The following is a 127,157-nucleotide window of genomic DNA, read 5'->3' as shown; positions in this document are numbered from 1 at the left end:
TTTAGCTAGGTTTCTGATCCCATCATAATTCTTCTGGGAACTGGAAAAACAGAACTGCAACAGCTATTAAAACACTCCACCACTGAGGAGGAGAAGCTTGCCCCCTTGCCCACCCAGTCCTGTCAGGCTAGGTTGTGCTTTGCACTGCCACTAACTGGCAGCACATGAGTGTGTGGCTGCTTCTTCATTGGGACTTAGATGTCTTGCTCAGGACACAAACCACACTTAAGGCACAAGCACACTTAGCAGTTCACTGAAGAACTGGGCCTGCCAACAAACACTTCTGGCTAGACACAGTGAATCAACCACCTTGGAAGCAGATCCAGCAGCTATAGTAACTTGACTGAAATTCCTCCAAGACCCTCACAGACCTCTCACAAAAACTACGTTGTCTTAATGTTGGGCTGGTTTATAGCAGCAAAAACTAGGCCGAGTGAGCCTAGTTGGGGTTATGAAATAAACGTAAAACAGTTCCATCAATTTTTCTGAGACAGGGTTTCTCTGTGTAGCCCTGGATCTCACTCTGTAGATCAGGGTATCCTTGAACTCAGAGATCCACCTGTTTCCTAAGTGCTGGGATTAAAGACATGCGCCACCACGCCCGGCCACCTGGGCCATTTTACAGGTACACACACATCTTTAATTCTGGCACCAAGAAAGTAAAGGCAGAGGATTCCAATATTCTACAGAACATGGCAAGCCTCAGGCCATCCTGGAGACCCTTCTCAAAAACAAAAAACATTAAAAGGGGCTGGAATGATGGTTCAGAGGTTAAAAACAGACTCTTCTTAGAAAGAACAATTCAGTTCCCAACACCCACAGCAAGCAGCTAACTACCACTTAACTGCAGCTCTAGGATTTGACACCTCACACTTCACAAAAACAGAGAATTTAAAAATGGCTCAGCAGGTCAAAGTCTGCAGTGCAAGGCTTAATGACAGGAGCCTGATCCCCAAAACCCTTGAAAAGGTGGATGGACCCAAAGTAGCCAGTCCTCTAACCTCCCCACACGGACTGTAGCACACACCCACATGTACACACATAGTATTTTTAAAAGGCATCCCGTAACATTTCAGTTAGTAGTACTCCCAGAGCTACATGCCCTTAACCACAGCAGCTCACTGAAGCACAGGGAATTCATCTCAAGGGATGGTGATCTGAGTAACAACCAACCATGAACTATTTCCTAAAACTTCTGAGATACAGCCAATGAAATAAATGTGACCATCTTCAAAATAAATTGGCTTTTCCTCTGCTTCGTTTGTGGGGTTTGTTGGGTTTTAAGACTGGGTCTCACTCATTCTGTGACCCTGACTGGCTTTAAACTCAGAGCAATCCTTGCTGCCTCAATCTCCTGAAGGATGAGATTACAGGCATGCGCCACACACTTGGCTAAAATACATCTTTCCTGCCTTATATGTTAAGCTTATTATGTAACAGAGGACATGAGGCAAACATGGTGGCATATGCCTTTTTTTTTTTTTTTTTTTTGGTTTTTCGAGACAGGGTTTCTCTGTGTAGCCTTGGCTGTCCTGGACTCACTTTGTAGACCAGGCTGACCTCGAACTCACAGCGATCCACCTGCCTCTGCCTACCGAGTGCTGGGATTAAAGGCGTGCGCCACCACGCCCGGCTCTCCAGCATATGCCTTTTAATTCCAACACTCAGGAGGCAAAGGCAGAGGACCTGTGAGTTCATGGGACTACACAGTTAAGACCCTGTCTCAGAACACCCAAGGGCATGGTATCTCACAGACACTCTTAAATCCAGCATGTAAGAGCATGCCATTGTCCTAATGTAAGAGGTTACTCAACAGGACATCCTTCATAAACTCTAGTGAAAGGCAGCAAGCGATTCTGATAGCATTTGTAAGCAAGGTCTTCCTGTTAACATTACTTACCAATGTTTAAAGGAAATTCCACCCACCTCCACCTGAGCACACACAGCTCACCAAGTTTTCACAGAAACTCTGGGGCTAAAGGATAAGTTCTAATCTATTTCTTCTTTTTTTGTCCACTGTCCACGCTCAACCTGATTCTATTGAAAACAGGCAAATAAATGCCTGTTTTACGGCAGTATCTCCGCAGAACACTAACAAGACTCCACAGAACACAAACAAGACTTCACTCCTAACTTTTTTTTTGGATGAATCTACTCAGACTGCTAGTTTTGTTTGAAGTAAAACTTGCTTGAATCCAAGTTTGATAGATTTATCTTTTCAAAATACCAAGTCAGTAATAAAACTAACAACTTATTATTCAACGTGGAGCAGGTTGTAGCTCTACTGTCAGACTTATTAGAGAGGTGACAGGTGCCCTTGGCACTGTCCCGAGCTGCGCTAACCAGCACTTCTCTGCAGGAGCTGCTGTTTTCTCCAGTCCATTTAGACAAGCAAGGGAAAGCAGGCAGAGCCCACACAGGCCCTTGAGCTGCTAAGCCACGATGGGGGCTGGAAAACAAAGTAAGCTGCACACTGGGGCAAGTCAAGCGGGTTTGCCTGTGCCTTGACAACTACTGCAGAGCAGCCCAGTTCTAATTGAGCAACAGCTCCTAAGGAGCCTGGGATGCTCTAGACAGCACTGCAGGGCAGCTCCTGAAGGCACCAGTCATCAGCTTGCTTCTGTAAAGCTACAAAGGACGGGCAAAGTATTCTTGGGACTCAGGCAGGCGATGTGTGGTACTCTCCTATAATCCCTGCAACCCAGAGGAAGAGGGAGGATGGAGGCAAGTTCTAAGCCAAGGCTGCATAGCTTTTGAGATTCTGTCTCAGAAAACATTCTTTCCATCAATCCACCTTCACAGAAAACTCCCCAGGCACAACTTATAAGAACGAGGAACCCAAAGACTTTAATCAGGACTCACTACACAACAAATCAAGTTCACTTTGGTCACTTACTAAGAGGAAACAGACTGGTCACCCCAAGGAACCAGGCATGCCAATGTGGAAGCCAACACTGCAGTTCTCCTGACAGTGCCCTGAACACCTAAGTGAGGTCAGGATTGTTTGTGGAGGCAGCATTTCAGTACTCCCCAAGTCTTCACCTGGCTGATCAAAGTCTACGGAAGTTCAAGGCAGGTATCCACTGATCTGTTACTCACGCTGGGCAACACTACAGTTACACATGATGCTTGTCTTCAAAGAAGAAATTAGTCATCATAGCTGTACTTACAAAAGGATTGCTAAAGCATACTCAAGATTTCTAGGATGAACACTGCTAGTGTGGCCAGCACTGTGCTAGGGGTCTGACTTTCAAAACCAAGTGGGTTTGGCATCAGACTAACTACTGTGTTAGAAAGCCAAGTGGAATGAAACAGCTACCTCCACTTACTTATGAACCAAGCTTAAAATCCAAGCTATGTAAACCAAACCATTAACTTGATTCCTCAAAAGGGATAAAACTGTACTTCTAAGAGACAACTCCTAGCAAAATGGCAACATAAAAAAGTAAACTTTAAACCGTAAGAATGCTACATCTCCCAGGATCTCAACTCTGAATCCAACCCACCAGATCCTCAGGGACCAAAAGTCAACCAGAGAGTAGTGTCCTGTCCAAATGCAAACACACCGCAAAGTGCCACAAACTAAAGCTCAACACAGAGAAAGACCCATCAGAAGCAATCCTAACAGAAACATCTTTGCCTAGAGTCGCCCATGTTAGGCAGCAAGCACCTCGACCTCGCTACATAAGGACCCACAGCTACGGCTACTTCTGTATGACTTTCAGCCACCACCGGCTGCAACATCCAACAATGATTGACAACAGCCCAGTCCGTATCTTAGGACGAAAAGCTAACACGGAGCACTCCGGGGACAAAGGCAGAGCCAAGTGATGCCAGGCATCTCTTTGACAGAACGGGCATGCATCTCCCTTTGCACCCCGAAAAGACCATCTGCATCTGCAGGACTGGTCCTACCTAAACACTGTAAACAAGAGGGTCGGGCCGCCAGCCTCCGGGCCTGACCGCTGCGGAGAAGTTTCCTCGCCTCGGCTGCACATGGCTTGCAGAACTTTGGCTGGGGCCGCCGCGAGCCCAGGCTGGGTGGGAGCCGCAGCGCCGAGCTGCAGGCGGCGGCGGCGGCGGCAGAGCAGCAGGAGGCGGAGGCGGGCGAGGGGGGAGGGGAGCGGCGGGGGGGGGCGGAGGGGCTCTTGCCGCCACTGCTCTCTCGCCGCCTCCCGCCCCCCCCCCCCGGCGGGAGCCGCTCTCAGCCTCTTTGCACTAGTCGCTCCGCTCTCTCGGTCATGTGACCTTAACGTAACCGGACAGGAAAAGCCCCGCCGCCGCCGCCCGCCGCCGCGCCGGAGACACCGACCGCGGCGGCAGCAGCAGCAGCACAAGCAACGCGGGGCAGAGGCGGCGGCGGCGGGGACAGTTAGGCCAGGCCGCCGGGCTCTGCCTCCCCCTCACGCCCCGCCGCAGCCGCACCGGCGACAGGTAAGCGCGCACCGCCACCGCGTACCGGGGCCCACGTGCCGCCCCCGGCCCGGGCTCCGTGAAGGCGCAGGGAGGGGCGGGAGCCGCCGGAGCTCGCAAACGGTTCCGGCAGCGGCTGTGGCAACAAAGGCGACGAATGACTCCCGTCCCGGAGCTCCGGGCGAAGGCAGGCGGCGGGCCCGAGCGCGCGGGGCGCCTTGGGCGGGGAGGCCGGGGCGGGGGTGGCCCGCGGGGCGGGGGGCGGCGACTGCGCCTGGCGCCGGGGCTCTGGCCGCCTGACAAAACCATCCCGGCAGCCTGGCGGCGGCGAGTCGCGGCCGCTCCATCCGGGGCTTCGCGGGAGGGGGAGGGGACGGAAGCCGAGAGGGCGGGCGCAAGGGGAGGGGGCGCTCCGCGTTCCGGTCCTAGTCGCCGGTCCCTGCTGCCCGCCGCGGCCAAGGGCGTCCGGAGCGGGCGGCGGCCGGTGAGCGGTCCCGCGCTGGAGCCCCTCCAGGTGGGCCCATCAGGTGCGTACTCCGCCGTCGCCTCCTGCTGTGGTCGTCGTCGTCGCCTCGGCGGCCAGGCCGCGAGCTGCGGAAGTGGGTTTGGGGGAGGGGAGGGAGCATGGAGGGGGAGGGGAGGGATCCGGTCGGACCGGAGCAGGCCCGGCCTCTCTGGCGCGTCTCCCAGCTGCAGCGGCTCCTACAGCTGCTGCCGCTACTGCTACGGCTCCGCCTCCCGCTCGCGGGCGGGGGCGCGCACGCGCGCTTCCGGCCTCGGGTCTCGCGCTGTCTGCGGCTCTCGCGCGCGCTGCTTACACCCCCCCTCCCCCCCCGCTCCACCCCTCCGTCCCTGGCGCCGGGGCCGTGGCGCCGGCCGGGGCGGCGCGCGCACGCGGCGTAGGCGTCGGCATTGTGTTGGGCGCCGCGGGAATTGGAAGGGGGGGGGACGCGCGCGCACGCGGGGGCCTACGGGAGGGGCGGGCGAGCGGCGCGACCTGAGTGCGTTGCTCCCCCTCCCCTCAGCACCTGGGGCGGGACCGGGACACCGGTCCTCCCGCCCCTCCCACACGGGGCGTGGCGAAAGCCTCCTGGGCGGAGCCACGCCGGCTTGGGTTGCTGCTCAGAAGGCCGCGCCCTCCTCTGCCTGCGTTAAGGCGCTGGGAGTTTATGAGCTCCGGACTTAGGACGCAAGCTCTCAGGCCAGAATGCATGCCCGATTAGAAGCTGCGTAAGGTGCAGGCTTTTTGTTGCTTTTAGCTGGTAGTGGATTATAAAGGCTCTCCTTCAAGTTAGCTCGCGAAGCGGAGCAAGAGGAGCGAAAATCCTTTTCCTGACACAGGCCATTTGCTGGGAGAACTTCACTCAACTTCTCCGACAACTAATACCTCTGGGACAACTAATACCTCGGGGAGTCAGTTCGAGTTTTTGGCTTCCTCTCGCCACCAGTCTGCATTATTTCTTCCCACCGTCACCATACAATACATTGGCCCACTTAGTGTGAAAGCCTCTATTCATTTTCATGGTGTATTGTAGTAAAATACGGCATAGAGAGGAATGGATTTGGGACTCGCAAATCTCCGATCTCCGGCGTGATCTGCACTATCTGTATAGACCTTGACCACTGGACCCAAGGCTCATGTACAACCAAGTTTACTCTTAAGAGACATGAAATTACACTAAATTAGAGCTAACATATTTTGCTGAGCGATGGTGCCAGCACTCTCCGGAGGCAGAGCCAGACAGATCTCTGAGGACAGCCTGGACTAGAGTCCAGGACAGCCAGGGTTACACAGAAAAAAAAAAAACTAAGACATTTTAATCCTCACTATTATCATTTCTCATAAATGGGGGGGGGGAATTCAGATTGGGAGTGGGGATATTCAGAGTAAGATCTTTAGTTTGCTTGGAATATTTGATAACTTGGTTGTATTTAAGAAGAATGTAATTTTATTCCTAATTCTTTTTTTTTCTTTTCTTTTGTTTTTTGTTTTGTTTTTGTTTGTTTGTTTTTTTTTGGTCTTGGTTTTTTTTTTTTTTTTTTTTTTTTTTCAAGACAGGGTTTCTCTGGCCTTGGCTGTCCTGGAATCACTTTATAGAACAGTCTAGCCTCTTAACTCTGCCATCCCCCTGCCTCTGCCTCCCTGAGTGCTGGGACCACCACACCAGGATTCCTTAATTCTTTTATAACATGATATTGTTTCTCATTTAATAAAATTGAGATTCTATGTTTGTTGGTTTTTGGTTTTCTTTTATTTTTAAAATAAATTTTGTTTTTGTTTTTGTTTTTCGAGACAGGGTTTCTCTGTGTGGCCTTGGTTGTCCTGGACTCACTTTGTAGACCAGGCTGACCTCAAACTCACAACAATCCACCTGCCTCTGCCTCTCAAGTGCTAGGAATAAAAGTGTGCACCACCACCGCCGACTTAAAAAATTTTTACAGGTGGAAGGGAGTGACAGAAAGACAGTATAGTGAGTCATAGAAAAACTAGTCCTGGCTAGGCACAGTGGCGCTCGCCTGTAATCCCAGCACTTGGGAGGCAGAGACAGGAAGATCAATGTGAGTTCACATTGTGGTCTACAAAGGGAGCCCAGGACAGCCTGCGAGACAGAGAAACCCTATCTGGAAAAACAAAAACAAAAAACTTTATTCTGTTATCCCTGCTTCTTTGCCCAGTTCTAAGCTTCTTCACAGATTGTGTATATAGATGGGTGCAAAACTTCCACCAAAATACTGGTAGGTAGTTTGTTACATTAAAGAATAAACTTGACAGTGACTTGCAAAGTTTCCCTTTTACAAAGCCTTTGTGGTGGTTTGAATAAGAATGGTCCTGATAGGCTTGTGTGTTTGAATGCCTAAGCACCGGGCAGTGACACTAGAATTAGAAGGAGTAAGACGTGGGGGCTTCCTGGAGTAAGTGTATCACTGTCCCTGGGTTTTGAGATTTCAAAAGACCATGCCAGGCCCAGGCTCTCTGCCTGCAGATCAGGATGTAGCTCTCAGCCTGCCCTAAGTGATACTGGACTCACCTCTGAAGCTGTAAGCAAGCCCACAGTTAACCGCTTTCCTTCGTAAGAGCTGCCATGGTTGCAGTAGAACAGCGACTAAGATGACTTATAAAACACTTTACCCCAAAACTCCTCAGGAGCTGTGCCTTGTCACCCATGATTTCAAGAACCTATTGGCTTGTGCCCCATTTGTCAGGGTGCGGTGCTTTCCTGACTGAGAATTGTGACCATGGAGGCAGTGAAGGAAACCACTTAGGATCCACCTTAGAGTGGGCCACTCTCTTTCCATCTCTCAGTGTTCCTGGGTCCTTCATCCCTAGACCCAGTGCCCTTTCCCTGTTGAACAAGAAGTGTGGTGCAGGATGTGCAAAGGACAACCGAAGAACTACTGCTCTGAGGCCAAAGGGCACCTATCACTTTTCCTCCTTCCTTATATATGTGCCTTTCGTCTCAGAACAGGGAATTACAGATTAATACAAAATGAGATTTCATATTTTTACAAGGCTAAAATAGTCATTAAGATATGGAATCCAGCCAGGCATGGTGGCACACACCTTTAATCCCAGCATTTGGGAGGCAGAGGCAGGAGGATTGCTGTGAGTTCGAGGCCAGCCTGGTCTACAGAGCAAGTCCAGGACAGTCAAGGCTACACAGAGAAACCCTGTCTCGAAAAAACGAATAATAATAATAATTTTAAATGTGTGAATGTGCTCGCCCAGATTGCCTGGTTATTTTAATGTCTTAATCCTCAAAATGGGTATATAAGTATCTACAAATTCTTGTGAACTCCATGGGCCAGTCAGACTTCCATATGGTTGAAACAATTTTCATTAACAATACTGATCTTTCTATGTTTTCAGTGTTTTAACATTGGGGAAATCTCACAATCCAAGAATAAATATTTTCCAAATGTCCACTAGACAAATGATTTTTTTTTTTTTTTAAATGGGGGTGAAAAGATGGCTCAGCGTTAAGAGCACTGACTGCTCTTCCAGAGGACCCGGGCTCGATTCCCAGCACCCACATGACAGCTCACAACCATCTGTAACCCCTGTTCCTGGAGATCCAACACCCTCACACGACATATATCTACAACAGATATCGCGCAAAACACCAATACACATGAAATAAAATGAAATTAATTTTGTAAAAAATGCATAAGTAAAACTGCTCAGCAATAAGGGCACTTACTGCCAAGTCTGATCAGCCAAGTAACATCCCTAAAACGTACATGAAGAGACCTGAGTTGTCATCTGATCTCCAAACATAAAGGCAGGCGTACACACACACACACACACACACACACACACACACACACACACACACACGAGAGAGAGAGAGAGAGAGAGAGACTTAAAAGCAGAAAGGTGACTATTTAAGGAGAGAAAGAACCATCAGGAGAGAGGGAGGGGATGAAGATGGTAAAGGAATAAACAAAGCAAAGCATCATGGTGACATATGTGTGAAAATGTCTTGGAACCCATTGTTTTTAGAAATCCATTACAGTTAAAGTACAGAAGTCAGAGTTTGACATCACACGTCATGATCTGACCCGAACCAGACCTGTAAGTGCTGTAAGAATGCAGGCAGGAGCTGGGTGTGGTGTCACAATCCTTTAATCCCAGCACTCGGGAGGCAGAGGTAGGCGGATCGCTGTGAGTTCGAGGCCAGCCTGGTCTACAAAGTGAGTCCAGGACAGCCAGGGCTACACAGAGAAACCCTGTCTCAAAAAACCATTAAAAAAACAAAAACAAAAACAAAACAAAACAAAAAAACAACTCACTCATTAAATGTTCTAAGTGATTGGTATACCTGGCTCTGAGAAATGTTGGGTTTGGTTTTGCTTTTGTGTGCCTCTGTTTTACAGTCTCTGGATTCACTTAGGAAGAAAGCATTGTGTTCATGTGCAGTGTGGAAAGAAGACATCCTGTAAAAGCCTTGGAGGAAGCGCTCTCACCAGATGGGATGTGAACACATTTAATCCCAGCACCAAGGAGGGAGAGGCAGGTGGATCTCTGTGAGTTTGAGATTAGCCTGGTCCACACAGTGAATTCCAGACCAGAAAGGGCTTCATAGTGAGCCACTGTCTCAAAAAGAAAAGAAGGAAAGAAAGATGGATGGAGGGAAGAAGAAAGAAATGTTCTTTGTCTTCAGTTTTTTACCATTCACTATTCTAATTTAGGAAAGACGCATGACTTCTAACCATGTATGTGCACCTGTATTAATTCATATGCACCAAATGTATGCCAGTACCTGAAGCCCAGAAAAAAGCATTAGATCCCCAAGACCTCAGTTACAAGTGGCCTTCAGCTGTCATGTGGGTGCTGGGACCAAAACCCAGCTCACCTACAAGAACAGCAAGCACTGCTAAACACTGGGACATCTCAACAGCTTCTGATGGACCTGTGAAGAAGAGACCCGCCTTTCTCTGGAGGAGGGGTAGCCTCATCAGCCATAGGCTTCAGTGTAATCTGTGTCAGCTAAGCTTCCTGGAACTAATAGGGGTACCCTAGGAAAAGGGGGGGAGGGGAGTACAGCAGAGAAGATTTCCCTCTGTCCCTCAAACTGCCCTTTTGAGATCCTGGCACCTTATCTGAGAAAAATGTTTTAATCTCTAAAATAAAAAAGTTTTGACTGGTCAGTATATCCACTCCATGTAGTTTTGACCTGTGGCCTGTTCTGTGCTTCTCCTTGATTTTTCCCACATTTCTCTGAGAAGACACATGTCCTCTCTCTATTTGCATACTCATGTTCCGTGTAACTCCTGATCTAAGATGCGTTCCTAATTTGATCTTTTGTTTGTTTGTTTTTGAGACACGGTTTCTCTTTGTAGCCTTGGCTGTCCTGGACTCACTTTGTAGACCAGACCAGGCTGGCCTCGAACTCACAGTGATCTGCCTGCCAATGCCTCCTTGAATGCTAGGATCAAAGGTGTGTGCTACAATGCAGGGCCTTAATTGCTCTTAAAATAACTTGTTGGGGGTTTTTTTGTTTTTGGTTTTGGTTTGGTTTTTGGTTTTTCGACATGGAGCTTCTCTGTATAGCCCTGACTATCCTGGACTTGCTTTGTAGACCAGGTTGGCCTCAAACTCACAGAAATCCACCTGCTTCTGCCTCTGCCTCCAGAGTGCTGGGACTGAGTGTGCGCCACCACACCCGGCTTAAAATAACTTGAAGACTCCCTTTAAAAGGAAATATTTAGCAGTTCATCATGGCTTCATTCTCACCATCCAAATAGAACACTCAGTGCTAGTCTGCTTATGCAATGGAGGAGCCACAGGGTCTGCTATACTGAAGGATACACTATGTATCTCCATTAATGCAAAACCAAATCCTCCATTAAACATTTAAATAGGATGCCTGACAGTTGAAAAATAAATAGCAGAAAGATAAAGCTAGGCATAGCTCACATAGCTCACATGCAATACCCTGGGTTCAGTTACCAACAACACAAAATAAACATCTATAAACAAGACTAAAGGAAAATCTGGACAGTATTAGTGTCCATGTCACACAACTCATTATCCATACGTACAATCCCTTTTATAAATCAGATTTTTTGGTTGTGGGGTTTTTTAGGACAGGATTTCTCTGTGTAACCCTGACTGACCTGGAACTCAGAGATCCACCTGCCTCTGCCTCCTGAGTGATGGGATTAAAGGCATGCACCACCACCACTTGGCAAATCCGCTTTTTTTGTTTTTTTAATTTTAGTTTGGTTTTTTTAGACAGGGTTTCTCTGTGTAGTCTTGGCTGTCCTAGACTCACTTTGTAGTCCAGGCTGGCCTCGACCTCACAAAGATCTGCCTGCCTCTGCCTCCCAAGTGCTGGGATTAAAGGCATGCGCCACCACTGTCTGGCTTGATTTGTGTTTTTTAAATGAAACTTAGCCACTCAAGCAGCAGGGTTTGGTTTTGTGTTGTATTTTCACAATCCTGCATTCTAAGGTGTACTAACAATCTAGAGCTACAGTAACCTGGTACTGAGATGCTGAGGTCTGAGGACAGGAGCACTAGGCCATCTGTTCTCCTTGATGAAACCACTGTGGTTTCCCTGTGGTTCATAACAGCAGGCTGGCCACACGGTTGCACTTTAGGCATTGCAGGACCACAGCTGCCTGCAGTGAAGCCCTGCCATGCAACACCTCAGTCTACCACGTCTGATAGAACAATCTTTTGGCTGGTAACACTTTGCTGTGACCAGTTTTTCCTGCCCTTTACCCTCAGTTAGGGCACACTGTATGGCCTGGGCTGTACCGTATGCCAACTAAAATACTGACATTGACACATGGCATCCTTGCAACATTTCTGACACACAGGTATCCCAGGTTCCATTTTCGTAGCAATACTCACTTGCTTCCCCTCACCTTTCTACTGCAAGTCTGTTCTCCAGTTCCCTAAAATGTCACAATTATTCTATCAAAGGACTCATGAGGCATAAAACTTGTGTGGTTGGCATCTCCACTGGCCACAATTCACTCTTCTATGTTCTGTCTTTAATAGTTCATTTTTCATGGCTTGGTTTTGTCCTCAAGACAGTCTCAGTATAGCCCAGGATAGACAGTCTTAGTATAGATTATTATGATTGCCAGCAAGCCAGCAGCAGTCGGCTCCTACAGCAGCTAAGTGACTCATACCACAGCCTAGCTCTTCAGCAACTGAAGGACAGCTGGGCTGTTTCTGGTAAAATCACTACAGACATTAATGCTCAATTTTGTATAAAAATACATTTCATTTCTTGGAATAATTGTATCAGAGTGGCCGTTGGACTAGTTGTGTGTAGTCTAGTCTCCAGGGCATCTGTACCAGCTCATGTTCCCACCAGCAGCAAGAGCCAGGTCCTCTGCATCTGCACCAGCCCTGATGGGAGATGCGACTGGTCCAGCCCCCGCCCCACCCCGTGCCCCCATGAGAATGTGCTGGCTCTGTTTCTGACTTTCCCTGGGGGCTGGCAATCCCAACTGAGCAGTGTCCGCTGACCACACGCCTTTCCCCTTTAGCGACCTCTCAGACATGTCCCACTTTTCACTTTGTTTTGTACTACTGACTTTCAGAGTTCTCTTGGCCCCTCTGAGGAGGTGTAAACTTCCCTCTCTTTCCTCCTGGTCCTTAGCTGCCTGCCCATCCTCCTAGCAGGACTGACCCAGAGCCAACTCTGTGATCTCACCAAGTTTGACTTGCTCCGTTTGTAGAGCACTAAGGTTTTTTTTTTTTTTTTTTTTTTTTTTTTTTTTGTAAAAATCCTTAGAGCTGTATGCTTTATACTTAAGGCCATGATACCCCTTAGTGTGTGTTTGTGTAAGAAAGTGTGACTTAAGTCAGGTGTGGTGGCACACACCTTTAATCTCAGTACTCGGGAGGCAGAGGCAGGCGAATCTCTGGAGGCCAGCCTGGCCTACAAAGTGATCCAGGACAGCCAAAGCTAACACAAAGAGACCCTGTCTTGAAAAACGAAAAAAAGAAAAAAGTGTGACTTAGTTGATGCTGTTTTTCTTCCTTGCTTTAGAGGGCCACCTTGTCACGCACATCTGCTATGCCACGCTTGTCACACGTCCACCCTGCATCTTCTTTCAGTGGGCCAGCTCCAGTTCCAGGCTCTGTGCCACTCCCGCATTGGAGGTTGAGTGGAGGACCCGACTAGCTGTTCGCTTTTCTCGACTTACACTGTGCTTCCTTTGCCTTTCCACACATTTTCAAACAACCTTGCCCGTCTACAGAAAGAAATCTTGCTGAGGATTTGAAACAGTGCTTTGTACTTTTTCACATATGGCATTCTGTTAGGTTCACCTGAGTGGCCCATGTTTGGAATTGATTGTACTATTTTTCATTTCCGTGTTCATTGCTAGTGTATGAAATTAAAATGTTAGGGTCTGAGAGTTTTGGTTTTTGACACAATTTACGCCTTACCAAATTCATGTATTAGTTATGGGAGCTTTTGTAGAAATGTGGTGGATTCTGTTCACTAAGGTTGACTTCCGCTCTTCCAGGTTGTAGACTTCCCTTCCTTCTTGTTTCTGTACCGGGCACTCGGGGTGCTGCAGGGAAACCACGCGCTTCTTTGCCTAGCTCCGTGTGGAGAAAGCAATGCTGATTGCTGAGGTGGGCTTTCCTGGTGTGCTTACTGAAGAAGAGCCTGGCAGGTTCCGGTGGCCTCCCCCAGTAAACAGCCCGGTCCTGGGGACTTCAGTAGGGTGATTGAATAATGTAAAGCACAGAATTTGAAGGTGCATTCAAATTTAAATTCTGACTCTTTTCCCTTTTCTAGTGGAAGGCCTGGGGCAGCTTACTTACAAGTCTCAGAATCCATTTCCTCCTCCACAAAAGGGAGGCCCAGCCCCATTGCTAATGGCTATGCAAGCCTTTGTGGCCGAGGCGGTGGAGGTGGCTGAGAAGTCTTGGTCAAATTCTCTTGAGTGTTTGCACTGGGGAGCTTTAAAGGACTAGCTGGTGCACACGCGCATCTGTTTAGGACTGACGCTTGGAGGTACACTGCCTGGGGTTCATTCCCCTGCCTCAGCAAGTCACCCCTCACGTTAGCCTAGATGACATCATCTGCAAACCTGAGTCCTGGCAGGTCCTACTACAAGGACTGTTAAGCTTAAATGAGTTATTGTATGTACCATGTTTAACGGTGCCTGAGCCATTAGCCTTGGTGACATGTTAGCTGTGAAGATTACTGTAACATTAGGACACATTCTTATTTGTGGAACACCCTTCTTAAAAATAAAATTGTTTACTTTGCAGATTTTTTAAAAAATGGATTTGACGAACCATGGACTTATTCTACTGCAGCAGTTAAACGCGCAGCGAGAGTTTGGTTTCCTGTGTGACTGCACGGTTGCCATCGGCGATGTGTACTTCAAGGCACACAAATCAGTTCTCGCTTCCTTCTCCAATTACTTTAAGATGTTGTTTGTCCATCAGACCAGGTAACTGAAGCGGTTGACACTGACTATTCTAACGGCTGGAGCCCTCCTGACCCTGGGTCCCTCTTCCCACCGAGTGCTGTCTCTGCTTCATCCAGACCACAGGTCTCTCTGCCCCGCCCCACTCCCCCGCTCTCCCACCTGTCCCCTGCCTTTCTTGGACACTCATACTTTCCTTAGCCCTAAGGATCACCTACCTACCTGGCTCTGTGCAGCCCCTCTGAATCTCAAGATTGGCAGTGACAGGCAGGAGACCACAATGGCCCCTGTCAGTAGCCCTCCTGCCCCTCCAGGATGGTCTCCTGCCGCCCCTCACCCCCACTATGAATAATTCCTTGGTTTCAAATAAGTGTGGGGCAGGAATTCCTTGGTTCCCCCCTCCTTTCTAGTGTAAAATCTCTGTCTTTGCTCTGCTTTTTTTTTTTTTTTTTTTTTTCTTTTGATTTCTCCTAAATATCTTAGAGAAAAGAATCCCTGGGTGGGTGAGGAAAAGGATCTCCCCTCCCCTCCCCTCCCCCCACCTCTCCATTCTTAGTCTGTTCTTCACTCCTTCCCTTCCCCCACCCCCACTCCTGGTGTGGACCGGAGCCATCCTTGACCTTGCCAGCCTGAAATGCAGCCCTGCTCTCTGTTCTCCTTGAACCTTCTTAAAAGGACACCTGTGCCTTTGTTGACTTTCCCCAAGCCACACTCTTCCTCTCCATCTGCACTGTGGTTTCCTGTCTCTACTGTAGTCATGTCCCAAAGGGCACCTCTCCACCAGAACACTGCCCTCCTGCAGGCCATCCTCCTGTCACTCAGCCCTCACCTGTGTCTTTTGTTCTTCAGGGGGCACTGGGGCACCAGCGAGTGTCCTTGCACTTTGTCTGTGGTGGGTGGGTCATCTTCTTGGACCTTTCCTTGGCTGCTGGAGACATGTTGGTTTCAGCTCCAGCTTCCATCTTTCCATCTGCAGAGCCCTGTTCTAAGTATCCTGCCCTGGCTGTCTGCTGGTAACATAGGCCTGACTGCCCCAGCTCTGTTTTTCTCATTAGACATGGATAAAACTGAACTAAGTCTCTCTATAAAGACTCCTGGCTTGCCCATTTTCATCTTCAAGTAACCCAAGCTTCAGATCTATTTCAGATCATAACTTTTTTTTTTTTTTGACACAGGGTTTCTCTGTGTAGCCTTGGCTGTCCTGGACTCACTTTGTAGACCAGGCTGGCCTCAACTCACAGTAATCCGCCTACTTCTGCCTCCCGAGTGCTGGGATTAAAGGCATGTACCCTGCATAACTTTTTTTAAAGATCTATTTATTTATCATGCATACAGTGTCCTGCCTGAATGTATCCGTGCAGGCCAGAAGAGGGCATCAGATCCCGGTATAGATGGCTGGGAATTGAACTCAGGACCTCTGGAAGAGCAGTCAGTGCTCTTCTTAACCTCTGAGCCATCTCTCCAGCCCTTCAGGTCAGATCTTACCCATCCCCGGGCCATATCTCTTCAATACACGCCCCTCCTTTCTAACTCCCATGTTAACCACTCATTGCCCACACCACTGTCAGATTACTATCCTAAAGACCACGTCTGGGGGGGGGGGGGTGAGCCTTTAACCAGAACTTCTCAGAGTGAGCGCTGCCCATTGCCCGCTCTCTGACTGCCCTCATCCTAGTCAGGTAGACGAAATCATCCAGGATGATGATGGTGTGCTATTTACATGACCTCTGTGTTTCCTCTAAGTCACTCTCAGTACGTCACCCCTCCCTCACTCGTAGTGGCAGAGCCTGAGTTGTACAGATCTGCTGCAACACCACTGGGTATGGCTGTGGCTTCTAACACCCACTTGATAAACATCTGGAGGAACAGCAAGGCCAGGAGCAGGCAACTCAGCCATGAGCTGTTGGCTTACAGTACTGCAGATGTTTCCTCTAAGCAAGGGGTGGGAGACACATTCCTGTGGTCTTAGCATCTGGAGACCGAGGCGGGAAAGTAGTCAGGCCTAGACCAGCCAAGACCCTGTCTCAAAACAAATTTCTCTATGTACTTGCCACCCTTTAACATCGTTATTTTATTTTATTTATTTTTTTTGTTTGTTTGTTTTTTGTTTTTTGTTTTTCGAGATAGAGTTTCTCTGTGTAGCCTTGGCCATCCTGGACTCACTTTGTAGACCAGGCTGGCCTCGAACTCACAGCGATCCGCCTGCCTCTGCCTCCCGAGTGCTGGGATTAAAGGCGTGCGCCACCACGCCCGGCAACATCGTTATTTTAAAGATGTTATCTGCGGGCTGGAGAGATGGCTCAGTGGTTAAGAGCACTGTCCCGAGTTCAATTCCCAGCCACCCACATGGTGGCTCACAACCATCTACACTGGCATCTGATGCCCCCTTCTGGCATGCAGGTGTACATGTAGATAGAGCACTCATACATAAATACCTTTAAAAGAAAAAAAATAGATGTTATTTGAAGCCATTAATCTCAACACAGAATTAAATGATCTTGAAGTGCAAAAGACAATGCAATGGGTTTTAATTAGACGCCCCTTATTTTAAGCACAGGGCAGTGAATAAATGTCTTTCTAACAAAAGGATGTGTCTTTGTATCTGTACCCACACAGGTGGGCACCTGGTGGCCATCTTTGTACATATCTTTGTGCAGAATTCAAGTTCACTGTTACAAACAGAGCAGAGACCAGCATGCTTTTAATCAGCACTTCCTGCCTCCTACCAGACCACCCAATCCACCTTCAGCTAAAGCACATGGCTGCATCCTGGCAGCCTTAGAACAGCTCATGTCCTATAGTTACCACTAGGTGTCTCCATCTTTTCTCTGTAGACTGAAAAAATAAAGCTTCAGGCTAAGAATAGCCTGCTTGTGGCACATGCCCTTATCCCAGCACTCAGGAGGCAGAGGCAGCCCCCTGTGAGTTCGAGGACAGCCTGGTCTACAGAATGAGCCCAAGACAGCCAGGACTATTAACACAGAGAAACCCTGTCTTGAAAAACAAAAAGCCAGGCGTGGTGGCGCACACCTTTAACCCCAGCACTCGGGAGGCAGAGGCAGGCGGTCGCTGTGAGTTCGAGGCCAGCAATTGCTGTGAGTTCGAGGCCAGCCTGGTCTACAAAGCGAGTCCAGGACAGCCAAGGCTATACAGAGAGACCCTGTCTTGAAAAACCGAAAAGGAAACACTTAAAAAAATAAAAGAAAAACAAACAAACAAAAAACTATTCTAAAATTCTAGTGAAGGAGAAAGTAAACATGGAATGGCAGCTGTGGCTGTGCTGACACTCCCTTTGCCCTTCTCCCACCAGGCACATGTCTGCACATCAGGGCCTAGGTGGGACTGATTGTATGTACTGTAGAAGACAAGTGACAGGCTGGCCCCTGTGTTGAGTAAATAGGAAGGAAGAGCAGTCCAACCAGCCCTGTGTCAAAGGATTGCAGTAGCCGGAATGTCACAGAAGAACTGTATACATTTGTGAGTACATGTGCTTGCTAGGCAACCCCAGGGACACCCAGAAGCTTCGTCTCCCTGGTGCCAGCCCCAGGAGCCCAGCACTCCCTCCAGGCCTGGCTAAAGTGCAGAATGTTGGCTTCCCAGTTCTGCCTTTGCCATCAAGAACTGTACACGTACTTGTTTAAAATTGGAAATTCTTACTGTCAGCAACTGCTACAAGCAATCAACAGAATGGTCCATCCAAACAGTGATCAACTGCAAAGCCATTCTGGAAGAGGGCTCAAGTGGGTAGGACCCTGAATGCTGAAAGAAAGCCCTCTATTTCCCTCCTCCCTTGAGGGCCACATCCCTCTCCTGGAGCACTCCTCATCTCCTGAAGGCCTAAGTTTCTGAGTTCCCTGGGCCTCTGCTTGATCATGCAAGTGGTGACACACATTTTTAGTTCCAACACTGGGAGTCAGGAGGTAGGTCTCTGTCAGTTAGAGGACAGCCTGATCTACACAGATCTTGTCTCAGAGAGAGATGGAGAAATCAGCATTTGGCACTCATTTCCCTTGGTATTGTGGGTGCTGGGTTTGTGCCTGGTTTTTTTTTTTTTTTTTTTTTTTTTTTTTTTTTAGGCAGAATTTCTCAGTATAATAGCCCTGGCTGTCATGGAACTTTCTTTGTAGACCAGGCTGGCCACCAGTTCACAGGGATCTGCCTGCCTCTGCCTCCGGAGAGCTGGGATCTAAAGCATGTGTCACCGCGCTCAGCTTTTGCCTGGTTTTTACTGTGTGACTTCAGTGTTTTGTAGTTGAGTGTGGTATTGTATGGAGTCGTAAGTCTTCATGAGATGTACACCTTGATGCCCACCCAGTAATTATGCATATATGTCCTGTCAGAAGCCAGTCTTAAAATCATATTAGCTTTTTCTCTTTTCCTTTGTTGTTGTTTTTTGTTTGTTTTGTTTTGTTTTGTTTTGTTTTTCAAGTCTTGGCTGTCCTGCACTCACTTTGTAGACCAGGCTGGCCTCGAACTCACAGAGATCCACCTGCCTCTGCCTCCCAAGTGCTGGGTTAAAGGCGTGCGCCACCACACCTGGTTCCCTTTGTTGTTATAATTGAAAATCACAATTGCTCTATTTTACCAATAAAGACTCAGGAGTCAGATGTTGGGGTGAAAAACCTGCTAGCTCAGAGAGGCAGAGAAAGCACCAGCTGACCTTTTCTTGGTTGTTTGCTCATTTGTTTGTTTTCCTTCAAGACAAGGTTTCTCTGTGTAGCTCTGGCTCTCCTGCAACTCACTCTATAGACCAGGCTGGCTTCAAACTTATAGAGATTCACCTGCCTCTGCCTCTCAAGTACTGGGATTAAAGGCGTGCGCCACCAACACCCAGCTCCCCAGCTGACCTTACTACTCAGCTCATGTCTTGATGAAAAAGGCCCAAAAGGCTCACCAGCTCAGCTGACAGCCCAGGAAATAGAGGCCAAAAACCCAAGGCCAAAGGCTTGCTAGCTCAAAGCCCAAAAAGCCAAAGGCCAAAGAATTGAGGAGCTCAAGAGCTAGAGAGCTAAGATCCAAAGAGCTAAAAGCTGAAGAACTCAAGCTAAAATCGCGAAACCTCAAGGGCTAAAGCCCCCTTCTGCTTCTACATGCTGTCTTAAACACCCCTCAACTCAAAGTCTCTCCTACTCTTTAATCCCTGTCAGCTGGTTTCTTGTTCAGCCTCTTGACCTAGGGTTAACTTTATTAAATCCTTGTGTACAGAAAGGTCTTGGATTAAGGGTGTGTGCTAGGGTTCAACCATGCCAAACAAAAGGTTTTTACAGTTCACAATCTCATTGATCAAAATGGGATCAAAGACAGTTCAGAGTCTTAGGGATATCACATTGGGATCAAATATCCTGCAACTCCTTTTTAAAAAATTCTTAGACAGTGATTTGCACTGTAGCTAGGCTAGCCTTGAAGTTCAGACAGTCCTTCTACCTCATCCTTCTTTGTACTGGGATTGTACATCATGCCTAGTTCATCTATGTTTATCTTAATAAAATAAAATGTTAAATTTAGAAGATTGGGTACGCTATTAATATTTTAGCATTGTGAGATATAATTGATTTAAACAATGAATATAATTGCTAAACCTGCCAAAAAGATCTTTAGTGCTAAGAAGTTATATAATAAAAATTATTGTAAATTCTAAGGCCATTCTGAAAATGCATAGCATATATTCACCCCGCGGGTGGTAGCATATGCCTCCTGTACCATAGCACTAGGTACCTCGTTGAGCTCGGATATGTTAGAAGTTCTTCCAGTAGTGACAGTCTGAGAAGAGCCCCACTTCTTCGCTGCCGCTGTTTCAGGGGTAGACAGCCAGCTGAGCCACATCTGGAGGTGCCTTACCACCTCTCAGGTGGGACTAACCAAACCCAGCATGTGGCCCACAGTGTTTCACTGCTCTGGAGGCTCCTCATAGTCTGTGGAGTTAAGTAGGCCTAGATTCGGGTCCCTGTGCTACCTACCTACCTACCTACTGCTCGCCAGCTCTGAACTGCAGCATGGTGTTGCCACCTTTAAAGTAAGGAGTAAGGCAGTTAAGATAGACTGTTGTAAAGCCCACAGTGGGACCCTTGGTGAGCCTGAGGCTGATAACGTTGATGAAAATTGTGTTGACCCACACTGCTTTCCAGTGCAACCTAGCAATACTGGGAAGTTGACCTGTGCCCCAGGCTCTCTCTCCTCTCTGGAGAAGTCCCATAACTTAGGGAGTTGCAAACCCCTGAACAGTTTTAGGGCCCTGCACTTACACACTGTTATGCTAGCAACCCCTTCTGTGTCAGTTTACAGCTTTAAAGGTATTTATTTATTTATTTATTTATTGTGTAGACAATGCTCTGCCTGCACCAGAAGAAGGCATCAGATCACATTATAGATGGCTGTGAGCCACCATGTGGTTGCTAGGAATTGAACTCAGGACCCCTGGAAGAGTAGACAGTGCTCTTAACCGCTGAGCCATCTCTCCAGCTAGCTTTAAAGCTTTTCTAATCAGATTAAAATTTTTTTTATTTACTTTACTAGATCTGCTGAGCTCTGAATAGGGTCTGTAATGAAGTTCAGTCAGTGTGGTCAGTTGTGCCACAGAAGTGTTCTTTCATTTGGTTGGTGTTTCCTCATGGCTTTCTCCTTTCTTTCAGCGAATGTGTCCGTCTGAAACCCACTGACATACAGCCTGACATATTCAGCTACCTGCTCCACCTGATGTACACCGGGAAGATGGCCCCACAGCTGATCGACCCTGTGCGCTTAGAGCAAGGGATCAAATTCCTGCACGCCTACCCCCTCATCCAGGAGGCCAGCCTCGCCAGCCAAGGCACCTTTTCCCATCCTGAGCAAGTCTTCCCGCTGGCCTCATCTTTGTACGGCATTCAGATCGCAGCTGGTGAGCTGAGACAAGCCACGAAGATGAATTTAGGGCCTGAGAAACTTGGGCGGGAGCCTAGGCCCCAGGCATCCAGGATGAACCAGGAGCCAGTACCAGAGACCTCACAGCTGTCCCAGCTGACTACAAACCTGGCCCAGGTGAATCGGACAAATATGACTCCTGCCGACCCCCTGCAGACTTCGCTGTCACCCGAACTTGTCTCCACACCTGTTCCTCCCCCTCCCCCCGGGGAGGAGACCAACCTGGAGGCTTCTTCCTCCGATGAGCAGCCCTCGTCCCTCACAATCGCCCACGTGAAGCCAAGCATCATGAAGAGGAACGGGAGCTTCCCCAAGTACTATGCCTGCCACCTGTGCGGCCGGCGTTTCACGCTGCGGAGCAGCCTGCGAGAACACCTGCAGATCCACACCGGCGTGCCCTTCACGGCCGGCCCCCCTGGGGAAGGCCGTGGGCCTCTGTCACTCTGCAGCAATGCGGCCGACCTAGGCAAGGATGCCCTGGAAGTGCCCGAGGCGGGGATGATCAGCGACAGCGAGCTGCAGCACATCTCCGACTCCCCCATCATCGATGGACAGCAACAGTCGGAGACACCACCGCCCTCGGACATTGCCGACATCGACAACCTGGAGCAAGCGGACCAGGAGAGGGAGGTGAAGAGGCGCAAGTACGAGTGCACCATCTGCGGCCGCAAGTTCATCCAGAAGAGCCACTGGCGTGAGCACATGTACATCCACACGGGCAAACCCTTCAAGTGCAGCACCTGCGACAAGAGCTTCTGCAGGGCCAACCAGGCCGCGCGCCATGTGTGCCTCAACCAGAGCATCGACACCTACACCATGGTGGACAAGCAGACGCTGGAGCTCTGCACCTTTGAGGAAGGCAGCCAGATGGACAACTTGCTGGTGCAGGCCAACAAGCCCTACAAGTGCAACCTGTGCGATAAGACATTCTCCACGCCCAATGAGGTGGTCAAACACTCCTGCCAGAGCCAGAACTCAGACGTGTTTGCCCTGGACGAGGGGCGGTCAGTCCTCCTGGGAGGTGGAGACTCAGAAGTAACTGAACAAGACCACCCGGTGTTAGCGTCCATCAAAAAGGAACAGGAAACTGTGTTACTAGACTGAATAGTACTTGTCTTTTTAAAAACTGTCATTTTTACAAAGAATCTTCTCCCCACTCGGCACAGTTTCTCCATGGCATGATACAAGTGGGCCCCACTCCGTGCCTGTCCCCTTCTCCCAGCCCCATCGCTGAAGGCTTTGTGCATTATAAACCTGGACTGTATTTACTTAAATTCAGGGGATATCGGAAGGATAATGGTCGGTAGTGCTTATAAAGAAATAGGTTTTGAGAAGTTTTAGATTATTTTTAAAAAACCTACTTGGAATTAATTAAGAGTATATAATAAAACAACTAGAATATAATTTGGTAAGCTAAAATTATGACTGTCCCTGGGTAATGAGTCTTCCTTCTCAAAGAAAGAGGGAAATCCAGCATGCTTCTTTGCGGTAAAGCCAGGCTCTGCTATGCAAATCTAGAAGGGGTGGGGGAACTTGAAACCCGAGCGGATGTTTTCAGAATGTATCCTTCGAGATTATGTCCAGTTAAGGAAAATCACTAGTTAAGAAATCGACTTTGACAAATGCAAAAGAGTAATAATGTGATGGCAATCTTCATGATCGGCTAAAACCTGACGGGCTATGAGAGTGTGTGAGCGGACGAACAGATACGGATGCTTGCTGCAAGCAGGGGGCGGGTTCGATGCACACGCCTTACCTGACTGCTGGCTTCAGTCCAAGCTGCGCAAGAAGATGCTGTGTTTTGGTTTCTGACACGCTTGTTTGAAAATCAGATTTAAAAACATGATTCTATAGAATGTCTTTCTGAACAGCAGATGGCTTGCCACTCCCCAGCAGGTGCTAATGGTGAGCTTGTGTCAGCGGCAGGCAGCTGCCTGTAAGATCAGTGTGTGTGCTGCGAGGAAAGAGCCACAGAACTACACGTATTACAAGGGAAGTTGGGAGCAGAAAGTATAACGTTTAATGAGTGGAAAACTTGATGCTGCCTGGTGTGGTGGTGCCCCCGTAACCCCAACGGCGGTGGGAAGGAAGTGGGAGTTCGAGGCCAGCCTAGGCTACACACAGTGAACTTATAAAAAATTAAATTTTTGTCAAAAATAAGTTTAAAGCAGTGTCCATAGTTCTGGTGACATCTACTAAAGCATGAGAAATAACAAGAGAGAAATCAGGACCAAACAAAAAAATTTTTGGAGGGGAAAAAAACACCTAACAATCGATTTTGTGTATCCTCCAGTTTTTGTTAACACCTGAAATTTCCCCACTGGCCTAACAGCATGAAAGCTTGTCCATTAATCTTCCCTTGGGCCAATAGGAAAATTGTTTCATAGGATGCAACGGGAGCCAGAAGTGAGGACTGAGGGGCAAGGGGTGGGGATTGTGCAGCTATACCGTACGTGATGTTAGAAACTGCATACCCATCATCCTCTTATGTATAGTTGAGTTCTCATATTTGTAAGTTTTTGTACATCCTTTCATTGAATAAACATTTAATTAAATGGGCACGTGAGTCTTCTCTTGTGTATTTCTCTACCCAAAGAACACAGAAAGGATTGTGGAAGTCTTGCATCAAGAGTCATTCTAGGGGGGCTGGAGCGATGGCTCAGAGGGTAAGAGCACTGGCTGCTCTTCCAAAGGTCCTGAGTTCAATTCCCAGCAACCATATGGTGGCTCATAACCATTTGTAATGAGATCTGGTGCCCTCTGTGCATGGAGACAGAACATTGTATACATAATAAATAAATCTTGAAAAAAAAAGTCATTCTAGGGGCTAAAGAGATGGCTCAGAGGTTAAGAGCACTGGCTGCTCATCCAGAGGTCCCGAGTTCAATTCCCACAACCACATGATGCCCTCTTCTGGTGTGCATGAAGACAGCATACTCCTATAAATAAATCTTTAAAAAAAAAAAAAAAAAAAGTCATCCTAGCTAGAAGTACACCTGTCAGATAGTCCTCAGTAGTTTCCTGTGTGGTGATGTTGTCCACACTGCTAAAGTGCAGAGAGGGCTATTGCAATGAGTCATGGAATTGTGAGAATCCTACAGGCTCCAGAAGGTGCTAGAACAGACTGAGAGGAATGTGTAGATGTCATCCAGGCAACCAACCGTCTATACAGAGAAGAGGTCAGGGGTACTGCCAACCGACAATGCAAAGCATAAGATCCTAGAGTAGTAAACACCAAGAGGAGTCTGTTTCATCCTTTTTAGTTAGATTCGACTCTCTATGTAAATATACACCTTGGGAGCTGTTGCAAGTCAAAAAGCTGGGCTACACTGTGGTTTTTTTGTTTTGTTTTGGTTTGGTTTTTGGTTTTTTGAGACAGGGTTTCTCTGTATAGCCTTGGCTGTCCTGGACTTGCTTTGTAAACCAGGCTGGGCTTGAACTCACCTGCCTCTGCCTCCCGAGTGCTGAGATTAAAGGCGTGCACCACCACACCTGGCTCACTGCGGATTTTTTTTTACACCTTTTAAATTATGGTACTACCCAGTTCCTGGCTCTTCCATATTCCTTGTCACATACATTATATTGACCTAAATTACTTGGGTCCAACTTCCTGCTACCCACCCCTAGAGAATATAACAGCCAGACACTTTCCTCTGTTGGGGCATTTCTCTAAAGGAGCAGTTCTCAACCTTGCTAACGCTACAACCCTTTAATACATTTCCTCATGTCATGTGACCTCCAGCCGCAAAATAATTTTCATTACTACTTCATGGCTGTAATTTTGCCACTGTTACAAATCAAATCGTGATACACATGTTTTTGGAGATAATGGTTTGTCAAAGGGGTCAAGCCCCACCCCACCGGTTGAGAACTGGTGCTCTGAGGCCCCTATTATGATTAATAAACAAGGCAATGCGATAAGATATAAGGAATAATAAGGTACCAGATGCCAGATATTATGTTGTAAAGAAGTTTAGTAAATGAGCATGGGAGTGGGGGAAGGAAAAGGTAAGGGGTACCCCCAGAGACAGACAGACAGACAGAGTGACAAGAAGAGAGGAGAGAGAGAGAGAGGGCCAGAGAGAGGAAAAGTAGGAAGGAGTAAGGGGGTAGAGAGAGAGGCCACCAGGAGATTTGTCCTTTTATATAGCCCTGGGCAGGGCCATGGCATCCCCCCTCCCCCACCGTGACAGATAAGCAGTGAAGTCACGGGTAGGCAGACTGAAGCAGAACTCTTAACATTCCTACCTTTTCCTATAATTAAAAAAAAGAGGGCTGGGACCTGGTAGTGCACGCCTTGATTTTGATCCCAGCACTTGGGAGGCAGAGGCAGGCAGATCACTGTGAGTTCGAGGCCAGCCTGGTCTACAATGCTAGTCCAGGACAGTCAAGGCTACACAGAAACCCTATCTTGGAAAAAAAAAAAAAAAGAGAGAGAGCGTTGGATTGTTTCTATATAAGGTAAATTAAAGTATACAAATGTAGGTAGAAAAGAGAGAGAAGCAATTGCAACAAAATGTCCAGATTATATACTGAAGAGGAAGGAAAAGCTCTGCCCTGAAAGTTCAAGGTAGAGGGTAGGGTATGTCAGCCATGTCCCACTGAGGGACCAAGGAGTGCTGGGAGAACCTGGAGCTGTTTGTCCCCTGGCCTGAAGCACACCATTTCAGCCTTTTGCAAATGGATAACAGGCAAAGTAATTGTCTTAACTACTCCCTGTTGACAGTAGGACGGCAATGGGGGTTTGAGAAGCTGAAATGTTGGCCAGGTCCTGGAAGAATAGGGCTGTTGCATTTGCTGTCCAGGGTCTGAGTACATCTGCAGCTGGGAAGGGCAATGCAGGTCCAGCTGGCACCATCTATGAGGTTGGACAGGAACACTTGTGGGTAGCTGCTTTGACGATGTCCCAGATGTAAGCGGTCTGGCAGGATACTGGAACATTCATGTGTGCAGAAGACAAAGTTAGTAGGTTAGAGAGAAATTTTTCTTTAGGTGTACATTTGAAACTCTTGGGAGAGCAAAGAAAAGAGGCTTGAAAATAAGGGGAAACAATGCTTGAAAATTTTGGGAGAGCAAAGAAAAGGTTTGAACATAGGAACTTCCTTCCATTTTACCCGATTGCTGGCGATAATTCAGAGTTTAGTTTTTGGATCTGTCCAAGTTTGGTTGCAGAGGCACGTAAGCTTAGAAGTTCTTATTGTGGGTGTAGGGATTTGAAATTCTCAGAAGGCATCCCAGAGGAGCCTGGAGAAGCGGCAAATGGATTGTTCCTTATGGGGAGAGTAGAAGTCAGGGTGTCCCCTGAGCAAGGTCTAACTCAATGAGATTGGTACAACCGTTCCAGTAGCTCGGCAGCACTGGACAGAGACCAAGGGTGTGGCCCGAGAGCAGACATGGTTACCTAGTGCTAGGGTTTTGAATGGGAGTGCGGGGGGTGTCAGGGGGTGGGTGGGTGGAGGATGAACCCTGCTGGTAGGAGATCTCACCCAAGGGAGAAGGTCCTAGATGAAGGGTTTGGATGTAGGTTGTTAAGAATGACAAGAAACGTGCTGGAGTGATGGCTTGTCAGGGACTCCAACTTCAAGGTTCAGTAGTTAAGGGCACTGTCTGCTCGTCCAGAAGCCCTGAGTTCAATCCCCAGCAACCACATGGTGGCTCACAACCATCTATAATGAGGTCTGTGCCCCCTTCTGGCTGGCAGGTGTACACTGTGTTGTAAAGGAGTTTAATAAATGAGCATGGAGAGAAGGAAAAGGTGAGGGGTACCCCAAAGACAGAGAAGGGTGAAGAGAGAGGGCCAGAGAGAGGAAAAGTAGGAAGGAGTAATGGGGTAGAGAGAAAGGCCTCCAGGAGGGTTTGTCCTTTTATATAGCCCTGGGTAGGGCCACGCCCCTGTGGCAGGTAAACAATGATGTCAGAGGTAGGCAGACCGAAGCAGAACTCTAACAGCTCTTCCAGGCCTCTCACCAGCACCCTGCCGGGGACAGCACTCTCTTATTCTTTCATACGCCCCCCCCACCCGGCCCCACCTCCACCCCCTTATTTTGTTTTGTTTGCTTTTCAAGGCAGGGTTCCTCTTGTAGTCCTGGCTGTCCTGGACTCACTTTGTAGACCAGGCTGGCCTCGAACTCACAGAGATCCACTACACTATCTCTCTTAATGAAGCTTCTCTCTGGGTTTCACACAGGACAGTCCTTTCCTTAAGGGCCCATTCATCTTGATTCAGATATAATGGGCTGCCCTTTTCAATGCCTTCCCACTTCTTAGCCCATTCCCAACTCCAAGGTGGTAATCTTCTCTCCTAAAGCTCATTCCTAAAAGGCCATTTAAATTGTTAATGTTTTACGATGCAATCGAGGCAATTCTCATCAAGGCTTTTTTTTTTTTTTTTTTAAGACAGGGCTTCTTTACATAGCTCTGGCTATCCTGGGACTCACTATGAGGGTGACCTCAAATTCAGAGATCGGCTTGCTTCTGGCTCCCAAGTGTTGGGATTAAAGCATGCATCCTGCTCCACTATACCCTGCCCTTTAAGATATTTTAAAGCCACAGACGCCACAGAGGCCCTCAACTTCCTGTGCCACAGAACTCTCTGGAAGGCCTAAGTTGGCCCTGCTCCTGAAAGAAGGGTCAGTCTATGCATAGTGGAACCCAGGAGTTTCTTTTGTTTTGGTGTGTGTGTGTGTGAGAGAGAGAGAGAGAGAGAGAGAGAGAGAGAGAGAGAGAGAGAGAGAGAGAGAGAGAGAGAGAGAGAGACAGAGACAGAGACAGAGACAGAGAGAGAGAGAGACAGAGAGAGAGAGAGAGACAGAGAGAGAGAGAGAGAGAGAGAGAGAGAGAGGGGAGAGCGCGGGAGAGAGAGAGAGAGAGATCTCCTGTAATCTAGACTGGCCTCCAGCTTCACATGTGGCTGAGGATGACTTTGAACTCCTGACTCCTCCAGCCTACCCCTGCTGAGTGCTGGTAATTCAGATGCATGCCACCACACCTGGTTTACAGTTCTGCTAGAGACAGAACCCAGTATCTCACTAGCCCAATGCTTGTCAGCCTGGAGACCAATCATTTCTCAGAAGTACCCAGCTGGTGCTGAGCCAGGGAGCCCACCATGACCAGCACGGGTTTCTGGTCATCTCTGCTTTGGAGTAACTATTCTTTCCTCCCTTGTATCAACTTCACAGAATTGTTAAGCATTTGAAGGCTCTGAGGTTTGTTTGAAACTTTGTCTTCAGATGTGCTTATGATCTTTGAGACTTAATTAAGACTGTGGTCAAGGGGCTGGAGAGATGGTTCAGCGGTCCTGAGTTCAATTCCCAGCAACATGTAGTGGCTCACAACCATCTATAATGTGATCTGATGTCCTTTTCTGGCCTACAAGTGTATGTGCACACAGAGCACTGTTTATATTGAGAAATTGTAAAATTATAAAATGTAAGACGCTTGTTTGCCCTGCCTACCCAGAGGCTTCTCCCAGTTCTCCTTACTGCTAGCCTCAGGAGTTAAACCCTAGTTCCTAGAATAGCTATATGTGAGTTCCCAAATATCAGAGGTCCCATACGGTTTCCAGTAACCGCTCTAGGGACCCACACTCAAGTCCCCACAAGAGGTCTCCCAACCCCAGATGTCCTAATGTCCATATGCTCTAACTTGATAAGCAACCCCACCTGCTTTGTGGTTTTAGCCTTTAAAACTAGCCTGTAACAGTCATTGGGGGTCCTTAGCCTCCCAAGTGTTGAGAGACCCTGGCGCGTCAGCAATAAGCCTTTGCTTTTGCATCAGTGCGTTGTGCCTCATGTGGTCTCTCACAGCGACCCCCTTCCCAAGTTGGGCGTGAGGGTTCAACATTTGGTGCGTTGGCCGGGAAACTTGGATCGCCCTGAGACCTCCGACTCACCCACTGAAGGTCTCCCCTGGCCCGGGCTGCCAACGAACGACGAAGACGTGAGTTACTTTTGTTTTGTATTTGTCTGTATTTCTGTCTCTCCGTAGCGCGCAAGTTAGTAACGGGACAAGAAGAAAGGGCAGACGTGTCCAGCACCTTCTCCCCCTCACCCTGGAGGATGCTCCAGGTGTTCTGATTTTGCCCTGGAGGACGCTTTGGTGGTGTTCTGGAGGAGCTCTGGTGACACCGTCAGCCTCCTCAAATCCATAGGTGAGTGTGTATCCACGTCGCCGTTAGAATCTGTATTTTCGGTTTTGCGCCAATTCAACGCCGCGCGGCTTATGTTCTCTTGTCTACTAATTTCGTTCGGGTGTGTTATCGCCCTCTTTGTGTTTGTGTTGACTGAAGCAACCAACACTGACATGGGACAGACTGTGACCACCCCCTTGACCCTAACTCTTGACCATTTCAAAGATATACGTGCTGGCGCACACAACCTCTCTTTAAGCGTCCGTAAGGGATGCTGGCAGACTTTTTGCTCTTCGGAGTGGCCCGCCTTCAATGTAGGCTGGCCACCCGAAGGGACCTTTGACTCCCTGACTATCACAAGGGTAAAGTCCATTGTCTTTAGTCCAGGGTCACATGGCCACCCTGACCAGGTACCCTATATCTTAACGTGGGAAAGCTTGGTTTCAGACCCTCTGCCTTGGATCCATCCATTCCTGACGCTCAAGCCCCAGGCGGAACCTGACTCCACCCTCCGCCCGAAACCAGGACCAGACTCCCTGCGATTCGATTTCTCCGCAGCTCCCGATGCCCGTCCTTCCCCCGGATCCAACCCAAGACCTTCTCCTCCTGGACCCCCCTCCGTACCCCTAACCTCTAACTCTGCCAACTTCATCTCTACCCTCTACCTCCTCCGCATCTACCCCCTCCACTGTCTCACCCACAGCCCTTCCTTCCCCCAACCCTCCTTCTCTTACCCCAGCACCCTCTCCTTCTCCTCCCCGCCTCCGCCTCCACCGGGGCCCCACTCAAGATCAATGGCAATCTTCCCTCTTTCCTCTCCGTACAACCAACGGAGAGATCACTTCCTGGCCTTTTTCAACCTCAGACCTTTATAATTGGAAAAACCATAACCCCCCTTTCTCCCAAGATCCTCAGGCACTGACATCTCTGATAGAATTCATTCTGCTGACACACCAACCTATCTGGGATGATTGCCAGCAGCTGTTGCAAGTGCTCCTGATGACCGATGAACGACAGCGGGTCCTCCTAGAAGCCAGAAAAAATGTTCCTGGCCCCGGGGGCGCACCCACACTCCTGCCCAATGAGATTGACCAGGGTTCCCCCTCTCCCATCCAGACTGGGACTATGAAACCCCAGCAGGTAGGGAGAGTCTCCGTGTCTATCGCCAGACTCTGCTGGCAGGTCTCAGAGGGGCAGGCAGACGCCCAACTAATTTGGCCAAGGTAAGAACCATAATTCAGGGAAAGGATGAGAGCCCTGCAGCCTTTTTGGGGAGATTGTTAGAGGGGTTCCAAATGTATACCTCGTTTGACCCCACGGCAGCTGAACACAAGGCAACAATAGTCATGTCCTTCATAGATCAGGCAGCTCCTGATAGTAAAGGAAAGTTACAGAGATTGGAGGGCATTCAGACCTTCAGCACCCAGGCTCTGGTAAGGGAGGCAGAAAAGGTGTATAATAAGAGAGAAACACAGGAAGAAAGTAATCATTCCTCCTGTGACTGGGGTCAGCACAAAAAGCTCACCTTGACGGAAGTTTCGGGTCAGGGGACCTGCCTAGGCACTGTGCCCCCTAGCCACCAACACCTCTGTAACCATACCCTCACCATAACTACCACCACCAGTAACTACTTCCTTACTCCTCCCTCTAACCTATGGTGGGCCTGCAACACTGGACTCACCCCTTGTGTTTCCACTGCCATATTTGCTGCAACCGGCTATTGTGTGCTAGTCCAGCTTGTCCCCAGAATTTACTATCAGACTGCCCAGGCTTTCGAGGCCAACTACGAGGACACATGCCCCTCCCGCTTTCGGAGAGAGCCAGTCACTCTGACTCTAGCTGTCATGTTAAGCTTGGGGGTTGCAGCAGAGGTGGGGACGGGGACGGCAGCCTTAATACATGGGACCCAACAATTTGACATGCTTAGAAGAGCTATAGACGAGGACCTCCGTGCCATAGAGCGGTCCATCACTAAGTTAGAAGAGTCCCTTACGTCACTATCCGAGGTGGTCCTACAAAATAGAAGAGGGCTAGAACTGGTGTTTCTCAAAGAAGGAGGTTTATGTGCAGCTTTAAAAGAACAGTGTTGTTTTTATGTGGATCATTCTGGGGTAGTTAGAGATTCCATGACCAAGCTCCAAGAGCACCTTGACAGGCGGCAACGAGAATGGGAGGCCCACCAGGGATGGTTTGAAAAATGGTACAGTCAGTCCCCTTGGTATTCCACCCTGATATCGTCTATCATTGGACCCCTGATCCTGCTCCTGCTCATACTCACCTTCGGCCCTTGCCTCTTAAACTGCCTAATGGCTTTTATCAGAGATCGACTTAATGCCACTCAGGCCTTAATCCTGACCCAACAGTGCCAAGCCCTTAAACAAGAGCCTCAAGATTGAGGCCAGATACAACAAGAGGAGGGAATGAGAAATTGTAAAATTATAAAATGTAAGACGCTTGTTTGCCCTGCCTACCCAGAGGCTTCTCCCAGTTCTCCTTACTGCTAGCCTCAGGAGTTACACCCTAGTTCCTAGAATAGCTATATGCGAGCTCCCAAATATCAGAGGTCCCATATGGTTTCCAGTAACCACCCTAGGGACCCACACCCAAGTCCCCACAAGAGGTCTCCCAACGCCAGTGGTCCTAATGTCCATATGCTCTAACTTGATAAGCAACCCCCACCTGCTTTGTGGTTTTAGCCTTTAAAACTAGTCTGTAACAGTCACTGGGGGGTCCTTAGCCTCCCGAGTGTTGAGAGACCCTGGCGCACCAGCAATAAATGTTTGCTTTTGCATCAGTGCATTGTGCCTCATGTGGTCTCTCACAGCGACCCCCTTCCCAAGTTGGGCATGAGGGTCCAACAATATAATAAATAAATCCTGTGTGTGTGTGTGTATGTGTGTGTGTGTGTTTCAAGACAGGATTTCTCTGTGTAGCCTTGGCTGTCCTGGACTCACTTTTGTAGACCGGGCTGGCCTTGAACTCAAACCTGCCTTTGCCTCCCCCAACGCTGGAATTACAGGCATACACCACCACGTCCGGGCTAGTACATTCCATCTGTGTATGTGTTTATGTGCACATGAGTGTAGTACCTGTGGAGGCCAGAAAAAGTCATTCAATTCCTTGGGGCTTGAGTGGCAGGTCATTATAAACTCTCTCTTCGCCCTCCCACGTGGGTGCTGGGAACTGGACTCAAGTCGTCAGGAAGAGAAAAACAAGCTCTTAGTGCAGAGCCATCTCGCCAGTCCCTCTGTACATTCAAAAGTAAGGCAAAAGAGTACCAGTTCTAAAGAAGTCTTGCCCCCACTGGGCATGGTGGCACATTCCTGTACGATACCAGACCCTCAGTAGTCACAGAGATCTCAACACTATTCATGAGAAAATGTGACTCACCCCAGATAGGGAAGCAACAGCAAATCACAGTAAGGTTACTTACAGGAGTATGGGTGACAGCTGCATCACCCAAAGCCCTCCCCAGCATGGGTAAATCTTGGAGCTCAATGTATGACTTGCAAGCAGCTCAACAGGTCCCAGAGTGTCTCTTCCACCCACCTCAGTTAGCTTAAGGCTCTTCCAGGAAGCTTGGCTGCTCTGAGAGTCTCTCAGCAGCTGTTAGTGCTTAAATACGTCTGGGGAGGGAGGGGCCTACTGAGGGTGGTCAGTTTCAGGAAGGTCCTGAAACTCCTGAGCTGTTACTCCAGAGTGGAATGTTTCTTCTGAGGAAATTGCTATACAAATCTAGCTGCAGTTTTGACAGTAAGCAGAAAGAGGGAAGAGGTGGGTGGGGAGAGGGAGGGAGAGAGCGAGAGACACAGAGAGGAAAGAAGGGAGGAGAAAAAAAGAAAGGGAGGGAAAGAAAGGAGGGGGAGGAGGAGGGGAGGAGAGGAGGAAGAGAACATCTTTTCTTTCTGAGACACCAAGCCAAAGTTTCTATGTTAAGCTTAAAATTGTGCAAGGAATTGGGTGTGGTAGCACACGCCTCGCAATCTCAGCTGCTCCATATAAGGATAACAGTAAGATGAGCTGGGATTCTAGCTACCGTCTCAGTGGTACAGGATAACAGTAAGATGAGCTGGGATTCTAGCTACCGTCTCAGTGGTAGGGTGTTCGCACAGCATTTTGGAAGGCCTTGGATTCAGCTAACCCCCAGGAGGCCTTAACTTTGCCTTCCACAGCTGCAGAGACCCCTGTGGAGATCACTTTAACCAACAACAGAACTTGATGTTCCTCTACTCCACATCCTCTTCCGCTTATGAGACCTAAGTGTCCTGCTCCCGGCTTCTTCGTTTGTTCTGCTCTTGGTGATGAATTTACTCCTTTGTTCTGTGCTGATGAGCACTGGCAGTTTGGCCGGATTTGAAGTCACCTAGGAGACCCACCCCTGGGTTTGTCTTTGAGAGAGTTTCCAGGCTTGCTGGAAGATGGAAGATCAACCCAGAGTGTGAGCAGCATCATCTCCTGGGTTGGGATGGTAGCCTGAAGAAAGAGGAAGAAGCTAGCTACCTACCAGCTAACTTCCTGTGGCCACAGTGTAACCAGCTGCCCCACCCAACCCCCATGGCAGACCAACTTTTTTTTTTTTTTTGGTTATTCAAAAGAAGGTTTTTCTGTGTAGCCCTGGCTGTCCTTGAACTCGTGCCTCTGCCTCCCAAGTGCTGGGATTAAAAGCATGTGCCACCACGCCCAGCCGGCAGACCACACTCTAAAACTGTAAAGGAAATCTTCCTCAAGTTTCTTTGTCATGTACCTGCTTACAGTCATGAGATGACTAAGTCAGACAATCGCATGGACATCTCGATTTGAGCCTTCCCAAAATCCCCACCTATGACAACTCTGTGTCCAGGTTACTAGCGTAGAACGTAACTCTTTGCCCTGCTCAATTCCCACATTAGATAGGTTTTGTTGTTCTCTTTAAATTTTATTTATCTGGAGCTGGGCATGGTGGTGCACACCTTTAATCCCAGCACTCGGGAGGCAGAGGCAAGCGGATCTCCGAGAGTTTGAGGCCAGCCTGGTCTACAAAGCGAGTCCAGAACAGCCAAGGCTACACAGAGAAACCCTGTCTCAAAAAAAAAAAAAAAAAAAAAAAGCCAAAAGATGAAAAAAGTTTTCTGCATGTGTTGTGTCTGTGTACATGAGCACATGTGTGCTATTGCCTGCAGAAGCCAGAAGGTGGCATCAGATGCCCAGGAGTTGGAGTTACAGACATTTGTCACCCAATGCGGGTGATGGGAACTGAACCGATGAGCAGCCAGCAGTATTAACTGCTGAGGCATCTCTTCACCTGCTGATTCTCTTGATGTTTAAAGCTTGTTATGCATACCTGTGCACCATTGGCACGTCATAGCCAGAGTCTAGAAAAGAGCATCTGATCCTTTGGAACTGGAGTTTCAGGCGACGGTGCAGTGCCCAACGTGGGTGCAGGAACCGACATCCTCTGAGAGCACAGTAAGTGCTCTTAACTGCTGAGCCGTCTCCCAACCTCAGAAGAGACCTTTTAAAGAATTGTCCTCCTTTAGAAGCGTGTCCACGAAATATTGCTCAAGCTCGAGTGGACGGCCCGACACCCATGCACACACTTGCAATGCTAACTGGGCTCAGTGAGTATTGAAAAGAGAGGAGAAGGAAGGAGGGGGGAATGGGAGGATAACAAAGTTGGAGACGGATGGATGTGTTGGTTGTATGCAGGGTGATGGTGAGTAGACGTAATTAAAATACACGCATGACATTTTCAAAGAGAAAAAAAAATATTTAAAGCCCCAAAGGTCACCATTAATCATCTCCTATCCACAGTTCTCAAGCGCCCCCCCTTCTTTTCTTTCTTTTTTTTTGGGGGGGGTGGTTTTTCAAGACAGGGTCTCTCTATGTTAGCCTTGGCTGTCCTAGACTCACTTTGTAGACCAGGCTGGCCTCGAACTCACAGTGATCCGTCTGCCACTATTCCCGAGTGCTGGGATTAAAGGCGTGAGCCACCATGCCTGGCTTCTTTCTTTCTTTTTTTCCTGCGACAGAAGACAGGGTTTCCCTGTGTAACAGCCTTGGCTGTCCTGGACTTGCTTTGTAGACCAGGCTGGCTTCAAACTCATGTGCACCACCACCACCTGGCTTTGCTCTTTTTTTCTTTCTTCTTTTTTTTTGGGGGGGGGGGGTGTTCCAGACAGGGGTTCCCAAGTCTCTTATCCTTTGGTCACCTTAGTCTAAACCTGTGTTGTCACTTGTCTCAACCTTTTCAAGCACAGAAGGTATAGATTATACTAATTCCAGTGACATAAACAGGAGGTGACAGATTTCCACAAATGTGCCATACTGGGGGCACTCATTTCCAGGATCCTAGATGAGGTTGGGGAAGAGAAATGCTCTCACTAGACCAGCTGTGTATCCCAGTCTGTCCTACAACAAGGAATCTTCTTGCCCCTGCTTCCAAAATGCTAGGATCGCCGGGCATGGTGGCGCACACCTTTAATCACAGCACTAGAGAGGCAAAGGTAGGTGGATCGCTGTGAGTTCAAGGCCAGCCTGGTCTACAAAGTGAGTCCAAGATAGCCAAGGCTACCCCTTAGTGACCTACCTCCTCCAACAAGACCACACCTCCTTGTCCTTCCCCAACAGGTCCACCAACTAGGGTCCAAGCATTCAAATATACGAGCCTATATGGGACAGTACATATGGAACCCAGGCCCCTTAGTACTTAATAAAAACCAATGGATCTGCCGGGCAGTGGCAGTGCACGCCTCTAATCCCAGCACTTGAGAGGCAGAGACAGGTGGATCTCTGTGAGTTCAAGGCCAGCCTGATCTACAAAGCGAGTCCAGGACAGTCAAAGCTACACAGACAAACTCTGTCTCAAAAAACAAACAAACAAAAAAACAAAAACAAACAAAAAAACTCCCCCAAAACCCAATGGATCTAAGTGAAGCAAATATTTTATTTAAATCAGTTGTCAAATCACAATTTATCCAAATGAACATAATGCAACATTGTTCTTAAAAGAAGGGGCACGGGTATAACACAGACAAACTCCAGTATCTATCAAAATACCATTTGTAAAGAACAGGACTCATGTCGTTCTGCGTATGAATTCAGTCCAGCATATAAGAGTACAGTCAAAAAAGTACAACAGATCCCTTCTGCACAAAAAACATCTCACGGCCTTAGGCACACTCATCTGTCCATATCATTAAGAGACGGGACTTAATCTGCCACTAAGGAGACTTCTTTTCATCCTGGACTGGATTAGGAAAAAAAAAAAAAAACAGTGTCACAGTAATAGTGGGACATTCTGGATGTTTCAAAATGGCCTTCTATTTCTGAGCTCGCTATTCATAGGAAAGTGGCCACTTTTGGAGGACTACCAACCCGCGGACCTAAGCATCAGTAAACTTTAAAAAAAAAAGTCTTGTACCTTCCTGGCAGGGATGTTATTTCTCGGTTTGCCACAGGTTATAGTTGAGGCATGGAGCTTCTCAAAGCTTCACTATGGCTGCACACCCATTATATATATTGCATAATACAAAAGGGATGTGCTTAAACATTAGAAAAAAAATATACAATAGGTACAGGAGGACGGCTACATAAACCATACGTATAAACACACAGAGGCGGGCGCTCCAGTTTGAGAAGTAGGGACTAGGTATTGCCAACGTTGGTTCCAGGCTGAGAATGTAGGACCTTAAATCAGAAGTAGATGGCATTGGGGGGCGGGGGGGAGCTGGGGGCGCCAGGGGGGGGGGGGAATCAAAGGCAGTCTTGAAACAAGGAAATGTTAGCTGGCTCTAGCTCCCGATGAGGCCTCAGGATTGTCGGGGGGTGCGCTACAGGGCTGAAAATCAGTGGACAGCCCTACTCTCTGGATCGCAAGGGCTCCGCAATCTTGGTCTCAAGGTCCCAACAGCAGCATTTTGTTCTGTGACTTGTCTTCACATTCTGGTCTTGCAAATAAACAATGAGTAACTGTGGAAGGAAGAAAAGAAAGAGAGAAAGTGAAAATCCCCCTCCTTTTTTCCTCCTTCAGTATACTGACAACAAACAACTGCCCAAGAATAGAGAGCTCTGGACTTCACTCCAGTAAAAGGAGGAAAGGGAACAGGGCGCACGCTAGCCTGTAATCTCTGTGAGCGAGGCCATCCTGGGCTACAAAGTGAGTCCAGGCCAGCCAAGGCTAAAAATAGAAACCTGGTCTGGTGGGGGAAGGGGTTGGCCAGACCGCTCAGGTTTACTAGAGATGTGAGTTTGATTCCCCTGAAAAAGTTGTCCTCTGGCCTCCCAACATATACCATAGCATAACCACCCTACCCACCTAATACAACAATATTTTTTTTTAAAGGCTGGAAAGATGGCACAGTGGATACTCTGAACTGTTAAGACGCGCGTGTGTGCGCGCGCGCGCACACACACACACACAAAAATGCATTCTATCAGAGCCAGATGTGGTGGCCCATCTGTAATCTCCTGACTGGGGAGGCTAAAGCTAGGAGGATTACCTGGAGTTCAAGTCCAGCCTGTGCTATACAGTGAAACCCTGTCTCTGAGAAACAAACAGGAAAGCCGGGCATGCCAGGATACACCTGCCATCCCAGCACTGAGAAGCGGAAGATCAGGAAAATTCAAGGTCATCCCCATCATCCTTCGCTACATAAAAAACCCAAGGCCAGCTTGGGCGAAAACAAAGAGACAGCATGGTCCACATTGCACTGCACTACTGCAAGCCCTGCCCGCAGTGACGCCCCCTCCCAGGCTCAGGTGCACCGCAAAGTTTAAAAAATGCTTGTTAATGCTGCCAAAGGCAGAGGGCCCGTGTTTTCCCCAAATAGATCTAAACAGCTGGAGGCCCTAGAGCTGGAGCTACAGGTGGTTGTGAGCTGACCGTTAGCAAGGCAAAGGGCAGCACACACTCAACCACCGAGGCACCTCTCCAGGCCCTAACCTGAAAGGTTAAAAAGTTTTGGCTGGGGGCACTGTCTGCTCTTCCAGAGGTCCTGAGTTCAATTCCCAACAGCCACATGCGGCTTACAACCATCTCTACTGAGATCGGATGCCCTCTTCTGGCCTGCAGGTGTGCATGAAGACTCATATACATAAATACATCTTTAAAAAGGAAAAAGCAAAAATAAAAAAACCAACAACAACAACAAAACGTTTTGGCTGCTGGGTGTGGTGGTGCATGCATTTCATCCCAGCACAGGGGGGAGAGGTGCAGAGGCTAGCCTGTTTTACCTGCTGAGTTCCAGGTACATAGTAAGACCCTGTCTCAAAAGAAAGTAAAAAAGAGAGAAAGGCAAAACGAAGCCAGGTGTGGTGGCGCACGCCTTTAATCCCAGCACTCGGGAGGCAGAGGCAGGTGGATCACTGTGAGTTTGAGGCCGGCCTGGTCTACAAAAGGAGTCCAGGACAGCTAAGGCTACACAGAGAAACCCTGTCTCGAAAAACCAGAAAAAACAAACAAAAAAAGAAAGGCAAAATGAAGCCATTATTTTCACTCTAGCTGATAACTATTTCCAACTAAAGGTACAATATGAAGTCAATCATCTGCCTTGTGATTGTATAGATGGGGCAGGAGGTAGGGGGCGAGGGAGGGGAAATTAACCCTCCAGAAGGAAATTTACCTACCCAACGTCTTAGGATTCTGCCAGGTCTCCCTGTGGCTCCTGTAGGTCCTCTTCTGCCTGGGGCTTGATCTCTTTGACTGGCTCAGTGGGCATTTTTTCTTCCTGGATCTCTATTTCCTGAGCATCTCCATCTTCTGTTAGCTTTGGTCCATGGGTGTCTAGGGACTCTTTGGTTAGATTTCCAGAGGCATCCACCTCTGCCTGAGCTGGGCTTCGGTGCTGGGGGCCATCAGTGGCAAGCCCCTTTTGATCTTTGGATTTAGGTGGCAGCTTCTCAACGCTTTCTCCTAATTTGGCACAACCATCCCCTGGCACAGGTCTTGCTCCGTATCCGTCTCCTTTTGCCTTGAGCGAGACAATTACGTCTTCGCACTGCTGGTCTTTGACACTGGCACTTTCAGCCGCAAGCGCATTGATCTTCCCTGAGGTCTGGCCCAGGCCTTCGGAGATATCAGAAATCGCAACTCCATCCTGGGCTGCAGCCATCTCACCTTGGGCGGAGACTTGATGGCCGCTTTCTTCTTTGTCCGGCATCTGTTGAGCTCCCTGGCTGTCAGCCTGCGTCATGGGAGCCTGCGTCTGTAAATCTGAAGCGCAGGCTTTGGAGGCTGTCTCTGTGCGTGCGAACTGGTTGACAGCCGTCTGAATGACGTTCTCGACAAGCTTGCTGCTCTCACTCTCAAGTTCCAAGACCTCAGGCTCGGCCTTGAGGACTCCCTCCGTTGCTGCACTCTCCTTGCCCTCGGTGCCACCAATCTGCCCGTCATCTTTATTTGATCTCTGTTTCGGGGATGCGCTTATTTCTTCTTGCAGGTCAGAATGTAGGGGGCTTTCCGGAGTGGGTGGTACTACTGCTGGGATTGACTCTGCCTGAGACTCAGGCCCCAAAGGCACAGTGTCCTCTCCTTGCTTAGGAGTGCAATGGTCACCCTTTCCGGAGGTCTGCTCTGCTGGGATTAAGTGTGCACCTACACACTCCAGCCTTTCACCTGTTTCTGGAACCTTGACAGTCTCTACAATGGTTTTCACGGCTTCAGCTGTCTGAGTGACTGTTATGTCCAAGCTTTGAACTTGAACCTCTATGCAACCTGCTTTGTCTTGGTCTGAAGAGCTCCCTTCAAGGCTGCTCACTGCCTTTCCCCTCTCTGAGTTGGAGTCAGCTGTCTGGACGGTCTGTGGGTGGCCGTCTTCCTGCGCAGGGCCAGCTGTTTTCTGTTCGTGTTCTTCACTCACTTGCTCTGGCTTTGTTTCCATTTTCTCCTTTTCAACATCAACTCCCATCTCTCTCCCCTCTGGGCTAAGAATCTGCACTTCAGCACTCTCATTTTCCCGACATTCGGCCACGGCCATCACTTCAACAGTCTTTTCTTGACCCTCAGGGCCAGCTGTGCATACCTCCAGTTCTTGAGCACATATGCCACCTTTGACTCTTTCTCCATCAAACTGGCCAGCTTCTGGCTCCACCTCAGTCTTTGCCAGAATGGCCGCTGCTTCCACAGAAAGCTCTCGCCGCGTAGGCTCTAGAACATCATCTCTTCCTGGTTTCTCCTCACGTTCTTCCTGGGGCGGAAAAATAGGTGGTGTCGAGGGCCCTTCCTCCTGAGCAGGAGCTGCCTCTGCCTCTGTGACCTGTGACTGCCCGGCAGTTTCAGTGGCTTTACTGTCCTGGCTTTCAACTGTCTCGACTTGCTGGGTCCCATCCGGAGTATCTGGATCTGCCAGCGGGGTACTTCCATTTGTCTCACTGTCTGTCAAGGTCTCGGATGACTCAGGGGCCACAGCCTGTTCCTCCAGCTGCTGCAGCTTTGTGGCCTGGCACTCCTTCAGTTCTGCGTCTGCTGTGATTTCAGGAACTTCCTGGAGGCTCTCTGGGGTAGCCTGCACCACCTCAGCGTCCCGTGCAAAATGCTCGGCTCCGGTTTCCGGTTCTTCCAACATGACATCCTTCTCTTTCTCCATGGCTGGCACTTCAGAATCCTCTTCTACCTCAACCACCTTCTCCAGAGCTATTGGCCCGGCTCTCTGTGCAGCCTGGGTTGCAGACACCCGTGACTCTCCCTTCACCCTTTCTGCAACTGCCTGAAGGATGGCCTGCGTCTGCCGCTCCTGATCTTCTCCATCTGGCACGCCTCCCTCTACCTCCTGAACTGGGGTGGCTTCCTCTGTGGTGTCTGGGGAGTCGGTGAGCTGGGAAACGGCTGACACCATGTCTGTGGTCTCTTCTGCCCCCGATGCTTCGGTGACCTCTTCGGCACGGAGAGCCTCTGTGGTTTCTGCAGCTGTCACGGCTTCGGAAGTGAAGTCCACCTCGCTGGCCACTGTGTCGTCATGGGCATCTTTGCCCTCTGGTAAAATCTGGGTGGCCACAGGGGTTTCTTCTGCAATGACGCCTCTCTCAGCGACCTCCTCAGCTGAAGGCGTGGCTTCACCTTCTGCGCGTTCAAGAGGTTCTGTCACGGATGCGGATATCCAAGAAGGAGACCGCTCTTCGGCACTGGTGACGGCCCTGGTCCCGTCAATGACAGCCACGCTCACAGTGTGAACCAGGGTCTGGCTAAGCTCCTCGGACACATATGCGGCCCCCTGCAGCTGGGGCACCTCTGCAGTCCCCTGAGCTTGCTGGGCTTCCATCTTTTCCCTTTCCATCGCGTCATACTCGGACAGAGGCACAACGGCTGGGACGTCCGGGTCATCTTCATTGATTTCCACTGGTCCCGAGTCTTCAACAGTGGCTTGTCCTTGCTTTCCATCTGGCCTTTTCTTCCGCCGGCCAGGAATGAATTTCTTAATGGAAACCCACGATTCTTCTTTACTTGGTTCGACATCGGAAGCCAAGTGCTCTATAGTGGAGTCTTCAGTTTTCTCTTCCAGTTTTGACTTGGACTTTTTTCTTGGAGTGACTAATCTTTTAAATGACTCCCAGGTGGAGACACCCTCCCCTTCAGAAGGGCTCCCCGCTAGCTCTGGCGAGGAACTTCCTTGAGCTTGATCCTGTTCCTGGGCGCTGGCAGGAACCGCTTCTGTTACAGCTTCTTTGTCTTTCCCAGCATCCTCTGCTCTGTGGCCATCCCCACCCACTGTTCTCGGCCCTCCTTCATCGTCTGAAGAGGATGCCTTCCGTGCCCTCTTCTTGGATGATCCGACACAAATTAACGCCTCCCAAGACACCGAGGTATCCACCTTGCGCTTTGGCTCTTCGGGCTTTTGCTCGTCTCCAATGGCTTTGACTTCTTCCTGCATTTCTGACACTGTGCTCTCCGTGGACGACAAGGTGGCGCTCTTGACCTTCTCCAGCTCTTCCTCCTTGTCACTCTCAGAAGGTCTTCGGACCCGTTTCTTGGGGGTCACCATCTTCTTGAAGGATGCCCAGGGGGTGATCCCTTCCCTTTTCTTCTCTCCATCGGAAGTCGTTCCCTCCTCAGCTTCCCCGTCCTGGTGTGCTTCCGACAGGCCTTTCTCCAGACACGTGATCTCCTCAGGCTCTTCAGGGGAGGATGCAGAGCTCTCTCCCTTCTGCTCATCCGCACTCTCTGGGGACTCGGTTTGAACCTGCTGGTGCTCTCCTGGCTCTTCGTCGCCGCTGCCTCCTCCTCCTCGTTTTCCCTTCTGTTTTTTCCCCGAGAGCTTCTTTAAGCCCGAGCTACTAAAGAGCTTCTTTAAGGGGCTTCCCTGAACCTTGATTCTCTCCTGAGAGGACAGCATGTCCGCCTCACTGGCAATGCCTTCCGGGTATTTGGGCAACACCTTCTCGTCGGGACTTAGATCGGTCAGCTGTGTGTGGTCACCTGCAGACACACAGGCTTCTCCACTCTTCACTAGTTCCTCGACGGGCTCAGCTTCCTGGGGGGCCTCCTGGCTCTCAGCCAGTTTTTCGGGGGGCAAGGATTCTCCTGCTTCTTCCACACCCCCTTTGGCCTCCTCCCCTCCTCCTTGCTCCTCCGCCGCCTTCTCCACGGTGCTCACGTGGACCTCTGCAACAACTTCTTGGTGGCCTTCCATTTTGTCATCAAACACTTCCGTTGCCAGAGGAGCACACTTCTCCTCTGACGGTCCCTCCAGGTCACCGACCTGATCTTCCAGGGGCAACTCCACCTTCTCATAGTCTGCAGACAACCTGGCCTGACTTGTGTCTTCTGCGGGTTCCTGTTGCTCTGAGGCCAGGGTTGGCTCAGAAGGAGTCCCTTCTGTTTTTTCCTTTCCTTCCTCATCTGTTTTTTCTGCCTCTTGCTCTTTTTTCTTCTCGGAAGTTTCTAGAACCTCCTCCTTTGGCTTCTTGAAGCTGGTCTTTTTGCGCCAGCCGGCCCAACCGTGAGTGAAGAATTTCTTGAAGGAAGATGTCGTCTCGCCGCTGGCTGGGCTAGTGGGAGACTCTGGGGACTTGGTGGGTTCTTTCTCTCGTTTTTCTCCTCCTTCATCTTTGGCTTCTTCCTCAGCCACTTGACCAGATTCGGCTTGAAGGGTGACTTCTGTGCTGCTCTGTGCTTGCTTCGGGGTGTCTTCTGGTTTCTCTGTGGATTGCTTCAGCTCACTCTCTTTGGATGCTGGCTCTCCGGTCTCGGTGCCAGGCTCCTGGTGGTCACCGGCCCCAACTGAGGCTTCCGCTCCTTCGCCTTCGCCTTCTTCCTTTTTGACCGTGAGTAGCTGGACAGTGTCAGACTTCTCATTTTTATCCTTTTTCACCGTGAATTTAAAACCAACAAACTTGAATACCTTCTTGAAGCCCACATCATTAGCCTGGGACTCAGTGGGCGGTGCCATTTCTTCCACATTGTTTTCTGAAGCAGGGATCTGTTCGATTCGCTCAGGTGTTTCCTCCTGCCCCTCCTTTGTGATGTCGTTAACAACTGCAGAGTTGGCAGCCATTTCTTTGCCTCGGTCTTTTTCTCTCACATCTTCTGACTCTCTCTGTCCAACTATTAACAAGGGGAAAAAGAAGGGAAAAATCACTTAATTTAACAAGCTCAATACCCTTGTTAATGGGGCTGGAGAGATGGCTCAGACAGCACTGGTTGCTCTTCCAGAGGTTCTGAGTTCAATTCCCAGCAACCACATGGTGGCTCACAACCATCTGTAACGAGATCTGGTCCTACAGGCATACACACAGGGAGAACACTGCATATATAATAAATAAGTCAGCCGGGAGTGGTGGCGCATGCCTTTAATCCCAGCACTCGGGAGGCAGAGCCAGGCGGATCGCTGTGAGTTCGAGGCCAGCCTGGTCTACAAAGTGAGTCCAGGATGGCCAAGGCTACACAGAGAGACCCTGTCTCGAAAAACCAAAAAAAACCAAAAAAAAAAAAAAAAAAAAAAACCAACATGGCCTGTTGAGCCAATGGCATAAAAGGTCACAATCAAGCAAGAAAGGTTGCCTGCAGGACACTTCAAATGGCTGCTGAGGAGGGAGAAAGAATGTGGTGGGCTAGAGATGCTTGTTTTTCTGTAAGATTTAAATTAAAAAAAAAAAATAGAAAGCAGCTGGGCATGGTGGTGCACGCCTTTGATCCTAGCACTTGGAGAGGCAGAGGCTGGCGGATCACTGAGTTTGCGGCCAGCCTGGTCTACAAAGAGTGTCCAGGACAGCCAAGGCTACACAGAGAAATCCTGTCTCAAAAAATCAGTCAATCAATCAATCAATAAACAAATAAACAGCAAGACAACATGATTTTTTTTTTTTGTTTTTTTTTTGTTTTGTTTTTTTTTTTTTCAAGACAAGGTTTCTCTGTGTAGCCTTGGCTGTCCTGGACCCGCTTTGTAGACCAGGCTGGCCTCGAACTCACAGCGATCCACCTGCCTCTGCCTCCCGAGTGCTGGGATTATAGGCGTGCGCCACCACGCCTGTCTTTGTTTTGTTTTTTTGAGACAAGGTTTCTCTTGTAGTCCTGGCTGTCCTAGACTCCCTTTGTGGACCAGGCTGGCCTCGAACTCACAGTGATCCACTTGTCTCTGCCTCCCGAGTGCTGAGATTACAAGTGTGCGCCACCACCGCCCAGCAAGACAACATGATTTAATGAAGCAAGGATGACCTGCACTAACTGGGAGCCTTAGGAACATAGCAACCAGAGATCCTTTCCCTGGTCCTGAATCAGATAATTCACTGGGGAAAGGCAACACTGACTGAAAGAGAATTTGGTGGTGGTGGTGGTGGTGGTGGTCTGTGTGAGAAGGGAATGTTTGAGAATAATTTATGGTTAGGTGAGGTTTATTTCTGCTAAAATAAGGGAGTCCAGAATTTGAATGACCAAACAAATAACTTTATTTTAGCCCAAGTCCTCTGTCCCATCTTTCACATACCATCACCACCACAGGGAAGGATTAGTGTGTGACGTGTTTTAGTTTTGTTGTCAGAGTCTCACTTCCTCTACATGGCACGTACCTCTTTATGTAACAGACCAAAGGGCAATTAAAACTGGCGCAGAGTTTAGCCAGTTGGATAGCAAGGGGTAGGTGCACTGGAAGTTCAGTGCTAGCTGGGGTATCTATACATCAAGACCCCCGTCTCAAAATAAAATAAAATAAAATAAAGGCTGAGGGTGTAGCTCAGCGGTAGAGTATTTGGCTAGCATGCACAAAGCCCTGTGTTCCACACCCAGGACCAATAACAAGGGCAGGTGCTGAGGAAGTCACGTAGGTTCGTCTGTCTATAACGAGCTCTAAGTGATCCACAGCACGAGGACCATAGTTAGTACATGCACATTTCAAAATTGCTATAAAATAAATGTTTAGTGGCTAGTGGCATCAACACAATGAAATAAGATGGTAGCATAAGAGCTATGACAACTAGCTTCTTGATTGAAGCGGTAATCTTTGACTGCTTTGCCTCCAGAACCCCTTACCAAATAAATGTTGATGAAGACAGCACTTACTCCAGAAATGCACACAATTATTATTTCTCTATTGAAAATCTAAAGTTAGCCTGGTGGTGGTGGTGTGTACCTTTAATCCCAGCACTTGGCAATTAGAGATGGGCAGATCTCTGAATCCTAGGTCAGCCTGGTCTACAGGCAAGCCCTCTAGCCCAGTGTTCAAAACTATTTTAATACAAGAGATATGACCTCCTCTTCTTTGTTTATTATTTTTTTTGAAGGTGAGCTATTATAGACTGTATCACAGGCGGGGAAATCAATCACAGACAAGCTCAAGTAAATTTTACTGCAACCAGTAAAAGTACAAGGCCAAGATTAAAAAACACCTCTTACCCTCTATGGGATTATGAAACAGAGTTTTTTGTTTTGTTTTTTTAACAAGACAGAAAAGAGCAGTGCCTCTAAAGCCCAAGTTTCAATTTGAAATACTTTCATATTAATCTTTTTTTTTTTTTTTGGTTTTTCAAGACAGGGTCTCTCTGTGTAGCCTTGGCTGTCCTAGACTCACTTTGTAGACCAGGCTGGCCTCGAACTCACAGCGATACACCTGCCTCTGCCTCCCGAGTGCTGGGATTAAAGGCATGCGCCACCACCGCCCGGCCATATTAATCTTTAAAGATTTATTTATCTAATGTGTGACGTGTGAGTGAAGGTCTTGAGTGTGCAGGCAATACAAAGGCTAAAAGTGAGCATCTTGTCCCTTGGAACTGGGAACCCTATTAGGTCATCTTGACGAACAAGCATACACTCACCTGCTGAGCAACTTCTCTAGTCCCCTTTTTAAAAAAATATTTTTTTTATTTCAAATACATCTTTAAAATATAGCTTTTTAAAAACTATACTTTGGGCTGGAGAGATGGCTCAGAGGTTAAGAGCACTCACTGCTCCCCCAGAGGTCCTAAGTTCAATTCCCAGCAACCACATGATGACTCACAACCATCTATGATGCAATCTGGTGCCTTCTTCTGGCTAGCAGGTGTACATGCATAATAAATAAATCCATCTTAAAAGCAAACAAAAAAACCCAAAAAACTATATTTTTTGCCAGATATGGCAGCACACACCTGTAATTCCAGCACTCAGAGGCAGAAGCAGGTGGATCTCTGTGAGTTTGCGAAAAAGCCTGGTCTACAAAGTAAGTTCAGGATAGCCAAGGCTACACAGAGAAACCCTGTCTGGGGGATGGGAGTAGGGGTGAGGGGTTGTGTGGAAGACTATATATATATATTTTTTTTAAAGATTTATTTTATGTGCATTGGTATTTTATCTGCATGGATATATGTGTGAGAATATCAGATCCTCTGGAACTGGAGTTACAGACAGTTGTGAGCTGCCATGTGGGTGCTGGGAATTGTGTCTAGGTCCTCTTGAAGAGCGGTCAATGCTCTTAACCTCTTAGCCATCGCTCCAGCCCCAAAATATATATTTTCTTTTGTTTTTCGAGACAGGGTTTCTCTGTGTAGCCTTGGCTTTACTGTACTCAATTTGTAGACCAGTCTGGCCTTGAACTCACATCAGTCCGCCTGCCTCTGCCTCCCGAGTGCTGGGATTAAAGGTGTGCACCATCATGCCTGGCTCAAAATATCTTTTTTTTTTTTTTTTTCCCCGAGACAGGGTTTCTCTGTGTAGCCTTGGCCATCCTGGACTCACTTTGTAGACCAGGCTGGCCTCAAACTCACAGCGATCCGCCTGCCTCTGCCTCCCGAGTGCTGGGATTAAAGGCGTGCGCCACCACGCCCGGCTCAAAATATCTTTTAAAAGATAAAAATAAACCTTTTAAAAGAGTTTAAGACCAGGCTGGTCCCAAACTCAGAGAGTTCTTAATGCCTTTGCCACCACTGCCTGATGGGAAAAAAAATTACTTAAAAACTATTTTATTTTTATGTTTTGCCTGCAATGTTATGTTATGTTTGTTTTTAATGTGTGTTGGTGTTTTTCTGAATGTATGTCTGTGTGACTGTCCAGTCCCCTGATATTGGAGTCATAGACATCTGTGAGCTGCCATGTGGGTGCTGAGACTTGAACCCGGCTCCTCTGGAAGAACAGCCAGTGCTCCGAGCCATCTCTCCAGCCCCTGCCTGCACACTAAGTACATGTATGTACCATTCTCAGGGGTCAGGAGGAGAAGGGATGGTGGCTCCCAGGTGGCTGCTACACGGGTCTTCCTTAAGAACAAGTGTTTTTAATCACTGAGCCGTCTCTCCACATCCCATCCCTTTTTCCTGTTAATTCTGCATTGGAATGCTTAGAGTTGAGCTAAAGAACACAAAAACTAACAGGTGCCAGCCAACTAGGAGGACAAAACAGCTTCTTTACAGGTCGGAATGGCTAAGCAATATTCAGCTAACTGCTTTATAAACTCTTTTTAAAATGTTCAGGAAGTCTTAACGGCGTACGATTACTAGTCTGCAGTATCCTTGGAAACAAAATCTTAAATATTATTCAGAACAGTCTTCCGGATGCAACCCCCAGCTCATCTGCACAGCATCTTTCCCCGTTGCCTATAGGTTGGACACTTGAGTTTTGTGAGTCTCAGCTTCCAATCTGCCTCCTGCCCCAACCCGGACCCCAGCCCGCACAGAACTCACAAGCAAGTCCCACTTTCAAAAATTCAGCCTCTACTGCATAGCTCAGGACCTTGAGCTTAGTATTCGCAACTCCCAGGCTCCCTGGTGGCCAAGGCCGTTTAAATCAGGTTCCAACAGGATACAGAAAGGTCCTCGCGCACCCCTGCGGCGCCGGCGCACGCGCGCATTTGCACAGCCTACATCCCGCCTCCACGTCATGCGCTTGAACCCATAGCGATGCCTAAACTCTAATTCTTGGCCACGCGCCTGACATCCTGTGATGAGGCACTCCACACAAAGAGCCCCGGTCCACCTCCCACCATCGTCCTCCCTAGATTGGGAAGGGAAGACGACAACAACCCTTTCAGGTTTGGATCATTTTCTATCTCCCTTCCGCCTGCCACCTCTGTTCCTTTTCCACGCTGGGGTACCGGAGGCTGTACCCTCTGTCTGGGAAGAAGTGATATCTACTCTTGGGGTAGCTCCCGTGTTAAAATCTATTAAACTCAGCCGGGCGTGGTGGCGCATGCCTTTAATCCCAGCACTCGGGAGGCAGAGGCAGGCGGATCGCTGTGAGTTCGAGGCCAGCCTGGACTACAAAGTGAGTCCAGGACAGCCAGGGCTACACAGAGAAACCCTGTCTCAAAAAACAAAAAACAAACAAACAAACAAACAAATCTATTAAGCTCATGTCCAGGTTCGATTGAGGTGGGTTTAACATGTGCAGCACATGACCTTTATGGAGGCTTGACCCCACTCGCCAAGGCCCAGTTCACTTAAGAGTAAAGGGAGCTCAGGGTTGGAAAACAATGCGCTCTGTCCTGCCCTGCTGTGACTCTCAGGAAGACTGAAAGAGAGTAGGCTGGGGACCCCCTCACCCCTACCCCAAACCCCACTTCCGCCGGCTAGAGGGCTCACACTTCCTAGCCACTGCTATGCTAGCGATCGCCAGGGGGCGCGCTACTCACAGCATAAGTTACTCCTCCACCAGGGCATAGTGGCCACCCGGGGACAGCGGCCTGCGAGGCCCGGCCAGCCGCTCCCGGATGCCCCATCGCGGGGCACCAAGCGGCCGCGGGGCGGGCGCGGGCCACCCGGTTAGAGAGGGGCACCCTTGGGAACGGCTACAAACGTCACAGAGGCGGGGCACTGTCAGAGGCGGGGCCAGGTAACCAAGGCAAGCCCCTCCCCCACCCCCAGAAGGAGGTAGTGTGGTGGGTCTCACCTCCTAGCCCTAGTACAGGATTAGGCAATGGGTTCCCTGGCAGTCCCTGCTCTGGGTGCCACCTACATATGACTACCTAGTTAACCTCCAAAGTAATGGCCACAGGCACGCGGGACACAGCTCAGTGTGGGTTTGGCTTGGGTATACAAGCCCCTCAAGTTCATTAAAAACAACTGCAGTGTTGGTGAGTTCCAGGGCTGAGTTCCTCCCTGTAGCCACATACTGTCTTAGAGCTTGAAGGCAGAGCCTCCAACTGGCAATAATTATATTAAAGTATACACAACTGCCAGGTGTGGTGGCACACACCTGTAATCCCAGCACTCAGGGAGGCAGAGGCTCTCTGTGAGTGAGTTTGAGGCCAGTCTAGTCTACAAAGTGAGTCCAGGACAGCCAAGGCTATACAGAAAACCTGTCTAAAAAAAAAAAAAGAAAGAAAGAAAGAAAAAAGAAAAGAAAACTATAAAAATGAAGCCAGGCCTGGTGGTGCACACCTGTAATTTGAGCACTCAGGAGGCAGAGCAGGCAGATCTCTATGAAGCTAGCCTGGTCAACAAAGTCCAGGACAGCCAAAGCTACACAGAGAAATCCTGTTTTGTAAAAACCAAAACCAACCAACCAAACAAAACAAACACAAAACAAACAAAACCTAAAAAAGGGGGGGGGGGGTGTGGTGGTGCTGGAGAGATGGCTCAGAGGTTAAGAGCACTCACTGCCTGGTCTTCCAAAGGTCCTGAGTTCAACTCCCAGCAACCACATCATTACTCACAACCATCTATACTGAGATCCAGTGCCCTCTTCTGGCCTGCTGGCTCACATGCAGGCAGAATACTGTATAATCAACCAATCAATCTTAAGAAAGAAAAACCTTTAAAAAAAAATTTTGACCAAGGGAAAGGGTGAATGAAACAGGTATGGTGCCACACACCTTTAATCCCAGCACTCTGGAAAGAGAAGCAGATCAATCTCTGAGAGTTTCAAGCCAGCCTGAACTACATACTCAGGATTGGCAAGGGCTACACACACACACACACACACACACACACACACACACACTCAGTGGTAGCTCCTGAATGAACACTCACGTGCCCTATGGGCAAGAAGCTGGTGCTGCACCATCATGGACCGTATGCCCTTAATTGTGATTTTTTTTGGGGGGTGGCGGAGTGTCAAGACATGGTTTCTCTGTATAGCTTTGGCCGTCCTGGACTCTGCCTCTGCCTCCCGAGTGCTGGGATTAAAGGCGTGTGCCACCACAGGCCAGCTCTTAACTGTGATTATTTAAAAAAAAAAAAAAATTCTTCCTTCAAATAAGAAAAAAGTATTCATGGGGAAGGCTTCTGGGAAAGAAGGGCCACTGCTCGTCTTCCAGATGGACGCCATCACATCCCTCTGTTAGTGTTTACTCTTCATTCACAGTTTCTAAATCTAATCTTTACATTTATTTATTTTTTTATTTGTCTTGTGTCTGTGTCCAGCACATGTGTGGATGCATGAGTGCCACCACGCCTGTGTAGAGGTCAGAGGACACCTCTGGGGTGGGCTCCTTCCTTCCACCTTTACATGGGTTCCAGAGATCATGGCTGAACTGTCGGGGCCCCCTCGCCTATCACCTCTGATACACTGGATCATTTTTGCTATTTGTGCAATCAGTGCAGGGGGCCCCCTGGCTTCCTGCATATGAACTGTGTGCTCTATATACACCGAACAACACCCGGCTCCCGCAGAATCATCTGCCCTCGATTTGTCCAACTAGACAGAAAGAGGAAAAGCTTAAAAAGCCAATTCCTGGGAGCAAGAGTGACTTGAGGGTACATTTTCTGCCCTCCACCCCCAAAGCCTATATGCACTGATCCAGGCAGTTGTAGAAGACTTTCTCTCATGGGCAACAGTAACTATTCAGTATGGCTCCCAGCAATCCCACCACTGTGAGGACAGCTGCTGTTCCCAGCACAGCAAACCTTAACTATTCAGGGGCCAAACAATGCTCACTCGCACTGCGGCTCGACTGGAAATGACATCAGTCTCAGCCAGGCATCATACCTCATCTCTGCTAGCAGCCCATCTTCTTCTGTCACTGCAAAGGTGTGGGGTGGGGGAGGGGGTGGGGAGAGGGTAGGGATGGGGTGGGTCAGGCAGTGCTGGGATCCTTCCAAGGGCCGAGATGGCCATCTGCAACACCATCTCATCAGCTATGTGCTGGGGGCCACAGGTTTTTCACATCTGGTACCATCAGTGGGAGTGTCGGCGTCCTCTTTCTAATGGGCATTTTCACAGAAGTTCAATGCAATTGGCCTCTGAATCCACTCAATGTGCACCATGGTCACAGGATGCACGGATATTCAATCAGAATAAAAAAATATTTGGGGGGGGGGCAGAAAGCTTCATCCAAGGACTGAGCTTGTACCAACCTCTTTTCTTCATCACCGCTCTTGAATGACAGTCTGACAGTGTGACAGCTATTTACAGTGTATTAGGGGGTGTATGTTCTCTAGGGGTGCTTAAAGTGCAGGGGCACAGCCTGTTTGAATAAAAATCACCTTTTTTCTAATGGACACATTTTAAGGGGATCTTGGAACCAATTTCCCACAGATACCAAGAGACAATCATACTTAGGAGACTGTGATAAAAGTATTTTACACACACATACACAGAGGCAAAAAAAAAAAAAAAAAAAAAATTGAAAGTTTAAATGTTAATATTTTTTATCTAAAGTTAGGTGTTGAATTTTGGTGGCATCACTTTAAAAAGCAAAACAAAACAGCAGCAGCAGCAGCAACAAAAAAAGGTGCAACACCACAAAAACTACAATATTCAATTTTCAGGTTTCGAATAGCCAGTGCTCTCTGTCCCCAGGCTCAGGACATCTGGAACTGCTTAACTTCCCCCCACGAGGTCCTGGAATTCTTCCAGGAATTCTCTGCATTCTGAACCCACCCCTTATATCAGAACACAACACGCCCAACTCAATTCTCTAAAGCCCAAAGCCATGGAACCTCCAGGCAGAAGAAGCTGTTCAACTGAGCTTAACTCAGAGGTGTGAAAGCCAGTTCAGGAGTAGGTGACAGCAGCAGCTGACGTCATTGCTGTGGGGGTACCCCGACAGCATCACCTAAACCCCCAGAAGGGTCTTGAGGTGCGCTGCAGCGAGGCTATGACAGGAGGGGCTCTCTAACCAGGAGTAGACATTGCAGTGTGCAAAGCAGCAAAAATACAGCATCAACCCCAGCGGAGGCCAACGTAGCAGCCGGACTCCTTGGACTACTGTCCTTTCCCCACCATAGACCAGAGCCAACACACTACACCAGCTGTGTGCAGAGTACTGCCCCCCCCAAATGATTTGTATAGGAAAGTGCATTATAAACTGTCTATAAGCCGGGCATGGTGGCGCACGCCTTTAATCTCAGCGCTCGGGAGGCAGAGGCAGGCAGATCTCTGTGTGTTCGAGGCCAGCCTGGTCTACAAAGTGAGTCCAGGATAGTCAAGGCTACATAGAGAAACTCTGTCTCGGAAAAAACAAAAAGAATCCCCCGCAAAACAAAACAAAACAAAACAAAAAAAACCCAAAACCAAACCAAACCAAAACAACAATAACAACAACAAAAAGACAGGGCTCACTTTGTGGCCCAGGCTAGCCTTGAGCCAGAGGCAATCCTTCTACCTCTGCTTCCCAAATGCAAGGAGTGAGCCACCCTACCTGGATCCCCCAGTTTACTTGGGAGGTTAAGAGAACAATGTTTTTGCTCAATTTACCAAGTAGAAATATTGAGATATTATCAGTTAACCCAAAAATGTGTGAATTAAGGAAAATAGGAAATACACTAAAAAAAAAAAAAGACTTATTTTTAATTATGTGTGTGTGTTAGTGTGTAGGGCTATACATGAATGAATGCAGGTGCCCACAGAGACCAGAGAGGGTGGCGGATACCCTGGAGCCCAGGTTAAAGTCAGCTGTGAGCCGCCCCATATGGATGCTGGCATCACATCTCAGGCACTTTGCTCTTAACAGCTGAGCCATCTTTCCATCTCTGAAAGATTCTCTCTTAATTCAAAAGTTATGGCCGGGTGTGGCAACACAGTCTTTAATCCCAGCAGTATGTGAGTTCAAGGCCAGCCTGCCTGGTCCATGCATCAAGTTCTACACTGGCCAGGGGAGCCAGATGGCTCAGCAGGCAAAGGAACTCGGAAAACAAGCCCAAGGACCCAAGTTGCCACATCCTGGGACACCAACAGAGGCAGCTGGAAATTGACAAGGAAAATTGTCTTCCTATGACACACAGCAGTACAGGCACACTGCGGCACACACACTCACACGAATGTGCACTTACATGAATGCACACACACCCTAGTAATAAGTAAGATGCAAATAGGAAAATTAAAAAAAGCAGCTCTGGGCTAGCACAGTTGGGGGAGTGCCCGTGCCTAGAATGCATGAAGCCTGGATTGCCATCCCCCTAGAGCTGAAGGATGCACAGGAAAACCAGAAAGGGAAGGTACGGAAGGGAAGCCTTGGCTACATAGGGAGTTTGAAGCAGTTTAAGCTAGGCAAGACCCTGTCTTTAAAAAAAAGGGGGTGGGGGGAGGGCTGGAGAGATGGCTCAGAGTTCAATACCCAGCAACCACATGATGGCTCATCTATGATGAGATCTGGTATGTAGGCACACACCCTGCAAGAATACTGTATCCATAATAAAGAAATAAATTGGGGGCCGGGGTGAGGCTCCGGCCGTCTTTTGCATTAGGGAAGGGACGGGGACTCTTACTATCCTGTCACAAACAATTATTTTCTAGTCCTTATGCCTACCTACCTAGTGCTAATGGAGGTCTGGAACAGTGATGCCATGTATGTGAGCAATCGGTCAGATCTCTGTTTGTTTGTTTTTGAGACACGGTTTCTCTGTGTAGCCTTGGCTGTCCTGGACTCACTTTGTAGACCAGGCTGGCCTCGAACTCACAGCGATCCATCTGCCTCTGCCTCCCGAGTGCTGGGATTAAAGGTGTGCGCCACCACCACCCCCCAGCTTCATTTTTTAAAGTTCGCTTGTCTAATAATTTCCACAATGGGCAGCCCTAGAAAGACAGCGATATGAGAGAGCACACAGAACACGAAGGCGCCCTTGGGGTAAACAAGCTAAACTATAGGAAGTGAGGGATATTTTTAGCGTTGTTAAAATTTCAAATTCACTTAATATTCCACAGGGAGACACAGGGCTGGGGGAGCAACTACCCGGAGAAACGGCTGAAGCCCTGGAAAGTCCACGCCCCACTGTAAGACCACAGATTTGGTGGCGTAGGTCTCAGAACTATTTAAATCAGAGCTGTTTTTATAAACACAAATTAGCAAGTGGAGTTTAATTTTCTGAGGGAGTGAAAGGGAAAGAAAACATAAACGCATGGTCTCTTAAACAGCCTACCCACAGCAGATTAGCAAATGCATTCTGAAAGCCTGGCGCGGGCAGCCCACTTTCTAGAAGTAGGTTTGACACTACAATTCATACAACTCGATTCCTCGAAAACAGGCATAGGAAAAGTCATTAAAAAAAAAAAAAAAAACCCAACAACTATTTTTACTTACACCTAAATGGTATATCTTGCTATATAGATTTAGTAACTATGGTTTTACTAACACCAACCACTTAAGCCAGAACTAAATTAAAACGTTAGTCTGATACACTTCACTCACCGCTCTTCTTAACAAGCACCAGGAAGCGCCAAACGCTTGCAATTTCTCAGACTAGGACAGGTTATCCACCCGCAGCATGGAATCTAACACTGATTCAGTTCAGCTAGCTGGCTGTGGCTCCTCTCAACAGCCCGCGTTTCCCCAACGGGAAACAATCCAGCCCTTAACACAGAGATACAGATGCATCGTCCCACGGAGATTTTGGTTTGAATAAAAGTAAAACGTAGGATACATTGGTTTGATGGACCATGGAATGCTTGCTCTCCTGGTGAAAGTGCAGGGACAGAAACCGAAAGCCAGCTAAGTTCCAGGCACTACTCTTGAGACTTCCATTCCAGAGTCAGTCACATCAGCAGGCAGAAAAAAAATTGCTTTTCTCCCCCACGGGCCTGTCACCCAGGGAGAAAGAACAAAGTCTTACCTGTGATGGTTATGGTGCCCAGCATATTTAATAACAGTCTTCAGCCTCCTACGGCGGGAAGTCTCCTCCTCCCTGCTAACCCAGTGAGTAGTCGATGCGATCAGAAGGAACACAGTCCCAACCACCCTCAGAGAATCAGGGAGCCTCAAGCACACTAAGAGGTGCAGCAATGCGCTGTAGCAGAGCTTTCCCCAGCTAATTATAGGAGGTCCCGCCCACGCCCCAGGCCCCACCCACCCCTCTGGCCGGACTTGGCTGTGCTACGTCATGTGCCCCGTTTTTTTAACAGGACTGGTCTCTGTGCGTGGTCCGCTGTGACCCAGAGGGAGATTTTTAAGTCTCTGAGGTGAACGAGACCCGAGACCCGGAGCATCAGTATTTGATCCAAGCAGTGACTTCATCCCTTGGCACCGACTACTGCATTTCAAACTTTTAAAAAATTATATGAAGGCAATAACTGTACAGATATTAAATTCTCCGATTTTTTCAATGCGTGTTCTGTGTCCTTCAGCTGGTTTAAAGGTGGATAGGGTGCAAAACGGCATTTCTTTTTTAAAGCCAGGATATTTTATATGTTCCCGACTGTTTCCGACACACTGGCCCGTGTGAAGACCCACAGCTCTCCACGGTACTGTTTAGCATTTAGCCAAGACAACTTCTTAAAAAGCAGAAATAATCTGAGCCTTAGGTATTTCCCCCTTTCATGGTAGAAATGAGCTAAACGTTTGGCTCAAACAACAGCAACTGTCTTCTGCCTCTGATGTACAAGCTTATAGTGCATAAATAAGACAGTTGTATTAACCATTCAGAAAGTCCAACACCACTTCTTTTTCTGTTAACCTTGAGATTGTTTCTCTACAGAGACACAAATAATAAATGAGTTGGGTCTTCTGTTAGGATAGGTCTATTAGGCAGCTGAAGATTTTTTTTCTTTTCCTCTTTTTCCTATTTATCTCAGCATGCGCCTCTAAGCCAACAGCTTCTCCCCACCCCAGAACAGGTTTTATTGTTGCTCTTTTCTTCAGACCTTGTTCATGACTACTTAGGAAACTGGAGCAGAGAGATTGGTGCAGAAAAGAGTGGGCAAAGACAAGTAACATTTAAAGGGGGGGGGGATTTAAAAAAGAAATAAAAAGGTTGCTGCCCAGCGAGCGGTCAGACAGGGAATATGGTTGCTCCTTCTTGCCACCAGGGGGCGCAAGGCACCACGTTCAAGCCCAGAAAGAGGGAGAGAGAAGAAAAGGCCAATTCCCGCTAAGAAATGAGACATTGTTATATAGATGAGCAACACCCAACCTGGCTGTGAGTCTAAGTAAACCGAGCAATGATTCTTATCCTGATTGGTTAAGCCTGGGAGCAGACTTTTGCCCGCTGCATCCCCAGTAGGTGGGAGGTCCGGGCAGCGCAGCCACCTCTCTCTTCCTATCATCTGTGTAGATCATGGCTAAGACCTCCTAGACGCAGCACCAGCCGTCCACGAGACAATTCCCCAGAGTGTCCCAGGAGCCCAGAAGCCCCCAGGGAACTAAGAATACTGAATGAGTTCTCAGAGCTTGGTCGTGGACAGCATGTGGCTGCCATGCGGCTCCTCTGTGGATTCGGGTTTACATAACTGTGTCACCAAAAACCTGCCCTTCTGACTCCAAATTCTAGTAACAGCTATGCCACTGAGCGAGCTAAGGGGGGAAATCCCCTAGCTATCAAATTCAAACACAAAACAACACTGAAAAAAAAAAAAAAGCCGTCAATCAAGAGAAAATGCAGAAGGAAAGGCCAGACAAGAGGTCACTGCAAACGCAGGGGACCTTCTTTCCTTTGTTATCTCTTTCATTCTACTCGTGTCAAATGGGTATCGCCGGCATCACCACCCAAAGGAAAAAGGATAGGCTAATACAAGCCCATCGCTAGCTGGGTGTTGGGGGCGGGGCTGTTTCTTAAACCTGCATGGTTCAACCAACAAACATCTGCCGGTTCTTGTTCCTCTTTTGTTGTGTGAAACCCCCGGGGGACCAATCAGATGTTGTGGTCTTAGGGACCTCATTTGTGAGTGGCAGCCACGCTCAGGGGAAGAGAATTTAGCTTGTCCTGGTAGTAACATTTGAGCTGGCTTAGAGAAAGAACGGGAAATCCCTAACGTGGGGCACAAAGAGACAAACACCATGGGGCGGATGCCTGGAAAGCAGGAACTCATTGGGGAGGGCGCGGGGCGGGGGTGTTCCTTTTAACTACTGTTCCTTGGGGCTGGAGAGATGGCTGCTCAGTGGATAAGAGCTGCCTGCTCTTCCAAAGGACCCGGGTTCAATTCCCAGCACCCACATGACAGCTCACAACTGTCTGTAACTCCAAGATCTGACACCCCAAAACCAACACACATAAATTAAAATTGAAATATTTTTTATAAACAGAAAACAACAACAACAACAAAACTACTGTTCCTTACAGTTCATGGTTTGAGGCCCGGGACAGGGAAGGAGAGGTAGAGATGCCAGTGAGATAAGACAGTAAAGAGATTGCACACTAGGAAGGATGTCTAAAGACGTCTCAAGAACTTTGTAACACAGTCTTAGAAAGAAAAGGGATGGCCAGGGCAACTCGATCTGTACGTGTACCTAATTCCTTCAATGTGGACAGGGGCAGAGGCGCAATAGTTCAAGGCTAGCCTCAGCAACATAATAAGTTGAGGCCAGCCAGGGCTACATAAGACTACACATCTCAAAAATAAAAATAAAAAGTAAAGTAATGGGGCAAATACAAATAATCTGAGTTCAGTAGATATTTAGCTAAAGGGGATACACAGAGTGGGGGAATAACAGCACATATCTGTAATGCCAGCACTAGGTGGCTGAGACAGAAAGATCAGGAGTTCAAAGCTATGCTTAGCCACAAAGGTGAGTCTGAGGCCAGCCAAGCTATAAGACCATGTCTCAAACAATCAAAGAAACAACAAACAGATGATGGATGGACCATTAAAAGAGTATACTGCTCTTGCAGAGGACCTGAGTTGGAAGTTGGGTTTCTTGCACCCATCTTGGGTGGCTCACAACAACTAACTCCATTGGGTTTGGTGTCCTCTTCTGGACTCAGAGAACACATGCACTCACGAGTGTGCACATACCCACACATAAACACATAATTTGAAAAGGGGAGGGCTGTTGAAATGGCTCAGTGGTTAAAGCACTGGCTGTTCTTTGAGAGGACCAGGGTTCAACTTCAGAACCTAGATGTTGGTTCATGACCCTCTGTAACTCCAGGCCCAGGGGATTAGATGCTATCTTCTAGCCTCTGCCAGCACTGCAGACACATGGTGCCACAGACACTCATACGTATAAAAACGAAAGTAAAGAAAATCTCAAAAGAAAGGGTTTGGTTTTGGTTTTGGTTTTTCCAGACAGGGTTTCTCTGTATAGCCTTGACTGTCCTGAAACTCCCTCTGTAGATCAGACTGGCATAGAACTCACAGGCCTTTGCCTTCCCAGTGGTGGATTTTAAAAACAATCGGGGGGGGGGGGGGGGAGAAGAGAGGGACTCAACTTTCTTTCTTTCTTTCTTTTTTTTTTTTTTACAATTTTCATTTTTAAAAAGAAAAAAGAAAAATCTTTGAGAGAAAGGCTAATAGACTCGTGAAAAAATATTCAACATCAGTACATATTATAAAACCACTCGACACCCACCAGGATGCTAATAACCAAATGACAACAACAACAGGGAATGAAAAGGCTCCTGCTAGCAGCAAGGGAAAAAGCGAATCTGATTTAGAAACTGCCTGGGACTTCCCCCAAAGTTGCCAGATGACCCAGCAACGCAAAAGAAATATGAACACCCGTCCACAGGAAAACCTGGACATGACCGTTCACAGTGACACCAGGCACAAAGAGACAGCAACTTTAGCGTCCATTAACTGACACAGGGTAAACAAGCCTAGTACATCTGCAAAAGGAAACAGCAGTCATTAAAATGAATGAAGTCGGGGTGGCTGGAGGCGTGGCTTGGAGCCTAAGAGGACTGACTGCTCTTGCAGATGACCCAGGTCTAGGTCTCAAGACACCGGGAGGCAACTTACAACTGTCTTTAACTTCAGTTCCAGAGATCCTGATGCCCTCTACTGACCTTTGAACACACACACACACACACACACACACACAGTGCACAGATACATATGCAGGCCAAACACCCATACACACATAGTATAAATTTTAAAAATTTCAAAGTGCTTAAGGTAACCAGAACTGGTGACTTACACCTGTACTCCCAGGATCCAGAAGGCTGAGACAGGAGGATTGGCACCTTTGAGGTTAGCCTAGGCTACATGTGAAATACAGCCCAACCAGGACTACCTAACACGACCATACTTCAACCCCCACACACCTCCACACACAAAAAGCTGAGATCAGAAAACTTAAGGATATTTTCTCAGCATGGGGAAACCGACACCCAGACATAACACAGCTAAAGAAAACTAGAGTGATATTGGGGAGTAGGGAAGGAATCACAGGTAGAAAAGGATAATACCTTTCATAAGCTTATGACTTACTGAGAAATCTTGTCCCAGAGGCAGTCAGTTCCTGCCAGGATCAGCTGTGGACCTTGTGGTCCAGGGCACACCCTTTCTTGGGCTGCTGTTTCAGGAGCCAAGAAAGGTTCCCAAGATGCTTTGGGGCATAGGGATAGTGTCTGCTGCAGGGCTGTTTTGACCACTGACAACTGCACAATAAATGCAGGCTGACCTGTCCACTTCTTCTGGTTTTTGTTGCCTTCTTGCTTGTCTGTTCTGAGTTAGTGGCTTATGTAGCCCAGGCTAGCCTTGAATTTCTTATCTTCCCTTCTCTATCTCCCAAGTGCTGGAATAACAAACATACACTGCTTACCTGGGTGTTTGTATGGTGTTGTTTGTTTTGTTTTGAGACAGGGTCTTACTGTGTGTATAGCCCAGGATAGCCTAGGTGAGCCTCAAATCTCATACTGCCAGTCTTGGCTTCTCCAATGCTGGGATTACAGATGTGTGTCTCTATGACTTGATCTCAATAGGAAACTTTAAATCACTTCTAGATTACTCACAACACCCAATAGGATACAAACAAATCCTGGGTAACAAAGGTCATGCTATACTGCTTAGCAATAATAGGAGGGAAAAAATGCTTGTGCATGTTCAGAGACCATGCCAGCATGAAAGCACGCGCATGCACGTGCGTGCACACTTCACACCGAGGCTAGCTGACTCTGTGGTTGGCTGATTAGATGTGGAATCTGCAGCCCCAAAGAATACCCTACATATACTGAATATTAGACAAGGCCTCTCTATATAGCCTTGGCTGTCTTGGAACTCATTCTGGCCTCAAACTCAGGGATCTGCCTGCCTCTGCCCCTTGAGTGCAGGGATCAAAGGCTATACTGAATATTTGTAAGAACACTGACAAGTTAGCAACAGGATAGCCGGTTCTACTGGGCCCTGTGTATTCAGGTCTCTGCTCTATGCAGCAACAGCACTAGTTAATTGAATTTTATGGTCCAGATGCATTGGACATGCTAACATAGATATGGTTATTTAAGCTTTAAAAATCCAAATAAGTAATCTGGAGAGCATGAAAATTTAAAACACTCAAAAAGCATGGGGGCAAAATGAGCATTAAAAACTCAATTTAGGTGCTGGAGAGATGGCTCAGAGGTTAAGAGCACTGACTGTTATTCCAGAGGTCCTGAGTTCAATTTGCAGCAACCACATAATACCTCACAACCCCCTGTAATGCAATCTAATACCCTCTTCTAGCCTGGAGCAGTATATGTAAAATCTTAAAAACAAACAAACAAACAAACAAACAAACAAACAAAACCCAAAACAAAACCAAAACTCAACTTAGCCAGGCTAGAGAAATGGCTCAGCAGTTAAGAGCACTGGCTGCTCTTCCAGAGGACCTGGGTTCAATTCCCAGCACCCACATGACAGTTCACAACTGTCTGTAATTCCTGACGTCCTCACACAGACAAACATGCAGACAAAACATCAATGCACATTAGGGCTGGAGATGGACCAGCAGTTGAGTGTGCACGCTGCTCCCACAGAGGACCTGAATTTAGCTGCCAACTGCCTCATCAGGCAGCTAACAAATACCTTCACCCCACAGAGATCTACTTGTCTTTGCATGCCGAATGCTGGAATTATTCACCTATTTATTCAGAGTAAAATCAGGGAATAAATGGTATGTTTGATGTAGTCCCCAATGCTGTATATGTGGCATGTGTGTGTGTTTAATGTGGTTGTGTGTGCTGTGTATGTGCTTGTGTATTCCTGTGGGGGTCAGAGGTCAACAGTAATGTGAGTCCCAAACCACCCACACAGGCAACCTCAAACCTTCTAGCAGCTACACTGGAAAGTAACACGTTGAGGTTAATATATATGCATGCAGCGGGCACGCCTTAGTCATCGGGGATTGGCACTATTTGAGAAGGATTAAGAGGTGTGGCCTTATTGGCATGGGTATGGCCTTGTTGGAGGAAGTGTATCAATAGGAGTGGACTTGGCAATTTCAAAAGCACATACCCTGCCCAGTCGGTCTGTCTGTCTCTCTCAAGATTAGAATGTAACTCTAAGCTACTGCCCCAGCTCCAGGAGTGCCACCTTCCTCCCTCCGTGGCCCCACCATGATGAGGACAGACTAACCCTCTGCAACTGTGAGTAAGCCCCCAGTTAAATGTTTTCTTTCATAAGGGTTGCCTTGGTTGTGGGGTCTCTTCACAGCACTAGAACAGTGACTAAGACAAGTGGGAGATAAACTTCCTCCAAGTGAGTTGCCTGGATTTCTAGCTGGCAACTTATCAAATGGAAACAGATCATGGAGATTGTTTTCTGTGAGCTTCAGGAGGCTGAAGTCTCCAGGAACCACAGGAGGGATCAGGTCTGGATGGGGGCGCAGGTTGGACAGCAGTGCATCCATCATGCTCACCCTGATGGAATCCCAAGGCGCCTGAACACACCGGACGGAAATTAACTTGGCGAGAGAGAACACTTGGAGCCAAGACTTGGCGAGCATGATGACAAGGACGCTCTTCTCTGAAAGTTCATTCAACGATGGCCTTGGTTGGCTTAGGCAATGACACAAAGGACCATAACCCTGGTACACAGCTCCCGGACAACCGGCATTTGTGTGTCACTACTCTGAAGGCTACAGGATTAGGATGCCATGACAGTAAAGACCTGGTGAGGGTCTTCAGCGGGGCTGGAGAGTCTTGATTGATGTTCTGGATGTTTTGTTTGTGTTCGTACTGGAGGGACAAGTGCTGCTATAGCTAAGTGTTCTTTTTTTTTTTAAAAATATTTTTATTTAATTTTAATTTATGTGCATTGGTATGAGGGTGTCAGATCTTGGAGTTATAGACAGTTGTGAGCTGCCATGTGGGTGTTGGGAAATGAACCCAGGTCCTATGGAAGAGCAGACAGCTAAGCCAATTCTCCAGCCCTAGTCAAGTGTTCATTTTTTTGTTTTGTTTTGTTTTTCGAGACAGGATTTCTCTGTGTAGCCTTGGCTGTCCTAGACTCACTTTGTAGACCAGGCTGGCCTTGAACTCACAGCGATCTGCCTGCCTCTGCCTCCTGAGTGCTGGGACTAAAGGCATGCACCACCATGCCCAGCATTAGCCAAGTATTCTTAAAAGACACTTTTAGGGGTTGATGAGAAGGCACCCACTACCACTACCAAGACTGATGACTTAAGTTAGATCTTTGTAACCCATTTGGTGGAAAGAGAGAACCAAATGCTATAAGTTGCCTGCACACCACCACATGAACACTGCAGCATGTGCATGTGTGTACACACACACTTGTAAATGTAATTAACAATAACAGGTTTTTTAAAATTGCCGTATTTGGGGCTGGGAAGATGGCTTAGCAGTTAAGAGCATTAGTTGCTCTTGTAAAGGACCTGGGTTTGTTTCCTAGGACCCACGTGGTATACACACATACATGGGGGCAAAATACCCACACACACGAAATAACTTTTTTGAAATAATTTTTTTTTTCTGTGTAGCCTTGGCTGTCCTGAAACTTGCTCTGCAGACCGACCAGGTTGGCCTCTAACTCATGGAGATCCACCTGTCTCTACCTCTGAGTGTTGGGATTAAAGATGTGTGCCAACGCTGCACAGCCAAAAAAAAAAAAAAAAAAAAATAGTTTTTTAAAAAGTTAAAAAGACAGAGTCTCTCACTGGCCTAGAACACACCAAGTGGACTAGACTAGCTGGGCAGCAGGTCCCAGGGACCTTCTTACCATGGGCTCCCTAGCTATGAGATGACAAGCAGATTCCATACCACACACACTTGGCTTTTTTAAAGTAGGCCCTGAAGGACTGTACTGATGAAGTCCACAAGCATGTTTACCAATGGAACTCTCTTTCTTTCCAAACCTTTTGTTGGGGTTGTTCTTAGGTTATGGCCTTGTGTATCCCATGTGAACCCTGAACTCAATATATATCAGAAGGGGACCTTGAACTATTTTACCCATCAAGTGCTGGGATTCCAGGCATCCAGTCTCGTGCCTGGCTTTATTTGCATGCTTTAAAGAGATTGAGAAAGAGACTTAAACACGAGAAATAGTAATAGTGAAATCAAGTTAGTTTTGGCAAGCTTCCACGCAGTACATTCCTGTTGGAAATATATGTTAAGTGCTGGCAGGTTTTTGGTTTTGTTTTGTTAGTGGTGGTTTTATTTTATTTTATTTTAATTCAAGGTAGCTTCTTTTCTCTGGCAATATTAGGAAAGATGGGAGAAAGACATGATTGATGTTTGCAAATACTTAGAGGGCGGCCTGCAGGAAGGGAGGTGAGTTTGCTCTGTGCAGCATTGAAGGCAATCCTGGAGTTGGGAGGGTGGTGAGAGGGAGGGGGAAGTCCAGGCCTCCTTTTATGGGAAAAGCTCTCCAGAAGAGAAAACTACAGGAGGCTGAGACCTGGCACACCAGCCTTCTACTAAGGCTTCTTGGTCCCCAAATTTGACTTTCCAATCTAACAATCACAGGGACAGTATGATGGTCTGACTGTCCCCTCCCACCTCCTGGTACCTCATTTGGATAGAGCTCTCCCCATCCACCCCCCCCTTTTTTTTTTTTTTTTAGAGACAAGGTCTCACGCAGCCTAAGTTGGTCTTGAATAGGCTACTGTGGCTGAGGATGGCCTTGAACTTCTGTCCCCTTTTCATTATCTCCTGAGCACTTTCTTTGTATAGACATGTGCCACCACACCCTCAATTTAATGTGGCTCTAGGGATCGAGCCGGGACTTTGTGCATGCTAGCTACACACTCCAACTGAGCCACAGCCCCAGGTCCTGAGGAGAGAGGGTCTTTTAAAAAAGGCGACTAGGGGCTGGAGAGATGGCTCAGTGGTTAAGAGCGCCACCTGCTCTTCCAAAGGTCCTGAGTTCAATCCCCAGCAACCACATGGTGGTTCACAACCATCTATAATGTGATCTAATGCCCTCTTCTACTAGAGAGTCCAAGACTAGCCTAGGCTATCGAACAACTTCAAGGCTAGGACGGGCAACTTAGTGAGACTCTTTAAGAAATAAAAGTTTAAAAACTAAACAAACAGAGTTTGAAAATTAGGCCACTTAGGCTGGGCTGTAACCCAAACTGTCTGGTGTCCTCCTCATGAGAAGAAATTTGGACACTTAAAGGTGTCTAGGCACGTAGAAGGGGAAGGGCAGTGTGGGGACAGCAAGAGAGCAGCCATCTGCAAGCCAAGGAGAGGCCTCAGGAGCAGTTGAAACTGCTCAGAATACGAGAATGATAAATGCCTGTCTCTACGTCATCTGGTCCAGGTTTTTTTTTTTTTTTTTTTTTTTTTTTTCGAGACAGGGTTTCTCTATGTAGCCTTGACTGTCCTGGACTCGCTTTGTAGAGCAGGCTGGCCTCGAACTCACAGCGATCCACCTGCCTCTGCCTCCCTAGTGCTGGGATTAAAGGCGTGCACCACCACGCCCGGCTCGGGTTTTTTTTTTTTTTTTTTTTTTTTAATGGCAGCCCCAGCAGACTCATATAATGAAGTAATGGCCACACACTTGGCACTTTTCTAAACAGGACACACCTATGTTAAGATCCATTAAAGCTGGAAGGAAGACAGCTCAGCCAAAAAAGTAAAAATAAAACAAACCACTTGCTGTCAAGCCCAGTGACCTGAGTTCGATCCTTGAGACTCTTGTGACCTCAGTATGAGCACATAAACACATGAGCACACAGATATGTAGTTATAAATTTTTAAAAGTACATTAAAGCAGCCATGTATGGCGGTGCACATGCTTCATCCAGCACTCAGGTGGCCAGGGGAGCAGATCTCAGAGTTCTAGGCCACCCAGAGATAGAGAGACAACTGCCCCTCCCCCTGCCCCCCCCACCCTCACATCTTAAGCAACAACAGCAAAATGAGATACTTATTAGACCAATCACATATTAACTTCTTGCCAGAATAACTAATGCATTCTATATAGACATTCAAGCAACAATAGCAATCTAAACAAAATTAAAAGTACAAACACAAACTGGGGTGGGGGTGGGGATTTTTGTTTGTTTTTTAGAGACCTGGTTAGCTCGGAACTCACTTTGTAGATCAGGCTGGCCTCAAAAAAAAAGGAAAGAAAAAGTAAGTTGTCATTTATTGATTGTATGTGCCTGCGTGTGTGCTATGTTTGTGTGTGGGTATGGATGCAAAGGAATTTGTACACTCAATCCTCTCCAAGCTTTATGTGAGCTCCAGGGAGTCGAACTCAGGTCCCCAGGATTATGCTGCAATTGCTTTCTACCTGCTGATCCATCTTGTTAGCCCAGAGGCTGAATTTTAAGCCAAGAGAATACATTTTCTTTGCCTAACTGCTATGGTTGGGATGCTGAACCCTCCCACTCACCCCGCTACCTCCCAGGGTGGTGTTACTGAAGGGTGCCACATGCCTTTAGGAGCTAGACTGTAGTGAGCAAAGCTCAAATTATTGGGGGCATACCCCTGAAATGGACTATGGGATAACCCCCCTCCTGTTCCTCTTGCTTCCCGCCATGAGGCGACCATCTCATTTGTTCATGTGCTCTGGCCTGATGGTTAGGCACATCTACCTACCCCAGACCCAAAGCAATGGATGCCCCAGTCTTGGACCAATGCCTATGTAGGAGGAAGCCAAAACAAACATTTTGGCACTTAACTTCCTGGGGTATTTCTTCCCAGGGTCAGAAAGTCACTAACACACTGTATTCCCTCACCCCCACCCCCACGACAGCTCAAAACAGAGTGGGGGGGCTGAAGTGCACAAAAGTACAGCAAGCTATAGGTAACACTTCTAGAATTCGCTGACAAGGAAGCAACAGCATTTGCCAGCATCCTTCCATCCACTCTTTCTGAGTCGCAACCTTCTGGGAACTCCGCACACTAGAAATCCGTGTGATACCTTGTGGCCACATTCATTTATAAAGACATTAACTTTGTTCTTCATACCCCGATGACTCTGAAGCAAGATGTTATTATTGAGTAAGATGCCCCCTTGCAAACCTTTTATCCATTTCAAATTAAAACTTCAAATCCAGAAAAATGAGTTTTAGTATTAGATTAGGAAAAACCATAGAAATAATTTTATAAATAGGCATAATGACATTTTAAGCACCTGTCCAAGGATGCTCAGGTGTCGGTATTAGGTAATCCTCCCTCTGTGGTTCTAAGGCCCCAAGGAGTAATACTGATGACTCAGGCTTCGGAGGGTGCTCATTTAACAGATAGAAATTGACTCCACAGATAAAAGGGGAGGCATTCAAATGAAGGTCAAGTGCACGGTGTGTGCCTGTGCGCATGCGCATGAGAGTCTGTAGTTAAGAGGCAGAGGCAGAGTACAGTGGCATACACTTGTAGTCCCAGCACTTGGGAAGCCGAGGCAGGAGGATTGCTTGGGCTATTCCAACACTAGCAGGGAGCAGGGAATGAAGCTAAGTAAGTTCCCAGGCCTGCACACCAAAGGACTTTCACCTGAGTTCAAGGCTTACGTCATGTTAACACTCTACAGTTTTCAAAACATCAACAAAACAAGACCGAGTCTGAGAAGATGCCATGCAAGGTTATTGTCTATGAAACACAAAGTGCGCGCACGCTGTAGGGAGGAGGTCCTCTCTGTGTCTACAGAGCATCTCTAGGAATCCTTGTCCACTCATGACAGGTAAGGGTGGTATTGCACGTTCCAGGCAATAGCAGATGCCAGCCAGCAATAAGCATTCTGGGCATTCTGAAAGGGATCTAGCTTTCTTACTGCCCATGCAACAGAAAGGAACATAGCCAAGACTCACAAAGCAAAGTGCGTGCACCTCTAAGGCCAGCATTGCCAGGAATGGGTAAGGAAGACTACAGTGAGTTTGAGGCCATCCCAGGCCATATAAAGAGACTCTAACAAAAACAAAGCAAAACAGGCTGCCATACTTAACCCACTGGAAAGTAGCTGCTATAAAATCTCCTTCACCACCTCCTCATCTCTGGCCTTGCTCTCCAGCAGGGAGGAGGGAAGAGAGAGACCTCGGATGCCAGATGCTAACAGCTGGTACCAAAACCAAAACCAAACCAAACAAAAACTAGGCAGAATGGAGGCTAATGATGGGGTGGTAGGCAGGTCTTCCTAAAAATATAAACAAGATTAGGCCACGTGTTAAGACAGAAAAGGAGTGAAAGGGACCAGACTTACAGGGGGGAGGATGACAATTATTCAGTGACCACCTTTGGTCTTTCCATAGCCCAAAGGTATTTGGCACCAGGCCGAGAAAGCTCAAATTCAATAGAGTAAGTGTGAATATAAGCACCATTAGACAAGCGTATTCTCCGCCATGCAGCAAATTCAGCCATTAAATACTTGAGTCATGAGTCCTCCACTTCTGACTCAACTCGAGGGATAATGCTGAGATGTAGAAAAGGGGGTGCCCGTGAAATGAGGACTAGACTGTTTAGAGAGCTCTGCTTTAGCCAGTGCCCCTAGGGATGGGGGGAGGGGTGAGCTGCTCACTCAGCAAGTGGATCAGGGAATCCCTGCATGCTCTACCGTCCCCAGATGAACACGCCGTGCACTGGTTCACCTGGATCCCTGCATGCATCCGCTCTACCGTGCCCTGATGGACACGCCGTGCACTGGTTCACCTGGCTAGTGCTTTCAAAGCAGATGAGCCCCAAAGTGGCAAATGCCAACAACAAAGCGGTGAAGGACAAATGCCACCACTGCTGATGTAAATTCCCTCCACTCTGGGTGTGCAAAGGGTGAAGGAAAGTAATTGAAAACCAGGATGGAGCACCACTGTTCTTTCTCGCACACAAATGTGGCCAGGAAGATGAAGCAGTGTCATTTTTTGCTCCACACACTCTGCTAAAAGGCAAATGTCCGAGGAAATAGAAACAGCTCAGAGTGTAACTGGAGGCAGGGCACGGCCTGCCAGGTGCCATCCCAGCAGCACAGAAACTCTGCTTTGTGAAAGATACATGTTTATGCTCTGACCCAACAGCCCTGGACGACTTGTATGAGGTGTGGAGTTCTTTTTGTTTAGCAACTAGTTATAGTAGCATCAGTGGAAATAGGATCTTAGGGTTTCCTTGTCTGTTTGGGGAAAATTACTAAAAGACACTGAGAGAGAAGGCTAAGCAGTTTTGTTTTGGGTTTTTTTTGGTTTTTTCGAGACAGGGTTTCTCTGTGTAGCCTTGGCCATCTTGGACTCACTTTGTAGACCAGGCTGGCCTCGAACTCACAGCGATCCGCCTGCCTCTGTCTCCCGAGTGCTGGGATTAGAGGCGTGCGCCACCACGCCTGGCTAGAGAAGGTTAAGCAGTTTTAATAAAAAGATAAGTTGACGAAGCACCTCAGGAGGAAGCAAGGGGAGATGCTCACTCTGGAAGGTAAAGGAAATTGCTGTGATTTTTTTTTTCCATTGTAAATAAACGTTTGCATTCATCCCCGAACATGTATGATCTAAAGTTGTCCCTGGGGCTGGCAATGTGTCTCAGTGGGTCAAAGTGTTCACTGTGCAAGCCTGAAGACCTAAGTTCCACTTCTGGAAGCCATGACGTGGTGGTGGGCATCTGTAATCCCAGCATTCCTACAGGTGCGCTGAGAGGCAGAAACGGGAGAATCGTCAGAAGGTTGCGGACCAGGTAGTTTGGAGGATGGAGTGCAGTATCAAAACCAAGAGACTCTGGGGAGGCAAGGACTGACTCAAAATGCTTTCTAACCTCTCTATGCATGTATCCACAGCTCGCTCGCTCACTCGCTCACTCACTCACACACTATAGTAAATAAACAAGTAAATTTTTTTTTTTTCCCGAGACAGGGTTTCCTCTGTGTAGCCTTGGCCATCCTGGACTCACTTTGTAGACCAGTCTGGACTCGAACTCACAGCGATCCGCCTGCCTCTGCCTCCCGAGTGCTGGGATTAAAGGCGTGCGCCACCACGCCCGGCTACAAGTAAATATTTTTAAAACATTGCTCTGAAGTTACACAGCCCTCTGTACGACTTTTTAAGTTTAGAATGTATCTAGTATATTGTTCTATCACTTAAAGAAAGTTTCTAAGCTGGGAGGGAGGGAGGGAGGAAGGAAGGGAGGGAGGGCAGGAGGAAGGGAAGGAGAAGAGAAGGAGGGAGGGAGAAGGGAGGGAGGGCAGAAAGCTTACAAGAAAAAAACAGATTCTAATATTCTTGAATTATTGGTATCTCTGAATTTCAGAAAAGGCAAGCCAGTCATGATGGATCCTGGGCTGCACAAAAGAACACGCTAGCTGAGTACTGCAGTCTTGTTCTCTGCTTCCCGAATGCAGACGCAACGTGAGCCTTCGCCTCAAGCGCTACCTGATATAACCTGGCTGCCATGGGAGACTGACTGGCTGTACCTCAAACTGTGAGCCAGGGCATAAACCCTGTCTTAAACTGCTTTTTGTGGGCATCCTTTATCACAGCGGTGAGATAAAACACAGAAACTGGTACCAGAAGGGCCCACAGACTCACTATATAGCCCAGGCTGGCCTTGAACTTTGAAGCAATTCTGCCTCAGCCTCCCAAATTCTGGGAGTATAGGCAGCTATAAATCACCGTTCATGGATGGCATTTCTCTGTTTCCTTTTGGTGGTGCTTTGACTCAAACCCAGAGCCCCAAGTATGTGAGACAAGTGTTCTATCGCTGAGCTACGGGCACAGCCTTATAATGATCACCAGTTAGTTTAAGGTAACCCTTCAGCAGCACGGCTCCTCTTGCTCACTCACTCTCACCAGTTTAGCTAAGGAATTTAGCCAAATGCCAACAAATGCCACCATTGGCCAATCCTCCCAAGGCCCAGCATGACTCCAAACGTGTTTTTATTATTAAGTGGACCATGATAGAAAGCACAGTCCTCCGAATCCTACAGCCAAGAGTTTATACACTCAAAGCATGTTTTTGTTACCTAGGTGTTATCTTCCAGGTAGAGCTCTGACTTTAAAATCCTAACCACAGGGCTCTGGAAAGGTGGATCCATGGGGTTGGTAAGAACAATTGTTGTGCAAGCGAGAGGTTGTGAGTTTGAACCCTTAGGACCCTTGTAAAAGCCAGGCATGGCTGTGAGGTGCCTGTAAACCCCATCATCGGGATTGGGGGCAGCAGAGCCAGGAAGCTGGCTGGCAAAAAAAAAAAAAAAAAGATAAAAGTCTGGCCCCTCCCCTCCAAGACAGGGTTCTTCTGTGTAGCCTTGGCTGTCCTGGACTTGCTTTGTAGACCAGGCTGGCCTTGAACTCACAGTGATCTGCCTGCCTCTGCCTCTCGAGTGCTGGGATTAAAGGTGTGTGCCACCATGCCCAGCAAACTTCTGCTTTTGTGAGGGATCCAGTCTCTTAAAAACAAAGCAAGAGGCAGGGTGGGGGTGGGAAGACACTCTCCTCTGGCCTCCACATGGATGCATGCACGCATGCATGTGCATGAACACATACATACAATTTTTCTTTAAAGTACCTAACAGGCTGGTGAGATGGCTCAGGGGTAAAGGCCTTTGCTGTGAAGCTGATGACCTATGTTTAATCCTTAGAACCAGCTCCTATAAGCTGTCAGCTGTCATCTGACTTTTACACACACACACAGACACGCACACACATGCACACACACAAAAAAATCAAACACCCAAACACAGGCTAAATACTGACTATCAAACGACAAGCATGAGAAAATTGCTGTTGAAGAATTTACCATGAGGATTCCGTCTGCGTCAACACTGCCGGGCTGTGGATTATGGTGGCCGGGCAGACAAGACAAAGATAAGAGCATGGCTCTGGAAGGGATGCTTACGGTGGCCTCCACAGCCCTTTCGGGAGACTGCTAGCCTCTCCCAGAAGCTGAGCTTTTCTCAGGGTTTCTCTCCGTTCTCCCAGCACTCAGCATTCGGTATATGCCCAGACTTCCCAGGGCAACCATGGTCAACAGTAGTCACTGCTGGGGACAGAATGGCTTTTTATAAAAGTTGGCGTTTAGCCAGGCGCTGAAACATCTGAGAAACCACATCTGGGGGAAAGGAAGACAGCAAACAGCAAGCCTCCAGGAAACACGTCACAGACTACAAGGGACACACATCATGCTCTCCAGGGTCTCATGGAACGTCTGCCCGTCCCACCCCCCATCCTACATATCTACCATATGTGTCAGCTCGGCCACATATGAAGATCACCGGATTTCATACAACAGAGGCTGAGGACTGACTCGTGTGGGCACTCTGACTTCCAAATGTATATCATGACGCACGACACACACACACACTAAAAAGAAGGGTCTGGGAGGATGGCAAGATGGCTCAGTCCTGGTGCCTCTCACCAAGCCTGAGTTCTGTCCCCAGGAGCAGCATGGTAGAAAGAGAACTAATTCCTGCAAGTTGCTCTCTGACCTCCACAAACACACTCAAAGAATAAGTGAGTGTGTGAGCACACACACACAAACACACACACACACACAGAGTAAATAAAATATAATAGTTTTTTTCTTTTTTTGGAAAAAAAAAAGCTCACTCAGACTATCCTTTTCTGCCATATTTCAGAGATCTCAAACTGTCTACAAAATATTCCCCAAACCACACTGATTTTGGCTCCCTCTTATCTAGGCCCAGTTTTTCTGTCTGGGCCAGTAGCCAGCACATTAGGCTCACAGGAAACTTCTGGAAGCACACTTTCTCCAGTCAGCCTCTATGTACCTGCATGGACACAGTGAGGCACTTAATTGTCACCTGGGTTGGAGTCCTAGGAACACTGCCTAGCCCACAATAAACATTACCATAGCCTCTGACAATGGTGACGCAGCTTGGGAGGTAGACAGTGGCACTTTTCCTGGAACGCACAGGGCCCCGACCTCTAACCCCAACACCACAGGGAGGTGGCTGGTCAACATCTCTCTCTCTTTTCCCCCCCCTTTTTTTCTTTTTGGTTTTTCGAGACAGGGTTTCTCTGTGTAGTCTTGGCTGTCCGAGACTCGCTTTGTAGACCAGGCTGGCCTTGAACTCACAGCGATCCACCTGCCTCTGCCTCCCGAGTGCTGGGATTAAAGGCGTGCGCCACCACGCCCGGCAATATCTAGTTTCTTACTGGGCCTTGCACACTATGGACAAGCGCTCCGAGCTCTGGCCTTCAGCCCTAGCCCAGATGGTGACATCTGAATCCAACTTGTCTTCTGTACCCAGGTATTAGTGCCACCCTTGGCCTCGGGGAGCCGCTCCACCTGAACTCTGAGCAGCTCCTCTCTCTTGCAAAATTCTTCTTGGCTTAATCTTTCCGGGACCCCAGTTGGGAATCAGAAATAGAAAACCCAGATAAATGGTCTCCAAAGCACCTCAGCCAGACTGACTTCAATGGAGTGGGGAAAAAAAAATTGGAGAGCTGTGGAGATGGCTCGGGCAGTAAATAAATTCTGGAGTTTGAGCCCCAGGACCCACTAAGACAGCCAGACCACTGTGGCTTGAGCACGCATGCTCAGTGCTAGAGAAGACCACTGTGGCTTGAGCACGCATGCTCAGTGCTAGAGAAGACCACTGTGGCTTGAGCACGCATGCTCAGTGCTAGAGAAGACCACTGTGGCTTGAGCACGCATGCTCAGTGCTAGAGAAGCAGACCCCTGCGGATTGCCGGTCAACCAGCCGTGCCTATTTGCAAAGCTCCAGGCAACTGAGGGATCCTGTCTCAAAAACCAAAGTGGACGGCTCCCACACCCGAGCTTGTCCTCTGGCCTCCACACATACACACGCGCACCTGTGCACACACACACACTTACACGCAGAGACACACCAGCCACTGCTTGGTTTACTTCAAAATGAGTGCGAGGAGGACAAAGGGCTGGCCTCGGGGATTCGATTCGCGTCCTCTCCAGCCGTCTGGTGGCTATTAGCCGAAAGTCTCACACTAGGTCAGGGAAACCCTCCATCTGTGAGAGTATGTGTGCATTTCTGACTTTATATGGTGCCTGTGGTGATATATAAAGAACAGCCCTTCCCACCAACTTCAAAGCAGCTCCCGGCTTTTGGGAGGTGGGGGGTGCAGGGGGGGGGGGGGGAGGGACAAGCATGGGAGAAGAGAAACAAGAGGTTCCATGTGTTGAAAGGATCTTATCCAGAGAGACAATGCCCAACCCTTTCATTTATATTGCAGGCGAGCCAAGCTACTACACTGAATATACCTTTTAAAAATTTACGTGTATAAAAAAAAATTACATGTATGTATGTGGGTGGGTATGTATGTCTATATATGTATGCATGCATGCATGTATGGTGTGTGTGTGACATCAACTTTTAGTTTTTTTAAGATTTATTTATTATGTACACAGTGCTCTGCCTGCATGAACATCTGCAGGCCAGAAGAGAGCATCAGATCACGTTATAGATGGTTGTGAGCCACCATGCTGTTGCTGGGAATTGAACTCAGGACCTTTGGAAGGGCAATCTGTGCTCTTAACCACTGAGCCATCTCTCCAGCCCTGGGCCCTCACTTTTCTAAAGCAAGCATACTTAGTATTTCCAATGAGAACTCACAGCTGACATCACACAAACCTGAGGGACAGTGACCTCTGATATCAACCCCCAAGTACAGGAGCTACCCGAAGTGTGTGTTAAATATCTCCCCTTGAGCCGGGCGTAGTGGCGCACGCCTTTAATCCCAGCACTTGGGAGGCAGAGGCAGGCGGATCGCTGTGAGTTCGAGGCCAGCCTGGTCTACAAAGTGAGTCCAGGACAGCCAAGGCTACACAGAGAAACCCTGTCTCGAAAAACAAACAAAACAAAACAAAACAAAACAAAATCTCCCCTTGAGACCAGCTAACTAACTGTGCTGTTGGCAGTGCAGTGCAATAGATAGTGTCGTCTGTTGACAGTATGTGACAACCTGGTTCATGGTTCACTGCAAGTGCAGTCTGCCCTCCAGTTCGGTGCCCTGCGGAAGCCAGCATGGCCTGCAAGGACAGCTTACCATCTTCAGCAAGGACTTCTTCCTTCTGCCCCTCCTGGCTTCCCTCTTGGACATGGACATCTCCTTGTTCAGTGACGCCATTGACAGTGGACAGCTGACCGTTCTTCTGTGGGAGCTGTGGGGAAGACAAAGCCAGGTAAGCAGGAGCTCAGTCCACACCCCTTCCAAGTTAAAAGCAATGCTCTGACTTCCAGAGTATAAACTATGAAGTGGAGAAATACAGAAAAATGGAGGGCCCACGATGAAGATAAGGGTTGTCTGTAGTAATCTACAGGAGGAAGTGACCGTAGAGAACACATGATGGTCTATGAGCAAAAGGTTGACCCTTGTATGTGAGGTGTGCCCAAGTCCATTCTATTTTCTTTTTCATTTATTTTTTTTTTTTTTCTTTCTTTCTTTTGAGACAGAGTTTCTCTGCGTAGCCTTGGCTGTCCTGGGCTTTATAGGCCAGGCTGGCCTTGAACTCACAGAGATCTGCCTACCTCTGCCTCCCCAGAGCTGAAATTACAGGCGTGCACCACCACGCCCGGCTCAGTCCATTCATTCTTTTAGCCATTCAAGACCCTGTTTCAGAAACTACAGTGGGTGAGTCTCAGCCCTGAGCTTAGAGACTAGCACGAAAGCCAGACTTTCCTTGTTTTTTTCTTTTTACTCTTCCTCATAGTGGTGAGGAATCCAGGGCCTTGATATATCCTAGGGAAGAAATCTATCACCTCTGGCCCTAGAAATATACATATACACACACACACATATATAAATTATATATGTGTATATAAATATTATATATAAATATTATACAACATATATTCATATATATATATGTATATATACATACATACTATAAAATAGTATTTCAGTGACTCTGGTTTTAAAAGCCCACACCCACATTTTTAGATGTACCCTATTCTTCCCCTGAGCATCTTTCTTTTCACTAATGTCTATTCCTAGAGCATTAAGAACACCGGCTGCAGTTGGACACAGTGGCACACACATGTAACCCCAGCACTTGGGAAGACAGAGGCTGGTGGAGCTCTGTGAGTTCAAGGCTGGCCTGGTCTACAAAGCAAGTCCAAGATAGCCAAGGCTACACCGAGAAACTACTGGCTGTTCTTACAGAGGACTGATGTTTGCTTCCCAGCACCCACATGGGAAATCACAGCCACCCTGAAGTCCTGTTCCAGGGGATCTGACACCCTCTTCTGTCCCCTGAGGATATAAGGCACACATGGTACACACAAATGATTGTGGGCAAAACACTCACACACATAAAATAAGTAAATCTATTTTTAAAACTATAAGATCCAACATTTAACACCAAGCTAGGTGTGGTGGCGCAGGGTTGTAATCCCAGCACTCGGGAGGCAGAGGCAGGTGGAGCTCTGTGAGTTTGAGGCCAGCCTGGTCTACAAAGTGAGTCCAGGACAGCTAGGGCTCTGTTACACAGAGAAACCCTGTAGCGAAAAACCCCTCTCCCCCCAAAATTTAAAAATAACCAAATAAATAAAAACATGTTTCTTTGTGACTAGATACAAGTTAAGAAAAATAATGGAGCTTTGTTTTTTTAAAAAAAACATTTATTTATTTATTATTATGTACACAGTGCTCTGCTTCCATGTACATCTGATGGCCAGAAGAGGGCATCAGATCACGTTACAGATGGTTGTGAGCCACCATGTGGTTGCTAGGAATTGAACTCAGGACCTCTGAAACAGCGGACAGTGCTCTTAACCTCTGAGCCATCTCTCCAGCCCCTAATGGAGCTTTATAAATAGTAAGGGGTTCTCAAGTTAGAACTGATGTTTAAATTCTACTTAGTTGCTGCACGTGTATGGGTGTTTTACCCACATGTGTGTCTGGACACCATATGCCCGCAGTACCCATAAGTACAGAAGAGGACAACAGACCCCCTGGAACTGGAGGTACAGATGGTTGGTTGTGAACCGCCACGTGGGTGCTGAGAATCAAATCCGGGTCCTCTAGAAGACGAGCCCGTGATCTTAACATCTCTCCATCTTTCCAAACCGATGGTTAAACACATAATTACTGAGTGACAGCGAGGAAAAGTGCCTCGAAGCAATCATAGGCAGCGCAAATGACAGCAAGGGGAGGGTCCCAGGCTGTGCTGGGGGGGGGGGTGTCCAGGGTTCTAGTGAGGAGCTGAGAACTAGGTTCTCCTGGAAAGGGCTGTACAAGGACAGAGGACACAGGGAAGGGAGGTGGGCGCGCTCCGCGCCATCAGCTGGAGAGGCGGTTCGGTCCCTAAAGCACTTGCCTTCCAATCTAAGGAAAGATGGGAAATGGTGTCGCTTGGAGCTCATGGGCCAGCTAACCCTGACTACTTGGTGACATTCCAAGACAGTGAAAGCCCCTGACTCGGACAAAAGGTCAAAGGTGACGACTTAGGACTGGGACAGGCTGGCCCTTGATCTCCGTGTACGCGCTGGGAAGATGGTCACGTGCACACACACTCACAAAACTCAGTTCTCCCCTTGCTGTTGCTCGCTGCTCCCGGGTCAATGGATAGCTCTGGGCAAACAGGTATTGATCACTCTCGAAGCTTCTGTGGCCTCTAGGTCCAGAAGCCTTGAAGAGCTAACCAGATCTCACCGTGCTATTATCCTCAGCTCCCAGCGAAAGCCCTTTGCCCACCTGCATTTCCCCTGAAATGCCGGCACGCCGTAGACGGAGCAGTCGGCTTCAAAATACCCATGCTGAGTCCAGTTATTAGACAGCGTCCTCAGATTACAGCTCCACTTCAAGGGTTCACTTACCAAAATATATAAGATGGGAATTTTAAATGAAAGATAAAGATGAAAGGGGGGGGGGTGTCTCCCCAAGGCGCAGCAGCAAAAGCGCCGGCACCAGACCGGGACACAGGCTGGACTGGATTGGATTAGCAGTGTTAGAAGGCAGGAGTAGGGATGAGGGGTGGGGGTGGGGAAGAATCACATTTTGGCTGGGTTGGGGGCAACTCGATGAATTTTAGGCTCCATCTTGATATGCTAGGTGGTGGTACAAACCTGAAACCTAGGGTACTTTGTGGGGGGTGAGGGGGTTAGGCAGGAGTATTAGGGGTTCAAAACCAGCCTGGGCTTCAGGAGACACTGCAAAACCCAAAAGAGTTGACATCGGAAATTAAACAGAGATCTCAGGGAGGATGCACTGGCACCTCACTCTGTGTGTGTGTGTGTGGGGGGGGTGTGTATGCATGTGTGTATAGTGTTTTTGTTTGGATGAGTGAGTATTCACAGCCTGTGTGTAGGTGCATGTATGTGCTCGTGTGTGGAGGCTGGGGTTGCTAGCGAGTGTCCTCCCCAGTCACTCTCCACTTACTGAGGCAAGGTCTTGCACTAAACCCAGAGATCACCTATTTACCTTATTCAGTTAGCCAGCTGGCCCTGGAGGAGGAAATCGCCTGTCTCTGCCTCCTATGTGTGCTTAATAAACTCACTTTTGTTTTGTTTTTTTTTTTTTTGTTTGCTTGTTTGTTTTTGAAGATGGGGTTTCTTCATGTAGTTTTGGCTGTCCTGGAACTCTCTTTGTAGACCAGGCTGGCCTCGAATTCACAGAGATCCATCCATCTGCCTCTGCCTCCGGAGTGCTGGGATTAAAGGAATAGGCCACCATGCTTGGCTTACCACATTTATTTATTTGTATATGTCTTAGCCATTTGTAAAGTCATGTGTATGCAGGCATGTCATGTGTATATGAGTAAGTGTGGGTACTTTCAGATCCCAGAGACTTTGGAACCCCTCTGTGGGTGCTGGGAGGCAAACTCGGGTCCTCTGTTAAAAGCAGCACATTCTCTCAACCAGGGAGGGCCACCTCTGCAAACCAGCATGTACATACTGGGTCCACACACTGGAGAAGCATTTCTCCACCACACCTTCCTGTCAGTCATCTTCAGTCAGCAGCCCCTTCCCCGGTGCCTCTCCAGAGCCATGGAAGAGCAGATTTTACTCAGCTCATGGCAGGACGGGAAGGAGCGGATGGACCCGGATGAGGCTTGGCGGGTTTCATTCGGGAGAAAGAGGGCCTGTTTTTCTCTCAGGAGTTTCCTTCCTCAGCTTTACCCACCCATCTGGGACTTAAGTACTGGGGATACTTTTATTTCTTTTGAGACAAAAATTGAAATAGAAAGACAGAGCCCTCACCCCATAAGCACAGTGAGTACCAGAAACCCAATCTCCCCACTGGATTTGCGCTTCAAAAAGGAAAGACTCCTCCTCCAACCAAACCAAAACCCTAAGTGTTTTCAAGCTCATATCCCCTGGGTGGGTCAGCCAGAGTTTATCCCAGTAAAGTATTACCATATTACAGCAAAGCAACGCAAAAATAATCGAAACTCTCAAATGCTTCCAGCACCAGCCTTGCCTTCCTCTAGGAAGGTTGGAGAACATTCAAGACAGTTTGTAGGATGTCTGAAAGTAACTACCAGGTACCTCGCTCTCTCCTCCCTACACCACACAACTGGCTAGAGCTTGCCAGGGCATTCTCTGTGCAGGGTGTCAAGCCCTTTAATAAATCTCTTAAACAATGAACAAAACCCATGAGGTCCTGATGGCTTTCAGGATGCTGAGGGCAAAGGTGAGGCTGCTGGAGGCGCTGCCCCCACTACAGGAGCCATCTTCCTGCCTTCTGTTCTTTCTGCCTGGCCCATACAGTGGGGGATGGCCCTGCATCTGTCACATGTAGAGAAGGCAGCTCCAACTCCTGTAAGTCACCACACTTCCGACAGCAGAGCCATGTGTACAAATGATTAGAATTCAAAAGACAAAAAGGATCAACCAATTAGAGTTTCGTCAGAAGTGCCTCTATATTTATTGTCTGGTGCCATCATTGGCATATCTAAGCCCTCAGTCAAGCCATTCGTCAAAATACTGACCAAAGGTGGAAATATAGCTGCATGAGACAGATAATTACCTATTGCAGGCCACTCCCATGTTTGATCCCCAGCAAACACCTGCCACCCCAGAAAATCACCCGACACATGTTAAGATCTTAATAAATCACTCTGGGAAGCAGAGGCAGGCGGATCGCTGTGAGTTGGAGGCCAGCCTGGTCTACAAAGCAAGTTCAGGACATCCAAGGCTACACAGAGAGACCCTGTCTCAAAAAAACAACAATAGCCAGGCATGGTGGCTCACGCCTTTAATCTCAGCACTTGGGAGGCAGGGGCAGGCGGATCACTGTGATTTCAAGGCCAGCTTGGTCAACAAAGCGAGTCCAGGACAGCCAAGGCTAACACAGGGAGACTCTGTCTCAAAAAACCAAACCAAACCAAACCAAACAAACAAACAAAAAAAAAAAACCACCACCAAAAACAAGAAAAAGATCATGCCCAATACCATCTTGAAGAAGAGTTTATTTTGCCACATGGTTCCAGGAGGACGGAAGCCAGCAAGCCATTAACCATGGCAGAAGCAGGAAGCCAAAGTAGCAGATCTTTTATCTCAAGCATTAAACTTGCTCAGAATTCCAGTATTCGAAGGAAGCAGGAAGCAGGTTGAGGCTGTCTACTCTAAGGCTCCCTCCTAGGGCGGCACAGAGCAGGGCCACACCCCCTAAACCTACCCAAACAGAGCTAACACCTGGGGACCAAGTGCTCAGATGCCTGAGTCTATGGGGGGACATTTCTCATTCAAACCGCCACAGGGGGTTTTCAATCAGACAGTATGGGGCGTAGCCATAAGTAAGTTCTGAGGTCAAGATCACTTCCCCCAAGCTCTGAAAGCTCACCTCAGCTCATTTTTCCAATTATAAATCAGAACCTAATATGGCTTTCTGTTTTTAGACTGTCTGGGAGTCAAACTAATAGTATCTGGGACATTCTCTAAGTCATAAAAGCACACTGGAGACCCTTTTTGAGTCCTGGTCCGTTTGCTCAGATGAAGATACATGCTCTAGTCTGGTCTGGCTCCTATATTACACTGAGGTCATCTTTTCTGAGTTCTCCTCTTGTGTTGACCAAGCCAGATAAATAAAATAAATAAATAAATTAAATAAAGAAGATGTTATTGTCGGCTAGTCTGCCAGGACAATGAGAAAACCAGTATGTCTTTAGCTTTTTCAGAATTAGAAGGAAGTTTCTCTCTCTCTCTCTCTCTCTCTCTCTCTCTCTCTCTCCCTCCCCCCCCCTTAGATTTTTGAAGACAGGGTTTTTCTGGGTAATAGACCTGGCTGTCTTGGACTTGCTTTTGTAGACCAGGCTGTCCTCGAACTCACAGCGATTGGCCTGCCTCTGCCTCCAAGTGCTGGGATTAAAGGAAGGTTTTCTTTAGTGACACTTGTCCCAACCTTTGGTTACAAACAATGAAATCTGCACAACTAGCTGGCTGTGGTAGCACAGGCCTATACTCTTAGCATTGGGAAGACAGAGGCAGGAGGATTAAAGTTTGAGGTCAATCTGGGCTTTTACAGCAAGAAAATCTTTTGAAAATAATAACAACTTGAGGCTGAAAAGTTAGCTCAGTGGTTAAGTTGCTCCTGCAGAGGCCTGGGTTCAATTCCCACATGGCAGCTCACAACCATCCATAACTCTGGTTCCAGGAGACTTGACCCTCCCCTCCCCTCTGCAAGCACCGTGAGTGCCCATGACTGACATACACACATGCAAGCAAAACACTCATACAAATAAAATAAACTTTTTTTTTTTCCAAAACAGGGCTTCTCTGTGTAGCCCTGGCTCTGCTGGAACTAGCTTTGTAGACCAGGCTGGCCTTGAACTCACAGATCCACCTGCCTCTGCCTTCCCCAAGTGCTGGGATTAAAGGTGTGTGCCATTACCACTTGGCAAATAAGTAAAAATTAAAAACTTTACAGTTAATAAAACTTCAATCTAGGGGACTGGAAAGATGTCTCAGGTTAAGAACTCTTCAAGAGGACCCAAGTTTGTTTCCCAGCACCCATAAGGCACTCCCTATAGCTCCAGTTCTAGGAAATCTAACTTCTGGCTTCTATGGGGCGCGCGCGTGCACGTGCACACACACACACATAGAGAAAAAGAGGCTCTGAGCACTTGACACTAAGCGAGTGAAAAATAAAATTTTAAATACAATAAAATTTTTTTAAATTTAGTGAAATGGTTGAGCTCTTCCTTATGGTACAATTCCTGAAATAGGGAACACGTATTTCTCTTCCACGAACTTAAAGAACAACCTTCAAGCAGTCACTAGGAGGAGGCTATGGGCTAGCAAGACCTTTCAAAGACAATAAACGGACCGCTTATTAGGTTTCACAGGGGATTATGGGGCTGCCGAGCCAAAAGCTCTCTGCTACCACATGAAACTGAGAAGAATCCAGCAGGAGGTCCCAGTGAACTCTAGAAAGATCTAGGAAGCTCTATCTCTGCTAGCTGAGATAAAGCAGACCTCCTGAGTGTAGAGACACCACATCCACTGATGAGAATACCAACGCCATCCAAGTTCTGAGCTTTCTAAATAACCAGGTTATTTCTTCACTCACAGACCGTGGACGAAACCAGAAACAACAACAGAAACCTCCTTCCTGACTGGCTTTAATTTGAAGAGCTCACAAGACAAAGTTACAAGCCCATGATAGCAAGCAAACATCCTGGCCCCACTGTCTGTGCCCCAGGCACACCTCCCATTGCAGAGCCTCCACTTACAGGCTCTCACTTGGAGCCAGGAGTGTTGTCCAGAGCCACCCAAACAACCACCAGAATACAAGTGTATGCAGATCACCACTTAGCCATTTAAATACTTGATTGACATAGGAAAAATGTGGTACAGATGTAAGGTTAAGCTCAAAATGAAAATCCCGATTTTCCGGCAGCTGCAGAGATGGCTCAGCAGTTAAGACTGCATGTGTACTTTTAAAGGACCCACTCTAGTCCTAGCCCCCTCCCCCAAACTCCAACTGCAGGGGATGTGCTCTCCTCTGGTACCCACACACGTTTGTAGACAGCCAGACACACACACACACACACACACACACACACACACACACACACACACACACACAAGTTCTGGCTTTCATAGCAGAGAGACTACTTCTCTGTTTTTTTTTGGCAGTGTCATGTTTCTTAGCAGAGGTGGGATGGCATCTGCACAGAACACAAGTGGCAGTCCTGTCAGTCTTTGGCAACTGTCTACGAATCCTCCATCTTTTCCATATAATTCTCAGTAAAATTTATGAAAACTTCCTAATGTAATTTCAGAAGAGCTACAAGACAGCCACAGAAACAATGATCAGCTTACCCTTCACACGCACAGTTCATTCTCCATTCAACCAAACATTTCTTTGTTTTGTTTTTGTTTTTGTTGTTGTTGTTGTTTGTTTTTTTGAGACAAGGTTTCTCTGTGTAGCCTTGGCTGTTCTGGACTCGCTTTTTAGACCAGGCTGGCCTCGAACTCACAGCGATCCACCTGCCTCTGCCTCTCTAGTGCTGGGATTAAAGGCGACAACCAAACATTTCTAATAATTCAAACTGTTGAGTGTCCTAGAAAGTAATTAACATAATATTGTTTATGCAAGCAAACCCCATGATGAACTCATTTAATTAGGAGCATTGTCTCCAAATTAGACCTCTTAAAAAAACAGCCCCTTTCAAAGTGGGATCTAAAAACATCAGCACAGCAGGCGCATGAGACTGAAAAGGTTCCGTGCTCCACTCAGCTTGAAACCAGAGCTTCACAGAGGGGGCTTGTTTACTTAAATTTAAAAGGGCCCTTAATGTGCATTGGGGGCCTCTGTGGAGAACAATCACTGTAGCATTTTCTGAAATGAATTGCCAGAAGAACCCCAGTGAGTCACAGCTAGTAACACCATCCATCTAAGACACCACAGACACACGCAAGTATGTGTTAGCGCACAGTTGAGTCAAGTACCAGCCCCCCCACCCACATACACACATTTTAAATGATAGAAGTGTTTTCAAAAGTACTAAAACTTCTGGGTTCTCTGGGAAAGTATGTAAAAGAAAACACAAGAGTTCTAAATCTGGTTAGGTGGGAGATCAGCTATACTGACTTCAGGCAAAGGGAATTTATAAGATCTCTGCTTGAGACAAGGGAAATAAAAAATACCATCTACCAGCAAGAGCAACCCACTGAGAAGAAGGTCGTTTGTTTGGATTCCTTCCGTGAGCATCTCCCTTGCAAAGTTTGGAACACCCACAACTTAAGGTCAGTGCTGTCCAGATGCTCAGTGAGCACTACTGTAAGAAGGTGTGTGTATCTGTAAGGTGTGTGAATCTAAGAGCATCACATCCCTGATGCTATTAGCATCCTTCTGTGTGTGTGCACTACCCAAGAGCTGCAGAGCAGGCGGGGCAATCCTTGGTCCAGTCCTACCCTAAGGCAGTGTGTCACAGTTACCTCTCATGGTATTATGGTTATATACCCTTAGTTTAAGAACCACTAACAAGATGTGGGCATAGTGGGCCTTTAATCCCAGTACTTTAGAGGCAGAGGCAGGTAGATCTCTGAATATGAGGCCAACCTGGTCTACAAAGAGAGTTCCAGAACAGCCAAGGCTACACAGAGAAACCCTGTCTCAAAAAACCAAAAACCAAACCAAACAAAAAACAACAACAAAAAGCCCAAAGTTCTCTGGCTTCCATACATATGTTGTGACATGCATACACACACACACACACACACACACACACAGAGAGAGAGAGAGAGAGAGAGAGAGAGAGAGAGAGAGAGAGAGAGAGAGAGAGAGAGGCAGGCGGGCAGAGAGAGAGACAGACAGACATAGAAACTCAATGAGAAGGCCTAGGACTGAGTGAACAGTTGTAATTTTTCTCTCTCAATTTACCACAGACTGAGAAAACACAATCCGCACTTAACCATGGATCCATGAGTCTTTAATTCTTTGTTGCTGCAACAAAATACCTGAGGCTAATTAAGCTAAAAAGAGAAAAAGCTTTTTTTTTTTTTTTGGCTTATGATTTCACATTTTTCAGTGCTTTGTAGCTTGGCCTCATTGCTCTGGGGCTGCTGTGATGCAATAGATCTTGGTGAAAATATGATGTAGAAAAGGCCTGTTTGCCTCACGGGGTAGGGGTTGGGGACACAGTAAACTAAGGAAGGGGTGTATCCAGGCACCTGCACCCTTTCAACCCACAACGAGCTAGCTTTCCTCTCCTGGGCCCCCATCCTAAGGGTTCTCCCATCTCCGAGGCGTGCCTCAGCCTGATGAACAAGCTGTTAGGTGTTTGTGGAGCATAGCCACCACTCTGATTCTATGACCAGCTAGATTCAATTTCCCTGCCAGTTACAGAGTAAAAGACTGGAAAAATCTTAGCGCAACAAGAAGCATCAAGGACAGTCTCAGAGTGAACAGAACTCATGGCAAAAGGCTTTACATGAGCGTGAGCTTGAGGGCGAGTCTACCCTACCAGGCCTTCATTTTTTTTTTTTTTTTTTTTTTCCGAGACAGGGTTTCTCTGTGTAGCCTTGGCCATCCTGGACTCACTTTGTAGACCAGGCTGGCCTCGAACTCACAGCGATCCGCCTGCCTCTGCCTCCAAAGTGCTGGGATTAAAGGCGTGCGCCACCACGCCTGGCTTCAGGCCTTCATTTTAGGCTGCCAGGCTTTGGTCTCCCATTAGGAGAGGAAGGAAGAAGCCCAAAGTTAGCCATCTTTATTACTTAGTTGCAGTACCTCTTCCTGTCTGCTTGCCTGTCAGGGACCTACCTCTTGGTCTCTGGGTACATTTCTGACTTGCTTAAATCGTGCTATCTGAGTGAACCATGTTGAAACAAGCACCCGCTTGGGATGGAGGAAAACTAAGCAGTAGAGCGGCTCAAGCTTCTTGTGTGAAGGGCAGGGGAACAACTCACCAGGATCATTATTTCATATCATAAGCTTCAAAACATGCTGAAGCTCCGCGAGGAGCTGAGAGGTGCCGAGAGGAGTGTCTGGGACTCTCATACTCCTCAAACCTCTTGGTTTGGTATTGACTTTGAGTTCTGGGTCTCACCCAATCAGAGAAGACATACTACAGATCTTGGAGTGATTTGAATGAGACTAGTTCCCATAAGCTCATATATTTGAATGCTTGGTCCCTAGTTGAACTGTTTAGGAAGGATTAGGAGGTGTGGCCTTGAGGAGAAGGTGGGTTACTAGGGGACAACGTCAAGGTTTCAAAAGCTTAAACCAGGTCCAGCTCCCTCGCTCCCTCCCTCTCTGCCTGCCCCCCTCCTCTCTCTGCCTGCTACCTATGGATTAGCAGGTAAGCTCTTAGCCACTGATTCAGCCACATGCCAGCCTGCCACCACGACAGTCATAGGCTCACCCTCTGAAACCATATTGAATCTCCCAATTAAATGCCTTATGTTATAAGTTGACATGGCCATGGTGTCTCTTCACAGGAACAGAACAGCAATAAGACACCCCTAGAGCTTTGTGGACTACTGTCATGATCGCCACCATGAATGTGATGGGTAAGTTCAGAGCAGCTAAATAGACATACAAGCTCTCCATCCTAAACACAAAGGCTGCAAAGTATTACTGTGAAGTGACAGAACAATGAAAACGATGATCTAAAAAAAGAAAGAAAAAAAAATTAAATTAAAAAGAAAGAAAATGATGGCCTTGAGCTACTATGTGGGTGTGACCTGTAATACTAGCACCCAGAAAACTATATAGTGCATTTGAAGTCAGTATGGGTATACATACATAGTGCGATTCTATCAACAAAGTAAAATAGGGTTGGCAAGGTAGTTTAGCTGACACCAAGCCAGATAACCAGTTCAATCACCAAGGTTAACACCATGAAAGTAGAGAACCAGCTCCCAAAAGTTGTCCTCTGCTTTCCACAAGCACGCTGCGGCATGTGTGTCCACCCCCAAAACACACACAAAATAAATAAAATGTAATCATAAAATAATTGCAAGGCACAAATTAGTATATCTTTTTTAAAAAGATGTACTTATTTATTTAATGTATATGAGTACTTTAGCTGCATGTACTCCGCATGCCAGAAGGGGGCATCAGATCCCAGTATAGATAGATGGTTGTGAGCCATGAGGTTGCTGGGAATTGAACTCAGGACCTCTGGAAGAGCAGGTGGTGCTCTTAATCACTGAGCCATCTCTCCAGCCCCAAGGCACTAATTAGGAGTCAGTGACATTTCACACAATTCTGGTGACACAAATTCTGGGTTTCTTTTGAGCTCTGTACTCAGGAATTCCTGACAGTTTATGTGTGTTTGTTTTTTAAGATTTTACTTATTAGAGCTGAGTGTAGTGGCACAGGCTTTTAGTTGTTTTTTGTTGTTATTGTTGTTTTGTTTGTTTGTTTGGGTTTTTTTTTGAGACAGGGTCTCTCTGTGTATCCTTGGTTGTCCTGGACTCGCTTTGTAGACCAGGCTGGCCTATAACTCACAGTGATCTGCCTGTGTGCGCCACCATACCTGGCTGAGGTTTAAGTTTTAAAATTTGAAAAAACAAAGTTGGTTTTGTTTTGTTTGAGACAGGGGTCTATGTAACCCAGGCTGGCTTTGAACTCACAAAGATCTACCTGCCTCTCTGCCTTTCAAATGCTGGGATTAAAGGCATGAACCAGCCAAACATAGTGGCACATGCGTTAATCTCAGCACTGGGAGGCAGAGGCAGGCAGATCTCTGTGAGTTCAAGGCCAGCCTGGTCTGCAGAGTGAGTTCTAGGACTACACAGAGAAACCCTGTCTCAAAACACTGAGAGATGTGCTCAAGGGCACGCTCTTGATGGATCACAGCGAGGTTATTGACCTTCCTAATATTGTGACCTTTGGTGACTCCCAACTACAGAATTATTTTGGTTGCTACTTCAGAACTGTAATTTTGATACTGTTATTAATCATAACGTAAACCATCTGATATTTCTGATTGTCTTAGGTCACCCCTGTGAAACCTTCTTCCAGCCCCTCAAAAGGGTCACAGCTCACAGATTAAGAACCACTGTTCTAAACTAGGCATGGTGGCGCACACCTTTAATCCCAGCACTCCCGGGAGGCAGAGGCAGGTGGATCGTTGTGAGTTCGAGGCCAGCCTGGTCTACAAAGTGAGTCCAGGACAGCCAAGGCTACACAGAGAAACCCTGTCTTGAAGAACAAAGCAAACAAAAAAGAACCACTGTTTTATTGGTTTTTTTTTTTTTAAGCTTATTGATTGGTTGTTCTATTGTATTTTATGGTCAATCTGGCCTTCACAAGCTCCTATATATAAGAGGCAGGGGCCCCATAACATAGGCACCAGAAACTTCACCATATGAACGTGATCAAAATGAATCATACACCTGTATAAAATTTTCAAAGTAGTTCTCAAACTATTCATACCTTTTAAAAGATAAAAACTTCACTATGAAGAGACAGAGAATGGGAAAACAGCATTTAAACTTTGTGCGATCGTTATCTGTATCTAGAACAGAAGGCAGAGATGAGCAGGAGGAACACACTGGGGTTCCATACAGAACACTTGCCCCACTCTACAGAAGGCTGAGCATTAGTCGGCAGCAGCCTGGGCAGCAGGTACCAAGCGCAGCAGCTCTTGAAGGGTCTTCATCATGCTGCTGCCTGCGATACCCAGAAAGGGGACAGAAGTTTATTCCCAAATTAGCCCAGTACAGGCAACAGGTAAGAAACATAACGTTAGAGCTGGGTGCAGTGGCACACGCACCTGTAATCCCAGCACTCTGGAAGGCAGATACAGGTGGATCTCTGTGAATTTGAGGTCAGCCTGGTCTACAAAGTGAGTCCAGAACAGCCAAGACTACACAGAGAAGCCCTGTCTCGAAAAACAAAAACAAAAACAAAAACAAAAACAGTAAAGTCATCCGTCCTAAAAATATTCAGTGCCTTTGAGGCCTCTTCATAGAGAGATTGCTGGCGTTTTCTTTTAACCGCTCAGTATGTATTGGCCACCCCCCTTGCGCTTCGGTTCTCAACCGTGTGCCTCACTTCAGTTGAAAAAGAAATAACAAGTGAAATTGCTTGTCTTGTTTTCTACAGACTGCATCTAATGCAAAAGCATGGCCTGCCCAAGATAATGTGATTTACCCTGGAGCCTGCAAATACTATCCTGTCATCTGCTGCACAGAGCATTTCCAGACAGTCACTAACGAGTAAGAAAACAGCAAATTGCTAATTCACAAAGAGCGTGCAAGGATTGCTAAAAGCATCTGCTACATCCATGCTGCAGTTTCTGACCTTTAGACCTTCCAAGCCCACTAAGTGGGAGTCCCCATGGCCAGATCTCTCCCTGCAGGTAAGTTAGCAGGCACTGGGAGTTCCCGTGGCCATATATTGGGGGTTAGCCTGATGTGCTGTGTATTTGGATGCTGGTTTCTGTGCCCCCAAATCAGGTTGCAGTCCAGACCTGGGTACTGTCATGTTCCTTGATCAATGTTGTGTATATGTTGGTCATCAGTTATCTCTGATTTGTTAAAGAAGCTAAACAGGCCGGGTGTGATGGCACACGCCTTTAATCCCAGCCCTCAGGAGGCAGAGGCAGGTGGATCACTGTGAGTTCGATGCCAGCCTGGTCTACAAAGTGAGTCAAGGACAGCCAAGGCTACACAAAGAAACCCTGTCTTGAAAAACCAAAAGAAGAAGAAGAGGAAGAAGAAGAAGAGGAAGAAGAAGAAGAAGAAGAAGAAGAAGAAGAAGAAGAAGAAGAAGAAGAAGAAGAAGAAGAAGAAAAATAAGTAGCCAATGGCTGGGAGAGGAGATAGAAAGGCTGGACTTCTGATCCACTGACAGGTCTCAGGTAGGGACCATGTGAAAGGAAGGAGGAGGAAGAGGAGGGAGAGAAAGGAAGTAGCCATGAGGACTGGCCTGATGGAGCAGAAGCAGCCCTGCAGGACCAGTATGGCAAGTAATTTAGGGTGTGTGGCTGGAAAGCAGCCAGACTAGCAAAGAGGGTTAGACTAGATCGATAATCTGCCCAGTCCTAGAGCTTTAAAGCTTGTTGAATAAAACTAGTAGGTCTGTGTAATGAATCAGGAGCTAGAATGGGTGATTAGAAAGCCCCCAAATTGTACCGTATCTTGTCAGCCAGACCTCTCCCTGCAGGTTAGAAGGCACTCAGCAAAGAACGCAGGAAGGAAGGTCCGGTTAGTCAGTGACCTACAGAGCCATGTTAAAACATTCCCAAGAGGGCTGGAGAGATGGCTCAGTGGTTAAGAGCATAGGCTGCTCTTCCAGAGGACCCAGGGTTCAATTCCCAGCACCCACATGGCAGCCCACAACTGCTTGTAACTCCTGATCCAGGGGAATCTGACTCCCTCACACATACATGCAGGAAAAACATCAATGTACATTAAAAAAAAAATTTTTTTTTAAAAACTCCCAGCGACTTCAAGAAAAAGGTTCCTTTTGTGAGAAAGGAAGCAAAGTGTCCTATACCCATGGCATGGATTATTTAATAAAGTCATTAAATATTTAGCTCTGATAATGGACCAGAAGGATGCCATTTTGATGAACACTCTTCAGTGGTTATTAGCAAAGCTAAATGCTAAATTGAAATGGGCTCCTCTGTCTCCGGTGCTTACGTTTGTATTCCATGGAACCAAGAGCCTGCTGCGTATCAAAATAAAAGTGGCCAGCACCCAGTCCTGCAGCTGCCTTAGGCACAGCCAAAATGTACTGGACTGGACAGTGGGAGAAAAGACTTTTACACCAGGCCACTGATTCTTTGAGATGCAGATAGTGGCCCCTTCTGTATGGCATCTAACACTGTTCCCATCTCCTCTGTCAACACTGTTCCCAGCTCTTCCTGATCATGCAAATCAGAATGCAGGTGCCCCAAAGTATACAGAAGGGGCCTAAAGGGAGCAACTCAGAAAAGGAGAAGTGGAGGGGAGCTTACCTGCTGGGCAGAGGGGTCAGGGATGGAGGTGATTACCTGCTGGGTGAGGGGACAGGCTACAAAGCAGACTCACACAAATCTCTGAGGTTGAGGACCAGCACTGCACAGAACAAGAGGCCAAAGTGATCATTGATTTGGGGTTCTTATTAATTTTTTTGTTTTTTGTTTTGCTTGGTTTGATTTTTTTTGAGACAAGGTTTCTCTGTGTTAGCCTTGGCTGTCTTGGGCTTGCTTTGTACACCAAGCTGGCCTCAAACTCACAGTGGTCCTCCTGCCTCCCGAGTGCTAGGATTAAAGGCATGCACCACCATGCCGGGCTTTATTAATTTTTTTTTTAAAGTTGTGTGTGTGTGTGTGTGTGTGTGTGTGTGTGTGTGTGTGTGTATGTGTGTGTGTGTGTGTATGTGTGTGTGTGTGTGTGGTGCGCCACGGAACACAGGAAGTCAACATCAGGAGTTGGTTTGCCCCTTCTACTGGGAGCAACTGAGCCAGCATGACAGTTTGGTTTTGCTATACAAGCCAGGGTGCTGAGATTACAGGCCCTGCTGCACCTCGCCTGCCTGAAAGCACCATTAAAGAAATAAACAGGGTCAGGAGAGATGGGTCAGCAGCAGTTAAGAGTGTTTGCTGCTCTTCCTCCAGAGGACCCAAGTTTGGTTCCCAGCATTCACACTGTTGGGGCTCACAGTCACCTGGTAACTCCAGCTCCAGCGTATCCCATGGCCTCTTCTGGCTTCCAAAGGTACAAGCACACATACAGCATGCAACCACACAAACACATATATACAGAGTTTTTAAAAAATGTTTTCTCCAGCCTGGTCTACAGAGTGAGTTCCAGGACAGCCAGAGCTGTTACACTGAGAAACCCTGTCTCGAAAAACACACAAACAAAACAAAACCAAAAAAGAAAAGTGCTCTCTTGGGAGTTAGAGAGATGGCTCAGAGACTAAGACTGCTGACTGCTCTTCCAGAGGCCCTGAGTTCAATTCCCAGCAACCACATGAGGGCTCACAACCATCTATAACATGATCCAATGCCCTCTTCTGGCCTGCAGGTATACATACAAGCAGAGCTATATATATAAAATAATAAATAAATAAATAATTTTTTAAAAAGAAAAGCATTCTCGCTTTACTTTAAAAGATATATAAATAAATCCACAGCATATAAAATTATCTTTAGAAACTAGAAAATTTATTTGGTTTTCCTCACCACACAGTTCATGGAACTTCCCTTTTTCAGATAGCTCATCCAAATGACAGACTGTAATACTTTGAAACATATTCTTGTTTTCTTTCTTTACATAATAGCCCACTCTTGCATTGTCTGAAAATATTTACTTTTTGTGTGTGTGTGAGACATTTTCTCACTATGTAAACCAGGCTGGTCTTGAACTTAGATCTGCCTGAGTCTGCCTCCTAAGTGCTGGGTTGAAAGGTGTGTACCATCACATCTGGTGAGAAAAATTTCTCTGAGACAACTGAAGAAGGTAGTTTTGCAATAAAAACAGTCTAAGATGTATTTTCCTCAAGCCTCAAACTTGTCTGTTATTCTCAAAAAAAAAAAAAAAAAAACTCTTTTCATTGAGGATCCTAAGTTTGATAGGTAGGTAGCGTTTTTTTTTTTGTTTTGTTTTGTTTTGTTGTTTTTGAGAAAGATACATGAGATCAAACACAGTTCTCCATGTGTATCCCCCAGGCAAGGCCAAACTGACAAACTCATTCATGGGGATCACTGCTGAGACAGAGAAATTATTGATGTCTGTCCCAGTTTCATTTTTGTTGCTGTGATAAAAGATCCTGGCAAAAAGTAGACTGGCGGAGGGAAGGGTTTATTTCAGCATTAGAGCCAGGTCACAGTCCACCATTGTGGGGGAGACAGAAACTTTAACCCCAGCACAATGGAGGCTGAGGCAGATGGATCTCTGAGAATAGATATTGTGTCAAAATGGGGTCATGGTGGTAAAGTTAAGCATGCTCAACTGCTGTGTTCAATTTTGCTCTTTTATAGCTCAGGAACCTGGGGTACGGAGTGTTACCACTCCCAGTAGGCTGGGCCTTCCCACATCAATTAATACAGCCCCCAGTAGACAAACCCACAGCACAACCCAAGGCAGGCCATCTCGCTTTAAAACACTCTTCCCAGGGAGTGTCAAGCTGACAACTAACTCTAACCACCAGCAGTATCCAATTGCATAATAATGAGAAGGCAGTTTTGTGGTTAGAAAGGGGTGGTGGTGGCGCACGCCTTTAATCCCAGTGCTAGGGAGGCAGAGGCAGGCAGATCTCCGTGAGTTCGAGGACAGCCTGGTCTACAAAGCAAGTCCAGGACAGCCAAGACTACACAGAGAAACTCTGTCTCTAGGAAAAAAGAAAGCAGGTAAGTTTGCTAGGAAAGGTAAGGTTTTATGTGGGACCATTAGTCTGACTTGGTCTTAATAACACCCACCACTTTGTTGATTTCTGGACTGTGGTCTTTTCACACCATTCTTGCTACAGTACAGATACGACCTGAGTATGTTCTAAAAGCTTGGTACCCAGTATAACCATGTTAAGTAGGCAGAACCTTGGAGAAGTAGAGCCTAGAATGCGGTAGTTAGGTCTCAGGGGTTACACCCCAGGAAATGGTTCATGTGCTGTTTTAGAGCAAGACCATCCCGTGTCCTGGACATAGCTAACTAATTGCCTTTGTCTCTCCACCACATTGCAAGGTAGTCCGGGAGTCTCTGTGAAGAAGTCAGCTCCACGTTGCTGGGTTCTCCAGCCACCAGGATTATGAACCCAAAAATCACCTTTATCCCTACCTCTGGGGGGTTTTCTTAGAAAGAGATCAGGTTTATTGAGCATACTGCAAGGGGCACTGGGGGTGGGCACTACCTAGAATTCCCCCAGGAACAGCAAACAGACTGACTAATAAAGAGTACTAAAGTCTCAGAACTTTGCAAACCAAACCATCATTTTCCCAAGCTGCCAATTCTTCAAGTCTCTGGCTATTATTAGACGCATGATTTATCGCTCGGGTGGGTCCCCGCCGCTGCACACAGCCGACCTAGAGCGCTAAACTGCCTGGGCAGAAGTCAGGACATTGGGAATCTCTTGTGAGAAACAAATAGAAGCAGCCCGAAGGGAGACAGGTGGGCCCTACAACTTGCCCGAGGATGTGGTGCGACAGGAAACTGTCACAGTTTTGCCAGGTAACCGCCAATACGCAAACTCCAAAAACCTCTAGACCAGCCAGCCTGGCTGCAGTGAGATGGGATTGCTGGAAGGCGCCGAGAGGGCAGGCAGGGGGCTCCTGGGTAAAGGGGCATGAAGGGAGAGCCTGGGCTAGCAGGGGGCAGTAAAGAAGATCCTTGTTCTACACCGTTGAGCCCTGAGCCCAGAGGGGAAGGGGCAGTGGGCAGGCATGGCCGTCCTCGAACTCACATTGCCTGCCTCTGCCTCCTGAGTGCTGGGATTAAAGGCGTGCGCCACCCCGCCCGGCTATCATGCTCAGCTTCAACCATCAGTTTCCAAGCAGATTAATAACGGGATGAAATGACTCACTTACATATGAAATGCTGAAACCAAACCAAAGCTAAGGCATCCCCCCTTCACCTGTCAATGCAAACAGAACACGCATAATGCTAAATGACAAATGTCCAGTTATGCGTCAAAATGAAAACCAGTTTGTTACACACGTGCCCTAATAACCTTCCACCCAGCCTGTAGAGAGGCTCGCACAAGTCCGGCCACACACCCTAGGAAGGGGCATAAATTGAGGACCCAGTTCACATCTTCACTTCCCCAGTATATGTCCTTTCACAGTGAGGTCCAGCAGCTCAGGCTAAGGAAACACCAGGAGGAAGGAACGGAAACAAAGCCACTTCCTGCAGGATGACATGCCCACCAGCAAATAAAAAAGGGGGGGGGGGCTGCTTAACTGCAGTGTGATTGTTAAATTACATGGAACTATAAGGAATGAGTTTTCTATAAATAAAAGCAAGTTGAGACTCTTCCAAGCTAATTACAACTCAGAGATATTACATATGCTTATCAATTGACTGCCAGAGTAGGCGGGGCCGGTTATTATCTAATAAAGAAAGCACGGGTGGTACCATATTTTTGGCAGCGTGCTGCTAAAGAGAGAGTGATGCTGAGATTACCATGGCCCCTATAGAGGGAGGACACCCAAATTTGCAAAGTGTTCCACATTTCTAGATATAGTCTGTGCTGAGAGACACTGGTAGCCGAAGGCATTGAGCTTATTCTGAGGCCTAAATTATTCCTTGTTTAATGAGTAAATTTGGAAGAAATTGACTGTGTGAAAAACTGTGGAATAGCAGGGCATTTCTTTCACCGAGAAACTAGGCTTACAGAAGCACATATGTGCACAAGCTAATGAATGGATCTACTGTGGGCAACTTGTACTTTGTATTTAAAAATTATATCCATATTGCATGGGGGGGGGTGCTCATTTTACCATTTTTAATAGCAAAATTTGGCATTGCCCTAAATGTCAATCAGTACATATATTAATAAAGAATATTTATGTCACTGAGCAGGTGGCCATTAAGCTTTGAGCTAGATGTTTGTGTGTAAGTGTACACACACACACACACACACACACACACACACACACACACACACAAACACCCCATATACCAAGTCAGAGGAAGCCTAAGATACACTAATGAGTGAAAAACCAACACAGGCTGATCTGGTTTATAACATGTTGAAAATTCAAGAGCAAATATACATAATGAAAGTGTCAGCCTGGCGTTGTGGTGCATGCCTGTAATTTTAGCATGTGGGAGATAAAAGCAGAAGATAGACATTCATGGCCAGCCTTAGCTACATAGCAAGTTCAGGGCCAGCCTGGGCTGCATATGATCCTGTCTGCCTCAGAGAGAATTAAGCTGGGTGTGGTGGTAGACACCTCTTTGACTCCAGCACTTGGGAGGCAAATCTCTGAGTTTGAGGACAGCCTGGTCTACATGGAGAGTTCAGGCTACATAGAGACATGGGCACACAGAAAAAAAGATAGAGGGAGGGAAGATAGAGAAGGAGAAGGAAGGAAGGAAAGAAGGAAGCAGGAAGGAAGAAGGAAAAAGGAAGGAGGAAGGAAGGCCAAAGAAAACAATCAAATGGGACTGGAGACCCGTTTCCTCTTTGCAGTGGAGTCTGCATGCTGACGATGCATTGCGTAATTTTTTTTTTTTTTAATAAAGGACTGGAACACTTGCCTAACGTACCTAAGGCTCTGCAAACAAAAGCAAATTCTCATGTTCAGTTTACAGTTTCCCTTCACTTGTTTACTATCTACCTCTGCACTGTCTCCCCTACCTAGAATGCATTTCCCCCTTAGGTCAGAGTTGTATGCAAATCAACCCAAGCCAGGTTAGTCACCAAAAGCAACACAAAGGTCGTCTATCATCTCAGGGGCCCAAGCCCTGAGTCAGTGTCTCTTGTCCAGATCAGAAAACACAGGAGACGCTTTCCTTCCCTAACCCTTAAAAAGATAATGCCTTAGCTAAGACGATGGCTGGGAATACAATCTAGAACACTTGAACATGGAGTATCCCCGGCCCCCCCCCCATGTGTGTGTGTGTGTGTGTGTGTGTCAGGGCAGGACTTGGGAAGCCACGGAGGCAGCATGGATGGGATGTGCAAGTCCACAGCGAAAATGTTATCCAGGAAACCTTAGAAAGAGATAAGGTACAATTTTTTGTTGTTGTTTATTTTTGAGACAGGGTCTCATGTAGCTCAGGCTGGCCCAGAATTCACAATGTAGCTGAGGATAACCTTGAACTCCTCTGACCCTGCCTCTTTACATCCCTTACACATGTGAACCCCCCACACTGAGTCTGTGGGGTACTGGGGATGAAAGCCAGGCCTTTAGGCATGCACACATGGTACACACAGATACATGCGAGCAAAATGTTCATACACACAAAGACAAATAACAACAACAACAAAAATATATCATGCAAAAGAAAGTAATTGAAGAAGAGACATTTGTTTATTATTACTGTGAGTGTTAGTCAATTTCCTGAGACAAAGGCTCATATAGTACAGGTGGCCTTCAGCCTCCTTTCCTCTGCCAAGTGCTGGGATTCTACTCAATGCCATGCTTTGCACAGGCTCTCTACAGAATGAAAAACATACATACTGCTTACTCAAGCAGTCCAGGCTGAGTCACATTTGTAAGTGACAACCATTCTTTCAGCACCATCCATCAACTGCTCCACATCTCCCTCTGTTATATCTGGAGGCCAGGACTAATGGCCAATCTTAATCATGGTGTGCGTGGGTGGATGTGTGCGCATGTGCGCATGCACTCATGGGCAAAGTCAGAGAATAATTTGTAAAAACTGGTTCTTTCCTTCCACCCTGTAGGGTTTGGGAACTGAACTCAGGTCAGTGTCAGGCTTAGTGACAAGTGTCTTTTCCAGCTGAGCCATCTCCCAGGCCCAGGCCCAGGCCCAGGCCCCACCTACCTTTAAACCAATGCTGCAGCCATTGAGAGATGATGCACCCAGGGCTAAGGGCAATGCATCCTTCCAGGGCTAGAGAGACTTCCCCCCTTCACTGGGAGTGGCTGGCTTAGCAGGGGTTCAATGAGCCATGCTGTCCAGGGTCCACTAAAATCCTAAGCAAAGCTGTAAGCATGCACCCCATGTTAGTGACGATGCTTTCATCACCTACAAGCATGGAGCAAATTCTTGGAAAAGAATGCACCCATGCACACACACACACACACACACACACACACACACATCACCCCCTGTCACACACAAAAAAATCAATTCCTGTAGTTTTAGTATTACATTTAACTTTCATTCAAAACCTTTGATTTTGTTTCCCTGCCCCCAACCCCCTACCCCGCCCCAGACAGGGTTTCTCTGTGTAGACCCGTAACCTCAGTTTTGGTTTCCAAAGTTTCATTTTCAGGGTAGCCCCTGTGTTTTCCTTTTCCATATGTGTGTTGTGCATGTGTGTATGTTTCCATGTTCACACATGCACATACATGTAGAGGCTAGAGGTTGGTGCTAGAAATGATGTCCTGGTCTGCCTGCCTCTGCCTCGAGTGCTGGGTCAAAAAGTTTTTTGGTTTTGTTTTTTATGATTGTGTGTGTGTGTGTGTGTGTGTGTGTCTGTCTGTCGTCTGTCTGTGCAGTACAACTATGTGCAGGTCTCTACAAAGGGCAAACGAGGCATCAGATCCCAGGAAGCTGGAATTACAGGCAGTTATGAGCCACTAGATGTGGGTGCCAAGGTGTAAGTCAGGTCCTCTGAAAGAGCAGCAAGTACTCTTAGCCACTGGACCATCTCTCTAACCATATCACTCAAAAATTTTTTTCTTAAAAGATATCCAAGAACATGGAGAAATTTGTATAAGTAACATTTATTGTTTTGCATTAAAAATTATATTTCAGGGCTAGAGAGATGGCCCAGTGGTTAAGAGCATTGTCTGCTCTTCCAGAGGTCCTGAGTTCAATTCCCAGCAACCACAGGGTTGCTCACAACTGTCTATAATGAGATCTGATGCCCTCTTCTGCCCAGGCAGAGCTCTGTATACATAACAATAAATAAATAAAATGTTTAAAAATAATAATAAAAGCCGGGCATGGTGGCGCATGCCTTTAATCCCAGCACTCAGGAGGCAGAGGCAGATGAATCTCTGTGAGTTCGAGGCCAGCCTGGTCTACAAAGTGAGTCCAGGACAGCCAAGGCTACACAGAGAAACCCTGTATTGAAAAACAAAAACAAAATTCAAGAAGGCTGGAGAGATGGCTCAGAGGTTAAAAGCACTGTCTGTTCTGCCAAAGGTCCTGAGTTCAATTCCCAGCAACCACATGGTGGTTCACAACTGTAATGAGATCTGGTGCCCTCCTCTGGAGTGCAAGCACACAAGCGAGCAGAATACTGTATAAATAATAGACAAACCTTTTTTTAAAAAAGTATATTTCAACCCTATATATCAAAATCATGTGCCCACATAAAATTTCACTCTCCCAATTTATGAATCAAGCACCATTAGGCCCAGGCAAACAAAAACTTAGTGGTGTCCCTCTTTAAAAATTATGTTGACTCTAATGTTTACTTATTAGCAGCTTTCTCTCATCAAGCACAAATGCTAAGCAATTAAAACCAGTCAAAAATGAACAGATAACAAATAATTTCCCACGACAAGGTACTCTATTGATTTCATCTACACAAAGCCATTTTTAAAAATAGGATTAAAACCAGTCTTTCTGCATCCCACACCAGAGAGGTGTATGCACAACGTGGAGGGTTAAGCTATTTATCTTCAGAAAGAAATGCTGCTTGTGCAGGTGGTCCTAGCCCAGAGCAGATGGAGGGAAAAATACACCTATAAATCCTTGAGCTTGCTGTCAGCATGCCACTGGATAAGATTCCTCTGTTTTACTCTTCAAAATTCTCAACTCAATATAATATGTAAAAAGATTCTGATTTTTAGACTACTCCTAAATTCTTAATTTCTGTGTTGGGGAGGGTGGATGCATGTGGCAGTCTGAGGACTACTTGAAGAGTTGGAATTGGTTTTCTCCTTCCACTGTGCGGTTCCAGAGGAAGGAAGGAAGGTTGTAAGGCTTGACAGGCGGAGCATGGAGCCTCTCACCAGGCCCCATTAATTTTTTAACAATGCATTCTCCAACAAGATAGGAATTTTCGAAAGGGCATATGGTCTCCCAAAATGGTACTTCCATGTAAGCGAAGATAATATCAAGCTGGCTGTTTTGCTTACTATCTTTTTCTTTTTTGTTTTTTTTGTGGGTTTTTTTTTTTTTTTTTTTTTTGTTTTTCGACACAGGGTTTCTCTGTGTAGCCTTGACAGTCCTGGACTCGCTTTATAAACCATGCTGGCCTCGAACTCACAGCGATCCGCCAGCCTCTGCCTCCTGAGTCCTGGGATTAAAGGTGTGCGCCACCACTGCCTGGCTGCTTACTATCTTCTTAAAGGGCTCCATTTTCAGCAGGTTTGTCTCTGCATTTTCCTTTTCCATTTGTGTGCTGCACATGTGTGTATGTTTGCATGTTCACACATGCACATTCATGTAGAAGCTAGAGGTTCATATTACGTATTTTCCTCAACTACTCTCCATTCTATAATGAGGCAGGGCCTCTCAATGAACCCAGAAACAAGTTATGGAAGAGCATCCTGGTGGCGGCACCTGCCTTTAACCCCAGCACCAGGGAGGCAGAGGCAGGTGAATCCCTGTGAGTTCGAGGCCGGCCTGATCTACAACATGAGTTCCAGGACAGCCAAGGGCTACACGAAGAAACCTAGTCTCGAAAAGACAAACAAACAAAAAACAACAAAACAAGTTATGAAAGAGTATATAAAGCTAATTGCTTTGCTAGTTCTAATTTTATCATGAACTTTTTGATTTTGGCTAAGTGCATAAAAAATCTATATAATTAGTAGTAGTGTCAATCTCCACAGCTTCAGAATACCCTACTCTAACTGTATAGAAGTTCACTGGGCTGTAACTGACTTTCATCTGGTTAATTTTGGTGTGTGACTTCTTTATAATAAAGTTACTTTTTAATTTTATTTTTAATGAGGTAGAGGAGCTGGGAGGAATGGAAGGAGAGGGAGCTGCTGTTGGGATGTAATGTATGAGAGAAGAATGAAAAAATATTTTTAAAAAAGATTTATTTATTGTGCATAGTGTTTTTTGCCTGCATGTACACCTGCGCTTCAGAAGAGGGCACCAGATCTCATTATAGATGGTTGTGAGCCACCATGTGGTTGCTGGGAATTGAACTCAGGACTTTTGGAAGAGCAGGCTCTTAACCTCTAAGCCATCTCTCCAGCCCAAAAATTATTTTAAAAAGCACTGAAAAGAACAAATGTGCAGTCCAGCTCTAATCAAATAAAAGAAAATTGGATAACTCCTCAGGGCTGGTGTGACAGCTCCGCAGGTAGAGTACCTGCCACTAAGCATGGTAATTTGAGTTTGAGTCCCAGGTGAAACGAGAACTAAACTCAATGCTGTGTCCTCTGAGCTCCACACATGCGACATGAACTAAAAGTCATTAAAAATTTAAAAATCTTGCTTGACTTTAATCCCAGCACTCGGGAGGCAGAGGGAACAACCCTTCATAAAATGAATGTCATGAGAAACACAACAGGGGAGGTTTTTTTGTGGTTTGTGTGTGTGTGTACGTGTGCGTGTGTGTGTGGTTAGTTTTTATTTGTGGTTTTATTATTGCTGTTGGCTGGTGTTTTGAGACAGGGTTTCTCTGTGTGGCCCTGGCTGTCCTGGAAATTGCTCTGTAGACTCAGGGATCCATCTGCCTCTGCCTCCAAGGGATTAAAGGCGTACACCACCCCGACCTGCTTGTTTGTGTTTTTTGTTTTGTTTTGTTTTGTTTTTAAGGTGGTTCTTTTTTATTATTATTATTAATTTATTCTTGTTACATCTCAATGTTTATCCCATCCCTTGTATCCTCCCATTCCTCCCCCCCCCCCATTTTCCCATTATTCCCCTCCCCTATGACTGTTCCTGAGGGGGATTACCTCCCCCTATATATTCTTATAGGGTATCAAGTCTCTTCTTGGCTACCTGCTGTCCTTCCTCTGAGTGCGACCTTGTTTGTGTTTTTGAGACAAGCCCTTATAATGTATCTTGGCTGACCCAGAACTCACTGTGTAGACCAAGCTGGCCTCCAACTTAGAGGTTCATCCACCTGCCTCTGCCTCCCAGAGCACTAAGATTAAAGGTGTGTGCCACACAGCTGGGCAAGTCCTCTTCAAGAGCTTTTGTTTTGTTTTGTTTTGTTTTTCAAGACAGGGTTTCAGGCTGGCCTCGAACTCAGAGATCCGCCTGTCTCTGCCTCCCGAGTGCTGGGATTAAAGGCGTGCTCCACCACGCCTGGCTTCTTCAAGAGAATTAAAACAAAACAAAAGTGCCAAAACCCCAAATCAAACAAAAAAACAAAGGCAACCTTGATTATATCCTGGATCCAATCTTTTAAAACATGGGTGGTATGAAACACACTTAAAGAACCAGAAAGAAGGTCTCTGTATTACATGATGTTCAATCAATGTTAAATTGTCTCCTACTCGGTTGGAACAGAACTGTAGTTAAGCAGGATGGAGCGAGGTAACTTTACAATGCTGAGCTGTCCAGGCAGGAGGTGCCCTGATGTGTAACCTCACTCTGCTGGAGCTAATACCAAGAAGAGTAGAAAAGTGTCCGTGGGGTGTGGGGGTCCCTGGCAACCCCATCATGCACTCAGAAAGCAGAGACAGGCTCCCTAGGACTAATCAGTTAGTTAGAGGAACTAAATCGGAGAGCTGGGTTTTAGTGAAGGACCCTGTCCCAGTGATTAGAGTGGCCAAGGAAACGACCAGATATTAACCTTTTGGCTTCCACAGGCATGCATAAACATGTGCATCCACACACATGGCACATAAACACACACACACACACACACACACACACACACACACACACACACAAATGAGAGCTAGGGAGATCCAGTGGACATGGCAACGTGTTCAGTGCTGGGGAAATTGACAGAAGGATCCCTAGGGTTTGGGGACCAGCCAGTCAGGCCAGTTAGTGAGCGCCTTAAAGTGACCAGCTGGAGATAGGACTCCGAAGTTAAGACTTTTTACTGCTCTTGCTGAGGAGCCAAGTTCAGCTCCTAGCACCCATGTTAGGCCAACTTACAACTACCTGGCCTCCGTGTACACACCTACACAAGTACACATAACTCAAACATTAAAAACTATTTTTGAAAAAGGTGGAGATCTGCCAGGTGGTGGTGGCATATACCTTTTACCCTAGCACTCAGGGAGGCAGAGGCAGGAGGATCTCTGAGTTTTGAGGCCAGCCTGGTCTGCAGAGTTAGCTCCAGGACAGCCAAGGCTACACAGAGAAACCTTGTCCCCCCTCCCCTCTGCCAAAAAGAAAAAGTGGTGATGGGATGAGGCAGATACCCGACGTTGACCCCTAGCTTCTATGTGGATTTCCATCGCTCTACAGACACACAGGCACATACACAAACACACACCAAGAGAAATAAAAGATAAAGCAAAAATGAAGCCAATATGCTGGGTGGGCCGTGCCTGTAATCCCAGCACCAGAGAGGACGAAACAGAACTGTGATGAGCACAACAACAAACAAGGGCGGGGAGACAAAAACATACACAACTGACAAGTAACTGTGTAGCCGGGGACACGTGTCTTCAACTTTACACCACTGCCTCTCTCACACCATGCATACAATCCTCTATAGAGCAACTTTCCAGTCTAGAAATGGTTTTCACCTAAATTCTAAATCAAGGGAGAAGAGACCAGCTCAGCCCAGCAGTGGTGGCGCATGCCTTTTAATCCCAGCACTCTCTGTGAGTTTGAGGCTAGCCTGGTCTAGAGAACTGGTCAGCCAAGGCTATAACAGAGAAACGCTGTCTCCGGGGGCGGGGGCCGGGGGAGCAGGAGCGTGAGAGAGCGAGACTCATGAGACACTGCAAAAATAAATAATGTAAATTAGGAAAGCACAAGTCTTATTGCCAAGGACACATAACGTTCATAACGTTTATAGATTCAGTCTGGCATTTGCTGGACACACACTGATTTCAGAAGTCATCTTTAGCAGATTTTAGCAGCAGTAGGGAAGATGAGGCAGACGGATTGCAAGTTGGAGGTCACCATGAAATTACATAGCCCAAGCAACACTGTCAAAGAGGCAAAAAGTGAAAACAAACAGCTGAGGAGATGACGGGTAAAGGGGTTTGCTGCCAAGTCTGCCAAACTAAATTCAATCCCTGGAACCCATGGCATAGGAAGGAGGGATTCACCAGAGCAAGGCTCATGTACAACCAACGTTTTACTCTGTGAGGCATGAAATTACACTGAATTAGAACTGACACATCTGGCGGGAGGTGGTGGCCCCACTTGGGAAGCAGAGGCAGGCTGATCACCCAGATCCAGGACAGCCAAGGCTACCCGGAGAAACCCTGTTTCGGAAAAACCAAAAAGTTGCGGTTATAATCCCACAGTACAGTTGTTATTTTCTCCTCTGGTAATCAAACCATGAAGCTTCTGGTAACCAGACTGAAGGCAGAAATAAGGCAGGGCCCCTCACAAACTCCAGCTCTCTGGTGGAGCTGAAATAAAGCAGCTGGTCAGCTCCCAGCAAAGGCATGGGGCGGGGGGGGGGGGGGGGGGGGGTTGTTTGGAGATTTTCCTTCATGACCATAAAAAGCAACAAGCGGGTGACATTTCCCTGCACTTGAGTTTGCCAGCGCAGGAATTTGCAACTCCATTCAAGCAGGCTGTCTGAACTTCCCTGCTCTTCCCTCAAGTTCACCCACAGGCACAGAACCTCTAGTATTCGGTGCAGGCTGGGGAGGGTTTGAGGAACATAGTAACTTAACAGCCTTTCAACTCCACAGTAGTCCAATTGTCTCCTGCCCTAGAAACCACACCGAGGGAGAGTGCGGAAGGCTAAGAAGGCTTAACGCGGTCCTCTCGAAATTAAGTCTATAAACAGTTACTCTTGCGGTCAGAAAGTCAGGATGAAATCTGAAGCAAGTTATCTGGATTCTTTGAACAGTAAGGTCAACCCCAAAGGGTACTGGATCACAAAGTTTCTGGAATCATTCCTATTGTTGCCCCAATTTTCTGCTTTATCTGCTATGGGCCCCTGGACTATCTCTACATCTGGATGAAGTTAAATAAGATAAGCCCCTCCCCCTCCCCCGGGGACTCCCAGCTGTAAATTCAGGATCTGGGCAGCTCAAGCAGAAGAATCAAGAACCCAGCAGGGAGGATGTCCTGTCCATCGGCTACATCTGGGTAGGGGTTTGAAGTTTACTGCACGTATTGTCCTTGACTGGTGCCATAGTTTGAGCAGGACCCCTGGGCCCAGATCCTCCCGTCATAATGTTCTTCTTGTAGGTTTCTAGGACCTTCTGGATCCTTCTATTTCCCCATTCTTCCATGCTTCTCTCACCTAAAGACTCAATAGGATGTCCTCTCCTCTGTCCCACTTCCCTGGTAAGTGAAGACTTTCATGGGACATGCCCCTTGAGCTAGTGTCCAGATATAAGTGAGTATATACCACTTGACTCTTTCTGCTTCTGGGTTAACTCACTCATTATGATCATTTCTAGTTCAATCCATTTGTCCACAAATTTTGGGAATTTCCTTGTTTTTAGTAGCTGAGTAGTGTTCCATAGTGTAAATACACCACAGTTTCTTTATCCATTCTTCTACTGAGGGACACTTAGGCTGTTTCCATGTTCTGGCTATTATGAATAAGGCTGCTATGAACATGGTTGAGCATATGTCCCTGTTGTGTGGTGGAGCATTTTCTGGGTATATTCTGCCTCCCCCTCCTGCCTCCTCTCATGGCCCAGTTTGGTCTGGAACATTCCAGGTACCTCTGGCTGTGCTCTCCCTCGGATCTACAATAAACCTCAACTCATACTTAGGAGCAATGTCCTCATTTTTCCTTAAGATGCTACAAAGTTGCCTTCTGACCTCCGTATGTAATGTGGCACTAGGGCACCTCCCACTCACACAGGTCACCTCTATGCACAACATAATTTTTTGTTTTTATTGTAACAGGGTCTCACTCTGTATGTAGCTCTGGCTGACAAAGAACCTGCTTTACCGACCAGCTTGGCCTCACATGCAAAGGTCTTCCCCCTTTGCCACCTAAGTGTTGGTCTTAAAATATCTGGCAATAGAGCCAGGTGTGGTGGTGCACGCCTTTAATGCCAGCACTGGGGAGGCAGAGGCAAGCCTGGTTTACAAAGGGAGTCTAGGACAGCCAAGGATACACAGAGAAACCCTGTCTGGGTCGGGGTCGCGGGGGAACAACCCTAAAATACCTGGCAATAAATTAAAATTTTAAATATATGGGGGAAAGTATCACAGTGAACCCATGTTGGCCTTGGCCTTTCAGTCCACCTGTCTCAGCCTCCTTGGTGTTCAAACTATAGGTATTTGCCACCCCATGTCTTGAGGAAAACTTACTTTTTACATGGAGTGAAACCCACCCTCCTCTCCTCCACTCAAAAGAGGAATTCTTTAGCATTTCAAAAACTTCTCGGTCCTAGATTGAGAACACAAAGCTGAGAGTGAGAGTGGTGAGAGAGCCTGTAATCCCGGCAACCCCAGGGCTGAGGCAGAGCCTCAGTGACTACTGAGCCCAGTGTGAGTTACCCACGAGACCTTGTCTCCCAGAATTCCTTCAGAGGCCAGAGGATAAACTGTAGGAGTTAGTTCTCTTCCTCAACCATATGGGTCCTGAATTCAGCTTGAACTCAGGTCACCAGGCATGTGACAAGGACTTTTACCTACTGAGTTTTTCTTTTTTCTTTCTGGTTTGGTTTTTGGTTTGTTGGGGCTGTTTGTTTGCTTGTTTGTTTGGGAGACAAGGTCTCATGTAGCCCTTGCTGGCCTAGAAACTGGAGATGTAGCTGAGGATGACCTTGAACTTCTGGATTCTGCCTGTACATCAGTTATTGCAGGCATGGGCCATCACACTTGGTCTTAAGGATTGGATCCAGGACCTCATGTATATTAGGGAAGTGTTCTACCCATTCAAATGTGTCCTTCCTCCCTAACCCAGTCTTTCCTGGACGACAGCTCACTCAAGGTGCCCATGCGCTGGCTCTTTCTGAGCTCTTGACCAAGCTGTTTCTCTCAACGGTCACCATTCTTCCAAGATGCACCATGCAGGCCATGGCTTCTGGTCCCCTCCAGGACCTCTCTCACTTGTATGTTCTGTCATGTTTGAGCCTTTAGTGTGCAGCAGTAATGTGTACTTCTGGGCAAAGTGCAATTTCCCTGAGCTCAAATCCTCCACAGACTGTGGGTACACCACAGTCATCTGTAATTCTACTGGGACTCACGTATTGTTTCCCACCCCCGCCCCCAGCAGTGCCTAACATTGCCAGAAAGGACACCCAATTCATTTTATTTACTTTTGTGCTTTTTGTACATGGTCTCCTGTAGCCCAGGATAGCTTCTTTATACAGAAGAGGAGTTTGATTCTCCGCCTCCACCTCCCAGATGGTGGGATAACGGGAGTGAGCTGCAGATTAAAGACAAGGCCATGTGTGATGGACAAGTACTGTACCAACTGGACTATAGCCCCAGCATCCCAAATCCCCCATTTTAAAAAAGCACTGACTCTCCTTTTCTTGCTCAGTGTACTTACCTCTTCTTCCCCCATCCCCTCCTCTTGCCTTTGACTTTATTTTAATATACGTGTGTGCATCTATGAGACCATTATGCCATCTCTGTGTGGGTTCCCAGAGAGGCCAGAAGAAGGGATCATCAGCTCTCCTGGGGCTGGAATTATGGGCAGTTCTGAGCCTCCGATGTAGGCACTGGGAACCAAACTCAGATCCTCTGGAAGAGCAGGAAGCGCTTTTAAGCACTGAGACATTTCTCCAGCTCCTGCCTATCAAGTCTTTAAAATAAAATCTACTTCAGGATCACACACACAGTGACAAAAAAAAAAAGAGAGAGAGAAGTATCAATCTCATCTATGACTTTTCTGGAGACACAAGCTTTAGCAGTGAACCTGGAGCTCTGAATCCAGCTCTCCAGAGGCTGAGACTCATCCTGCCACCTAATTTGCTTAAGACTGAAGCATTCTGGGAAAGGCCTCAGCTGGGTTCCAGGGCTCAGAGAGACTGCCTGAGCTTCCTCTGGCCAGTGTAATACTTTAAACCATGACCTACTTCCCTGAATACTGAGGCATTCTTTGCATTCCTCCAAGTCCTGAGGGACTTGACTTGAAATCTGTCACTGTTACAGTCTGGATACCACTGCTGGGTCTGCCAGCACAAAATCTCCACATAGAACAATGCAGTATAACTCCACATACAACAACAATTAAAGAAATATATTGTAAGGACCTCAGTACTAAAAGAAATACCGGTTTTCATGTTGATTGAAGCAAACACCTTTAGTGTGTTATAAATGAAACAAAAGGAGCTGGAGAGATGGCTCAGGTTAAGAGCACGTGCTGTTCTTCCAAAGGTCCTGAGTTCAATTACCAGCAACTACATGGTGGCTCACAACCATCTATAATGAGGTCTAGTGCCCCTCTGGCCTGCAGTTGTTACATGCAGGAGAACACTGCATACATAATAAATAAATAAATCTTAAAAAAATAAAATAAATGAAACAAAAGATTCAATTAAGACTGCTGAACTTAGCCGGGCGTGGTGGCGCACGCCTTTAATCCCAGCACTTGGGAGGCAGAGGCAGGCGGATTGCTGTGAGTTTGAGGCCAGCCTGGTCTACAAAGTGAGTCCAGGATGGCCAAGGCTACACAGAGAAGCCCTGTCTCGAAAAACCAACCAAACAAACAAACAAAAAGACTACTGAACTTCAAGTAAATTTTAGTTCTTGAGGTTTTTCAATAAAGGGTGTGTGTGTGTGTGTGTGTGTGTGTGTGTGTGTGTGTGTGTGTGTGTGTGTGTGTATAAAACGATTAACCTGGGTTTTATTCCCATTATAGTCCAGTTTTTTGTTTTTGTTGTTGTTGTTATGGTTTCTCTGTATAGCCTTGGCTGTCCCAGACTCAATTTGTAGACCAGGCTGGCCTTGAACTCACAGCCATCTGCCTACCTTTGCCTTCCAGAGTGCTGGGATCACAGGTGCATTTGAAGGATTTATTTATTTATTATGTATTATGCTGGGGTAAAGGCATGCGTCATCATACCCAGCTCTAGTCCAGTATTTTTTGCTTCACTTTTATACAGCATCTCGTGCCAAGAGCGGGAGAAACTGTGATAATAAGGAAGCGTTTGACAGCATTTATAGCATTCCCTACTGAGTGAGTCTCTTTATACAAAACAGATCAGAGAGATTACAGATGTCCATTTAAATATACACAGAAGCCGAAGCTCAACTCACACTACTGATTTGCTTGTGCATGTTATTTCTGAAGCAATTAAAAAACTCATTATAACCCGGGTGGTGGTGGCGGCGCATGCCTTTAATCCAAGCACCTGGGAGACAGAGGTGGGTAGATCTCTGTGAGTTCAAGACCAGCTTGGTCTGCAGTGTGATTCCAGGACAGCCAGGGCTACACACAGAGAAACCCTGTCTCAAAACAAAAGCTAAGGAAGATGATACGTGCCTATAAACTGTGGAATCAGGAAGCTAAGACAGGAAAATCGACAGTGTGTCTAAAAAATTAATTAATTAAGCCGGGAATGGTGGTGACTCTAATCCCTGCACTCAGGAGGCAGAGGCAGGTGGATCTCTGAGTTCGAGGCCAGCTTGGTCTACAAAGAGAGTTCCAGGACAGCCAGGGCTATTACACAGAGAAATTCTTGTCTTGGGGGAAAAAAACAAAAAGATGAGCAAGTGAAAAAGACCTGGCCTCCATACACACATTTGCACCCGCAACACCCATTCACACACATACATGAACACACACAAGTACAGGTGCTTCATTGTGTCTAGGTAGCTTTCGTCATAAAGTGTATGTTGTCATGCAAGCAGTAGTATGTTTGTTTTGTGGTTCTTAATTTTTTTTTTTTTCTCATCTCTCTCTTTAGGGGCTAGCCTTAACTATGTAGCCAAGGCTAGTCTTGAACTTGCTTTCCTCCTGCTTTTGCCCTACTAGGGCTACGGGTGTGTGCCATCATGTGTGGCTCCAAGTACACCTTAAAAAAGAATTGCCAGTATCAAGGAGTATTTAGCCAGTATGGTGGCATACACCACTAATCCTAATACTTGAGAGGCTGAGTCAGGAAGATTGCCATACATTAAGGCCAACCTAGGCTACAATAGTAAGTTTCAGGACAGCTTGCACTACATAATACAACTGTGCTTAAAATAAAAACGTGACCTAGGCATGGCGACGCACACCTGTAATCTCAGCATTTGGGGAGGCAGAGGCAGGTGGATCATTGAGTTTGAGGCCAGCCTGGTCTGCAATGTGAGTACAGGACTACCAAGGATACACAGGAAAACCCGGTCTTAAAAAAAACCAAAAACACCAAAAGGGATGAGCTGCAAGATGGCTTCAAGAAAAAAGTACTTGCCTAGCAAGCCTGAGGTCAGTCTCTAGACAAACAAATGAAAGGTCATAATTATATCTGTGTCCCCAACACTCCCTGTGAGATGGGAAGTGGTCATCGGAGGGAAGAATTGCTTGGAACCTCCTGGGCCAGCTGGCCTGCAGTACCGCACTACAGAGACAAGAAAGACTTGCTCAAACAAGGTGGAAGGAGGAGAAAAACCAACTCCTTAAAGTTGCTCTGAGGTCAGGTGGCAGTGGCGCACACCTTTAATCCCAGCATTCAGGAGGCAGAGGCAGGCGGATCGCTGTGAGTTCGAGGGCAACCTGGTCTACAAAGTCAATCCAGGACAGCCAGGGTGACACGAAGAAACCCTGTCTGGAAAAACAAAACAAAAAGGTGTTTTCTGAGCGTGCACAAATACCACCCTTCTCTGTCTCTGTCTCTCTCTCACACACACACACACCACCACCACCACCATCATAATGACATTTTAAAAAGAATGATGAATTGACTGCTGTGGCAGCCAGAATCCAGAGCCTGCACAGGATCCACTCAACAAGCAACCACACACACTCCAGACAGGGAACCTAAGGGAAAAAAACCATCAACTGCCTTGTCCTTAGCACAAGCCAAAAAGCCGACACTGCACGTGACGGACATTACCCGAAAGAAACAGCCCCTTTGAACATCATCCCGAGACACAGTCTCTTCTACCTGCAAACAGAAGGGGCGTGGTCAACCCTGAGGGACCTTCATTTCCGGAGGGAAAAGATGCGCTGAGATTAAGTGGTGTTCTGGCAGCTGCCCAACTCGATGCTTTCAACTTTATCTTCTACTTCCGCACTCTTTTCCTCCCCTCTGTACCTCTGCTTGGCCACCACCGTCAGGTTTCAAGGCATTATCCTCCCCCATTGATGCCCTTCGAGGCCCACCACGCCCAGACAGTGCTTTCAGGAAAACCACTATTAGCGATGTGTGGCTTAAGTATAAGGTATCTCAGCCCTTGCCTTGTTTGCTGAAGCCTCCACTTACACATTTGTGCATTTGTGACAGGCACTGGCTACATAGCCTCAGCTGGCCTCAAACTCAAATCCTCCCGCCTCAGCCTCTTGAGAGTGCACCCTCCTGGTAAACCCCTGAGTCCCCAATTATCACTATCAAGTGATGCACTCGTTTCATTTCTGTTGCTGTGATAAAATACGGGACAAAAAGGAACTGGGTGGGAGTTCCAGGTCACGGCCCATCACTTAGGGAAGTCAAGGCAGGGACAGCTTGAAGTAAGGACATCCACTGTCAAGAGTAAAGAGAAACGAGTGCATCCATGCTTACAACTCAGCTAGCTCTGTTCTCACAGAACTCAGGGCTTCAAGGCAGAGAGTGGTACCACCCCCCCCCCTTCAGGCTGCATCTTTCCCAGAGATGCCCATAATCCACCTGCTCTAGCTAATCCCTCACTGACACTCCTTCCAAATGATTTTTAGGTTGTACCAAGTTAACTTTTTTTTTCTTTCTATTTTTTGGTTTTTTGAGACAGAGTTTCTCTTGTGTAGCCTTGGCTATCATGGACGTACTTTGTAGACCAGGCTGGCCTCAAACTCACAGAACTCCTGGGATTACAGGCATGTGCCACCATTCCTGGCTCCAAGTTAACACTTTAAAATGTCTCCCTTAAGCCAGGTGGTGGTAGGAGGGCAGGCAGGTGGATCTCTGAGTTCGAGGCCAGCCTGGTCTACAAAGTGAGTCCAGGATAGCCAAAGCTACACAAAGAAACCCTGACTCGAAAAACAAACAAACGTACGTCTCCCTTCTAAGGATCCTTCACATGAAGCCAGACATGCTAGCTATGGTGCCAGATGCCTGTGAGGCTAAGCCAGAAACATCACTTGAACCCTGGAGTTCAAGGAGCAGCCTGGACAACACAGGGAACATTCTCTTTTGTTCTGAGAGAGGGTTTCACCTAATTTGGTTTGTAACCTAACCTGACTCACAAATCATTCTTTCTTGTCAGCCTTGTGCAATGCCGGGATTGCAGGTGTGCACCCTGTAATTTTTTGGTAGGGCTGGTTGGTTTTTTGTTCTCTTAGCTTTTCGGTCTTTACTGTTAATGGGGAAAGGAATACGAGTTGTGTTTGTGTTAAGTGTGGGCACACACATACCATGGCATGCGTGTGGAAGTCAGAAGAACTTTTAGAAGTCGCTCCTTCCGCTGTGAGTTCTGTGAAACAAATTTAGGTCATCTGGCCTGTGCGGCAACTGCCTTTACCTGCTGAGCTATATGTGGCCCGTCCCTTTAGTTGTTCCTGTGTGCCCCATGTCAAGCCTGTACCCTGCTCAAATTTCACTGACCTGGCAGCTATCTGAGCTAATAGCATCCTTAGAAAATGTTCACCAGAGTCTCCCTTGGCAGCATCACTTCCCACCTGTCTCCAGCTCATGACATTCGCAGTTTCATCATCCTCTTGTCCTCCCCACCAACCCTGCCATCTTCTACATCTCTGCTTTGTTCAGTAACAGAAGCTTCCATTTCATTTTAAAAGCTCTCCACTGTGGGGGCAGCTTTTATGCCAATTGGATGAAACGTGACTTTATCACCCTTTTCCATTGTCCCCTTAAAAAACATCCATCTCCTTAGCATGCCTTGCCTCTCCCGGCTTCCCCCACTAATGGCCTTTGATGTGTCTAGACTACTTTCCCAAAAGTATTCTTTGCTTTTCAAAGTAGTTATCTAGGAAATTCTCTGCATGGATATGGACAGACTGATTGATGGTAGTTCTTCCATTCTCTTTCACACATACCTAAATCTGTCATTGAATATACTGCAGCTGAAGAGGCCCTTCCTCGTCCCCCACCCCCCACCCGCAGCCCGCCTTGATGAGCAATGCTGTGTGCTTTTCCTTCACTTCTCCTCAGTAACTACACCAGTGTGGTGCAGCACACCTTTTAATCCCAGCACTTGGGAGGCAGATGCAGGTGGATCTCCATGAGTTCGAGGCCAGCCTGGACTACAGAGCGCATTCCAGGCCAGCCAGAGCTGCTACACAGAGAAACTCGTTCTTGAAAAACCAAAAAAAAAAAAAAAGAAAGAAAGAAAACAAAAAAGAAAGATCCAACCCAGGGCCTGGTGCTAGACAAACACATTGGGCTTTATCTCCAAGCTCAGGAAAACAGGACATGATTTCCTTTTCTCTTACAAACAGGGTTTCTCTATGTAGCCCAAGCCTCAGTCTCTCCACCCTTCTGGGGAGTCATCTGAGTGTGCTGAGCCTAATGGGGCGTGCAACCATGCCTGCATCTTATTTGTCTACCTTTGATGTATAATGTTATCATGTGCCAAGAAAACAAATGAAGCTTAAAAACAATCCCACTTTCTACTTTTTTACACTCATATAGGCATACACTCACCAGTCACCTCAGCCTTGAGATGCAAGGAAAATACGTGAGATATGAAGTAGAAAAATAATTTTAAAGGATGTGTTTGGTGCTGTGATTGAACAGATGCTTTTAATTTATTGTGAAAATATAGAGGGAAGTCGTCTAAATTTTTTTTTTAAAAATTGAAACAGGCACATGCATATGTAGAAAAAGATAGAACAAAAGAGAGTATGTGACCCACGACACTAATAGAAAACATACAAGGACAATAAAATCAGATTTCTCCTCTTAGGCATAAAAATAACCCTTTCTTGTTCATTAGATCTAAATGAAATGAGGGGTGAGAGGCCAGGAAGGGATGGAGGATGGTACACGCCTTTAATCCAGGCACTCAGGAGGCAGAGGCAGGCGGATTGCTGTGAGTTTGAGGCCAGCTTGGTCTACAGAGCAAGTTCTAGGACAGCGAAGGCTTCATAGAGAAACCCTTTCTTGAGAAAAAAGAATTTAAAAAAAAAAAAAAAAAAAAAAAAAGGACTTGGTGCATAACTTAAAGGGGAGCCTTGCTTCCCAGGGTGGGTGAGGCAGGAGGCACTCTGGATTCAACCTGCAGCTCGCGCCTCTAATCCTAGGTCTTGGAGGCTGAGGTAAACTCAAGGCCATCAGGGCTACATTGCAAAGCCTTGCCTCAAAATAAAGTAAACCAGCTAGGCGTGGTGGCACATGCCTTTAATCCCAGCACTCGGGAGGCACTCTTTGAGTTCATGGCCAGCCTGGTCTACAAAGTGAGTCTAGGAGAGTCAAGGCTACACAGAGAAACCCTGTCTTGGAAAACCTAAATAAATAAATTAACAAATATCCACCCCTGGGACCTTGTGTGGCCGGCAGGCTTCTTCTACCCCTGACAGTTTGTATACGCTAACAACCTACATGGCTTGTGTATACGCTAACAACCTACATGGCTTGTGTGTGCCAGCCTCCACACAACATGGCTCGTGCAGAGCAGCCTCCACTTACACCTGTGCAAGCTCCAGGAGGAGTTGTCACTAGGAGGAGGTGCTTTGTGTGTGAGCTCCTTTTCTTCCATGAGGCCACAGTGCCCATGCTGAGCAATCAGAATACGTGATGGCCTTTCAAGAATCCAGACCCTGGTGCTGGCATTCTAGGCTATGGTGAGACTCAGTCTCCAAACACACAGACACAGATAAACACGACACACACACACACACACACACCACATCATGGTAACACACACCTACCATCCCAGCACTGGAGAGGTAGGGAAGGAAGATCTGGAGACCAAGGGCAGACTGGGATATATAGAGATTTCAAGGACAATCTCGTCTTTGAGATAAAACCGGACTTCTAAACAAAGAAAGATAAAAGCATCAATGACGGGGCTGGAGAGATGGCTCAGTGGTTAAGAGCCCTGTCTGCTCTTCCAAAGGTCTTGAATTCAATTCCCAGCAACCACATGGTGGCTCACAACCACCTATACTGAGATCTGGTGCCCTCTTCTGGTGTGCAAGCTCACAATGCCGGTACAACACTGTATAAATAATAAATAAATAAATCTTTTAAAAAAACAAAAAAAAGCATCAATGACTAAAAGAGAAGAGTAGCCACAACTGAAAGCGCCCTCCTTACGTCCTCCAGCGGCTTCTGATCTGCAGGAAAATGGTCCAAGATCCAAACAGCAAGTCAAATAATTGCAATCATGTATTTTTCAAGTAAGAAGGGCAGGACAACAGTGGCTTATGCCATTAATCCCAGCACTAGGCAGGTGGATTTCTGTGAGGTCAAGGCCAGCCTGGTCTATAGAACTAACTCCAGGACAGCCCGGGCTACTCAAAGGAACCCTGTCTAGAAAGAAAGAAAGAGGAAAGGAAAGAAAGAAAAAAGAAGTTGGGCAGTGGTGGTGCACACCTTTAGTCCCAGTGCTTGGGAGGCAGAGGCAGGCAGAACTCTGAGTTTGAGGCCAGCCTGATCTACAAAGTGAGTCCAGGACAGCCAGGGCTACACACACAAACTCTGTCTCAAAAAAGAAAAAAAAAAACAAACAAACAAAAAAAAAAAAAAAAAGAGAGAAAGAAAAAAGAAAAAGGGTAAGGAGAAGGGGTGTGGAAAGCTGCGCAGGTAAGAGCTGTTCTTCAACCATCTGAAAGGCCAGCTTTACAGGGTCAGTGCCCTCTCCTGGCCTCCACAGGTACTAGACATGCTTGTAGCACACACACCATACTTTTAGGCAAACACACATATGAACTAAAAATAAATCTGTTTTTTTTTTTTAAACTAATGTTATAGTATTTCAGCAAGATAAGATATTGGCTATAGGCATGTGCTGCTACTTGACTCAGGCCTCCACAGCCTTGCCATGGTACTGCACGCACATGTGCAAACACAGACACGCAATATATTATTTATCTTTCTCCTGGCTTTCTACTGTGGGGTTTTTAAGCGTTTATATCAAGAGAACTAAGAATTGGCTCCAGGGGCTGGAGAGATGGCTCAGAGGTTAAGAACACTGTTTATTTTTCCAAAGGTCCTGAGTTCAATTCCCAGCAACCACATGCGGGTTCACAATCATCTACAATGAGATCTGGGGCCCTCTCCTGGCCTTCAGGCACACATGCAGGCAGAATACTTTATAAGTAATAAATAAATAAATCTTTTTTTAAAAAAAAGAATTGGCTTCAGGGATTTCAACAGGTGCAGGTATTGGCTATTTTCTCGAAATGCTGAAATGCCATAAACTCCGATCCCTCACTTCACAAAGGAGGGCTCACATAGAGAGCTACAGAGGCCAAGGATGAGCATGATCTCCCATGATCCCTTTCCTGCGCAGGTGTCCTGCTGCCTAAACCCTGAATATATTTTAAAACTTGCAGAAGACAATGAAAACAGGCAGTTTCATAATGTTGAAGACGAAAACACCTTTGTGCGTGTGTGGTGTAATGAAACCCAGGGCTCCCCACCTGTGGTTAAGAACAGTCTAAGGTGAGAGTCCTTAGCTCCCATCCCAAGCCCAAAGGAAAGCACACTATTCCCTCCATGTTGATTGTCCTAAAACTTCCACAAGGCTTAGGGTTTTAATGGAGCTCATCCACTGGGCCCAAAGGACCAGGGCAAAGTGGAGTGACTCTTGCTAAAGCTCCAGGCCATGGAGCTGGAACCAGATTGTTCACCTGACCTCTCACACATCAAAAGATAAAGAGCTGGGTAATGGCCAAGCCCAGCAATGTAAGATGGTGCATGCCTGTAGTCAGCCCATACCCTGGAAGCAAGAACTTCCTGCCTGTTTTGAGCCTGATAGACCCTGCCTAAACAAACAAATAGAAACAAATAGAAAGTTTTGGTTGTATAAGTGAATCCACCTCTGCATTAAACTTTACAGGATAAGTAACTTTTGGTTCTCTCTCTGGTTTCCTCAGCCCTTTTTCTTCTATAGTCAACCTCAAGTCATCTCACTGGACAATTTATTCCATTTTATAGGAAGTTTCCACCACCAGGCCAGGCGTGGTGGGTGCACGCCCTTGATCCCAGCACTCAGGAGGCAGAGGCAGATGCATCTCTTTTAGTTTGAGGCTAGCCTGGTCTACAAAGTGAGTTCAGAATAGCCAAGGCTACAAAGAGAAACCTTATCTCGAAAACAAAACAACAACAACAACAAACTTTCCAATTTTAGAAGCACAAATAGAGAGGCCTGTTAGGGCACAGCACAGTACTGCATGTCTGTAACTCCAGCTACCGGGAACTGAGGTGAGAGGGCCACTTCAGCCCTGGGAAAGGAGACCAGCTGAGGCAAGAGTGAGAGCTGTGTCTCACACATACAAACAGAGGCTGACTAAGCTCTTAAACTAAATATATTACACATTTGTATATTTTTAAAAATTTGTGCACATGTGCACATACCCATGCCAAAAGAGGACAACAGGTGACCTGCTCTCTGTCCTTTCTCTGTGTCTGTCTGTCTGTCTGTCTGTCTCTCTCTCTCTCTCTCTCTTCCTGGAGCTCAGTTGTCAGCTAGACTAACTGGGATAACAGACACAGGCTGCAACTCCCAGCTTTTACTGTGAGTGTTAGACACACACACACACACACACACACACACACACACACACACACACACACACACACACGACTTCATTCTTAAAAAGCAGGCTGACCTCAAACTCTGTAGCCGTATAATTTCATCTTCTGTAGCCCAGGCCGGACTTGAACTTGCTATTCCCCTGCCTCTGCATCTCAAGTGCTGGCATGACAAAAGTGCACCACCTTGCTGGGTTTGGTCTCTGATATAGTAAGAGAGCAGCAACTCTTATAATGGGGACAATCTGTTGGAGCATAGGTAACCAGCTGGCTGACAGGGGTGAGGTAGGGTGGTGGTGGTGGTGGTGTCATCGTCTTGAAAAACCAAAAAACAAAGAGAGAGAGAGAGATGACAGGGTCCACCTCCCCACCTTCTGGGGACACTAGCCTCACCCAGCTTGTACTAGCCTTGTTCCATTTTCAGCTTTAGAATCACTGACCAGTAGAATATATAGAAGAGTCGATTCAGGGCTGCCAAGGAGACACACATGTAAGGTGCCTGTGGCCAAGCCTAATGACCTGTGTTCAATCCCTGGGACTCACATGGTAAGAGGGGACCATGAGCTCAACTCCCACTGGCTGTCCTCCGAATTCCCTCTGTATATGTGTGTGTGTGCGCACACACACACACACACACTCATATACACAAAAACAATTATGTAATCATTTACTTCGAAACAAAGGTCAATTCAAAGGCATTCTGACTGCCAAAGCTGGCCTGCCTTTCGGCTCCAGAAATCAAGATTCACCAAAGCAATAAAAGTCTTTAGTCATTGGTCTGCCGACATCTGTCAGAAGATGGAGGAAAGTAAACTTGCAGAGACCAGAGCTTACAGACACACAACTGAGAAAGCAAGAAGCCAATCCTACCATCCCCAGGAGTAGACAAAAAGTCTTAAGCCAGGAACCAAGCAACTGACTGACCAAGCCATTTTCCCCTTAGAATTTACATATGAAGATTGGCCATAGGGCTTCTTGCATTTTGCTGAAGTGCAGCAGATAAAACCAAGAGGCGAGTCATTTAAATGTTAAACTTGAGTAATCAAAGCTTAACTCTTTTGGGCCGAGGCTGTACTGTGCTTGCCTAGCATGGACAAGGCCCTGAGTTCAATATTTTTTGTTTTTTTGTTTTTCAAGACAGGGTTTTTCTGTCTAGCCTTGGCTGTCCTGTACTCACTTTGTAGACCAGGCTGGCCTCGAACTCATGGAGATCTGCCTGCCTCTGTCTCCCAAATGCTGGGATTAATGGCATGCACCATCACACCTGGCCAAAAAAAAAAAGTTTAACTTTCAATTGACTTCATAGGAGAGTTCAACTAAGGAGTTGCCTTTGGGGACTCTTAGGGAGTAACTGCTAACTACCGTCACCAGAAAAGGGGCTAGGGACTGTAGCTCAGTTAATGTACATGCCCAGCATCCTGCCCAAAGCCTGGGGTTCTTTCTTCTTTCTTTCATTCTTTTTTTTAAAAGAATTATTATTATTATTATTATTATTATTATTATTATTTTAATGTGCATTGGTGTTCTACCTGCTTGTGTGTCTGTGTGCATGAGGCTGTCAGATCCCCTGGAACTGTAATTTCAGACAGTGTGAGCTGCCATGTGAGTATTGGGAATTGAACCCAGATTCTTTGGAAGAGCTGCCAGTGCTCTTAACTGCTGAACCTTCTTTCCAGCCCCCCCAGGTTTGCATTCTAGCAACCAATAAATAAGTAAATAAAATTTGGACTATGCACCGGCGTGGTGGTGCATGCCTGTAATCCCAGCACTTGGGAGGCAGAGGCAGGTGGATTCAAGACGAGGTAAGTTCAAGTGAGTCCAAGACAGCCAAGGCTAGACATAGAAACCATGTCTTGAAAACAATGCCCCAAAAAAATTGTTTTTGGACTATGCAGATTTGCTGTAATGAAACTCATTTCTTTATATGTTGACTAAAATTAATGTGTGTGTGTGTGTGCGCGTGTGTGTGTGTGTGTGCGCATGTGTGTGCGCATGTGTGTATATGTTAACAAAAACAATTATACAGGCTCCTACCTGTAAAGTATCACCAATAGTTCAAGGCTAGCCTGGGCTACAGAGTGATTCCTTATCTAAAACAAAACAAAACAAACCGGACAGTGGTGTCCCATGCCTTTAATCCCAGCACTTGGGAGGCAGAGGCAGGAGGATTTCTGTGAGTTCCAGGCCAGCTTGCTCTACAGAGAGAGTTCCAGGACAGCTAGAGCTGTTGCACAGAGAAACCCTGTCTCGAAAAAACAAAACAACCAAAAACCAAATAAATAAAAAACAAAACAAACCCCCCCAAACCAACTGATTTACTTAATATGTAGCATATAAGTATTTGACGATACGTACAGAAAAAACAATGGTAGGGATTTTAAATGATCACATTCTATAAAAAGGAAAAAAAATCATTCCATCTAAAGAAAAAACTGTGTATAGTAAACCTCCCCCAAATGTCTACAGATTCCTCAAAATTATATATTCATAATGTAACCCATAAATATCTCTGTGTATGTTTCATCTGAGCAAAAAAAAAAAAAGGTTTCATGTAGCCCAGCCTGGCTTCAAAGTCACATCATCAGTCCTTCTGCCTCAGACTTCTGAATGCTGGGATTGTGACTGCAAACGTGAGCTTCCATCCAGCCAAGCCACTCAACAAAGAGCAAACTAGTCCTCAAGTCTGACTTTCTCCGCAAATCATTTGCTCAATCTGCTAACTACCAGAGAGACAGGTCTCGGGCACTATCTGATACATAAAACTAACCATAATGAGGTTAAAAGTGAAGCGGGAGAAATAGACAGCTGGTAAGCACCAACAAACTCCCGCTGGGGCCAGCGTCATCGCTTCCTTATCTTCACCGGGCTCTTGCCAAGTCCCTCGACTTCATGGCAGACACCATGCCTCACCCAGGGGACAGTGTGTCAGCAAAACCAGGTAAGCCTTATGGAGCACGCAGACCAGCCAGGCCTATTTAAAAAGTCCCTAAACCCACAAATGTAGACACTCTTGGGAAGGGGCCAAGGGGCTAAGGAGCCAAGAGTGGCAGATGGAACGTCTCCCCCGAGGAGGTCAGGGGAAGATGGGGCAGAGCAAGGGTAGAAGTCGGAGGTGCTGAATCATCCCAGGATCCTACTGAAAAAGCCTTCAGTCTTCAAAACCTGAGGATCTGTGGGTTGAGATGAAGAAACATGTCTACTCCAACAAGCACATGCAAGTGTATGGATCCACCTCCAAATTGATAACTGGGAAATGGGCCAACGAATGAATGAATCTGTGGATGCCACTTAAGTCATCTTTTAAAAGAAGACTGCTTGGATATTTCAAGATAGTGGTAGATGGGGATGGAGAAAGGGAGACAGGCCACGGGAGATAGGAAAGGTGGAAAAGAAAGGACTATTTCTAAGGAAATAAATGCAATTTATTGGGAAGGAGATAAAGTCCATATATCACTATAAACAGATAAGAAGACTTGAAGCCATATAAAAACCAAAGTTTAAAAAAAAACAAATGTCTCCTAACTGCAAATTTTTAGCAATTACCTTAAAATTACTAAATTTCAGGCTGGAGCTATGTTGACAGTAGTTATCATCAAAACATGGTGTGGGCCAGTGAGATGGTTGGGCAGGTACAGGGGCAAAGCTGACAATATGAGTTCAAGCCCCCACAGCCTACATAAAGGTGGGAGAGAACCAATCCCACAGAGCTATTGTCCGATCTCCCCGGCACATTTACCCCTCCCCCGCCACCACTCACAGGGCGACCCACAGGCATACTCTTTCTCTCATAATCCTTTTTCTTTTCTTTTCTTTCTTTCTTTTTGGTTTGTTTGTTTGTTTTTCAAGACAGAGTTTCTTTATGTATTCTTGGATGTCCTGGAACTCACTATGTAAACCAGGCTGGCCTCGAACTCACAGAGATCCACCTGCCTCTGCCTCCCGAGTACTGGGACTAAAGGCGTGCGCCACCACCCGCTCATAGTTCTTTTTTTTTTTTTAAAGACTGCTACACTGAGGCATCCAAAGGGGGAAAACTGCTGAGCAGGAATTGGGATGCCTCTGAAAAAACCCATGCATCAGAGGGAGTGAAAGACCTTGAATTTTACAAGTAGTGATGGGATATAAAACTGGAGATAGAAACTGTTAAGAGCAAGCGCTCAGCCTCCACTGTACTGGGACCACTAAAGAGGTCAAGGCGATCAGGTTCCACTTCTGTGAGATTGCCTGGATGTCAATGTTTTGTTCTCAAAGATCTTTACACTCCCTGGCCCGTTCCCCAAAAGTCCTCACTCCTCCCTCTCCCCACATAGACGCAATTGGTTGATTCTTGTTTAAGTTGTTTGGGTGCCCACAGGTTTCTGTAAGAATTCATCAGTCCATCTGAGTGAAGCCTTGATCACAAACACGTGCTGCGAAAACAGCTTAACGCATGTTGCCAAGCCGGGCGTGGCTGCGAAAGTCATCTGAGACGTTGAGGCAGGAGGATTGTGACTAGTGGGGCTAGCCAGTGAGTTCCAAGCCAGTCTAGGCTACAGAGTGAGACCCTGTCTCAAAACAAATAAGCAAATTAATTCGTTAACAACCACAAACAACGACAAAAGAAAAAGAACTGAAATTAGAGAAAAAAATACAATAATGAGAACAGGACACAACAGTGGAGACTGTGACAGGCCGGATCAAATTCCAGTCTCGAGCCAAGCAGGCCTATAAAATGCAGTATTTCTAGGGCTGTTCAGTAGACTCGCCAGACAGAGTGCAAGGAACGCTCACTTAAGCCTTTGCCTACATCCGTGCAGAACTTCTAACTCCAATGTTTGTTTATCCAACTGAGTCCACAGGCAGCAAACTGTGAGAAAGGGAGACAGGACGCCGGGAGCTTTGCCTATCCCTCCATTAGTGCTTCTGCTCCGCTTCTCTCTGTCTGGAAAAGAGCTAGCTACACGGCAGGCTCTCTGCATCAGCTAGGCGGTGTCCCAGGCGCTGCCGCAGGACTCTGGGTACCAAACCCCTGGTGGCCCGGGTGGAAGCTGGTGTCGAGGCCAATACCGGGCGGGGGACCTAGGACCTAGGTTTGCCCAGCTTTAAAGCAGGTCCCGGCTTTCCCTCTCTGGGACCTAGAATCTAGGGTGTGTGTGGGAAGTGGCTTCAGACGCCAGACCATGGTCAATTTCTAATGGATGCCCCACGGGCCATCCCCCAGGCTGCCAGCCCACCGGAAGAGAGGAGAAAGGCTTGGAGAGCGGCGGGCAGGGGCAGATTTGATGGCTGCGGAAGGGCTAGGTCGCCGCCCTTAGGGACCCACGACAAAGATGCCAGCCCCGCCCCGGTGCGAAAGACCCGGGAGCCTGCAAAAGGCTGCGCTCGAGTTTGCAGACGGGCTGCACACCGGCGGGAAGTTGTGGCAGGCGGAAACCGCCAGGATGCCCCATCTCCATCCCGCCCCACCCGGGCAGGTGGCCGCTGCTTACCTTGGTGGCGGGGTCCGCGTCGGCTGAGTCTTCAGCACCTCCCGGCGCTTCCGCTGCGGGCCCGTGGTCACTGAGCTCCAGCTCGCTCGGCGTGTCGCTCCCCGCCGGCAGCTCGGGGCTCCCCTGCTCGGTGGAACTGCCTGCTCCCATGGCTCAGTGGCTCTCCTGCTCCCGCCGGCTAGCCGCCTTCTTGGGACCGCGGGGACGCAGAGAGGGAGAGGAAATGTACGCCCGGGACTACAGGGACCAAGGGAGAGGAGCGCCGGCTCTCTGCGATCCTGCTGAGAACGCGCCCGGACTGCGAATGAAGGGGACGCGCTCGTGGCAAACTCCTTAAAAGAAAAAAAAAAAAAAAGCCACCTCGTAGCCTCCTCCCCCCTCCTTGTTTTTCCCTCCCTTCATCACATGAGCACAGCCCAGACACGCCTTGCAGCATCTCCCTTTAAGCTGCTAGGACCAGAGGCTCCGCTACTAGGTCCCCAGCAGCCCACACCACCCTTAGGGTTCTCAAGCCGCAAAGGAAGACAAGAGCTTTGGGGGTCTGTCCCGGTGCTGCAGAAGGTTCAGGGACAGCAAGAAGGAGGCGGGGGCAAAAGCATTGTTTTTTAATTCAATGATTGATAACCCAAGGCTTGATCTTCTGCAGCCCTGGGATTTGCATCTGACCAGGCGCGAACCCAAGCCCCCATTTGCTTTTTCTTCGGATTGCGTTTGACTTTAGGCATTTGTTCCAGTCTTCTCTCCTTTAGCAGGAGAAAAGGAAGCACTCCTGGGTTGCTCCTGAGCCTGGCCATATTAGGGCGGCTCACGTGGCAGGAGCTGGGAAACCCAAAGGCTGATGCAGTCAGGCCACCGCTGAGGTGGGCCCAGCGTCCCCATGATCCCAGCCAGTGATGTCAGCTGATGCCATCACCAGAATCCACCGCCCTCCTTCTCTGGGGAACGCGGGCAAATGAAGCTGTTACTGGAAATGTGCCTGTCCTTTGAGCGTCACAAGCTCAGGGTTACACATCCCAGGCCACTTGTCTCTCCTGACGCTTAAACACCAAGTTGGCTTAGGTCTGTTCAGTCGCCATCGGCTTTATCAAAACAAGGAAGATTTCGAAGGGGCCTGTCTGGTTTTTTTTGTTTTTTGTTTTTTTTTTCCTTTTCTCTTCTTGATTAAATACTCATTAAATTAACATAGCAGGCAATAAGTCTTTGACTTAAATTAAAATTTTGTTGGCTTCCCCATCACTCAGCACGGGAGTGCTAGGGAGAGAGCATAAAATGACGTCAGGTGAGCCGGGTGCTGTGATTTGTGCCTGTATTTCTGATACCTGAGTAGTCTGGCAAGGAGGGTCAGGTCAGCTTAAGCCTGAGGCCAGCCTGAGAGCCACTGGGTGAGACTTTGTCGATGCATGGTAACACAAAGGCCAGGTTCTTTGGCGTTTATTCACTTAGAAAGAGCTTTTTTTTTTTTTTTTTTTTTTTTCCTTCAAGCTGTGTTTTTAGTTATTTGTAAGCATATCATCCCTCCATTTTATTCTGTGGTGTTTTGTTTATTGAGACATACTCTCTCGACAATATAGTCCAGGCTAGCAATGAGCTCTCCAGCCTCAGCCTATGGAAGGAAGACAGTCCAGGCTTCTGAGACCACGCCCTGCTTCCATTTAAATTCTGTTTGGAGACCATCTTCTCCCCTCCCCCACCACTTAACAGTGCTGAGGGTGGAGTCGGAGGCCTTGTGCACGTGAGACAAGCACGCCAGTTTTGAGCTGCGTTTCTGGCCCAAACATGAGCGCTTTCATTTTGTGTCAGGTACTATTCAAGGAACACCGCATATATATCATCACATGTAATCCTTACAACTCGACGGCATACGTCCTATCGTCCTCACTGTACCAACAGAGAAAGGGAAGAAGGTTAACCAGAGAATATCAAATTTTGTGGACCCAAGGTTTCCTTGTTGGTAGATGCACAAGGAAGGGGTCCAAAAGAGCGTGTGACTTCAAAGTTCACAATCAACCACCAGACTGCACCTTAACCTTCTGCAAGAAGCTCTCCTTATGCGCTCCCTTTCTCTCACGGATTTAAGTGAAAGACATTTCGATGTCAGGATGGTAGCAACTGGAGAATGCTGAGGAAGCAGCTTGGATAGCCTGGGCGTGGCTTATGCAGAGCCCTGGATCACGTGCGTTGGGTTCCACCCGGGCACAGGAGGGGGCGGGGCTTACCTGAGAACAATAGTCTCACATTTAAAAATGTATCAGAAGGCACTGTTTGTACTCCCCGCTTTGATACTAATCGTATCTACGTTCCCCCATTGCTTTATTCAAGTTCTTGGGAAACTCTTGAGAACGCTTTTCACATCCACTGGCCTTGAAATGTTCAGAAACGATGACAAGGTCACAGATTCCCACTGGCAGTATACAGCCAGCCCAGTGCTGAGGAAGCCACTGGGTGCCTACTTACAGCACAAGCCGCTTCCCTTCTTCTTTATTGTCCAGGCTATGAAAATGTGCGTTTTCTTACTTTTGAAAAATAAAACTAAGGGGATGAGAAGATGGCTCAGTCAGAACGCGCAAGCATGAGGACGACGCGAGTTCAGCTCCCCAGCGCTGAGACACAAAGGCTGGTGAGGTGGCCTTGCAACTTCGGAGAACCTTGATCAGCCTGGGTAAATCAGCGAGAGACCCTGTTTTTTTTTTTTTTTTTTTTTTTTTTTTTTAAAAAAAAGCAAGCCAGGTGGTGGTAGTGCAAGCCTTTAATCCCAACACTCGGGAGGCAGAGGCAGGCAGATTGCTGTGAGTTCGAGGCCAGCCTGGTCTACAAAGTGAGTCCAGGACAGCCAAGGATACACATGGAAACCCTTGCGGAGGGGTGCTGGGGGTGGGAGGGGATAGCAAACTCAAGCAGGGTGGTGGTGGCTGTAATCCCAGTACTCCAGGAGGCAGAGGCAGGCAGTTCTTTCTTAAATTTGACCCAGGCTTGTCAGGGCTACACAGTGAGACACTGTCTCACAATACAAAACAAAGCCAACCAACCAAAACAGCTGGAGAGCAAATGTGGAAAGCACCTGTATAGACCTCTGGCCCCACATGGCCTCAGATGCACGTGCACATGCATCCTGGAACACACACATACACACACACACACACACACACACACACACACACACACACACACACACACCAAAATAAGCAAAACACAAAATACCTAAGTGAGGTGGCACACCCTGTAGTCCAAGCACTTACGAAGCTGAGACAGGAAGATTGTGAGTTCAAGGCCAGCATAAACTACCCAGTAAGTCCCTGCCTTAAAATAACAACAGCAACAACAACAATAAAAAACCTTCGGGAAGCAGAGGCTGGCAGATCTCTGTGAGTTTAAGGCCAACCTGGTCTACAAAAGCTAGTCCAGGATAGCCAGAAATACAGAGAAACCCTCTCTCGAAAAACCAAAATGAAACATAAAAAGTGAAATTGTATTTTAAGGGCCTAGGTGTAAAATGGTCAGCAGTAAAGCCTTTCCTTAGGTCATGCGAAGTCTTGTGTTTAATCCTAAATGTGGCAAAAGGAAAAAAAAAAACAACAAACAAAGAATTTAAAGAAATTTGTACATAATATTCTCTATTCTGCCCCAAATACCTCCAGGATACTGGTATGGTATTTATAACAGGCACAGGCAGGCATGGTGGCACATATGGTGCCCTGGACAGGCTGATACAGGAGGATTCCCATGAATCTGAGGCCAGCCTAGGCCACAGAGTAAGTTTGTGGGTAGTTTGAATTACATAACAAAACCTTAGAGTTAGTGTTTGTTTTTTTTTTAAAACAGGGCTTCTCTATGTAGCCTTCCCTGGCTGCCCTGGAACTCACTCTGTAGACCAGGCTGGCCTCAAACTCACGGAGATCCACCTGCCTCTGCCTCCCTAGTGCTAGGATTAAAGGCGTGCGCCACACTGCCTGACAAGCAGAATACTCTTGCATTTCAGAGCTTCACGCCTGCCTGGTACACACTTTAACAGCCGAGCAACGTCCCCAGCCCCTCAGTACACACTCATCAAGTGCCTGCCCTATGTCAAACTCACACTTACTGCTTTGCTTGCCTGCTAATGCTCAGATGGTGGCCTCAGGTTTGGCCTTTGGTAATGTCTGAAGAAGTGCTCTCCTGGCCTCTGAGGCGGAGCAAAAGGCAGCTGGCCCTGGTTTCCGCACCTCCCTCGGAAACATCAGTTACACAGATTCTGTCTAGCAGGCCCCACC

The 127,157-nt window shown here is 47.2% G+C and overlaps 2 protein-coding genes across 3 annotated transcripts; one reads left to right on the top strand and one right to left on the bottom strand.

Moving 5' to 3' along the window:
• The first annotated feature begins 14,119 nt into the window (after positions 1-14,119).
• Zbtb2 (zinc finger and BTB domain containing 2) lies at positions 14,120-23,279 on the top strand. The gene is made up of 2 exons (XM_051164278.1): positions 14,120-14,349; positions 20,955-23,279. Exons 1-2 carry the CDS (start codon positions 14,177-14,179, stop codon positions 22,324-22,326), a joined length of 1,545 nt encoding a protein of 514 aa, XP_051020235.1. The 5' UTR covers positions 14,120-14,176; the 3' UTR covers positions 22,327-23,279.
• A 15,667-nt stretch (positions 23,280-38,946) lies between these two features.
• Akap12 (A-kinase anchoring protein 12) lies at positions 38,947-123,250 on the bottom strand. 2 transcript variants are annotated; one of them, XM_051164096.1, is made up of 3 exons: positions 122,911-123,250; positions 75,145-75,259; positions 38,947-43,865 (listed from the first exon to the last, which is right to left on the bottom strand). In XM_051164096.1, the coding sequence occupies exons 1-3, from the start codon at positions 123,058-123,060 to the stop codon at positions 38,962-38,964; spliced, it is 5,169 nt and encodes a 1,722-aa protein (XP_051020053.1). In that variant the 5' UTR covers positions 123,061-123,250; the 3' UTR covers positions 38,947-38,961. The 2 variants fall into 2 exon arrangements, with proteins under 2 accessions (XP_051020053.1, XP_051020054.1); XM_051164097.1 differs by lacking the exons at positions 75,145-75,259; positions 122,911-123,250 and adding an exon at positions 55,709-55,874.
• Positions 123,251-127,157: the final 3,907 nt, after the last annotated feature.

Source organism: Acomys russatus, chromosome 21 (genome assembly GCF_903995435.1).
Source record: "Acomys russatus chromosome 21, mAcoRus1.1, whole genome shotgun sequence".
Classification (NCBI taxonomy): Eukaryota; Metazoa; Chordata; class Mammalia; order Rodentia; family Muridae; genus Acomys; species Acomys russatus.
This window is presented reverse-complemented; position numbering and strand designations above follow the sequence as displayed.

Excerpts from the sequence above, each read along its gene's own strand:
- Zbtb2 (XM_051164278.1), top strand. The coding sequence starts at position 14,177 with ATGGATTTGACGAACCATGGACTTATTCTACTGCAGCAGTTAAACGCG. Across the intron at positions 14,350-20,954 it reads TTGTTTGTCCATCAGACCAG|CGAATGTGTCCGTCTGAAAC; the intron begins GTAACTGAAGCG and ends CCTTTCTTTCAG.
- Akap12 (XM_051164096.1), bottom strand. The coding sequence starts at position 123,060 with ATGGGAGCAGGCAGTTCCACCGAGCAGGGGAGCCCCGAGCTGCCGGCG. Across the intron at positions 75,260-122,910 it reads ACGCGGACCCCGCCACCAAG|CTCCCACAGAAGAACGGTCA; the intron begins GTAAGCAGCGGC and ends TCTTCCCCACAG. Across the intron at positions 43,866-75,144 it reads AGAAGTCCTTGCTGAAGATG|TTGGACAGAGAGAGTCAGAA; the intron begins GTAAGCTGTCCT and ends CCTTGTTAATAG.